Source organism: Copadichromis virginalis, linkage group LG15 (assembly GCF_057382275.1).
Source record: "Copadichromis virginalis isolate Kocher_CV1m ecotype Utaka linkage group LG15, C_Virginalis_male_GT1.1, whole genome shotgun sequence".
Classification (NCBI taxonomy): Eukaryota; Metazoa; Chordata; class Actinopteri; order Cichliformes; family Cichlidae; genus Copadichromis; species Copadichromis virginalis.
Window position 1 is genome coordinate 38,274,926 of NC_140632.1, and position 144,179 is coordinate 38,419,104.

The following is a 144,179-nucleotide window of genomic DNA, read 5'->3' on the forward strand; positions in this document are numbered from 1 at the left end:
GGGATGTCGCATTTCCTGAGACTGTGTGTTTGAAGAGGACTTGTAGGGCTTAGTGCACTTCATTAAAATACACTCATTTAGACCAACTGGACATCCCTGGAGTTGCTACAATGTGGCTGTCTTGTATCAAAGACTCGATGGCCTAGAGTAAGTTGGTACAGGAGTAGAGAAGCTGGGAAACAGGAAGGCCATTTATTAAAGAGGAATTCAAGTTTTATATAACCTGGGTCTTAGTTTTGGCCATCATGTGATACTATAACTGAATTGTCAAAGTAGCTGATTGCTCAGATTGGGGACTGAGTTCAATTCCAGCCCAGCAGCAGTAAGTAGTTGTATGAGGATGTTTTTTACAAGCTCCTGCGTCATTAGCCAACCTAGCTGAACACGCTATTTTAAATGATGCAAACTCCTCGCACACCTTCGTTTTGGGTCCTGAAGGACCTTTCAGTGGCCCCGCTCGCACCCACCACGCTTCCTCTCCCTGCACGTGTAACTGATCAGTACTTGCTCTGCTGAATGTGTGAGCAGTGCGTGAAGTAAGTTAGCCGGAGATCCTTGATTAAATTAGTTTGGGAGACAGTTCTAATAGAATTAACTCAGTCAGTCAGCGAGTCAGTCTCTTCAGGCGGCCCAAAGCCATCAGCAGCTGGGTGAACTGAAGTGAATTAGGAGTCTGGCAACATCTTTTAATCAGCTGCTAATTCAGTCCTGAGTCAACAACTGGAGGAAGTACTGTGTGTTTCTCTGTAATTGAATAGCCTGCTACACTCCTCCAAGACTCTTTTTTAGTCCTATTTCCAATTAGAAAAACTAGTTACACAAAAGCTCTTCTGATAAACATAACTGCAGCAACAAGCAATATTTTTTATTTTATTTTTTTTAATTGTTTAATTGTAACAGTAAATCAAAATGAAACTCTTGACTCTCATAATTCACTAAAGGCCATTTCTGATTCTACTGATGATTGGTAAGGAGACGAGGAGAAATTTTATATTCTTGAAAACATCCTCGTCGCCATCGTGGCAGAGCTCGTCTGTGGCTGACTGCTTGTCACGCGGTGCTGGCCAGAATGAAGGAGGGTATCGATGGCATTTGAAAAGCAGCAGAGCGCTGTGGCCAGTCTGACCCTGTCATGCCCCGTCCTTTCAGCACAAGGCCTTTCAAACGCAGCTGGACAATAACAAATGTCGTCCGGCCTCTGAGCCGATTAGGAACCGGACCAGCCACAGAGGGACAGCGACATGGTCTGACCCCAACGAAATCTAACAACACCCCTCTTACTGACCCATTTGGGGGGGGCATAGGGGCCAAGGTCAGCGGCCAAGGTGACCTCTGATCTCCCGCCATGTTTGGACACGTCCACACACAATGCGTGGCCTAAAGCTGGTGATTAGAATATGTGGCGATGAAGGCGGGCAAGAGGGCTCTGAACTGTTGCAGGCAAGTTGTTTGCATCTGTGTGTATGTTGTTGGCATGGTGACCTGGTCAGTGGACCTCAGACCACCGGACCTTCGCTGAAACCCCCTCCTTACCTCCCCCTGATGTGCAGCTCTTGTCTCAGGTCTCTTTGTTGCAGGGCCAGGAGGGAGGAATTACACCAGGGATGATCCCGTATTACTGGGCCTGCCTGCCTTTCAGGTTGGGCTTAGTTTTGTTGGCTGGCTTTGGTCTTATTCTCCTCGTAGTCTTGCCACCAGTGAGTTGATCCCTTTGATGTCCCCATACACTGACCACCAGATTGCAACAATTCCCAGTTTATCCTTGCACAAACCTGCCCGGACTGTGTGTCAGGGACACGCAGCACAGAGGGTGAAACTGAATCATTATTTTGTACATGAGGTGAAACTTTGGCTTTTACTACAATGCAATTATACACAGGACATGTTGACAGGAAGTAATTCTTCAGTAATAAAAAATATTTGATCATAAATCGTGTTTATCGGGCTTCTATTTAAACTCCAGTCTATATTGTAACATATACATACATACGTATTATTGCAACAAAAACAAAAATGAGATAAAAAAAATAATGCAGTTGTTTATTTTCAAATCATCTGAACTCGTGCCAGCATCCAGTGATGATGAAACTTTCAAATGTAAAGATGGTGAGTTGTCCACTGTGTGGACAAGTTGTTGAACAATTTAAGAGCATTGTTTCTGAGCATAAAATTACACAGAATTTAGGGGCTTGATTGGCTGCAGTGCTTAGTAACTTTAAAGAATTAGAGAATCGGATAAACTCGGTACACAAGTGCCAAGGCCAGAAACTAATAACCTGAGGAATCTTCGGTTCTCAGATGACGCTGCTTTAGAAATGAAGAGACATAATTGTCAGTGAAGACACTTTGTGCCTGCATCCACAAATGCATGTAAAACTCTATCATTAAAAGAAAAGGAGAAGAACTTAAAACAGCTCCAAAAATGGTGCAACCTACTCGAAACCTCGAGCTCATTCGAGATTGACTGGTGCAAAGTGGAAAATGGTAAATGTAGTGATTCTCATGTAAAGCTTTTCTTCTCTACTTGAGCACTCAAAGCGCTTTATGCAACATGCTTCATTTACTCATTCGCACATATTCGTGCAAGCGCTTCTTTTCTATGCCTAAGTGTTGTTTATCTAACATTCACACTCTGTTGAAAGCAACTTGGGGTTCAGTATTTTGCCCAAGGATACTGTGACATGCAGGCTGGAGCACCCCGAGATTGAACCACCAACTTTCTAATTAGTAGATGACCTACCTACACAGTTTTCCCTCTTTCTCCTGAGCTAAAGACACCCCAAAAAACCTCTCCTGTGGTATGATGTTTCAAAATCTGAAGCTGTTTGTAGAAATCCTCCCTGGAAAGGAGACCCTGAACACTTGAGGAGCTGAAATTCTTTCTCAAGTAAGGAGGGGAAACACTTTAAGGTCCAAACTACAGTAACAATAATTGAAACATGTCCTTCTTTTAACTGTCACTGAATTCCATTTTTGTTGACATTTTACTCAGCATCCAAACTTTTATGAAGACGCTGGTTTTAATTTGCCATCATATTCATGAACAATGTGGATAAAATCAAACAAGCATGTTTTTGATACTGAGGTTTACACTTCGCCAGCTTTGCTCTTCCTCGTCTTATTTCGTTTTCTCACCATTTCCTTCTATTGATCTTATGTTTTAATCAAGAATTATAAAATCCAATACCACTTTCTTTTTTGTGTCATATAAAAAATGTAAAATCTAGACTAAGCCGTTCCTGATCTCTACAGCGCCCCCTGCATCCTGTAGCTGGCCCGTCCATTTGGCCCATTTGGACTGTATTAATCTGCGACCCACAGCTAACCCCTCACCTGGCAGCGCTGTGCGCATATGTAGGAGGCAGTGTAGTGAGACGCCTTGTGTGTGACCAGTGGTCCAGGGTATGTGCGTGTTTGTATGTTATTGTGTGCATGTGTGTCGCAGTGGAGCAATAATCGCTGGGGGTCTCGCTCTAACGCCCCTGTGTGTACTCATTCAGCACAGAGGTCGTGTGTCAGGGGGTCAAAGGGTCTACTGGGGGGAGGGGGATGTAGTGGTTATCACTGGTGGTGACTTGGGGGTACGAGGGCGGCGAGTGGGGAGGGTGCAGAGGGGGTGGTCGGTGCACATGCCTCAAGGTAGATAGACTATCTTAATTGGCCTCTGGAGATTACAGTGTGTGTGTGAGTGCTCACTGTCTGGGAAGATAAACCTGCTGTATCTCTATGGACATGAAATAAGAGGATAGGATGATGATGATGTGCACGTAAGTGTGAGGAGTTTTTGTGTTTGTTAGCAGAAATGTGTTTGGGCACAGAAAACCTACAAGTGGACATCAGCTGGATTCAGCTGGAACACTCGAGCTTATACAAAAGAAAAGAAAAACTGACTTGAAACAAATGAGCAAAACAAGAAAAAATGATCGATCCAAAAAACGAACCTACAAAGCAAATAAATGGAAACATTTCATCTTTGGCTCATCAAACCTTAGTAAGAAAGACGGATCCCCAGTGTTGGTGTGCGTGGCTTTCAGTACTCTGAACACATGTAGGAGATCCTCAGATCCTTACACATAGCAAAGATGAGGCAAAGACTAACACATTTCTCCTTCACATTCTTTATATCTCGTGTTTTCTGAAAGCAGCTGGCCTGTGTGTGTGTGTGTGTGTGTGTGTGTGTGTGTGTGTGTGTGTGTGTGTGTGTGTGTGTGTGTGTGTGTGCACTGCTATGCCCGTGTTTGCTCAAGAACAGTCAGTCTTGTGCCCTGTGACCACATTATCCACCTATTAAAGTCCTTATTTACCTCCCTCCTCTTAAAAGGACAGGCCATGTCTGGCTGATAAAAGGCTGCTAAGTGTGTTTCTCTCAAGGCTGGAGAGACGACGACGACTACAGTCGCCGAGTGTTGGCAGAGCAAACATTCCTGAGAACTCAGGATTACATATACACACACACACACAAACCCAGGCAATGGCTGATAGAAATGAAGGTTTAATCTAAAGGAAGCAGACTTGTTAACAAGCACATGCAAACACACTACATGCAAAGAACTACATGCATTGATATCATTGTATCTTTTTGCTTGTTTTAATCTATGAAATGCATTGCATTGTGGGAAAACATTAAGGACAAACATTAAGGATTTTGCTGGTCTTTTGACAGTGAGTGAGTATGCAGTCAAGATTTGGGACATTGATGTTCTTTATGTATATTCAAATGATGACACCAACTTAAACTGATGCACCCCACGCTTAAACTCCATGAAAAAAACCATACTCACACACACACACACACACACACACGGCCTGTAGTTGTCCAGCAGTATTACAGCTGCTCTCTAGCAACAGTCAAACTCAGTGGGCGCAGAAAAAACTTGACTGACTGGTTCAATATTTGCTGGTCCAGAGAGGAGGCGTGTGGAGGTTGCAGGAGGTCAGGAGTTCAGCGGGGCGAAGCGTTGACCTTTCAGCTCTGACTCGACTGACCAGCAGGTGAACAAACAGGAGGATGATCGAATGGCACAGAGGTGGGTTTTACTTTGACAGTTTAGTTTTGCAAGATGCATGGGGAAGAGGGGGCGGGGGCCAAAGAAAGGCACAAAAAGCTTAAAGTTTACATTTTGAAGACATCCCTGACAAACTGCGATCAGACAATGAGAGCTAAAAGTCGCACACACAGAAGAGTGAGGCAAGTTTATTTGAAAATACAGCAAATCAACACCACACAGTTTTGGCGTCATGTTCAATTTAAACAAACGTGCCTTTCTCTGGGCTGTTCGTCATTCGGTTCAGCATCCTGCTGAATCCCGTTTAATCTCATTTTCAGGTCTCATTTGTGCAGAGGTCATGTGAAAAAAGGTGTAAAACAAACGCGCAAAAATTCCTGACAACACTGAATACGTAACGTGGCAATTCTCTTGTCTTAATCCGGCGTCATGTCAGGCAGGTTGAAGTCCAAGTATTCTGGGAAACACTGAACCATTCACGTAACTTAAGCCTGTTTTTTACTGTTAATTCCCTGAACACATGTAAAACAGGCCGGGTTGAAAATGCAAATCTAATTAAAAGTGTAAGCTCAGTGAAAATGAGATTAGGACTCGGTGAAAAAAGACAAAAGGCGCGCAAAGTTGATTACTTTACCAAAGGTGTCGTCATTTCTGCTCGGCTTTAATGCACTAATGAAACAGAGCCTCGCCTCAAACATTCACATTCAGCCACGCTCTGTGTTTGCGTTTGGTTTTAGTGCCTGCTAAGATACTATTGATGGCCAGTCAAGTAATGTCACCAGACCGTTTTTGGTCTGCCCTCACTATGGCACTTAGACGATGAAAGCCGGTCCTCAGCGTCCCCCATCCTGCAACAAGTGCAGTCCCCTGCCACTGCCACTGTGCAGGAGGACTGATGTAAGTAGTGTGGACAGATACAATTTCAGCCTGGCAACACAGCCAGGATCTGTCAGCCCTCCCCTCTGTTTACCTAAAGGCTAAGGCTGCTGAGCCCAGGCCTCACCTGCTGGCCTCACTGGTTGCCATGAAGGCTCACATAATCCCACTAAGTCCATGCAAGCCCAGAGCCGCTTCATGTGCTAAAAGCTCCACATCCCTCCCTCTCACTAAGACCTCCACTCAATCAAGAAACAGTTTGTGGGGTGATCGGTTTTTCCATGGCAACTTTGCATATCTCTATTCTGCGGAGGGAAAGTTCCCACCCCTCTGTCACACACACACACACACACACACACACACACACACACACACACACACACACACACACACACACACACACCTCTGCCCTGGGTTTCAGCATTTCATCACTTAGATGAGCCTAACTGCCATGAATATTTGAAGTGGGATGTTCCTGAATCCCTCCAAAAGCGTCACTCATTAAGACTGCAGTCACACTGTAAACTCAGTTCTTTATAGAATCAGCTACAAAATTAGGACAATAACTTGTAAAAATTTTACCTTCATACTGTGAAAATTGTCTTAGTTTACAGGCCCCTGAACTATACGTGGATTGGTTGAATTATATCTTAAGTTTTCTTTCCTGTATTATTAAACCTTTATAACATCACAAGTTCACAATAGAGCCACATAAAAGGGCACATTTGATCTCTTTAAAAAATGCAACTAAGTCAATTTTACTCAAAGTTCCACAATCTAAAGCTACAGTCTCATCTTTGTTCAGCAAAATGTTTCTTTAACCATCTTTAGGCATCAATCTGATAAGAAACACTGTATCATAGTTTCAGTAGTAAAATAGTAAATCTATTCAATTCAATTCAATAGTAAAATCGAATTTAATTATTTAACTATGATGGCTTGGAATAACATGTTTGCTTCCTTAATTTCAAGAAGTGCATTTTGGGTAAACTTTAAGGGTCGTATCAAGCATTCAGCACAATCACTCATCGGTGTAGCCACCTAATCACAGAGACGCCATATAAAGGCACGTGTATGAAGCAGACTTGTTTTTAAATAAAATGCTGTTATACTAGTCTGCACACAGAGTTCAGCATCCGTTATGACTGGATTTGTCTCTTCGCATTGATTACCCAGCAACAGAAGAATTAGACACATTTTTAATACTACTAAAAAAAATAAGTGATTCAGATGTTAGATAACCCTTTGATGTGATACTTCATGTTACGGTTTGGGGTATGTTTGTTTCTCTCACACAGCTGAGCCTGCGTGTGGGTTGGTAGGAAAATACAGGTCGGCCTGTGGGGATTTATTCATGGGGACCGGTTCCCCTCGACAATGACCTGATTCATTTATGACGTCCTGCGCTGTGAGACGATGAGGTCATTTCATGGATTCTTTCGGGCGGGATGTCAGACATGAATGGTGAGAACATGCGGCGGACCTCTGCAGCGCCACTCCCGTGGACACACACACGCTCACAGATACAGGACCACCACGGGATTCACACGGTCGGCCTTCGTGAGCTCAACATAAGCACAGAGCGCTGCAATAATTTATAACTGGCACAGAGCAGGAACCGGCTCTCTCTATGTGTGTGAGCCTGGGTTGTGACAGGGAAGGTCAGTGACCTCTATGACTTGGCTAAAATCCCCATGGGCCTAATTCAGCTCTGGAATGGACCCCACAGAGCAATGGGAAGATGGCTTCAACATAATGAACACAAAGGCCAATTGTGACGCTATTCTCTGCAGGGCAGAAAGCAGCGGGCCCCGGGGACAGTAGAAGGTTTGTTGGTTAAATCAGAGGAGGAAGCCTGTTGCTTCAACAAGCTTCTGATAAGATTCATCAGCAGTGACTCAACAGTGGCCGTTTGTCTCCTGGGGCACAAAGTGTTAGATTTACATCCACTGTTTCCACTGAGGGGCTGATAAGTGCCTCCCATCAGCCAAATCAGTGTCTTTTATGTATTAATAGTGTCCCCTTAAATTTTACAAGTAGCCCGTCATGCAGCGAGACTAACACAGTGTTTCTTGTAGTATATTTCCTATGGTCTGTGGAATAAATTGCCATTTCTTTAAATATACTGTAATTTTAGCATTTTACTGACTGTTATTGATGTATTCAGATGTTAGGTGCTACAAAAGCAGGATTGGCCCCATTCATCATTTCTTATTTTTTTGCATATTTATCACACCCAGATGCTTCAAATCACCACATTTTTATATTTGACAAAGATAAAGAAAAAAAAAATCAGACTCAGATTTATTGTCATTCAATTATTGACATTATATCAACAAATAACCGATTCTTTAGGTCTTGGCATTTTCACCAAACAAGAGGTGAAATAATTAGCATAAACACTAGAATAATCTTTAAAAACAAAGCATTAAATATGCCAAATAAAAGTAACGAATAATCCTCATCATGCCATCTGACTGGTTACAAATTCATTTTGCAACACGACTACAACAACATACCGCCAGAAACATGAAGAGCTGTCTTTACTGGGAGACTGTGACTCCACCGTTATGGATGTAATAATTGAAAGTCCTCTGACTTTGCCTTGCACAAAATCAATAGAGAACAATTCATTGAGCAAGCACAAGAGTGGATGTCTTTAACCCTCATCCACCAGAGGATGTTTTAAATCAGCAGACATGTACAATAAATTCTGAATTTCTGCCTCTCCCTCTGAGTCAACCAGCAAGCCGATAAGAGAGGAGACAGAAAGGCGAGAACAAAGTGGGTGCTGCCAACAAGAAGGCAAACAAATGCTAACACTGCTGCTACTGCCAAAAAACGCCCATCCCCACAACTTATTACCCTTTTCTTGGACTCATTCAAGGTTTTCATCATCTGCCGAGCCACCACACCCCCAGTGAAAAGGCCCTGAATGTGTCTGTATGATTAGATGGTGGATTTAAAAAAAATGAAGCAACAAGATTGGGCTTTTCTTTTTCTGCAGAAAGACTAGAAATGAAGCTTTGTGCAGGTCCACTGCTGTGGCACATTTGACAGGTCTGGCCTGACTGCTTTTGTGTCAGCAGCATAAAGGGGATTGAGAGAAAACACAAACCGCGTCACTGTGCTGTTGTGGCGCCTGGCTATTAGTCAACGTGATGGTCTTTGCAGATGCTAATGGGTTATAGTGTGTCCAGGCCGGCCTCCCTCGCTCCCTGAACATGGCTATCTGATAGCACAAAGGCCTTCTGCTGAAGGTTGACTTTTCCCCCTTTCTTTTCATGACTGCTAGAGTCATTAGGCTTTTTTCTTTTTTTTCACTTTGTTTTTAAGAAAACAGCGGGATATAATAGTAGGACAGAAAGAAGCATTTTCATGTGTAAAGCCTCAGGTGATGGTTCAGAGGCTGATGCCCTTTGAGTAATGCAAGGATGCAATAACAACCAGGCTCTTGTGAAAGAAGAGAAAATGCCCAGAAGTGGAGGACCTCTGGACTCTGACTTATTAATCAGGCAGAGCCTCTCCCTGCTGCCTCGGGCTACAGTGAGTTTTAGTCTGATCTGGGATAAGATAGCAGCCTGCAGAGTTTGTTCAAACCCGGGCCAGGGGCTTCACTCCAAACAGCAGCAGCCAGCTTTATGATAAAAGTACACAACATGATAAATCCATACATAGAACACATAGACGCTTCATGAAACAGGGAAGTAGCAAGCTTGACATCACCCCCGACTTGTTCTGTCTTCAAACTTGCCACGAGTGTGCTTTTAAACCAGATGTGATGAGCGTGGGGCAGATTTGTATGTCTATATGATATTCACCTGTCAGCCACAAGTAGGCTGTTTATTCATTTCATTAAATTTTCATTCAATAATGAATGAAACTAGTGATTGAGACCACAAAATTATCAGTAAAGCATTTACTGAGAAGGTAAATAAAAAAAACATCTGTCTTTTATATACGGTTCATGTTACAGAGCAGACAAACACTGAAGGTTCAGACAGATGGAGTCTCGACTCTTAATATTTTATTACGTACACCTTGCTGGTACTGGACTAGATCCCCTTTACCTGCCTTCATTCTTCATGGTGCAACAAGATGCTGGAAACATTTCTCAGATATTTTGGCCCATGTTGACATGATAGCATCACACAGCTGCTGCTGCTTTGTTGGACATCTTTCATGAGATGCTCCTGTTGTACCTCACTCCAAACATGCTCTACTGGTGTGTGATGGCTGCAGCTACAGCCATACAGTGGTAATATCTACCAAACATCAGGGTGTTTTTTGTCTGCTGATCAGCCACCATTTATTTCCCCTTTGTCTCTTTAGGCAGGTCTGCTTGTTTGAGTTTGTATTATTGGGTGTCATCAGCTTTTGAGTAGAGTTCTGTTACTTTGACCTCTTCTATGGGCCCAAGATTTAGATTTCTCTGCATAATTTAACCACGTTTGTGTTTGGGTTAAACAAAAAGACTTTAACCTGTGCCTGGCTTTCCTTCACTGCTCGGTCCATCACATGGTGACTGTGGAGGCCATCCGAGTACAGTAAACTCAGTTTTGTAACATGGTGGTTATCCTGCTTTCATGTTGTTTTTATGCTTAATTCTGCCATCTGAATGTTGCAGTAGGAAATCAGACTCAGAAGAACAGGCAGCATTTTTTCTTCTTTTCCCTGGTTTTGGTGGCTCTGTGTTAATTGTAGCCTCAGTTTCCTGTTGTTAGCTGACAGGAGCGAAGCCTGCTGTGTAGCACATCTGCATCAAGGTTTGCCATACTGTGCACTGACAGATGCCTTTCTGCATACTTTGGCTGTAACAAGTGGTTATTCCAGTTAATCATGTCTAGAGTTTCTGTCATGTGATTGGCTAAATAGATATTTTTATGAATGTGCAGTATAGGTGCACCTAAAGACTGACAAGAATGGAAGGAAACTACGTACAGTTAGTGTACTGGAGGCATTATAAGAGAATCATAAAGAATTCTGCCTTAAACTCATTGGGAAAATTTATTAAGAGCAAAACAGCCGAATGAGATGACAAGAGGTTCTAGTGATTCTAAGAATTTACTTTATTTCTCTGTGACCAAGGAAATGAATGATTATTTAAATTGGAATAGCAGTTTGTAGGACGCTGAAGTGCTGGTTAATACAATACCCCCTCCACTGCTGGATGGCCAGAACAGCTGCTCTGTGGATTAAACTGCAAGCTAATAAGCTCACAGTGATAATGTTCACATGCAAACAGGTAGACTGCACAATTTTAGTTTACCCGTTAGTCTATTAACATTAAAACAACCTATTAAAGTTTTTTTCATGTAATTCAGAAAATCATAGCAGCACAAAGCTATCACGAGTCACCCAGAAAAAGCAATCATCTTGATGATGGTACCTTAAACAAATCAGAGGGTCACGATAGTATAATTAGTCATGTTTTGGATCCTGAATATAAAACTGTTATGTCAGTGTAGACTCACCTGAGTAGCATTGTTAGAGGCCACTAGCATGAACCAGCAGGCAAAACTGCAAAAAGCTTCCAGTGCTGCAAACATCGGTTTAACGCTGACATGTCATGAAACAACCAAACAAACGAAATAATGATTTCTTTATTTGTCAATTTTATTTTCAATTTGTACTTTTAAACACAATTTAATAAATAAAGCACAGCGGATGGGATACACCATGCAAACATTATTTTCTACAACATAAAACACGTTTTTGAACCAACTCAACAACTCTGTTACACAGTTCTGCGTTCAGGTGCTGTACATGATAGTAGCTCCACGACTGCCCATTAAGTTTTATATTTTATCTTTTCCCCATGTACAGATAGGAAGGAAGGAAGAGGAACTAACACGGTCTCACCACCCCCCCCCTTCAGGCAAATATAAACAGTTTTCCCAGCTTGGTACAATGAGCAGATGTCTACGTAGGTGATGGAGGTGCAAGATAAGAGGGGCTGAAGATAAGAACGAGGAAAGAGCAAAAAGACTGGAAACGAGTGGCTGATGGGAGAATCTGTGATTTGACCAAAGCATTTAAAATCTTCCCTTCCTCTTTTCTTCTTTGTGCGCGATCAAATGCTTAAGCTACAACAGCATAAAGAGGGGACAATCGTGCCTGTGCTGCATACACAAACATTACCGCGAAAGAACATGAAACCTGGTGTAGGTTGGAACCAAACCCACCCTGAGTGACTGGACACTGGACCGGGATGGACTAGACGAGTCCACAGAAATGTGCGATAACTGACAGATGATATCAGCTCTGATCTTTCAAAGGTTATGTAACCTGTTGTGTTTGTTTACTGAAAGCGCCTCAAGCAAACTGCAGAGGTCTTTTTAGTAAGGTGTTTACATTATGCTTAAGTATTCTAAATTAATTCTTAATTAATTTAGAATACTTGTTTTTGTATTGCACAAACCAAGAAACGCCACATAGACAGATCTGCATGGACTCAGACATTTGAGCTTGGAGCTAAATCAGGTAATTGTATGCAAATACTTAATTTTTGCTAATTAAACTTCAAAAGAACCAAATAATAAGAAATAAAATCAAAGTGTTGCATTGTATATTGTATATCATATCCTCTTAATCCTGCAAAGAAGTAGTATGCAGTATTAATTGACTATGTTCTGCAGGTTGCAGAAGGAACACCTAATTTAGGGGAACATATAGCCTGCATGGAGAATCCCCTCGCAGCACAGAGAGACAACGGTAAGTGCTTTAAGTTGGAAGTGCAACCAAACTAAACCAAGACTTGTTCTGTGCCTACCAGCCTACTAACTTGGCATGTTTTAGGAGCACCAGGTGAGACAAAAGGAGCCAATGGCAATAGGGTCTCTCTGTACACAGATCAGTGAATACACACCTGCATAATTACATATACACAAAGAAAACCAGGACATAACGTAAAGTGGAAAAGAAATAAGAAAGTTGGAGATAAACATGTACACAATTTACTCATTTATTGAAAACAAGCGGTCAGACGTCTGTCAGGACTCTGCAAGCTTCTTATTAGGTTTGGGCTCCTGTACAGAAGTCCCTCTGGTCACCCCAAGAAAAAGTTACAAGAAAATCGCAGAGAAAGCCTGAAAACTGTTCCTTCATCTTATCGCTCTGTGCAGGTCCGTCTCTCCATAGGTGTCCGCGGGGTGGAGGGGTGGGTATGATGTGTGTGGTGAGTGTTTGGGGCGAAGACAGTCATTTACAGATGAGTCGTCTTTGCTCAGTGCATTTCTCTGTTGTGATCCAAACTTTATTTTCAAGAGCTCTGATAACAACAAGAATATAAGACGGGCTGCGTTTAGTGAACAGGGCATCAGTTTGGTTAGGAGCCGACAGTTACAGAGACAAATACCTGGTTCATCTATTTCTCCTTGTGAAGAGCTTCTATGAAGGCTTCAAGTTTCTCCTGGATCTCACGAACTTTCTCTGCAGAGAAGCAAACGGTGGGTTTGTTAAGAGAACAGAATCGTCAGCAAACACAAAATTAGCTGGCAATAACTTCAGTAACTTTAAAATTGTTTGTCCTCCACTAATAAAAGAAACCACAGAGGTAAAGTTAATATATTACTGGGAACACGTCATACTTTTTAATCTCCGAGGACCTGGCGTCCACGTATGTGGACATTACACTTTGGGTTGTCTAGACCAAAATAATAAATTTTGCTCTACAAGGGCCTGATATCCACTTATGAGGATGTTATACTGCCACTGTTCTATTGAAATTTGAAGCAAATGTCCTCCTACGGGGATCTTATTTTTCTCAGAAACAAAAATGAGGTGAAAAGAAAAGAAAATAAAATAAAATAAAATCACATCATTCTTTGTTTTTACATTCATCAGGTCCCAATCAGCCCAAATAGCAAAGAGAAATTAAAAATGCATGCCATGAAAGAGTTCAGGTCTTAGGAGGTTAATAACACAGTAAAGTAACATGTTACTGTACGAAATTGAGTAATTAAAATGACCTCCTAAGACCCGAACTCTTCCACGGCATGCATTTTTAATTTCTCTTTGATATTTGGTCACATTGGGTCCCAATGAATGTAAAAACAAAGAATTACCAGAATTTTTTTTTTACATTATTTTTAAGAAAAATAAGAGCCACATATGAGGATATTAGTTTAAAATTTTAGAGCCTTGTAGAGCAAAATTCTGTATTTTGGTCAAAATAACCCAAAATGTGATGTCCACATATGGCCTGGTCCTAGGAGGTTAAAGTTACAATTATGTTGTTACTTGTGTCGAGTAGTTCTTCAGTTATCAGCATGTCAGGCAGACAGAAAGCAAATAAATAGAATGTAAAAAACAACATGAGCTGATTTCAGTTCATGACGATGTTATAATATTTATTTATTGTGATTACTGACAGATTTATTACTGCTAACACAAACTCAGCTCTTTGCAACCATCTGCACAGACAGCATGCTAACACAGAGTGACCCAAGAACCCAGAGTGATGCTGAAGCTGACTGTATGCTGACACCAGCCCAGCAGCCAGAGCCTGAACTTAACATAACAAAGGCAGTGATGACCAATCTGGACTTTAAGCCTCCGTTTCTACCTGTTCATGTTTCTAAGGTAGAATCACTGTGAAGATTGCTTTGAAGTCTCTCTGTGAATGTGTTCATCTTTGCGTTGTGTTACTGGCTTTGTGTTCATACTTAAATACTAAGAGAAAGTACGTACGTGTCCTCGTTAGGATGGGGATTTGTGTTGGCGTGTGGAGATGTGACCTGAGATTTATACAGTGAACTGGTAATTATGCCACTTTGGCTTTCAGATCATCGTACATGTGAGGAACATAACAGTAATTAATGAGTTGTGTGACGAGTAATTAAATAACGTACTGCATTACTGTTAAAAAAAAGTAGCAGCTAATGAATTCAGCTTTTGTTGAGTAATACAAGTTATCTGATTTGTCTTTCTCTGTTACATATACAAAAACTATAACTATGTGGACAAATACTGAGCTTTTATTTGCTTGCAGAACTTTACTGTGATTTCCTGTGCATCAGCCAATTTTCTTTAAAAACTGAGAATTTGATTTCTGCAGCTTTTGCAGTTAAGAAAACACTAAAATGTCAGTAAACAGAACCAGGATGAGGTGGAGGTTTAATAAATCTGCTCTCATTCCTGTGATATACCTCTACAGTTAGACACTTCAACACATTCTCTACCAATACACCAGATGGTCCCCTCTGACAGTGACAGCAAAACCTCAAGGCAGGCCTCCTTCGCACATCATGATGACGGCTTGCGTACCCATTCCCGGTTAGCACGGACCACATCAAAGCTCTCGCTCCCCCTCCCCTTTTAAAAAAAAAAATAATACTATGTACCTTCAGGGCAGACACGAGACACCGTAACAACAACATTTCACATCAATGGGGGTCTACTGAAGAAATAGTCACTCACTTCTTTTCGTGATTAAACTCCTATTGTCCTGAGACTGCGTAAGACGAGCAATCCTTCCACCCAACGTGTACTGTCACACGAGATGAGCGAGCCGTCTAAAGCGGACTTAATCGCTGATTAAACAGTGGTGGAAGGAAGTCTGCGGGCCAGCGCGGGAGAAAAGGAAGCCGTGGCTTGCGATGCCAGCTGTACCTCCAGGCCCGGCTGGCTGGCTGCGCAGCTTCTCTGTCACCCTTGTTAATCTGTCTGGATCTCCCCCAAGCACAAACTCAAACATGAGCTCTGAAAAACAAACTAGCAGTGCACTATATTGATCAGTCAGCGGCAAAGAGATCCAGAGACGAACCATTGTCGATTGTTTTCCTACGAGGCAGGCCGCAGAAAACACGGCTTTTAAAAGACTTTTAAAGAAGATAAATCACTGAGGCTTGGACCCCGGAGCAACAGTGACCAAAGTGTCCATTTCACATCAGTACAAAAGTGATAACTGCGTGCGTGCTTTGCAGTGAAACTAAATATCACACTCAGGCGCTTGTTTGCAGCCCCCCCTTTGAAGGGAGCATGGCTGCTTAGGTATCCTTTCCTTGATTGATGGGAAGAGAAACAGTTGTTGGGAGAGATGAAGGCACGCCCACACTTATGTCCTACAAAACTGAAAACTGGCAAAGCTGAGAAGTCCTGGATTACAAAAATAACCTAAAAAAAAAAAAAAACACAGACACACACACAGACACACACACACACACACACACACACACACACACACACACACACACACACACACACACACACACACAGGTAGGCAGAACTGAGAAAAACTGACTGACAGCCAGAAAAGCTTGGCTGTGAGACGCACACACCACCCAAATGTCTTGAAAACCAGCAAGCGCTGCACAGTCATGTCACCTCCACCTTTTTTCACCTTCCCACACATTTACCGCTGGCAGGTGGCAGGGAAAAAAAACGAAGGAAAAAAATCCCCGGCCTTTGATACTCCGTTAACACACTCGGGCAAAATGGCAGGGCGTTAGGGGGAGATTACAACACCTAATGGAGGCATTAAAGGGGGCCTGTCGAGGTGCACGCTGACAAGTCGCTGCAGCAGGTGTGGGGCTGAATGAAACCTAAACCTCTGGTATGCCATTCGAACACGCAGCGCACAACAAGGCACGGCTCAAAGGCTGCTCGCAGAGTTTGGCTTCACAGGCTGTGTGTCCTGACCACAGGACAACATAACTCAATCCGACCCAATAAGAACGGGATTAGCAACATCTGTCCGACGTGAAGAAAGAGATGGGAGATATGGGGTGAAGGGGGAGGTGAGGGGGTTTTGGCTGGTGTGAGGAAAGGAGGATACTGGCTGTCAGATCATCAAAAACTTGGGAAATCCCCTGGCTCAAGCTTCAAAGCTTTGCAGTGGGTTTAGATGTGGCTGATGATAAGGTGCTCTATAGAGCTTCAGCATTTCAAATATAGACTGCTTAGCACAGGTCAAACATTAAGGATCCTTTCCAGCTACCAGCTCTGCTAGCTCACTGGAGGCAGCAGTGGTCTAGAGGTGAGATTAGGGGGTTTGCGATAAAGAAAAGACACTAGTCTAATTTCCCGAACCGCCTGAGAAAGCTTACACTGGGAGGGTGAAATCCACTCTTCTATAACACCTGCTGCTGAGGCAACTGAAAACCCATCACTCATCCAGTGGACCACAGTATTATCTAACTCCTATCAAGTTAAGTAGATGTCATTACTATTCAGGTGTATTTAGAGAATAATAGTGGTAGAGAGCTGCTGAATGCAACTCTTTTTCGCTGCCTTGGGGGCGAAACGGTAATTTGCCGGTCACCATTATATTTTGGAAATATTCGACAATGGCTTGTTACTGCATTACAAATGCTATTCAAACTTTATTTTAAGACTCTGACATCTGGGCCTGTAGGGAAGCTGTCAGAGCTGGTTTGGTTGATTATGTTGTGAAAGGGTTACAGGCTTCACGCCGACAGTTTGTTTACTCTGTTACAAATTCATTGACGGGTTTGTAAACTTAAAGCTTTTACCTGTGATTCTGCTTAATGTTTACGCAGAGACAATGTTCAGCCCGCTTACTGGTCAGGACGGGAGCAACAAAAGTAAACACAGGAAGCAGGTGCTGTGTTCTGGACTATTGGACAGCATGAAGAATTTACATTTACAGCTAGTTGCTAGCCCATAGAGATCTTTAGCTTGCCTCATCCCAGAACAAGAAGCTGTTTTTAGCTCATACTTACAATGTACACCTGGTAGTTGTTCAGATCGAGGTCGGAGCACGTTCACACCATAAACGAACCGCTCCGGAGACCCTCCGAAGGGTCTCAGTGCGGCTGTTCTGGTTAGCACCCGAGTGTGATTACTGTCTTCACCTCTACGCAAATGAACTGCACCGAAGAGGAAAACAAACCAGTTCGATTTAAGCAGACTAAACACCACAGACGTGAAAACACCTGACACATGGAATAGCAGGAAAGCACTCTGATAAAACAGGCTGGTTGCTTGTAAAGTTAGATCCGTGTAAAAAAACCAAAAGCATACATGAAGTGTAATGGCTTCAGGTAGACTGTAGCGGAGTTTGCAGTAAAGCAAAACGTTGATTTATGAAGTAACTTGCTGTAATTCATCAGTTCCACTTATTAGCTGTACATCAAATAGCCATATATATTTTATTTAGACTAGATGTAGATCAAAGGAGCAAAGCCCATTTACCATTCTCTTAAAGCAGGATGCTTAACGACTTTAAAATGAGCAGCTTTCAGGAGCCCAGGAGGACACGGGTGGATGTGAATGGCATCTTTCAGAACAGCCAATATTTTCTGTGGATAGAAACTGTGAGGAACAGATATTTATTCCCTCCTTTACCATCTGTTTGCTACCAAAGGACCGGATAAAAAAAAAAAGGCCACAACAAGGCTTTCTTTTCACCGTCCTGTGGAAACGCAACAAAAAAAGTGGACAGAGTCACCATTGCCTGTTCCACACTGAGCAGTGGGAGTAGCGATCTAAAACTCAATTTAAGCGCCTGTTTACCTAAGAGATGAGCCTCAAAACACATTCATTCAACCGCTCACCCCTTTATCTGGTCATGAATATTCCCATAATCCTCTGGCCTCTATCCCAGAGGCCCCTTCTTTAAGATGCTTGGTGGTGTGTGGGTTACCAAGTGTGGAGGGACTGGCAGACTAAAAGAAAGACAGGGGAGCCTTTTCCGTAAATCCTCTTTTTCAAGGCCTTCCCTCGGCTGATCTCCACATGAAATGATATCTCATTCACTCTCACTCTGTAGAAACCCCTAAGCCTGCCATGGCTGAACTGCTGGCAGAAGGACTGATCCCGAAAGCCTTTAATTGACCTGTAATTAGACTGTGTGGCCCTGCTGGACAAGTAGCCACCACAGAGGAGAGAGAAAAAGACCTGGGGGAACTGCAACTTACTGTGAAGAAGGAGGGGAAAAAACCTAATCCCCTTCCTCTGGGATGTGGTCACTCTTCTTCATTCAATGTGAAAGGGAGGGAGCAGTGAAGAAAAGATGGCTGTCGTGAAAAAAGTGGCGACAGAAAGATTTCGCTGGATGAGTTTGGCGCCAAGGTTCAGGCTTCTTTCGCATGCCGCTCTGACAGGAGAGCAACAGTTTGCAGAACGGCCACTGGAGAGAGTGGCGTGGGGGCTTGGTTCCTGTCCCAGCCTGTCATCATTCACGAAGAAACTTTTTATAGCTCATGACTGCCAAGGTCATAGTGTAGGTGGGGACAGCGAATATTTAACTCTCTGGCCTTTCCTTCTCCGAAAGCTGATCTCTTAATGTAACAAACAGAAAAGCCATTTTCCTCAGCATGCTATTGCTTGATTTGTCACTAAATCTGGATAGTCACGCTATAACAGAAACTGGTCCATGGGAGACCCCGGGAGTGCCGGTATGTCAACAGCCCTAACGCCATGTCAGTGACAGAGCAATGAATCAGCCCTCGCACTTGAGTCTCTTATCTAGAAAACAGATGCCTGTGAGAACGCAGTTTAACCTGGGGAAAGACACAGAGTGGTCTGAACAGGTCAAAACGTGGGGTCAGCCAAAGGGCAGTCTAAATAAAAACAGCAAAATGCTTTGAAAAGAGCCAGGTGATGACTGCTGGTCAGACTTTTAGTGCAAAAGATTGTAAAACTGGGGACAAATTTGGAATAAATTTGCATTTTCGATGGCTTTAACTCTACGGTACATAACAGACATATTAAAAATATATCAGGAAATTCTATAAAACAAGTCTGAGACAGTAAATCTGCTCATGACTCATGGTGTAAATCACAGCTCGTCAGGAGTAGACGTTTTCCGAGACTCACCTCGTGCAGTCAAATGGAGGCCAGTTGTGAGGCTAAGTGGCAATCAATCACGAGGATCCACATGAGCCCGGGGATGTGAAGCAGAGTCTGGCTAAACTGATATCTTGTCATGATTCCTCAAAGAAACTCCCCTGCACTGAATCAGCCACAGGTGTGCGGCTAAGGTTAACTGCCAATGAACTCTGCATTAAGCACATGCAAGTAAGACGGGGCCAGCGTTCCTCATCCCTTTTCCACCCTCAGGTAAATACATGCTTCCAGCTGCTCTGGACTCCACACACCTTATATCGATATAACACCGGAAAGACAGAAAACGCCTAAAATACCTTTGAGCCACAAAAACTTGGTAACTTAGTGAACTGCAGGTGTTTTACCTGCAAAGATGGAGAAAGTAGCACCGTTTCCTCTTTTAGTTTACAAGTATTCTTGTAAAATACGCTGCTCGAGAATCCCTTTTATTTATAAAAAACACTTATGCAAACCAGCCGGCATAATAGATTTTTTGGAAACCTAATGATTTCATATTTGCGCCTGTTTAGTTGGACCATTTCCTTGCAAGCTCTCCAATCAATCCTACATTACTTTTATAATAGTATAATGGAAACAAAATGCATCATATTGGCAACAAATCTCTCGCATTTGCACCACATTTTTATTTTGCTATACTGCAACACAGAATCCACAACAATAAAAATCCATTATAAAAAACAAAAACAGAAAACTACACCATGTGCTGTTTTAAACTGCCTACAAGAGAGAGCGTATGGTTTTCCTATTACCTCATTTTAAACAGCACCTGATGTCAGAGCTTGGTGTGTGCATGTGTGTGAGTGACACGGCGATCAGTGGGAATGGCTCCCCGGTGGCCAAACTGTGCTGGGAACATGTGAACAGAAGCCTTGCTTTTCCCTCCCATCACCACACATCTTTCTCTTTCCTATTTTCCCACACTTAACTCTCTCTTTCCCTGAGGGGAATGAGAGATGGCTTCACAATCTCCTTCATTTTTTCCCCTTTTTTTGTTTGCATCACCACTTCCATCATCACCTCTTGCCTGGTTGTCATCTAAAGCACGCAGCTTTTTTTCCTGCTTCTGTAGTCCATTTGATTTATTCACAGATCTTCTATCTAGGGAGGATATTTCCAAGCAGACAAACGGGTGTTACGACGCTGTGGTCTGAATAATGCAGTCCAAAGATTAACAACAAACTGAATAACACTGGAGCTGTTTTAATGAATGAAACTCAATTTTTTAATCTTGTACTGCTTGCGTTTCTTCCTCTTTTTCTAAATTAAACGGTGATGCAAAGGTAATTAAGTCCTCTGTCTAACCCTGTTTAAACAAATGCTCATGACTAATGATCAGCAATAACAACAGCTTGTCAATCATATGATGGGCATGCCTGTGTGTGCACAAGTGTGTGTGTGCAAAACAAAGATTCCTGGTGCTTGACATGGGAGGATGGATAGATGGATGGATGGATGCGCCAGAGTGCAGGAAGGAAGCGAGAAGTCAGCGAGGAATAAAGGGGAAGAGACAGATGATGGGAAAGTGGAAAGAGAAACAGGTCTTGACTTTGGTAAACGGTGGCAGCTGGCTGGTGGGAGAGCTTTGATAACAAGAAAAGAAAGAGCACAATGAAAGAGAAACCAGTAATACACAGCAGTTGGAAAAAACTGTTGATGGTATTATAGCTGGAAGTAACAGAAAGGAGACTTGAAGAAACAGTTAAGCCGAGCAAAGGTAACGAGGGAGTAACTGAAGAAGCAATCCACTTTATTGTGGTAGGAAGTTCAAGCTAGACAGTTTCAAAAATTACCTTGAAAAACAAGACAAGACGCGTTGAAAATCAGCTGGCATTTATGTAAAGATAGCTAGTCTTATTAACCACTCAAAACGCAATTGTGAACCACTATTCATTCACACACACACACACACACACACACACACACACACACACACACACACACACACACACACACACACACACGGAGCTATTTGGAGTTCAGGAGGAGGAGAGGGGGAGCTGGGAATCAAACCAACAACCTTTTGATTGCTAGGCATCCTGAACAACGGCTGCTCTCCGTATGACAACAGCAACAATCAGCGAATATTACGGGGAAATAAAACTCCCTCTAATAAAGCAGATATTATGGAAAAACATCTTAGTCTCTCTTCACTTGTACTTTACTGAACAAGTGAACAAAGAGAGCTGTCAAAATGTGGAAAAACCAAAAAGGATTTACAGATATCTGATTGTGCCTCACAACAGAAAAGCAGTAAGTCCCACAACATTTACCAAACAACATGAAATGAAATACACAAAGTACTGCTTCATATTTGCCAGTGTTATGACAACTTCTAGATCTACTGTTGGTGTACTTGATGCTCCCAAGGAGAAAATGAATCATCTGGCAGTGACTCTGCAGTCTGAGGTTTCCTTCTTTGTGGGGGGAAGAAAAAAAAAAACCTACTTGTAACACTAATAAGACTCCCGGTTTACAAAACCACACTTCTGACTAGTGTAGATGCATTCAGAGGCAGTTAGAGTTAAGGCAGGATACCACAAACAGCTACACACGTCTGATTGGTGATCAGATATATACAAAACACAAACGTAGTACACACAGTACGTGGGAGGTGACAAGAAGCTTTATACTATGTAGTTGCCAGTGGACCAAAAAAAAAAAAGCTTTGTTAATAAGTGAGGACTAACATTTAAGAAAAAAATAGGAGTGCAGAAAAGTCTGTCTGCAAAATCACTGGTCACTGTAGAGCATGGGTGTCAAACATAAAGCCCTGATACCGAACTTCGTCTGACAAAGATGAATCCAGCCAATGGGAAGCTTCAGAAAAAGGTGAAAGAGGGCATACAGTTTGGACTTTTAACTTTTCACAAGTTTTACAGCTTTTCCTACTGATGACCTCCCCCAAGGCCATTCATACTGGACCAAAGTATTTAAGTAATAGAGTGAAGTAATTGATTTTTTATATATTAAGATATCTCAGGAATTAAATGTGTCGTTTAACTTATTCACACTGTCAGAAGAGGGAGTCAGATCTGGGTTGTGGAGGCAGCAGTTTAAACTCAAACATTCCTCATCCCAGCCAGCTGAGGGACATAATCTCTTCAGCCTTTCCTGGGAATGCCAGAGGGGAGAGTCCCAGTTGGACATGTTCAAACCCCTCACCACACACATTCTGACAGTTCCTAGACAGACGTCTGAACCACTGCAGCACGGTCCTTCTGATTTGCTGGAGTAACAGCTCTGAGTTCCTCTCTCTGAGCCCAGGCACCGTTTCTGCTGCTTGTATCTGTAATATTGTCTTGGTCGGCCGTAAAAAACCCCCCCAAAAAAAAAAAAAACAATATAGTGGCAGCTCTATCTTCAAACAACTTATCAGTACAGAGGCCACATCACTGCAAACACTACACAGAACTGCCTGTAAATCTCAGGTTCCACTGTACCCTTGCTTCTGAACAAGACCCTGAAACAGTTGAATTTGTCCACTTGGGGCAGCAACTCATATTTAAACCTGAAGTGGGCACTCACCCTTTTTCGATTGAGAGCCATGGTACACGCTGCAAGAGTGTGAGCTTGTGGTTGCCATTCAATGAAGCCACCAGGCCCACATCCTCAGCAAAAAAGACAACCCGAGATCCTGAAATCTGGAAGGTGCTGGGTTTCATGAATATAGTCAGTGACAAAGGGCAGCCCTAGAGGATTCAAACACCCGCTGGGAAAGAGTGTGGAAATGCTGTGTTCTGAATGCAGTTGTACAGAGATTAAAAATTATTCATGGAAATTTCATAACTGGTGAGTGTTTTGGCCAATTCCTTGCTGGCTGTGATTTGACAACTTGCAGTATCAATAGCATAAAAAGTATGAAACCGTGGTAGAATCTGCTGAAATGGGAAACTGTCGTTCAGCTGTGGACATCGTGGCAGCTGTGTTTATTGTAAATGTTCTCATTCTGAATAAAAAGACACCTCTGACCGTGTGCCATTGTAGTTTGACATAAAAACATAGTTGAGGAAAAAGCTAGTTAAGCATCTTTAATGATTGTTTGTGTGCAGATCTGGAAATATGTCTAATTCTAAACAAGCTTCAACAGCAGCAGTATTAATTCCTAATGAATTATGACCTTAAAGTCATAAAGAAAAGCAACAGAAGCACCGCAAAGCTTTGTAGCAGCAACAGCATGCCACCACCCTCTGCTCCCCTCTCTTCTGAATGAGGGAACATGTGCACACAACACCTTAAGATGATACGTCATCCCTTACAGCAGGGGAGAACAGAGGAGCACTTCTCAATGAGCCTTCCCTAATCACTCTGGAGGAAGCTGCTCAAAAGAGGACGAGGGGGAGGAGATGAAAGGAAACGAAGTGAGCGTGAGGCTGAGAGGGCATTCCGCTGAGCAAGCCCAGACAACCACAGCCTCATTGTGTTCGGCTTCCACGCGAGAAAAAGGAGAAAGTGACTGCATGTGCAAACACGCAAACACTTCACACATTAGCACTGTTTTCAGAGCACCTTCTGTTGACACCTTTCATTCCACGACCCTCAGCTAACCCTCGTGTCACAAAAGCTCAAATCCATAATTTTCCACACGCTCTTGCATTTATCAGAGCCAATGAGCCTGCTGCTGAGGAGATGAACTTAATGTAAAAGGTTATTCGGTCCCAGGTGTTCATCTGAATCGACCCCTCCCAAAATGTGTTAGCAACCAAAGTGTGAGACTGATTGATTTTGTTGTCCAAGCAGCGTGAAATGCCTAACTTCCCGTGTAGTGACAATCATGAGCTGTCAACATGGATTCAAACTTTAAAAAAGGAAAGAAAGACTAAATGTGTTTTATCATTTCTCCTCAAAACAGTCAAACACATTTGTGGTGAACACTGTAATCAATTATTCAGAAGTTTTACGTTTAAAGCAGAGATGCTCAGTCTTGTACAAAGGAATAACAGACAATAAGTTCACAAAAAAGATATCAAAGAGTGATCAAATACATTTAGAAAAATCAAAAAATCCCCCCCAAAAATCCCAAATAACAGATCCCAGAGTAGTCATGCATCGCTAGCAAAGCTGAGCAATACATTTTTTTGTGCTTAAAAACGCCACTGCAGCATGTTCATAGATAGAGTCTAGTCAGTGTTCTGTTAATGGCTTATTTAATGAGTCACAAATACACAACAGTGGCAGTACAGACTTACTGCAGTTTCATTACTGTTTACGTTCAAGTTCTGCCATGATGGCTAACACTGGATTGGTGGGTCTACTGTGACTTTTTGAGTTGGAAATCGAGTTGAGGGGGGCGTTGCAGATGAAAATACCACCTGGGAACTTGGAAATTCAACCGTAATGACCAAATCTGAAATATATTATTACAAACAACCATGACCAGGTTTTAAACTCGCCAACTAACCTATTAAAAATAAATAAATAGGGATGTAACACTGTATGTTGAAAAAACCCATCCATTTGTGGAGAAATATGAGTTTTTAATCTTGGGACTGAAAATATTTTGGGGAAAGTAGAAAGGAGGTGCAAATGTGCATTTCTATTTATATATTCAGGGACCAGTGCACTGTGTGCACGTTCTTCAACAATCTGACAAGGTAGATAAAAAGCCACCAATGTGGGAGTGACTGCTGGAATCTGCTCCTTCCTGTTCCAAAACAGCCAAACTGGCTCTAGGAAGAAATAAAAAACTGTTCCACCTTCCATTTACACACCGGATTTCGATTTGTGGACACTGCAAGCAAAGCAGTATCTATTATTGTATGATCTACTCTGCAACATAAAGCGCCTTGAGGTGACCGTTGTTGTGATTTGGCGCTATATAAATAAAATTGAATTGAATTGAACTGCAGATGTGTGGTGAAATAACGAGTCTGCATTTATACTAATAATAGTATCAGATGATTTTTTTTAAGTATAAAAACGCATGAATACACATGAAGACACATGAATACACTAAACTCAATGTTAACATAAACATTAAACACCAACTCCTTGAACAGATCTGTGTGTTACAACTGACAAATATCTCACACAAAACAAAGTGCTGACATAGAAAAATGGTGCAAACTCACGACATTAAATACGACATTCACGGCTTGATAAAATAAAAGCAATCCTTGAAACAATGTGGTACAGTGCGCTGTCTATAATCAGCCACCACAGTAGCTCTAACAAGCACAGACACATGCAAACACACTCAAACACATACACACTGCACTACATTTCTATGAGGGTCAATGAAGCAGCCAAGCGACAGCCCAGTGGTCTCCTAAGAGGGCTCTGCCTGCACATTAGGCCTGGGCTTTGCTCCAGAGACGGCACTGTGCCATACAGCTGGTCCGGCACACGCTGACAAACACACACACACCCCCGCTTTGCAGCGTACTATTAATTAACAGTTTTCATGCTCTCCCTCACGCACACACCTGACCTGTATTTGTAACCTGAGTGATCGTAGGTCTGTCTGCGAGTAGGGGCAAATACGAGTTTAACAGCAGTCCACCCCTGGAAGCGCATTTCTGCTTTTAAGTGTGTTTATCTTTTCTAATGTCTCCCATCTCTCCCACTTTCTCTCCTCTCTAACCGGAGAGGCTATAAAGGTGAAGGTGAGCCCTCCTCTGAGATTTGCCCATTGTGTTTTTCTTTCCCTCTGCCAAGGGAGAAAAGTGATAGACAGGATCAGGTGGATAGATTTTAACAGAGGCAGTGAAATAGGGTCAGAATGACCCAGGGAGTTGGAGCCAGGTTAAAAAAAAAAATAGCTGGATCAAGTAGCCTATGGTATCAGCTGGCTGACCTGTGGGGTCAGGCCATAGTTTGGGCCTGAGGCAATCTGACCTGTTGTTTCTAAAAGGTCTGGAGAATGAAGGAGAAACGATATTGCAAAGAAAAGATGATTTCATCATTGATGGAACTACATTGAATAAGGCTGTTTCACACAGATGCAGACAAAAAAAACAAACAAAAATCTTCTCCTGTCGAGAACTGCATGTTTCGGAAGGAACCATGTGTGATTCCTATCATGTGTTCTTAAATGTAGTAACCGCCTGATGTTGCTAAAGACAGATTTAGGGTCTCCTAACAGCGGAAATGTCCTTAAAAGTACAAAGTAATCACTACCTGATACTTCTAATTAAGAATGCTTAAGTTGGGTTTTATTAATTATGCTTTGCCATGTCCAGTTACTATATTTGCACGAGTGAAAAGCTTCTGCAAAGGAAACCTTTATGATGAGCCTTTCAGTTAAAAAAGGAACCAAAAAAAAAAAAAGAAGAAATCTTTGCCCAGAGGAGATTGAGGCATGTCACCAACTCAGCCCATAAGCCACGTGGTTCAGTCTAGACTCAAGGACCCACATACCCACACACTTAGGTCTAGGCTGTGTTACACCGAATGCCCTGCGCAAAGTGTCCGACAGCTAATGACCCAGATCCTCCACTCACCCACTAACTCAACCTGACAGACTGACAAAGCTCAAACTCTGGAACATACATTTTATTAGCAGGAGGAAAAGAAAAAAATTGACATCACTGTAAAATTAGGGCTGCAAAAGGGCGGCGTGCTGTGAGGTACATTTCCAGCAGACTGCAATGTTAGGCTGGAATGTTAGTTATGAGTTACAACAAAATAAGTGGTGTTATATTTCAGTCGGCAGTAGAGATAGGAGTGAAGGGAGTGAGATATGAGGAGTAAAATGCAATAAAGAAAACTGCATCTCATGGTCAGTGGTTCATGGTGACTCACAGAGCATTTTATTCTGTTTACATTTACGTTCATTATACCTTCAAATTACAATAAACAGATTTGTTTTTCCTGATGTCAAAATTCCCATCTGACCCTCCAAATGATGGCTGCTTGTATTGATGCAGATTTAAAGAGTGAAGTAAACACTTCACTACAAATAATTCATAAAGAAACAAAATAAATGTGTGTGCATGCACAGGTGTGGTCCTACACTACATGGTTTCTTAAGAAATTCCAGACACACTCCTACATCTATTAGTGAGGACAGTCTTTCCAGATGGAAAGTGGGGATGTCATGTTTGGAAAAGTTTATGGATCCACTTGCCTTATAGAATTTGCAAGGCCAGGCAGGTCTAGACATGGCTGACGGTGTGTGGAATGGAGAGGGGGCTCTGTGACAGAAAAACCCTCAGCAAAAACCTCCGTGTGTGTTTCTGTCTTCTCTGAGTGCCTCTTAATGTAGCATGACTATGCCTACTTAAATACTGTACATGTGGTCTGCTGTTGTTTACATGGAAGGTAATAAAAGCACTAATGTGTTTTTGACAATCAGAGCTTACATGCAACATATGAAAGTCAACAAAATCTAAAAGAAGTTGACAGGAGAATGATTCCTGCAAAAACTGACTTCACTCTAATGTGTGTATTTGAGGCACGTATTGTTCTTTAAACTCTGAGATCATGCAGGCATTTGCAGTGTTTTAACACTGTGCTTTGACTTGGATTAAATGTGAGAAAATTACAACTTAAAGGCAAGTGTGTCTAAATTGTTGTGTACTTCTGTGGTGACAGGAACAGTCATTATGCATGCGCATGCTCGTGTGTGTGTCACAGATACTTCTGAAATGGCAGCAAGCCATGTGTGCCACTTTGCAAACACAAACTGCTTAGCAAGCAGAGCTTCTCTGAATAAGACCAATGCTGGAGAAGACTCATTGCACCAGCTTTTAATTAAGAGCCTTCAAAAGGCTGACAGGTAAAAATTAGCAGATATATCGGTCCACCCCCGAGAAAAGTTTCCCAAAACTCACTTACAGAGGAGATACAGCACATGTGCACTGCGTCGCTGTAGGAACAGAGTGTCTTATTTTGTAATTAACATCAGTACGAATTACTTTTGAGAACGAGTCATTTTATTTGCAAAAACATATCTGTGCTTAAGCAAGAGCAGTTTCCTCAAAATTACAGAAGGAAAGGAGGAGATGGGTCAATCATTAATAATCAGTTCTTGCTAGAGTCCAAGTGAACACTTGTGCAAAATTTAAAGGAACTCCCAGTAGGCGTTGAAGAGATTATGTGCACAAGATTAAAAATCTCTTCTGGGGTTGTGTCAGGAAGGGCGTACCACGTAAAACACAGCCAAATTAAACGGGCAGAGCTAGGCGCTGTGGTTACCCCCTTATCAGATTGCTGAAAACAGCTGCTTCTTTTTTTTAATAAAAAGTATAAATTTAAATACACTTCTATTATTTAGCTAATGTCTTAATTTCTTTGCTTATTTAAGCTTAATGTGAGAGCATCTATGGTGCGTGTTGTCATTTATATTAACCTACTGTTACTTGATGACGACTGATATAGATGAATTAACCTCAGCGATTTCTCCAACCCTTTTTAGTTTTAAAATGAGAAGCAGTTTTATTAAACTGAACTATTGCCTGAGCTCCTCTCCATCTCTACTCCTCAAAGACTCAGCATCTCTTTTTATATCCAATAAATTAGTTCTGAAATGTTCCACGTGATGCGTTTTTAAGAAACACAAAACTTTTCTGGTCTTTTCTGTTATTCTGTTTCCCCCGTTTGAACTTCTCATTGCTGTAAAAAATAAGCTTACATATAAATAAATATTCCTTTAAATAATGTTCTTCTGCTTGAACAATTCATTTGTACGTCTTTGTACATTTTTCAAATAGAAACAGCTTTAAATGATTTACAAATATTTTCTGTCTGCTTTTACCTACTTCTTAGAGAGCATCCTATTTTCTAGGCAACTGAAAACAGGCCTTTTTAGCCGGCCTGTACTGTTAGCTTAACTTAAATGCAATAATACTGCCATACTGGACTAATCAATATAAATTCCTGAAGCATCACTGCCACCTACTGATGGCTCTAGGATTTTATAGAATGGATCCACGTGCTTAATATAACGTAGTTGACCTGAGTGGTCAAAGTAAGATATGCATACAGTACGGTGCAAAGGTTTTAGGCAGGTGTGGGGAAAAAAAAGAGAAAGTTTTCAGCCGAGTTCCTTCAAAAACTGTGTGCAAGTGTATCAAGAAGAATTGATGCTGTCTTGAAGGCAAAGGGTCGCTACACCAAATATTGATTTCATTTAGATTTCTCTTTTGTTCATTCACTGCATTTTGTTGATTGATGAAAATAAATGATTAACACTCATTCTTTGTTTACAGCATTTTTTTTTCTTACCTGGCTAAAACTTTTGCACATTACTGTATATAATATCTGATAGTGTAGTAGGTTAGCATGCAAACTACTGTGACGCTGAGTTAAGAACTGTGAAGTTTAAATAGGAACAATCAGACTCAGCAGGTGTTTCTTTATAGCCTTTGTGTATCTGCAGTGTATTTTCTGCTCTGCAAGTGTTTGTGTGTCTTACTGAGATCCTCAGCCAGCTGGACTCGGCGGCCAGTTATGAGTTGGGTCTTCTTTTCCATGTCTTCTCCAAAGTCATCCAACACTTCCTTCACGTTTTTCTCCAATCGGCGCACTGGCGAGCACGGACACAGAGACAGATACACAAGAAACAATAATAATCAATGCCTGGCCCAACAACAATGAAATGCACTTTTCTGTCGATCTTTTGTTTTGATGAATCAAGTTATGAAAACACTTTATAATGATTAAAAAGACTCGGAGAAGGACTGTCACTCTCACATTTGTCTTTACTTTATAGATAATCTGGATAACTACTGGAACCTTGCTAAAGGATATAAAAATCACTAAGCCCAACAATGAAAGTGCAGAGACGACTTCAGTCAAGCATTTCTAACCAACAGTGAAATCTGATCTCAGTATCAGCTTTGGGGATGGCGTGCAACTAGATTCACTGCACTGCATTTTTCACACAAAGTACCACTGATGGAACAACTTACTCCACCAGGAGGGAAAAAATCAAAAGGAGGAAGTAAAATTCCTGCCAATAACCTGTTGGTTTTACAAAAAGATACAAGAAAAACAAACCCACAGAAATGACAACTACAAGGCTGAAATCATTAAAAATAGAAGGTTTGATATTCTATAGTTTTACCTTTGTTCCATAAATAGCTACAACTGCTGTTATGGAAATAACATAGCCCCCAGCCCCAGTCCACAGTGCTCACCTTCAGTGTTGGTAAGTTGCTGTCGTAGAGTGTTGGCTGTTATAACCAGCATCCTCTGTATCCTCCAAAACAGCACCACATCATTGCACTCCAACTGCAGAAACAAACAGGGATATCACATTTTTATTTTTTATTTTTGGCCTGGGACAGACACAAATCAAGGGTGTGTACCCGCTAGGTCTTCCGCCTTCAGTACACAGGGTGCCCCAGAGTAAAGTTACATTTTTTCCAAACTAACCCTGACCTCAGGTGAAACTGCATAAATACATAAAAAAAAAAAAAAGACAACTCTTTCTACTTACCTCAGAGTCAACAAAGTGTCTCTGGTAGTAGTAGAAACCCCTCTTGCAGAGGTTGCAGTGTGACAGTGCCTTCTGTAAGAAGTGTCGCCGATAAAGCTGATGCCACGTATCCTTGATCTGAGCAAGTATGGAAATATTTCACCAGTTAACAGAGGCCAAACATAAGTGCCAGGTATTGCTGTTACAAAAAAAATGTTTGGAATAATCCGTTCCATCTCACCAGCATCGGGTCAACTTCTACACTCCGTGCCTCCAGGTTCTTCCGTACTGTGGTGACTTCATCATTAGCCAGGTAAGCCGTGTGCTCATCGTGCAGCTTCAGCAGGCGGTCCAGCTCATTTTTTGTTTCATTCCGAATATGCTGCAAGGTTTAGAAAAGCAAGTCTTCACTTCAAGGAGCATTTGAATGTAAAATATTACATATTTATATGTAAGCTCTACAGTGTGGATGGAATTAGACCATTGTGTAAGGTGATAGCTTTTATTGATCTTCCACTTCACAGCTTCAAAGCTCCTTATAAAAACTACTGCACCATCACAACTATGACTTCTGAGGAAATCCTGCAATTCTGACCTGATCTGGTGTACGATTCTTCCAACTCAGCCACCTCTCCTTCCAGTCTGGGCCCACCATGTCTTTGATTACTGATTCAGCTGCAGGTCGAGAGCAAAGAGCAAAACAGAACAAAATTAAATCATACGTCAGAAAAAACAGCATGCCTCATTGTGGCAGCAAAAGCACCACAAAAGCATGATCACCTAAAACCTGGTCAGGACAGGTGTGTGACTGATGTCTGGGACAAAAGTAAGAACCTGAAACTGTGTTGATGTGATTCCAACTAAAAACCAAAACTACAAAGAACCATAAAAGTCTACAAATGTTTTTGTGTGGTTAAGACTGCGAGGAGAGTTTTAACATATGATCCTATCATAGCCAACGTACTGTCTTTGAGGCGTGACTGCAGGGTTTCCTCCATGAACTGGATTGCTGCATCCCACTGGGGCTTGTCTGTGATGGAGCGGTCTTCGAGGGCATTGTGCTGAATCACCCTCTGACACAACCACACACAGAGGTACAAAAAACACATTCCACTTGTTAGCATCAGTGCTTCTTTGCATCACGACTACATTCTCTATGCTGATGGCATCTCATCATGAAATTCTGTCTGCTCTGGGAGCTTCAATAAACAAGTGTGCACTTTCTGCTTGTGAGGGTATTTTACTGTGTGTTTACCAGGCTGTCCAGGGCCCTCTCATTCCACTTATGCCTCTTGATACTGTCATCCTTCACAGCCTCCTTCAACTTGTCAAAAATGTCATCCTGGTCTTTGCCTTTGTATTCAGCCATGAAGCGGGCAAACTCCTCCTGCAGTGTCTCCCAGGCAATCTGACAGGGGCAAAGTATGCAAAATATAAGGAGGGAAAAGGGGCTATTAGAATAAAGCCACTGCTGGATTTAATTGTTTTTACAAGTTCTACAGTCTGTGTTAATCGAATTAGAGTCAAGATACTCATAAAAAAAAAAAACAACACACAGCAAAAAGAAAAGAAATACTAAACAATAGAATATGACAGTGAACTAGGGCTGTGCGATATGACCAAAATCTCACATCCCGATATAAGACATCTATCGTCCGATAACGATATAAATCACAAAAATGTAACATTTTTTTTGTAAATTCTGTGAATCTCTGGCGGCTCGACTTGCGTGAAATGTTTCCAGCTGGGCGTTGTGTAGCTGGAGTCGAGTTTTTTAACCGATGCATGAAACGATACATTTTTAGACATAAGTTGTAACGGCCGCCGTTTTCTTTGTGAGTATTTATTACACGGCGTGCTGCGGGGAAAAGCCTGTTCTAACGTTTGAGTCTAAGGTCTATTTTTTAGCACCCGACGGCTCTTTTTTGCTTCTCATCCATAAACTCTGCATACTCTTTCACGTGATTCAGTTTATTTTGAAAAGTCTCAACAGGATCTTGAGCTTTATTGTGAAAGGTTTATGTGGAAAATAAACAAGCGGACACGTGACGCGATGGAGTTACCGTTGTTGTTGCTAACGACAACGCATAAATACAGGCGCTTGTCTGTCCGTAGTGTGGTGATATTAAATATAAGAGAAAGAGAGAACTTTAAGAAATTAATATAGCCACTACAGTGACCATCAAAACGAAAAAATATTGCAGTAAACAGTTTATTTTTGCGACACCACGAAACAAACGATAGCGTAAAATTAAACATAGACGTTTTTATATCGTCATCCGATATATATCGTTATATCAAACAGCCCTACAGTGAACTCACCAAAATGTAATAAAAAAATTCTTAAAATAACAACAATCACTTTAACTGAATGAATCATGATATGAGCTGACTAATAAAGCAAGTGTGCTGCACCTCCAGTGCTTTGTGCGGGAGCTGCTTGTCAGTCCACTGTTTGAGCTTGATGTCTACAGTGGTGTTAAAGGTACCAGAGTCCATTGTTTGGGCAGCAGGCAGGTAGATGTTCTCAATTACATGGGTGGAAACACGTTCCCACAGCTTTTTCTGTAGAATAGATTCCCTACAAGAAGGAAAAAAAACAAGTCAGTTCTGAAAGAGATGTGCGCCGACTTGTACCAAACTTTGTAGCTCAATAACTCTAACCCATGTTAAGATCTTGAAGATTTGGATTATCACTTTTAGTTACAGATAGAAGACAGACAAAAACACAAAAAGAGTGCTTTGGACCAAGGTGTCCAGCTGAGTGCAGTTAAGTCGTCAGCCGGAGCAGGAAAACAATGAGCAAAGAGGGACGCTCGACTGTAAACTCCAACATCTATACTATGACCCTGTTAAAAGCTAACAGCATCCACACTCTCCACAGCGACGCAGAACAAAACCCAGGATTCCCCCGAGTCCCAAATCCCGCTGAGACCAGGGAAGCGTTGCACTTATCTCATTTATCATAAACGCACAGCCATATTTCATTAGGTCCCCTTTTGTTCCAGCTAGCACTCCTCACTGTCAATAAGAGCCATTTCCAATAATGCTGGCTGGCTGCTGGCTGGCTAACAGGGCCACCCCTGCTCCTGTCCATGGGCCATTCATCAGATTATTGATCAGAGAAAACTGATGCCACGCACACAGGCGATTCCCACAACAGCATGCATAGATCTCATTTAAGCAAGGTTTTACTCATTGTGGTATTCACATACAGCTACATGCAGACAAAGATCTGCTTTTTAGCTCATGGCTGGTTAAGTACTAATGCACATTTTAACACTGCTCTTTCCCCATAACATGAAATATCATTCACCTCACAAACAACTAAAACTAACAAAGTCACTGAAATGATGGTGAGACCAACTAAAGAATAATAAATCATGACGTTAGTTCAAGAGGAACTTACCAGTGTTGTGGAGTCACCTGACTCAAACTAATAACTTCATCCAAGATTTCATTTTTAGCCTTTTCAAACAGTTCATTCTGCAAAAAGATTAAATACTACATTAAAAACCTTTAATGTAATTTTAAATTACATTATGCAATTTTAACATATTAATAAACTCTTATTTCTTAAGGACATTTTTTTTTAAAAACACAAATGTAATTTATAAAATATCCATCACTAATGAGCAAGCTTGCTTTTATAAAGAACTATGTGAGAGTTCAAAGAAATGGCTGTTTGTGTTTCCTACCCTGTCCAGCTCTCTTAGACGAGGGTAGTTGTTCTTCCATTCTGTCTCCAGGTTGAATCGTGAAGCTGGTTAAAGCAGGGATCATGAAAAGGAATATTTAAACAAACATTTTCAACTTCAATATGAACAAATTTCAATCTTACGTGGTTTAAAATCACTGCACACCTGAATGACCCACAGGAAATAAACAAATAATCCTGATAAGAGAACTAACTGGTAAAAACTTCCATAACGACAGTAATGCAATTGTTGGTTTAGTGATAAAACCTCTAAATAAAGAGCAACTACTGTTATCATCGATTACATCCACACAGTTCTAAAGAGGGACCATCAGCATTCAGACTGGATGGATTGTATGAAAACTGTTTTGTACCTGATGAGGGTCACTTAGTCTGAGATGTTGTGATTTAATAAAATAGTAGTAGGTGAGACAGTGTGCAGAGGCTATAATATATTTTTAAACAGTCTTACACATGAAACGTGACATTATAATTTTAATATAGACGGCAACATCATAAAGCTCCAACAGACCCTAATCATCAAATTATCTAGTGCTCATTCTTCTGCCTGGCTGAAACTGAACACTTAAATCTTTCTTTCTTTTTCACCATGGAGATTATGCTCCATCCTTTGACAGATCTCGATCATCATCAAGCAATGAGCCTATACAGAGAGAGCCTGGCCTTTTCTCACATAGCATGATATGACGGCAGCCTTCAGTCACCAGATGGTGTTTATTCTCTAATAACAGGGGATGAGGGTTTTGCACACTTACTCTCCCTAACTGGTCTCTGGGGAGGAGGGAAGATGGGGCCAATCACACAATTTTATCAAAAGTCAGAGTTTTACCTCTCGCGTATGCACACAGAGACACACTAGCACACTGAGCTTCTTGCCCCTTTCCACAGCTCCCTATCCACAGTGGAGATTAGGCTAATTGCTGGTTTGTGGAGATGTGGTGGCGCCAAGAATGGAGGATGGAAGCTGGCTGCATGTGATTTGATGGGATATGGATCGATGCTCAACACAATGGACCTATGGGATGTGAAGTCTCATGGCCATAAATCTCTTATGCTGTTAGCAATGAGCTTGAGACTGTCTAGACTAATTGTAGTTGGAAGTCAAGACAGAGGGGGTGGAAAAGTATGGCAGAGTGGCTGAGGAAAGCCAATATAGGGAGACTGAAAAGAGTAAGATCAGCTACTCCTTTTACTGTTAATCCTAACATGCCTATTCACATTATTAACATGCACATCACTGCAAACAGATCTGACCATATAAATGTTTCATTGCAAACAACCAATCTATATGAATCAATTGGTTCTTTATAGGATAAAATTAAATGCTGAAGGTGCTGTCATACCTTTGAAGACATCAGCTTGTTGCTCTACAGACTCCCGCACCATCTTCCAGAAGCAGTCAGCGACGGCCAGACTCAAGTTCTTTGTAGTCACCTGGTGAGCTTTCAGCATGCCGTCCCTAGTTGTGCACACAAATTATTTCTCAACTCTGGAATTACTTATTTGATGAACTTTTAGAAGCTGCATATTAGATGGTATAACTTGCCTGAGTAACCTAGAGTTCTGAAAGAAGTCCTCTTCGTAGTCTTTGATGGAGTCTATGCTTTCAGCACTGCTTCCTGGACACAAGCAATTAGCAATAAAAAGTATGAGCAAATAATTTAACATAAATTAGCGACTATTCTATGCAATGCTGTGTGTTACATAATGTATTTCTATCAAATAGTGGCCGAGTCTTTTATTTAGCCCAAAGGCAGAAGGCCTTTATTTGAGAGCAAGCTTGTACTAAATGTAGCCTTCATTTAGTAGAATACGTGTCATGCTCATGTAGGAAGGCTTGCTGCTCTGCTCCAGTTCGCAATTTAAAAATTACTGCATTTGCATTACTGCATTTCTCTGAATGCATCACAGAAAACAATGACTTCCTTATGGCAAAGATGAATGAGACACCTTGTGATTCCCTGCACATGTTCTTTGTTTTAACAGCAGGCATCCCTGAATGCTTTCTGCTTCCCTCACACAGGGAGGGTCATCTACCTGGCTACCTACTTCACCTGCTGTTTAGTTAAGCTAAAGTGGAGATAAAACATTGTAAAACAAATTTCTCTATGGAAATGTGACATTATTGACCTAAAAGTCATCATTAAGGGACACAAAAATAAATGTAGCATGCTGGAGTTCACAGTAGTGGACGTCACCTTTTCCTGTTACAACAGCAAAGTAGCCCAGGGCTTTCATGGGAAACAGCTTGCCTTCCACTATTTGCTGAATCTGAAAAAGAAGATGGCAAAAAAAACCAAAAGACAAATATGACTGAAATTCTCTATTCTGTTGTGTGCACACTGTTTTCTGAAACCAGGTGCTGACTTGCCAAGAAAATCTGGTTAAACTGTAAGGATTTAGCGCCCTCTTGTGGTGTAGTTGCAAATAGCTCTAATCACACTGCAATAATTGCATGACGAATCAACATGATCACTTTTAAGAAGTCATTTTAACACGATGAACAACAATGTCATGATAATGTTTTTTTTAGGTGTCAAGAATCATTAGGCAGACCTGTATTTTTGCCACTACATTAAGAAATTAAAATAAAATAAAGCTTTCGAAGCTGTTAATAGTATATCTTTTACCTATAAAGTAACTATTTTACAACATTTTCTTAGATGGCAAAGACTAGTTACTCTGCTTGGGCTGGCCAGGTTCTTCTCAGCCAGGTCCACTTTGGTCAGGACAAAGATGGTCCTCTTTCCCTGAGGGTCCATCTGGCTAACCAGGTCTGTTACAATGCTCCGCTCTGCATCCACACTGCCATCTGGACAACGAGCAAGAGGGTTAGTCCACGTAGAGATCACCTCTTCTCTCACTTTGATATGTGCTGGTTTTATTACTGTAAATGGAAACATATGCATATCTTACCCTGAATACAGAGGATGATTGCATTGGGGTTTTGCATGTAGGCCTTGCTGATGCTGAAGATGGTTTCCTTAGTGTCTGTTGCCATGCCCGCAGTCACCGTCTACAAGACATTAAATAACTTTTTAAGACTGCAATTTTCACAAAAAGTGAAATAGTGACTCTAACAGCAACTTCTACACTTTAGGAAAACAAATAAATTTTTGATTTTTTAAAAATTATCTATTACATATTGGTAAATCAATATAAGGTAAATTATAGAAAAAAACCCAAATGAAATCCTAATACAGCCAAAGGAATTTGAAACATTATTATACGCAGAATATAGACTTACACTGATTACACCCGGTAAGTCAACGAGTACCATCCTCTGGATGCCAGGCCCTTTAACGCTCAAGGATATTGTCTAACATACAGAATAGAAAACATCATTTCATGAAACACCGCAGGAAAAAAAACTTTATGTTTAATCTGAGTGTTAGTATATGTACAACCTCAGAGCTGACTGTCTGTCCTTCCTTCACACTTTTCCTCATCCTCAGCTCAATCTCATGCCTGAGAGCAGCCAGCTGTGGGACACAGAAAGAAAGAGCACAATAAATACTTTAATGAAACAACTAGTTTGAAGTTGTAGTTTCTATCAAATGGATGGATTGAAGACTGTGTCACTTACATCTTCCTCTTTGGTTAGGTCAAACTCTCGGCCACTGTCCTTGAATATGGCCACGTGGTGAGGGCCTTCACTTAATGTTACCTACACAACATAAGAGTTTTTATGTATTTAAAAAAATGAGTCAATGTTGGTTTAACTTCCCAGAATGCTTGTGTGACAACACTCAAAAACATCTTTGTTGTTCCTTATGTAAACCTGTTTATGATGACATTTTCTGACCATGTTGTGAAAAAATATTCAATTAAATAAGGGCCATATAAATATGAAATCTTTCACACACACGCGAACCACACTGGCCACACACACCTTGACGGGAGAGCGTGTCATCATCTCTCCTGAGCCCCTGGGAAATATCCTGGCTTGTGCTATCATCTCGAGCACGCTGGTCTTTCCAGCACTCTGATCGCCCACCACAACGACCTGAAGCACAAGTTTAGGAAGAGGGTGAGACCACACAAAGAGACAGGGAAAGGTAAACAGCTCAACCAAACAGCGTTGGGATAATGGAAAATGAAACAGAAGGCCTTCTGTGATCCAGTAACAATAAATGCAAGTTTGGCAACATATTTACAAAGTTTTGATGCACACTCAATCATCCACGTAAGGAAATCCCAAAAAGTTGATTCGTTGATTAACAGAATCAACCTTTCGGGTATTTAGGAAGTTGTTTGTTGATTTTTATGAGTCAAGCTATCAATTCTAACACACACCCACGAACACACACAAAAATGACACAAAAATATTGTTTCTTAAAAAACACACAGATGTTCAACAAATAAAGCTCATATGTACCCTGGGTAGGTGGTCCTGGGTGTTGTAGTTGGCATCATAGTCCGACAAGACATCCAGGACTTCAGAATACATATCAATAAGGGATTTCTACACAAGGAGACAGAACAGTAATTAATTATCAGTCTTTGAGTAATTAGCTGTCACAACAAAGAAGAGCTGGAGAATAACTAAATCTATGAAAGGCAACACTTTTTTTTATCATTAACAGATATTAATCATAATAAAATGTAACTGCCCAACACTCTGGGACCTATCTGGAAAATATTCCAGATATCTGCAATGCTCACATCTGAAAAAGCAATCCCAATTAAAGTAAAATCTAGACCAGGAAAAAGAGAATCTGTATGTGTTTAATATGTTCATAACCCACCTTCACTTTCCTTTGGTGAATGCCCTTATCATCTTTTTGCAGCACCACTTTCCTCAACTCTTTGTTTTCCTTCTCCAGTCTCTCCAGCATGCGCTGATATCTTAGCTAATGGACAAATAGCAGTGTCAAAACTAACAACCAGAAACATTTCAACATTTACATTTAAGCAAGGAGAAAGTCACAGCTACTGTACCTGAGTGCGCAGCAGCTCTTCTTGGAGCTGGTCTATCTTTTCTTTGTCAGATGACTAAAGATCACAGAAGAGACAAAAAAAAAACAAAAAAAAACAACAACAACAAACGTTAATGCTTCCTTTCTCTTCTGAATACAAGAGCTAACCCCACGACTCTCACAGAACACCTTCAAACAACTGAACTCCCACCGGCATCATAAAGGCTCAATCCGTGCATTCTGTCTACGGAGAGAGTTGAAAGTCAAGTTAATGCAAGAGAGGAACACAAATTTCAGGCACATACTATCATTCTGGCATCGCTCAGCTTCAATCAACACACTATGATTCACAAACAGGCACAAATCACAGAGTGAACTTAATCACAAATTCACTGCCATTACAGCTTAATTTTAATGATTGGACAAACTGTATTTTATTTTGTATATTATATATATGCAACATGTTTGGAACAATGAGATGTGGGACAGGAAGCAGGAGGCACAGCAGACATGGACAAATGATAGAAGAAGAAGAAAAGGAATTTAAAGCCACACCAAACTATTTCATTAAAAACCATTTCTATACTGCACAACAGGGGTAAGAAATGTTCTTCAACTTACATTCTTGCAATACATAGCAAAGATTTTTGAAAAGCTAAGAGATCGCTTCATTATTTTTAAGGAGCTTTAAGGAGCTCTTAAAGAGCTTAAGCGTGTTGATGAAGTAAATTGATAAAGAAAAGTTAGATCCACTCATGAGAGTTTAAAAAAAAGTGTAGCTCACACCATGCGGCAGGCTTCACTCCACTCCATGCAGCGCTTCTGCACAATAATGCAGTACTGCTGATGATTATCCAGCCACTTGCGTGGGAGAATGACGCTGGCTATAGTCACCATTTCTAGCAAACCCAGCTGTTGTGGTCCATGCAAGCCCTTTCAACAGCACACTGGCAAAACAAACTCAAACTACACAGTCAAAGAAGACGACTGCTTTTTAATACTGTAGAGGGTGGAATAAAATCTGCTGACAGGCCAATTTATGTGGACTACAAGTTTAACAAAAACAAATATATATACACCAACTTTACACCAGCTGAAAATCTTATGAGGTCACCGCTACAGTAACTGTTTAGTATACTCATGTGTGGTTATTTTCACACTTTTAATTGTGCCCATCAGCACCGCTGAGGTAAAGAGGCTTGAACCTTTCAGAGAGGAAACACTGATTTTCACTGGGTGTGAAGTTACTCTAGTGTTTTTTTTTTAAGGTAGCGCTGGCTGACATTACTTAGTCCAACGATTTAAATCTGTGCTGTAGCTATAAAGCTTTAGGAGTCTCTTGTATGATAGAGCAGATCTAAGCGGGACTGGACCTTCACCTTGCGTGACTGTTGAGGGGGGCTGGGGTTCGGAGCAGGCTCTGACGGTTGGGGGCGTGCACTACTGGCTGCAGCGGCCCGTCGGACCTCCTCCTCGTGCCGCTGGATCTGCTGCTGAATAAGAATGAGCTCGCCAAGCAGACCCTGCTGAGGTATGTCATAGTGAGAAAAAGGCAGGAGGCGCAACAAAAACATCTGCAGGCCACGGGGCAGGCCAGCATTACAGGCCACTGCAGTAACCCAACACAGGGCTACAGCAGAGGGCGTCTGTCTTTGTCTCTGGGATTTATTTTGTTTTTGAGTCAAAATTAAACTGTATTAATTAAGGGTTGTCATTAAAACGAATCACAGTCTTTGGCTGTGTTAATCTTGCCACCATCATCAGTGTAACTGAGCAAAGTCAGCCTCTCCTAAATCCAAAACACAGAGATGCTGAACTTTGTCAGACTGAAGGCAGAAGAGGCAACTAATACGACAACCAGTGCCTCTCAGCGAGTGGCAGCAACTGTGATACTGTTGCATTTGCTCATTATTATGCTCCACTGAGGATTTTTGGCTATCTGCTCATCATGAGTGGAACAACACTTTGCCTGAAGTTCATAATTCCTCAATAACACAACTTCTGTAAAACAAGTTTCAAGTTTTGACCAAAATGTTTAGATGTGCTGCAAAACAACGTTAAATGGACCTGAAAACAACTGGTCGGAAGTTGATGATTAACCAAGCGAAGCAGGCACTGAGATATCGGTCAGGGTGAAGCACAAAGCATACTAAATAGCAGGAAAAATAGTTCAAGAGTCCCCACCATGACGTATGTCAAATTGTGTGCATCCTTTTGCTTTTTCACTCTGTGAAATGTGCAAATAATATAATAAAAAGTGGTGTTTTGTTCATGTTGGAGACCATGATCATAGAAAAAATAGGGAATAGGAAAGTTTTGTTTTGTAAAAGCACCTCCTAATACTCCAAGTCGCTGTCACTTTCCTTTAAACTTTAGAGACTGTTAAACAAGCACACTTATACACAATCACATACACCACACATACGCACGCAGACACAAACAAGGTAAAAATAGATAAATAAATAATAGGACATGGATGCGCTGAAACAGAAAACAAAACAAACATACATACAAAGTACAAAACATACAAAACAGCACAAGGACAACAGAAATGAAATAACTGTGTAAATAAGGAAATAAAGTTAAAAGAAGCAACTATCCACCGACGTGAGACAACAGTCAATAAACTTCGCACATGTTCAGCAGTGTGTGTAAGAACTTGCAGTTAACACTTTGATTTGGTGCTGTACAGTTTGCAGGTACAGGTTTAAAACTTTGATGAAGATCAAACTACTCTAGCAGCACTTACAGACAGCTTTTTGGCAATTTACCATCTTTAATTAACACTGTTCTTGTACAAACTTTGTTCTCACTATTACACCTTTATATATCTGTGTATCGGCTGGTAAGATTGTGTTTAACTCACATTTCACATTCAGAAGAACTCACTGAATCAAAACGAACCCCAAGTAGTACACTGCTAAAGACTATGGACCTCAATCGCTGCCAGGTCTTCAAAGCACATTACATTTAAAAATGTACAATTTTTTCGAGTAATACAAACTAACATTTACGTTTCTTGGGGGGCATTTTGATTTAAATGATCATAGTTCTTTTCCTTGAAGCGAAAAGTAGCAGACAGGAGCTGAGCGAGACCAAGCTGTGTCAGAGTAAAGAGAAGAAAAACTAGGAAGTGTGAGCAGATTCTATCTACTTGCCTTTTTGTACTGCTTGTCACCAGCTTCATGTGCGACTGCAGCAGAGGAATCTGTGGCATTTAGTGGAGGATCACCTGAAGTTTCTATCAGAGGAGACATAACAACCCAGGATAAGATTACTAATGCAAATACATAAATATTATTACATGCAGCTCAAACTAGGAGAGTTGTGACTATGGCTAAAAGACCCCCGATAGAAAAATAGAAGAGCAGAAGGACTAAAATTCAAATGTCTGGAAAATGTAGCACTACATAAGTTTTTCAAGCTATTCAGGAACGTATAACAGTCTGATAATCATCAGAAAACTTAGCACAGCTAGGACTAGATGTTGAAGCACTGAAATACTGTAAATGGTTCCATCCGTTTGATGCTAACGTCTTTGACTCTGATTAACTTCCATACCTTGTTAGGAACACAGTTTTAGATGGACAAAAAGCAATTCAAGAATTGACTTCTTTAAGATCTTTACATTTAATTTTCTAATATTCCTTTGGCACCTAATCAAAACTGGTGAAATTAAGTTTTCAAGACATGTTATGACAATGCACAAGGAAAACTCTACTAAGCAACAGAATGAACATGTACAGAGAAAAATGTAGTAGCATTGGGAATAAGTATATTGATTATATCAATGGACAAATATTTTTCCTGAAGCCATTATAGGTACATTAAGTGTTAATAGTGCGTGAGTAAGAGCCAGAGACACTCCCTGCTGTTATTATGACTCCTTGCAAAGGCGTGGTCACATCTGTGTGGGAATCCCTTCAGGTAAATATTTCACATACTGTTGTGCAATGAACTACCTTTATTAATCTTAACCCATTTAAGGGTTACATTATTGTTATTTAATTAATTTCAGCTAATTGTTTGGATTGATTATTAGAATTCATTTACATCTTAATCAGCTTTGTGTTCATTTTCCAACCATTTGAATAACAATAAGTTTGAGCAAAACAAACCTGCCCCAACGATTAGTGATGAAAGAATGACAGAAGCAAAAAACCCTGGTGAGAAAAAAGGGTGGAAGTCAAAGGAGGCAAAGAATACACAACACAGTAGGACAAAGCACAGCCGAGGACAGTCCGGTTTAAAGAAAGGAAAACGGAAAAGGGGAGATACTACAGGTAAAAACAATGATCTGCATTTATGAGCTCTCCAGACCCTTTCTGTAGATTTTTCTTAAAAATAAAAAAATAAAAATTTATGCTCTAAATTAACTATGGAAAGGTAAACTTCAAGGTTTCTATGAATTTGGGGTGACTTCAAGATGCAGTAGAGAAATCTTCTACCAATTCAAGCAAAGCTTAGTCCAAGATTAGACCTTTTAACCCTCATAGTTACACTTACTGAACTCGGTAAATAGTCTGAACAATGACAGCAGCATTTAACTGCATATCCCAGGAAGATGCTCTGCTACTGCCTTCAGAGCCAAAATCATGGCCACCATGCCAGTGCTGTGGCGAGACAATTGTCAGATAGCCACAGAAAGAAAAGAGGGGAGTGGGCAGCACTACTGAGAGCTGGGTTTACACACCTAACAACAGATGCAGACCAGAAGCTCCTTTGACTTCACTACCCAAACTCACACCTGTGAAGAACGTGGAGGACAACAGGAGGGCAGGGGGGGAGGAGAAAGGAAGAACAACACAAGATAAAAATCATAAAAGACAGAAGCAAAGGGATGATGGTCAAAGCAGGGACACAGCTAGCTAGATGATGTATATTAATACAAAGATACTGCTGTGCCAGAGCTTTAAGTGACCTAGCTAATTAATAGAAAACTGTTAAAATTGATAAGAACACCCTCAAATGGGCGTCATCTTGAAAAAAGCCATTAATGTTACAGTTATCATTAGTGCCTTTTCATTATGAAAGCATAACCGATCCTTCATCATTTGTAGGCAGAATATAATATTTAGTATTTATTTAAACATTAATGCTGATGTACGATGACAAAAAACATGATCAAATCCTCATCCAGTCAAAATGCCTCCTACACAATACTCAGTGAGGCTCATTAGTACAAAGTGTGTGAATGTGTGTGTGAATGGGTGGATGACTGGATATGTAAAGCGCTTTGGGGTCCTTAGGGACTAGTAAAGCGCTATATAAATACAGGCCATTTACCATTTTATTTAAATCTAAGCTTTCATGTTCCCAGGAACAAACTTGTACTGTAGTGAAATTCCTTATCACAGGAAACGTCATACAGTTTACACAATCAGTTTGTACAGATAATGTTTTTAAATGAAAGTCATGAAATAACAGACATGTATACATTTATATTGGTATAATACCACACATAAATGCTGCACATGGACCCATCTAAATGGTGACACCATGAAACCAAAGTCAGCAATAAAACAAAATCGCAATTACTGGACGGTTCAGTTAATAAGGAATCATTTAATAACCACAACCAGAGGTAGAAAGGGTGTAGCAGAAAAATCAGCAAGTAACAGGATACAGAAGTCTACTTGCTCATTCTGCTCAGGTCCCTTAGAGGTCAGAGACCAAAAATGCAACCCTTGGAGTATGTTACAGGTAAGAAGGTAGAAGAGGAAAGCAGGTTTGCTTCAGTGAAGCTACTGTAACCTTCATTCTAAATCCTGACACTCAGATGTCTGCACATGCTATTTTTTACAATAATATGTAATTGCATTAAGTGAATGCTGATGCTTTGTTTACTCACCAGAGGTGAGGAGGCTTTTGAGGAACGTGAAGTTCTCCCCAATTTTGTCAAAGTCGGGTAGTAGTTTGGCTATTTCTTCCATCTCTGGTAGAGCTTTGGCCAGTTTATCTGCAGGTGAAAATGGATAACACAGTCAGGTGGAAAAGACAGAGCTGCAGCTCATGATACAGCTGGTGGAAAACAATGTGAGGGATTTAATCATTATTGTTTGTAAAAAAAATAAAAAAATAAAAAAAAATTACCAAGATCTATTTGTTCGCTCAGTTCCCAAACAAAATCAGGAATCACCCAGTTGTATTCACTAAAATCAGGCAGCATTTCCTTCCACTCATCATAGGTCTGGTAGAAAACATAAACAAACAAAAAAACATCACCGCTTCAGTATGTTTAACAGTTTTCCTGCATCTCACATGACAAGCAAAGCACAACACTCCACACTGACCTTCTTAGCTGTATACCCTCCTCCCACTGCACTCCCCAGCAGAATATATCTGAGCTTCAGCAACCGAGCAGCAAGGCGAGCCACCCAGAAGTTGCGCTGCTGCTGGTACCCGTGGCCCCCAGAGCCCGGGTGAGGCTTCGGCGGCCGCATGGGCAACCGAGACATGGAGGTGAAATAGCGGGCTGCTGTGCGATGAGGAGGGTGCTGAGGGTTGCCGTTTCCAGAGTAACGGTGATGGATAGCACGGGAGAGAGGGTGCAGCTTCTGCAAGGGTATCCGAAATCTCACCCCCATGTTGTTGGCCACCAGGTTCCTGCAGGCCACGCTGAGATGAGGTGTGGATGAAAAAAATAAAGACACCTCATTTCCACAGAACAGTTACAAAAGCAGTCATTTTTGTTCAAGGTAGCCCCAATAGACTGCAGCAACACGCAGGAAAGCAGATGGCACACGTTTTCAGGTTTGACATTGAACGTTATAAACAACCCAGTTTATTACAATAAATCACTTAACTAAGTGTACAGACACAGTTAACATGGGTCTGTCAATCTATCGTTTTTGTTTTTAAATAACGCAGCTGCTGTACACACTCAGCGACCGAGCTAGACTTTTAGCCGGTTTATGCTAGGGTAACGTTTATGCTGCAGTAGCACCGGCAACATAAACCAAACGCACTCCACACGTAGACAGCCGTGATAACTCCTATAATATGTGTCCTTTATCTTTCTTACTATGACATGGGGCTGCTGTCATCTACACAGAACCAGGTCGGCCGTCCTGAGCTGTCAGAGGAAGCAGCTTCATATGTGCTCTCCTCACACCGTAGCTAACCCTGGCTTCTGTTACCTTCATTAAATACAAACTCACCAGGCAGCTCTGCTCCCTACACGCAGCATGATGCTGTTAAAGCAGCTTCACGGAGATGTCGTTCAGATTCACTATTTAGGTACAGTTTAATTCATCTTCCCAAACAACACACATTTGCTTGCCCGTTGTGGCGGCTAACAAGGACACAATCGGAATGACAGTCCACTTCCGGTGAGTGGTTCCACCGCCTAAAGAGCACTGACAAAATAAACGATGTAGGGAATTGGTTCCTATACGTACCTCTGCTATAATATCTCTTTTCGGTTTGACTGCAGAGTTTTATAAATCATTTTCTAATCTCCTGGCTCCGTTTTTACTGCAGATTTTTACAGAAAGTATAGAGAATAACACCCTCCCTCCTCTTACTCAAGGTCTCATAACACTTATTCCAAAACCAAACAAAGACTTACTCTTTATTGATAATTGGAGACCCATCTCCCTGCTCAATAATGACTGTAAGATTATGGCTTTAATACTTGCTAACAGAATTAAAGAGGTCTTGGAAACAATTACTGATGAGACACAATCAGGCTTTATGAGAAACAGACACATTTCTAATAACATTAGACTGGTTTTGGATTTACTTGATTACTCTGATCTGGTACCTGACAATAGCTTCATTCTCTTCCTGGATTTTTATAAGGCTTTTGATACAATTGAACATCAATTTATTTTCCACTCTTTGGAAAAATTTGGCTTTGGCAAGTTTTTCTGTAAAGCTGTCAAAACCTTATACACAAATGGCAATGGTTCTATTAAAATGATTAACGGCTCCACCCCGAGATTTGACCTGAAACGTGGTTTTCGCCAAGGATGTCCTATTTCACCATATTTATTTTTACTTTGTACACAAATTCTTGCAACTAATATTTCAAACAGTGTTGTACAAGGAATCACCATAGCTGATAAGGAGCTCGTCATCAGCCAGTTAGCCGATGACACCACACTCTTCTCGAAGAATGCAAACCAAATCCCTCCAGCTCTTACTGTGATTAGTGATTTCTCTGAGGCCTCTGGTTTATGCCTAAATCTAAAAAAAGTGTGAGTTACTAGCAATTAAAGACTGCCCTGCAAATACTATCTGTAATATCGCTGTTAAATAAGAAGTCACATACTTGGGACTGTTAATATCCAAAGACTAAAAATCAAAACCCTACCTCTATCTGGAACTTTATACCATATTATATTTTCTCTCATTTTGGTGGCTTTAATTTTACTTTAAATTGTAATTACAATGTTGAGAAACTCCCTGTAAAGCTTTCATCCTTCCATAAGCAGGTCCTCTTAAGATAAGATAAGATAAGATAAGATAAGATAAGATAAGATAAGATAAGATAAGATAACCTTTATTAGTCCCACACGTGGGAAATTTGTTTTGTCACAGCAGGAAGTGGACAGTGCAAAAGTTATGACGCAAAAATTAGAATACAATAAGAATAAATACAGTACACAACTGTACAGAATAGAATAAAATAAAATACTATATACAGTAGAATAAAATAGAATAAAAATATACAATAAGATAAAAATAGAATACGAATGCTATATACAACTGAGTAAAAATACAACGATGCCAGAAAAGATTATTGCACTTAGTGTTATTGCACATGTGTGGATGTGTGTGCTTGATCAGTTAAAGTCTTTGTTGTGGAGTCTGACAGCAGTGGGGAGGAAAGACCTGCGAAATCTCTCCGTCCCACACCGTGGGTGCCGCAGTCTCCCACTGAAGGAGCTGCTCAGTGCTGTCACAGTCTGCTGCATGGGGTGGGAGATGTTGTCCAACAGGGATGACAGCTTAGCCGCCATTCTCCTGTCACTCACCACCTCCACTGGGTCCAGAGGGCATCCTAGAACAGAGCTGGCCCTTCGGATCACCCTGTTCAGTCTCTTCTTCTTCTTCTTAGCGTGGACCCTCATTTATAAACACAACTTCTCACCTCACAAATACCTTATCTGGAACAACAGAGATATTTTATATAAAAATAAATCACTTTTCCTGGAAACTTGGGTCCAAAATGGGATCCTATTGGTGGCTCAGCTGGTTAATAAAGAGGGACAACTACTTACTTACAACGACTTTATTGCACTATATAATTTTCCAATCAGTGTTCAGGAATTCTCAATGGTGCTTGGTGCCATACCCTCAGGGACTTTAATGTTATATAAAAACACTGACAGCTCAATCTCTACCTCAGTCACTCTCCCTGATCCAGCTGAGTCACCAATAGGAAAAATCTGCTTTTCACAGGAACTTGGTAACAGTAATAAGAAAATACGTCGTTTATTCCAAGAAGATATCGTCTCTCTCCCATATATAATATCTTATTGGAACCGATATGTTCCAGATATCAAGTGGAAGACAGTCTGGATGGTCCCCCATAAATATTTGATTGTAAATAAGGTGAAAGAAGTCTCATTTAAAATTCTACATAAATGTTAAGATAAGATAAGATAAGATAAGATAACCTTTATTAGTCCCACACGTGGGAAATTTGTTTTGTCACAGCAGGAAGTGGACAGTGCAAAAGTTATGAGGCAAAAATTAGAATACAATAAGAATAAATACAGTACACAACTGTACAGAATAGAATAAAATAATATACTATATACAGTAGAATAAAATAAAATAAATATACAATAAGATAAAAATAGAATACAAATACAAATACTATATACAACTGAGTAAAAATACAACGATGACAGAAAGGATTATTGCACTTAGTATTATTGCATATGTATGGATGTGTGTGCTTGATCAGTTAAAGTCTTTGTTGTGGAGTCTGACAGCAGTGGGGAGGAAAGACCTGCGAAATCTCTCCGTCCCACACCGTGGGTGCCGCAGTCTCCCACTGAAGGAGCTGCTCAGTGCTGTCACAGTCTGCTGCATGGGGTGGGAGACGTTGTCCAACAGGGATGACAGCTTAGCCGCCATTCTCCTGTCACTCACCACCTCCACTGGGTCCACTGGGTCCACTGGGTTATCCAGCCAGTCACTACATGGTAAAATTTAAAAGGGAAATTAATACTAATTGTACTTTCTGTGGGGATCATCCAGAAACTGTGAGACATCTTTTTTGGTACTGTTCTTTTACACAGAGATTCTGGAAGAATTTAGCAGCTTTGTTATTGTCCATATTTTAAGGGAGTTTTCTTTACGATGGGAAAATGTTTTATTCTGTTTCTTTAAGTTCCCCAAGAAGTATGATAAATGTTTACTAACAAAACACCATATTTCTGTCATTATTTTAAGGATGTGGAAATGTACATACAATCAATATCAGACTGCACCAACAAAAAGGCTCTCAAAACAATATATGTATGTGAATTTTTGCGTGTATCCTTATAATTGTTACCTTTTTCTTTTACCCTTGGCTTTTTGTGTTAATGTTCTGTTGTTTTGTATACTTCATCTGTTCGTATGTTGTATACTCATTGTTTGTTAAATAAAGTTAAAAAAAAAAAAATAATAATAATAATAATAATAATATCTCTTTTCAAATGACACCCTCGTCATCTGTGTCGGGGTTTTTAGGGATAACCATAACAATGTGCACTACATATGTTTAGGAAATAAAGCTGCCATTATTTCTTCTTTTTATACTGTGTTTTTTCGATTTTTAAATGTCTCTATAGTTCAATATAATTCAATGTTATTTATGTAATGTCAATTGACAACAACAGGTGCCCCGGAGGCTACTAGAGCATGCACCTATAGTATAAGTTTGACCATCCTAGATGACTTCCTTCTTTAGTCATTACATTCACAAGATGCACAGAAAGCGTAACTTTTCAAATACCTCAGGCTTTCGTCTCCATTTCCCTTCCTTAAGGATGGCTTCTTGATAACCAGCCTTTGCCCATTTCAGATGAAGCTTCAATGAACAGTGGCTCACACGGATCTCAGGTTTTTGTTGGATTTTTCCCTATTTTTAAAAAAAATGCATACGGTCTATGTGATGTAGATAGGACAAGTCGAGGAAAAAAGAAGTAACAGGCCTGAAACTCTTTCCAACACTGCACTTTACGCTGAGATATTTTCTGGAGAAATTGCCTGTTAATGCAAAAGTACGGTTTCATGCCTCGCAAATTATTATCTCCGGCATTTTACGTAGATTCAACTAAAAAGAAGGTAGAAAAATGCGATGGGCTGCTTGCACCTTGCCTAAAACGACCATTTTAATTTGGTTCTTTACCAAGTTGTCTGTTACAAGCAGACAGCATTGCTTTACCCTTTGAGTTAAGTGTCTTTTTATGCTTTAATCAGTCATAGCCCATTATAAAGAAAGTCTGGCTCCTTGGAAACATAATATAGGTTATGAGAGGTGACTCAAGACTTTCACACAACACTAACAAAAGTAATATATTTTAAAATGTTTTAATTTTACATGCAAATAACCCATATCCCAGTTTGGGGGTTCAATTCTGTAAATAGGCAAGCTAATGTATTTTCTGCTCAGGTTGATTCTTGTTAAATCTTCTTCCACTTCATTTTCTGTAGCATTTCAACCCTCACATTATCCTATTCACGAAAATTACTATTATCATCAAGGTTGCTTTAAAAAACATTTATTGAAAAGAAAGAAATCAAGATAAATTTGAAATACAATCCTCAGGGAAAAAGAACTTAACATAAATAAGAAATAAATTATAAAGTACAAAATTCTTTAAAAACAATTTACATCTCTGCTAAAAAGTAAATACATATACCCTCTTGCTGAGGTAAGGGACCTGCAAATAATAAGCACAGCAAATAAATTGCCCTGAAAGAAAAAACAAAAACAAAAAACCCAGATTGGCTGTGATAAAGTTATTAAATCAACTGGGTTTTTTCCCCCCATTCAGTTTGGGTTTCAACTTTTATTTCTTAATTCGTAACAAATACATGATCAAATAGACCCAGTTCCCTGAGGAAACGACATCCACGAGTGTTCATTCACTCAGATTTAATTCAGATTAAATTTAGATTTAATCTAAATGCCATTCGGTGGTGTGTTTTAAATACATGGTTTAAATAAGAGGCCAATGCTAACTGAACAGTTGGTGTCCTGTACCTGTTTAAGAGCATAGAGGTTTCAGCATAAGATCCACTGCTTCTATACAGTTGTTACAGTAAAAGGCAAAACCCGAGTAGAGGGAAAAGCAATAGTAGTACTCACACTTTGCACATCTATAGGTGGAACTGTTTGTGTTGAAGTGCACAGTGATGATGCAGCTGAGACTGAAACATTTTGCTCCTAAGCAGCTATGTATGTATGACAACAGGCCTCTGATGTTGAACAACAATGCACATTCTGCTAAATTACATTTACACTTTACATGGAAGTGTTTAAAAAACTCTAGACAAAAAAAAAAGAAAAAAGTAAAATACATACACATGACGATCAGGACAAAGATTGTCAGATGATGCTCATATTCTGAATGAGCTAAGCAGAGATGCCTAACCTACTGCAGCTGAATTCCCTTTTTGTGACAGAATTTAATTCATAGTTTACACACAAGAGAAACCAAAGAAAAAGTGAAAAACAAAACAGAAACCGATCTTTTTTTTCTTCTTCTTCTTTTTTTTTTTTTTTTAAAGAGAAATCTTTGAAATTACGATGGTGAACATTTCACTTCATCCAAACTCTAAAGGTTTGGATGAAGTTTATAACACGTTTTTGCCCAAATGATATTAATCCAAGTGCCCTAATCATACTTTGCAAAACTCGATTCAAACTATGAAATAAATGCCCAGGATTTATGCCCCCAAAACAAAGATAATGCAACTCCATAACAAAAGTGAAAGTACAGATTAATCCATAATCCAAAAATAGACAAATGATTGTAACACAGTACCAAAAAAAGTAGAAAAAGACACACCAGCCCTTTGATAATTCAAAAACCATAATTGTTTTTATAACTTTCGACTCTTCTGCACACACTAGAAATGTACATCTCATATATGATCCAACCTCTAACATTATTAACATTATCACCACTAAAAACCGTCTTTTGCTTTGTTGAAACTGACACAGGACAGATGAAACCTCTCTCTTTCACTCAGTCTTTTTTTGGAAAGAAAAAAGTGTGATGAAAAGTCTTTGGAAATATCAATAATTGTAATATTGCATTGGATTAAATTTTGTAGGTTTTTTTGCATTACATTCATTCTTAACCTCACAGGTCACCTAGAAAAAAAAAAAAAAATTAATATAGAAAAGCGAGAAAGTCGTGTGACGGATGTGACCAGTGTCAGAGCACACATGCCAAATCGCTTTCAGTCAACATGACGACACACTTTAACCATTCTGCTAATGAGCACAAAAATGCCAATGTGAGCCATGCTTTGAATTCGCATGAATACAAATCATCACATCTGCATCCCATCTATAGAGCCTTCTTTACGCACAAAGTAATAATGAACAATGCATCCAAGGAAAGGTTTATGCAACATGGAGCCCAACTTTCACATGAATGCATCTGAATAGACACTGCTGAAATGGCTTTTAGCACTGGAGCAACCTTACATTATTATTACTAATATGACAATTTCCACTGTATAGAAAAACAATCAGTGAACCAGATAAATACTTGAAGAAGAGTCAGACAATAACAGCGCTGTTAGGATGTCTGAGAATTCATTTGCTCCATTTTCCCCTGGAGGAATCAAGTTTCTTTTTAATCGTTTTTCTTTCTGTACGGCGTCACATAATCTCTAATGAGCACTCTGAAGAAACCGAACCACTACAATTCATGAAAGGCAACCTGCTGTGCTTTACACTTACACTGATACAGTTAACCTGATTTGTGCAAGTTGGTTTAAAGTGATACTACAGTCTTCCTATACTGGTTTTTAATCTGCCTGTAAAGAAGTTTGCCCATTTCTCCACGTCCATGGCTATAAATGCACAATGTAAAAAAAATCTTCATACTCTTTCATATGAGAATGCTCATCTTTCTCATCCATCTGTTTGGTCAGTAATGACTGAAACCCATTTTAAAAGACTGAACTTTCCCCATTAGATTTTATTAGGGAGAGCCTTCAATCATTTACAGCTCCTTCAAAATCTAGTGGGGTGAGTCTGAAAGACATTTCATGGAGTATTACTGTAAATGCCAAATAAAGAGGAGTGAGCATAAATACAGCTCTTGACTCTTTGCAATCAGGCTACGTGTAATATAGAAATTTGGCTGCGTAAACATCCATCTTGTACAGGTTTTGTCATTTCATGATTGCTTTAAAACAGCGAGTGGATCAGTTGCACAGCTGCTATAATGTAGTACAGTATTGTAATCAGTCTTCCATAGGAAGAAATCTCCTTTTAAAACTGAAAATGTAAGCATGTACTTCTGCCTTTTTGGAGCCACTCTAAAAAGGCTTTGAATATGCAGATGCTTAGATTCATATGGTATCATGCATGTGGTTAGCTGTCCACAATAATCAGACAGATTCATGCCGTTTCTGATGTAGATTCTTTCCTTTTTTGTAATACATAAATGTAATGTTAATCTTTCTTAATTCTATAGTTAAGCTTTGTAACTGAAGTGCTATTTCTAGCATTGCAACCATCAACTATCTTCAGAGCGTGGCCATAGAGAGCTGGTTTCATGCATGTTTTTCCATGTTTTCTGCAGACAGGACATGGCTCATACAGTAGATGCAAACAAAATATTTATGATTTAAAGTTCCACTAGCAGCCCATAATTCTATAAAGCTTATTACACACTAGAAAACAATTTGAAAGAGTAGAGAGAAGCACAGTAAGTAGAGGCGACTTTGCTAGATTTTCAGCACTAGAAGGCCAAAGCAGTATAGATCAGCGGTCCCCAACCCGGGCCGCGAGAGTTGAGGCTCAGGTGTGAAATTTATGGTTTTCAGGGGTTTTATCGGTTTTCAGCGTTATTTTGTTATCGTTTTTATCATTAACTCTGTTTTCCTGGGTCTTTTCACGTGTGTTATGAATAAATCTTCTTTTTTTTCAGTACCGGTACTAGTTTAAATTTGTTGTATTTATCCGCGACACCTTAACGGCCGGTCCGTGAAAATATTGTCGGGCATAAACCGGTCCGTGATGCAAAAAAGGTTGGGGACCGCTGGTATAGATGGATAGGGAGGTGCCAAACGGAGGCATTGCTGTTCCCAGTCAGCGTTAACAGCATATGATCCTGACAATTATTATAAAGATGCAATATTCTATGTAAATTCTATTAGTATGATATATTAACATTAATGCCAGTACTGTTAAGATAGATGAGAATTCAGTCATTTGTTTTAGAGGTAGCATGTTTGGACAAAACAAACAAAAAAACCCATAATGGAAGTACATCAAATATTCACTGTTTTTTGTTTGTTTTTTTAAACATAATCATATCCTTCTGCAGCATCAAGGTTCCCCCCCTATTATTTACCAAGCCATAATGGCCTGACTGAAAGTTGACTGAAACTTGGCATAAATTACACTTAATTTCAATCAATTTGTAAAAAAAACACTCTCCCTAACCTTCCTAACCATGGAAATGAGAAGTTCCCGAGAACAGACTGATTTTGAAACAGGTCACATCTAATTATAGCAGGTCAACAAATCATGGAACAAATTTATCTGATGGTAGATTTAAAAAATAATTCTGTATTCTTCAGATGTTTAACATGATCTCCGATAGCCAATTAGATATGAGTGTGTCTTTACTTCAAAGCAGGAATATAAAGGTACTTCCCCTTATGGGTGTGTAACTGCACAAAGCACTAAATGCAGCCAGTATACAATTGCAAACCTCCCCACAGCTGACTGAAATTCTATGTATCTACATTAGCTGCAAAAGAGCACTACACAGTAGCAATTAGAGCTTGCAATATTCACATCAGCTAAGATATGTGCAAATGTCTGTTGAGAAACACATCCTATCCAACGCCGTACTTCTCCATTCTCTGAAACACCTACACATCCCATTCCACTCTTAATCAAAACTCTAGTATTGTGGTCAATATTGTAATCTGCAGACCTTGTTATTTATGACAATCATATAAAAGGAATAACTTAATTAGGATTAAACACCTTAACTGAGATTTCTGACAGAACACGTATGTGAGAGGCTAGCTCTGGAGTGTAGTGGGCCCCGGCCTCTCTTTTCCACCCCCTTGCACACACACAAAGCGAGGTTATGCTGAACCTGTGTTGAACGTTGATTTGAAGGGGCCAATGCACCATTTTGATGGCTTTTCAATGGTTCTTCTAGACTGAGTTGAATACTGCTTAGTTTCAGTAAAGACACTGTAATAAAGGAGGATTTCAATTTGTGACATTTAAAGGTGAAACATACAAGACTGGTAGCTTAAAACTGCTTAAAAATTTACAAATTATCAGAAGATTGTATGACAGCTACTGAAGTAAGGATGATAACGAGGTAGCGCCAGCCCGTACTGAAGTGTAATACCGCACTGTATCTCAAGGTGAGACACTGAGTCACTGTTGCATAAAGCCTGCGTCAGTCTAACATGAAGGAAGGAAGAGCTCTTCCCAGAGATTGCTTTTTCTTTTATAAGGAGTAAAACAGTGGAGCCCAACCTGCTATGGTCAGTTTAAGCCTTGTGCTGTTTGCTGCACTTATCCTTCTTTGCAAATGAAAAGCAAAGTAAAAGCAGCACTACTTCCAGAGGAGCTGCTGCATGACCCTGCAAAACAACACTGACCTTTTCGAGAGTAAGGTGTTCAACATATTGCACCTTTAACGATAAATAAAAAGCGACCTGAGAGCGTGTGTGGGGGTGAACCAAAGAGAGCAAGAGTACTGAGCGAAGTTCAATGTAAATTCATTTGGTAGATGTGTGTCATAGATTTTTTTTGCGCAATAATACAGTATCTGAAACTATACAGCATTGGAGCACGAACAGTGAAGGCAAGCAGTTATCCCATGACAGTTCCATTGAAATTTACTGAACACACCTCATATGCATGTTTCCTGTATGAAAGGTAGAAGCTGAATAAGCTAGTACAGGCTGTGGGGTGCTAGGAGTTGATTATGATTTGATAGGCAGAGCCATTTTCTGGGCGTGGCTTGGCTTCAGTGGTAGTGGTGGGCTTCGGAGGCCAGTCAGGGTCCACACTGAGCTCCTGGGCAAGGTGCATGTAGCGAGCTTTGGGTCTCATCTTGCGGGGGCAACACTGGCAGGACAGACACTTGTGTCCATACAGATCATTGGCTCCCTGTGAATACCACAACATGAAAAATAATCAAATAAGTAAAACTGCAGAAAGGTTCCCGACAGACAAAGTTTGTGTGTGTTTTTTAATGAATACTTGAACAGCCAAATCAAACAAAACTGCTACATGCAAAATATAAATATGCTCATATAGTGTCAAAGTTGTAATATGCATATTTCTTGACACTGATAAACTATAGCAACTGTGCGTGCATGCAGATTAAAACAAAATTCAGCATGATTCTGGTCTACAGACAGCTTAAAGACTGAGCCTTCTCCTTAAAAACAAGCTCATGGATTCAAAGAACAAACAGACAAAGGATCTTTACATTACAAACATAGACAAAAGGGTAACTTAGAAACCACACACTGACAAAGACATTTAAGGTCTCACTATTCAAATACAAACATACTACACTTGATGAGATCCAGTGACAATGTTGAGTGATGCTAAGAAGGGCAGCAAGCAGAGGGCCTGCAGACTACCACAGGGGGTGGAGCGGTGGGGGGGAGGGGTGTGTGTCATACTTGCTAGGCAATGGGAAATATGTATTATTATTATTGTTGTTATTATTAATAAGAGTAGATGAATGTTTTGCTCAGCATTCTGCATGTCTATTGCATGGAAGCATATCACTTATTTAAATGACCTACAGTACAGAAAAACATTAAAACTACACACATTAGATATGATGAGATTATGGGTTTACTTCACCGAAGGCCAGCGCTGCTTCAATAGCAACAATCTATGACATCCAGCAATAGTTTCAACATTTGATGTCATGTGGCTCAGCCTGAATAAAACTGAGTTACCACGTTTTTAAGCCCTGACCAGAGTGCCCGTTAGAGGGACAAAGGGAGGAGCGTACAGATCAGAAGACTGAGGTTTTGCACATGCACGTGGTTAGCAGTTACATTAGTAGAAAAAAGTGGGAACAGAGAGAGAGAGAACACCACACAAGAGTAAAAAGAAAGGGCTAGAGAAAAAGGTGTCAGATATTTCCAACCTGTGGTGCCGGGGCGGCAGGAGTGACGCCAAAGTTGCCCTGTTTGTCTCGGCTGAACACAAGCTTCCGTAAGACGATGTCAAGGATGATGGTCTATGGGATGGTGCAGTGGGCAGGGGAAAGAATTACAGAGAGTCTGGTTTGATTTCACAAAGCTCCTGTTATAGAGGTGCGCAACTGATTTTTAGTGCCACACTGCTTTAAAGTACCAAGTATAGCAGTTTTCTTTCCTTCCATGAAACTGAGTGTTAATCATTGCATGTGAGGTTAAAATTAAGCTTATTAGTAAGAAGGCCATGCATGGTTATTGTCGTCTAAAAAAAATACTGCAAGCTCTTGATGAAACTGAATCTGCTTGCTGTGTTTTTGTCCCTCCAATTCACTTCAAAGATGAAGGGAAACTGCACTGTTAGCTTAGGAAAAGGCTCCATCTACGGGGGCATACTAAGCAGTACGTGAATGCAAGGGCAGCCATCTAAAAGGAGGGCAGAAACAGTGATACTGCTCCAGCGAGTCAGCAGGCAGGCATTAATAATCCAGTGTCGTGAAGGTTTACAGAAATAAATTCTGAAAAGCATCCTTAATTAGACAAACATGTGGAGTAAAATACCCACAAATGCACATATTGTAACAAAATAAAGTCACATTCTTTAAACGGTTAACTATTAAAAACCTCACACTTTGCTTCTTTCCGTTTCTGCTTTACAACACAAAACTGATCTTGCTGTCCAGTTAAACGAGATAAAGATGAGCACACTGCATGAGAAAACAAAATCTGAACATGGGGAAAACATCAGCTGTTACCCAAGTGTGAACGTGTGGATCTTACCTCCACCAAAACAGACACAGCAGCATTGACTAAGATGATGAGGAAAAGTTTTAGCCTCCATTCAAACGGGATGCAAACAATCTACACAGACAGAGAAACACTCGTCAATGAAGCGACAAGAAAAAGTTATAAAGTTAGTCTTACCAAGACAGCCCTGCCTTAAAGCTTTATGCACGCGCAATACTACAGTAAGTCAAAAACAAAGTCAGAATCTCCATTTACATGAATAAATACCAAGAAAAGATGGAGCCTGAGGTGATAAATAAAGCTGTATCCTACATTAAAGAATATAAAGTGTGCATTTAATGTCTTCCCACCTCCATAAACCCATTAATGACGTCTACTCGGTAGAACAAGATGAACAGCAGGAAAACATATAAACTCCCAGCAGACAGCACAAAAGGCCCTGTGAAGAAAACACGCAAATAAAATTGTAGAGTTTACTTTTTAGGGCATATATATATGTGTACACACACACACACACACACACACACACACACGTACACACACACACACACACGTTAGGGAAAAGTTTCTTACAATTCTTATAGCTCGGCTGCCTGAAAGGTTTGCCTTTGGAGAAAACAATAGCAACAATGAGATACTGGAAGGAAGAGACGTAGAAGAGGCTGGTGTTCTCATAGTTTTGGATGTTGTGCTCGTCCTCTTCTGTCTCATTTTCAAAGTCCATTTCAATGTGTGATGTGAGGTTGCAGACACTGTGTGAAGACAGAGAAGTCATTAAGAACATTTTCACTCTGTGGTCCTTTTATACTGCATCTAGAAAGTAATCACAGCGCTTCACATGTTCAGAATCTTATAGCCTTTTCCAAAATGGATTAAATTCATTTTTCAACACAAAAATTATACACACAAATCCCACAGTTACAAAGTAAAAAACGTTACTTGAAATTCGTGCAAATCTGGTCACCTCCCTGACTAAGGCCCTGGTGGTTCAAAGTTCTTCAGTTTATGGATGATGGAGGCCGCTGTGCTCACTGGGTTTCAGTGCTGGAGAAATGTTCCTGTACCCTTCACCAGATCTGTGCCTTGATACAATCCCATCTCAGAGGTCTACAGATAATTCCTCGGACATCCTGGCTTGCTTTGCGCTTTGACACATGGGATCTTATTAATTGACATGTGTGCCTTTCCAAATCATCCCCAATCAACTGAATTCGCCACAAGTGGCCTTCAATCAAGTTGAAGATCATCTCACATGATCAGTGGAAACAATAAGATCAATTCTGAGTGTCACGGGAAAGGCTGTGAATACTTATGCACAGGTTATATATTTGTTTCGATTTTTAATACATTTGCAAGAATTTCATTGTGGTGGATTAAATTCTATTGTGTGCAGAATTTAATCCATCATGTAACAAAATGTGGAACACAATAACATGACAACGTTTAAAACTTATAATGAAACCAAGTTATTATTTGATTTGGGTATTTGTCTGCTACACATTAGAAGTAATAGTCAGTGCTCACTCGGTAAGTGGCGTCCAAACTTTGTACCAGGGCTGCTGTTTGACCCAAAGGAATGTCCAGATCTGGAAGCCCAAGCAGATGAGGATCTGGGTCAGCACAGAGAACAGCAGAGGCCCTGAGATCAGACCTGATGGAGGACGACGGGACACCAGCTCTTTCCACGCTGGGTTCAGACTCACTGATAAGGGGCAGAGTGAATAGTGAGGATTATTACATTCAGAACAAATAAACACACATATCGCTTATCCTTGATACTTTAGTTGTACTTACTGGTAAAGACAATGAGGAGGATGATAGCAATGTCGATGAAGAGGAACTGGAAATCGCCAAGGTTACTTAAAATCTAAAAACCAAAAACAACACGGTACAGATGACAAAAATCTGAATTCACTGGATTTCTCATCTAACTAAGCAGGCAGTTTTACGTACAGAGTAGAGGAGAGTGACGCTGATGTACTGGATGATGCTGTAGAGGGCCATAAACTTAAACACACAGAAGGAGGTGATAAGAGCAGCACGGCCCTCCCTGCAAAAACAAAGCAAACTGTGTCTTAACAACATAACTGGGGGAAAAAATTGCTCCCGGAACAACAAATTCAACTCCTCAAAACATTTGAATAATAGTGTGACACTGTGTGTAAGAGCCAAAGTCAATGTTTATGTTTTTCCTTTTTTGTTCTGGTGGCACAGGTGTATAGCTTTACCTGCGTCTCAGGTGATGGTATGTGGGTGTGGTCACAGTCTATTTACCTGATGTCGGTGTTCGCAGCAGGTGTGTTGGGTGAGTGGTTTGTCGGCAAACTTTTCTGTTGAACGTCATTTTTTGGCACACCAGTTAATCCATGCGCTAGTTGTAAATTGATTGAAAGCGCAAATGTTTGTTTTTGTTTTGTTCTTAAAATAAATGCGCAAAGTACAAGTTCGACTCATTATGGATTATTGGAGGCGCGTCACAGGGACACAACCAACTCAGCCGGCCGTGGCTTTATTTACGGATGAAAGTCGCAACACTGTGTATATTTGCCAGACTGCAAATTCAGCCTATAAGATACTTATTCTTAATACCGTTTTATTCATTTATGGATCAGCATGTAAATAAAAATACAGACCTGATGAGGTTAGGGACACAGGAGATGTTGGGGGTCCTTGAGGTGAAGGGAGATGCTACTGAGGCTTCGAGCTCCGACAGAGAGATCCCACTATGAGCCCTCTTCAAAGCCTGGGTGAGATAAGTTAGCATTATATACATACTGCTGTCAGATTGTGTCCATTACAGAGAGCTGTTGTCCAAATGATGAAGGTGTACATACCCCACAGTCATTCGCGCCATCGCCACACATTCCAACAAAGTAGCTGCGAGCACATGAGAACAAACAGTAAATCTTTACTCAGTGTAATGCTTTTTAAAGTCGTTGCAAGATCAAAGCTACGATGCCACAAACTTTCAGTTTTGACTTAAAAGCTGATTCTGCTGCTCATTAATGACAAACTGTCCAGCAGCACACGATGGGAATGTTAAATAACAGAATGTTGAAATCTCATTTTTGACAAGTTCAAAGCTACATCCCATATTTGACTAAATACTCACTCGACACCCTGCAGCGTCTCAATCAGCTGGGTTTTCTGGTCAGGTGCCATTCTGGCAAACACTGTGCCGCGCAACACGAGCTATAAAGCAGAGCACACAATCAGGAGTCAGAAACAAAGACGTATTTGATGCAACTTCTGTTCCATTTTCGTTTGAGCAGTTTCTTACCTTTTGAAGCATATCTGGGAAATGTTCATCGATTACAGCAAATGATTTTCCGTTCATAGCAAAGTGGTAGAGCTCTTGGCTTTTGGGATCATCTATGTGACAGACATCCTCCAGGCTTATGTTCACTTCCTGTTCCAAAGTATGAGAAATTTTAAGAAATGCATCGAGATTTAAAAAAAACAAAAACAGGAACATTCAATAATTACTAAAAACCAAGTCTTTGAACTGTTTTAACAATCAACAAAGACATCTTTATATTATTTAACAAAGGTTCTGAACCCACACAGAAATTCACTATTGAATGTTAAAATCTGCTGCATTTTATCTAATCAATAAATAACTTCTATAACTTGTAATCGATGTTAATCAAATAACAGGTAATGGGTTTTGGATGATCTGATCACACACCTTTGTTTTGTATTTGATCTGCTGAAAACCTTTACATTTCCTTTAGTAGACAAGATACTGCTCAATTTATATGTGACATTACGAGCTATGTTTAGCTGAAGTATGTTCAGCTGCCTGTGTGTTGTACCAGTGTTAGAATTAGACCCATCGATTCACCTGAAGTCGGGATGCACTGCGAGGTTTGTCAGCGTATCTCCAGGTGATCTTGGCGGCTTGTCCATCGTGTGGAGGGAGGGCATCGGCAATTATGACTGTGTCCTGGGGAGGGATCATTCCGCAGTCGCGGGCCACAGAGATGGCCGTCAGCATGTTGTCACCTGCAAAGTGATTACGATATTAATTTTGCTATAACATCCCACAATTCAGTCATTTGCTTGTCATGTTTTCATCTTCAGCCTTGGGTTATAAATAAGTTACCCAAGGGTTTGCTTGGCTGTGACTGATGATAGATGATGAATTATGAATGATGAAATACAAGCTCAGTGTCACCTCACCCTAAGTGACACCACAGTAGAGTTTGGGGGCTAATGGAGATGGATGAGCTTGCAAAAAACAGGTTAAAAGTGAGCCAGAGTACGTGCAAACCATGGATCAATTGTGAAACAATCAATTCTTTTTAAGGCTCAAAGTTGAATTTGATTCACAGCCAAGTACAGTGAGTCTAGACAGGAACACCTGGTTAAAGTATACACGCAGAGTAAACTATTGCTGGCATACCTGTGACCTCTCATTTGTTATGCAATGATGGAAAATACCAGCATGTTCTCACCAGTAACCATGACTGTGCGAATGTTGGCTTGATGAAGGTCCTGCAGCACCCCTGGAGTTTCTGGCTTCAGCTTGTTCTGCATGATGATGAGACCCAGGAACTCCATGTTTGCTTCTATGTGATCCCTAATTCAACGAAAGACATATGAATGTGTTTGTGTCTAACAAAATCCCCATATTAAACATACATTTCTTCCCAGTAAATTATCTCTCATTAAAATATTTTTTTGTTCCACACAGAGCCACTTCCCTTTATTTTCTTATTCAGATCACAGAATGCATGTATTACATCAATGCAAAGTACACTACCTGTTGATGTTCTGGACCTTGTGCCAAGTAAGTTTTGATTCGAGCCGCCGATGAGCGAGAGCAATGACTCTGAAACCCTGCTTGGTGTAGCCTTCCAAAACCGCTGCAAAGTTTTCTGGCACTGCAAAGAAATGAATACAATAACAAGAGAGCCAATCAGTGATTCATCAGTAACAAACAGCAAGAAAAGAAGACAGAAACCCAAGAATTATAGATTCACAGTGCAAGCACCAACACTAACAACAACACTAAATACTAATTTTGGAGCAACAAAATCATTATCTTGAAGTATGCTCAATCATCCAGGGAAGAAAGTCCCAAAAAGTTGATTCTGCTCATCAGAAAACAGTTTCCAGATGAACAGAATCTACTTTTGGGACAAAATCATGGATATACCAGGTCAAAGATACATTTGTAGAAAAATGTATAAAAGAAAAAATAAAACAAATTGTAAGACAACATGCACATCTCTACATTTTGGACACCTCACCCGTCTCTCTTCTGCAGAGACTAGTCACAACCTCTGGTGCACCTTTCATGTAGGCATCCATACGTTTCTCCCCGAGGAGACGAGCTACTACACTCATTCTCTGGAGCGCTGAAGAAAAAGGGAACTGGCGCACAATACCAATCTCATAGGCTGCCTGCATATGCACACGTAAAGACAAACAAAATAAAATTATTTGTTTATTAGAAAGATGAAATGCTAAAATCGAGTTAAAAGTATACCAGTTATACACAAAGGCACTATAGAAATGAATAAAACACAAATACTCACATTACCAAATTACTCTTTTTAAAAATAAAATGAAATGAACAGTTAACTTTGACAGGCATGAAAAGAAATACAACTACTACTTACCGAGAGCTCATAGAGTTCCTATAAAAACAAAAACAAAAACACACAACAACAAATAAACCAGTCATTAAGAGTAAAAATACACTGTTCTTTTTAATGTTATAATAACATGGACACACACACAAAAAAATGCACGTTTAGATGCTGGACAGATATATTCATATAATTTTATACTTTTTCTAGACTCTGAAGGCCTGTGGTGTCCTGCTAACAACCGGGTTGCTGTACATACCATGTCCTGCTCTGGTGTTACAGCAGGCTCCGGGGGCAACAGCTGCTTAGGCGGTCGAACGACAGTGGGCATGATACGATTATGAAGAGACGTTTCCTCCTCGGTAGCCTCTTCCAGGATCTGGGCAGGTAAATATAAGTAAATGTTTACATTTCATACCAAGAAGCTTTTTAGATGTGCAACATTAAGACATTGAAATAATGCTTACATGTCTTTTAGGCAGAGGTAACATTTACTTTGAATAATCTTATCCAGACATGCCAAAGACATACTAAAAATCAGAACAGCGCAGCTTTTGTATATAATCTAAAACTCGTACACTAGATTAGTACAAAAGAAGAGGACCTTTCTAATCTCGAGCCATCAACATGATTGGAATCATGCAGATGTTTTTGTGGCAGGTTATAAAGCAATAATGCGTTAATGCCCAGTTTAGCAAAATTGTATCCAGCCTAAATACTGACAGAAGGGAGAATAAAGGGGACACTGCATCACAAAATGGATTCATGAGTCTCATAACTCTAGCCTGCCCTTACAGACATTTAGCTCGTGGATAGATACAGATGAACTCACCCAGCCTGTAGCCTCAAACATTTTGAGGTCCAGCGGGTCCCCAGACAGCTGGCCTTCTATTTTGGTAAGTGAGTGGCATGTGGCCATGCAAGCCACAAACTGGGACTTGACAAGATTTTCCTTGTAGGCATTTTCTTCTGACAGGTGGAAGCTGGAGAGGCAGAAGAAGTGGGCGGTGAAGAGAGATTAAATTATACTCCTTTAACTACATTGTGGGAGTCATAAGAAATTGGGATGATCTGATATCGTCGTGTTGGTGTTGTTCCCACATCATCATAATAAATGTTGTTCCAGGTTCAACATTGCAAGTGACCAATCACCTTCTTGTGACATAACACTTCTGCAAGCCAAGCGATTCGTTCAATTATGAAATTCCAATGTTGCAAGAACAATATGTATAATGCTTACCGTTCATTAAAGAACAGTATCCTGAAATGCAAAGAATTCAAATCGCTGGATCGGAGGACAGAGGGGGTTTCTCGCAAGTTAAGTACTTTTCTTTTCACGGCTGTTTTTTTTCCGAAGTCGCAACAGTATGACGTCACAACAATGTGATTGGTCACTTGCAATGTTGAACCTGGAACAACATTTATTATGATGATGTGGGAACAACACCAACACGAGGATATCAGATCGTGCAAGAAATTGATTGAGAAATGAGCATTTGCAAGATAAAAACTTTTAATCTATCTGGTAAATAAATGATTAGGCCTTTAAAATTCAGAGCTATTACAATTCAGTTTTCTAACGATAACCTTAGTACTAGAAAAAAGACATATCATCCAGCCACTGCTTATTACAATGCATGATCAGTTTTAGGCATCACTGGGAATCTCAGAGACAAGCAGATTTCTTGGTTTCTGCTCGTATCCAAATTTCTTCTGAGCTGTTTGAAACAACCATGACAGGAACAACACATCCGAGTTGATTAAAAGACTAGTAAATGTCTATGTAATTTAATGTTAACACCCCAGATCCTCAGTGTAATTTGTGCATTTACAGCAACTGTGTCAAACATAAGGTCTGGGAGCCAGAATCAGCCCAGCAAAGACTCCACTCCAGCCCACTGGAAATCTTTGAAAAATGAAATGAAAACTTTATATTTTGTAGTTACTGAATTTTACACATTTATCAGAGTTTTACTGTTCTGACCCATTTAAGATCAAAGTGGGCAGCATGTGGCCCACAATGTAAAATGAGTCTGACATCCCTGATTTAGAGGGATATGAAATGTTACACAGATACACTCCAGTATATTCTAAGCTCTTTTTAACAGTTTATCAGTGGCTGAAATAAATGACACCTTCAGATTTTTAGTTTCTTTAGGCTACAACATGCAGTAAAATAGGCTCACGTTTACTAATTTAGGGCACAGAGCATCTTACCTGCCATTCTCAACCCTCTGGACTCCCCACAGGTCTAACCCATCTTCTGTCAGAGTTCCAGTCTTTAAAGATAAAAGATAATGAAATTCAACTGAATCAACACGGGGTGATCTTTGCTACCAGTTGCTTCTACATATGACATGGCACTAAAATTCTACAGAGTGACTTAAGCACCGTCTTTTACAACTGATAATCTGAATAAATTAGAGACTCACTTTGTCAAAGCACACCAGATTGATCTGGCCGCAGATATTAATTCTCTGTGGGCTGATGCAGAAAATGCCAATATGTTTTAGGCGTCGCTGTGCATACACAATGCCGGCTGTCATAGCGGCTGGCAGCGCTGGTGGTACTGTTATGGTGACAATGTCCAGGGACTCAATGATGATGGTCTTAGCTGGCACCTAACAAACAAAAAACTGCAGATGTTTGCATGTTTGACAACCCTGATTCTCGACAACTCACAAAGAGCCCATGTTCTTCAGTGCTAAGAGATACACAAATGTATGAGAAGACTGTCAGTTTTCTGGAGAACAAAATATTTGTTTCTACTGGCCACAGAGGATGACTCACTCTTAGAACAGCTGCCTCAGGCATTTCAACCAACCCGATTAAATTGTATTGCATTAAAAAGGGAAACCATCTGAAAACCTAATCATCTTACAAGATTTTTTGGAGAAAAAGAAAAACTGAAAGAGGAGACCGATCATTCTCCTTTAACTTTCTGCATTACCTCGTTCATGATACTGAGTACAATGGAGTAAACAAAGCCGATTCCAGCCACAGCCACCAGACACAACAGGAAGAGGTAGGCATCGCGGTACAGCTTGAAGTCGGTGGGTTTGGGATAAAGGATGGAGCGCACCAGCTGGCCTTTAGCTGTGCTGAAACCTGAGTGAAGAAAATGAATCTTTGGTCATTTTTAAGTCTTAGGCCCTTTCTCAATTCTCAAGTACGCGAGTCCGTGCTCGCGTTCTCGGCGAGTCCGGACTTGCCGAGAATGCGAGCACGGACTCGCGATTTGCACAACTGGAACACCAGCGTACTTGATGATGTCACAGGTCCGGAGTTTTTACTGCCGTCCCCTCTTAATTTAGCTGTGAGTAATATGTTATGAAGCTTAACTTTAATCACAGCCAAACCGGTTTACTCAGGAACAAATAAAACACTGAAATAAACCAAACATTAACATTTAGAAGTGAACGAAGTGACTTATATATCATGTTTAACCTCAGTAGCGAAATCTCTATTAATAAAAATAGTGTACATGTGTGACTTAATAAAAACAAGCAGGTGAGATGTTAGAATGTTTTTATTTTTATTTTAGTGGACACTCAATACAATAGACAGATGCTGGGGTTTGTTTAACCTGAGTAGCGAAAAGACCGCGGGGGGGTTGAAAACGATGTGCCGGGAGTCCGCTGTTCTCGCCGGCTCTAATAATCCTCGACCTCGCGGTCTGCTATGGAGCTGGCGGGTCACAGACGTCTCCGAAAACGTCAGAGCACGTTTGGAAATATATAATATCTTGATAAATCGAGCAGATATTTGAAGTTTACACAGCTACATTCTCGCTTGAATTTGTATAGTGCTTTACTTAGTCCCTATGGACCCCAAAGCGCTTTACACTACATTCAGTCATCCACCCATTCACACACACACACTCACATACTGGTGATGGCAAGCTACATTGTAGCCACAGCCACCCTGGGGCGCACTGACAGAGGCGAGGCTGCCGGACACTGGCGCCACCGGGGTCTCTGACCACCACCAGTAGGCAACGGGTGAAGAGTCTTGCCCAAGGACACAACGACCGAGACCGAGACTGTCGGAGCTCGAACCAGCAACCTTCCGATTACAAGACGAACTGCCAACTCTTGAGCCACGATCGCTCCATATAGGCCAAATCTCACTGTTATACTGTAACAGTACCCCATTTCATTTTAAAAGATCTGGATTATTACAATCACATTAATCATTAAAGCACTTGAATCCAGACCCCCAAACTAACCTGTGCGCACCACTACAGCCTTGACCAGTTCGCCTGTGTAGAAGCGGGTCTGGATGACATTGGTGCCACAGAAGAGTGTGTGTCTCTTATGCTCCTCTGTGTTGTAGGCACTACCAGCCTCCTCCCCCCTGTCCCCTGGCACTGGGTTTGGGAGGTTGGTCTTTGTCACTGGAACGCTCTCACCTAATGAGGATTAAAAGACATTAGCACTGCGTCCAGAAATACATAAGAGGAAAACCAGACTGTTTGGAACTTGCAAAGACATAAAATTTGAAGAAACAAGTCTTTACATGTGCTTCTCTACCAACCTGTAAGCATGCTTTCATTGACGATACAGGTGCCACTGACCAACACGGCGTCACATGGCATGATGGTCCCATTGCTGGGGATGACTATCACGTCACCGGGCACCAGATCAGTAGACAAAATTTCCTCGATATCTGCCAGGAAATATGTGGTAGAAACAAAGTGAGTGAATGTGTGCAATCAGATACAGACATCATACCTAAAACAGGAGAGGTGAGAAATGTATTCCAAGTGTAGACAGTGGACATGATAGGCAACAGGGATGAGGAGATTGTAATAAACCCAAGGCAGACCCGACCACTCGCTCATTCTTTTCAACATATTGTTGTCGTCCTTTACAGACACACACAACAACAACAGTCAGTCAGCACAGAGTTGCAGATGCCGTGCAGGTGTGTCTGCCTCCCCTGCAGCAGCACTGGCAGCAGCCCCACCACAGAGATATTTTGTGTTTAAGAGCCTCATAGTCTTGTTCAGCACTTCTCTCATTAATAATGCCTCTCTACGCAGCAGTGGAAAAAGCTGAGGCATCATAAGCAGTACCTTACAGCTTATGTGCCCCCACAGCTATGTCTGACAACTCTAAACCCAAGTTCAACCACCCTCCTTTGGACAACTAATGACATGCATTTTGAGATGGTGATGGTATTGTCATCACTTCTGCAAACACAAACAGAACCTTTTGTGCAGAATAACAGACCAAACTGTCCATCCTTATTGTCATATAGACTCTAACGTTGCAGTGTTTCACAGCAGAGGACATTTAGAGGGCAGCCAGTGCAGGGTCTGGCTCGGCATAAATGCAGAAAAATCCCCGTTGTCAGATTTGGATTGGAAATCCCTTTTTGAAACTAGCTGAATATAGAATACCTGATGCATTTTTCCTATGAAAATAATTTTTGAATCTCAAACAAAAGATAAAATCAAAGAAAAAGTTTTACAAACCATTATTGGCTCGGCATACGGACACACGAACAATACTGTGAGCTGCCACCATGTCATGAAGCATGACGTATTGCTGGAGAAAGAGAAGAAAAATAACAATGATTAAAAAACCTTTTTAATTCCCATGAACATCTGTGAATTGCAAGGATGTTTTCATTTGAGTTAGTCAACCATGAGCCAGTAAACCACGTGCATGCGTTGGACTGAAAACGCTAGATTAGATACTCAGTTTAGTCACTGGTATAAATCATAATGGTAGAAGGAAATAAGAAGGGGAAAAAGGTCTTCAACAGGCAGTCGTCTGATTCTGTGGTACTTAATGTAATGTTCCATATAAATGAGTCAGCCTTTGAAGACGTTTATCTGAGACTGAAAACAAAAACAATCGTGGGAACGCCATCAGGCAAAAACACAGCTGGACAAACTGGGCTTAGGCCCCATTGCTAATGAGGTGGGAAAAAAACAAAAGCTAAGTAAGCCGTCATCATTGTGTTTTGACATAATGATACAATAAGTAAATCTAAGGATATGTTATCAGTGGCTGATATGACATAAATACTTGAATAGTTTAAGTTATTCCAAGGATGCTGAAGATTTTCAAAACAAGTGTTTATATTAGAAAAAAAGAATCAACCTGTTTCTTCTTTCACACATTTGCTGATTAATTCTGTATTAATAGAGCTCTGTGCTAAAATTTAGTTTCATTAAACAAAATCTAAGTATTACAGAAAAACAAAGTGAACTAATTTTCAACCCACTGACTTTAAATTGCTCCTGACAGAAATACGAGTTCAATTCAATCTCATGATGTTGTAGAGCTCACCTTTTTGATGGTGTACAAAGAGGTAGCTATGGATATGACCGACATTAAAACAATGGCCGCAGCATAGTAGTAATACTCATCGGCACTCCACAGGATCACACTGAAGAGTTGGAAGATGTAGAAAGGGTTGAGGACCTGCAGAAGGATTTAGAGAGGAATCGGTATGGCAAGCAAAGAGGTCAAATAAAATAAAACAAAACAAAACAAAGAGAGAAAAACGGAGAAAGATCCAGAAATCACAAGAAAACAGAAATATTTGAAAATGTTGAACCAGTACAATTTCCTTAAATATAAAAAAAAAAGAAAAGAAAAATTTTAAACACAGTTTCATTCATAATGCGCTGAAATGATTAACAACCTACTTCAGCTAATCGCATTAACATGAAAAAGTAGCAAGACAGCAGTACATAAGCACGACTCTGTTCTGACAGAAGAAAAGGATTTCTGTTCTCAAATTATTATACGTGTGCCACACAATAAACTAATTCACTAATATTTGGTGCAAGGTGTCAATAAACCCACAAGATGAAAAGATGTCTCACACACATTCATGCTGCATACAGAAACTCAAACTTTGCTTTTACCTCTTTGATAAGCAGCTTGAAAACAGAAGGCACTTTCACTGCAATTTCATTCACTCCGAAGAACAGTCTCCTAAAAGACAGGAAGAAAAATTGTATTTAGTTTGTGTGTAAATACCAAAGACTGTGGATATTCCTCCTCCACTGTTCATTAACTCCAGTTACAATATCAGGGCTTATAGTTTTTAACCCCAACAACTGAACAACAACAACTCCTTGCACCTACAGTGCCGTACAAACTTGAGTGACTTTGTCTTTTGATTGAATGTTACCTGTACTCCTGCTGGTTCATAGTCAGGCCTGTGCTGTGCTCCGAGTGGAGGGTGGAGCAGCTGACCTGCAGATCCTCCAGGCCACTGTAATAGGAACATTGGAGGAGATACTTTAATTCCACATAACCACAACAGCAAAAGCAAAACAAGCATGCAAGTTGCTATAAAATGAAAATCTTCTCCCCCTCAAGTTTTTTTTGTTAGTCAACATACAGAGCAAGAGTCATATATTTACTTGTCATTACTGCTGTGTGCAACCTTTGAAGAGTTTACTTAAGAGGATTCTGCAGTGAAAATTGAAAGTTATATAGTTATAAAAGAATGCTTACGTTAAAACCTCAAAGTTCTGCTTCTCGTCGTTCCAATAATACTTTGTGCTATGAAAGGTAAAGTAGCGAATCTGAGGGGAAAAAAGAGCAAAGGGACCAAAATAAGAGACAGATTTATTTGGCAAAAGTAATCATATTTGTATTGTTGTCCATAAAACAACCCTTCTATGAACTTTGAAAAACGACAGTCACATTCATTTATGTGCTTAGTGCATTTCCAGTTTATACTACAGATTTATGTTGAGACAAGTGTTGTGCCTACCTGCGTGGGCTGGTAGTCTGCAAATTTTCTGATGAGCTCCTGAGCAGGGCTGCCATCGGAGGGATGAATGGTGTGTCCGTTGGCCTGAGGTGGGGAAGCAGAGGAGGAGAAGGGGTAGGAGAGGGAGGAAGGAGAGGAAGGGGAGGAGGGGGAGGTGGTCTGGGTCTCCAGGCTGTGGAAGGGGTTTCTCCCTGGGGCAAGCATCACTCGCACCCTGGCCAGGAACCAGCGCCGGAACTCATCCTAAACCACCCAAACAAAGTTAATCTAGTGAATTTCTGAGAAGCTTCATTAAGTAACAACAAATTTCCCCCTATTAAGTGCAACGTTTATGAGGAGGAACAACATTATTCTATATGTCTGTCTCCATTTTTAGTCACTGGGAAGTGGGGTGAGAGCTCATAACTATATTTCCATTAATATAACGGAAAAATACAGATGTGAAATTTTTTATTAAAATAATAATAATAATTAAAGCTGCAAGCAGCGTTATGAGGGTCCTCGCACCCCGGCACGTCGAGCCACGCCCAACACCTACAACCAGCACATCCGATCTGATGTCAAATTGATGGAATTCATACATTTAACCACCAGCTAACATTTCATCTCATTCGATCATGATTATAGTCGTCCCACTAGGTGGCGCTCTAAACATTACTGACAAATGGCATAACAACAACTATTTCTGAGCTCGAGTCTCATCATGCCTGCGACCTTTGTGTGAGATTGGACATTGTGTTTTTGAGTGACAGCAGATTACTGCTTTTTGGCGAGTGTTTGAAACTCTATGTGCCGCCATGACCACCCCGTTTCCCTCAACGTAAAAAGCTTCGCAATTTAACATCACGAAGGTCTTCAGATTCCACGCACTGCAGATCACGTCAATCTGATGAAAATCTTTGGAGGAGTTCGTCAAAGTACGGAGCCTGAAAAGAGGGGAAAATGTCGCGAAAATTAAGATAAGATAAGATAAGATAACCTTTATTAGTCCCACACGTGGGAAATTTGTTTTGTCACAGCAGGAAGTGGACAGTGCAAAAGTTATGAGGCAAAAATTAGAATACAATAAGAATAAATACAGTACACAACTGTACAGAATAGAATAAAATAAAATACTATATACAGTAGAATAAAATAAAATAAATATACAATAAGATAAAAATAGAATACAAATACAAATACTATATACAACTGAGTAAAAATACAACGATGACAGAAAGGATTATTGCACTTAGTATTATTGCATATGTATGGATGTGTGTGCTTGATCAGTTAAAGTCTTTATTATGGAGTCTGACAGCAGTGGGGAGGAAAGACCTGCGAAATCTCTCCGTCCCACACCGTGGGTGCCGCAGTCTCCCACTGAAGGAGCTGCTCAGTGCTGTCACAGTCTGCTGCATGGGGTGGGAGATGTTGTCCAACAGGGATGACAGCTTAGCCGCCGTTCTCCTGTCACTCACCACCTCCACTGGGTCCAGAGGGCATCCTAGAACAGAGCTGGCCCTTCGGATCACCCTGTTCAGTCTCTTCCTGTCCCCAGCAGAGATGCTGCAGCCCCAGCAGACCACACCATAAAAGATAGCAGAAGCCACAACAGAGTCATAGAAGGTCTTCAGGAGTGGGCCCTCCACTCCAAACGACCTGAGTCTCCGCAGCAGGTACAGCCTGCTCTGCCCTTTCCTGTAGAGGGCGTCTGAGTTATGAGTCCAGTCCAGTCTATTGTTCAGATGAACACCAAGGTACCTGTAGCTGTCCACAGCCTCAATGTCCATACCTTGGATGTTCAGTGGTTGCAGTGGAGAATGCTTGTGCCTGCGGAAGTCTACCACCAGTTCCTTGGTTTTACTGGCGTTGATCTGGAGGTAGTTCAGCTGGCACCAGTCCACAAAGTCTTGGGTCAGACCTCTGTACTCCTTGTCGTCCCCATCAGTGATGAGGCCGACTATTGCAGAGTCATCAGAGAACTTCTGCAGGAAGCACTGGGTGGAATTGTGGGAGAAGTCTGCAGTGTAGATGGTGAAGAGGAACGGAGCCAGAACCGTTCCCTGTGGGGCCCCCGTACTGCAGACGACCCTGTCCGACACACAGCCCTGAGTCCTCACATACTGTGGTCGGTCGGTGAGGTAGTCCAGGATCCAGGTAGTGAGGTGATGGTCCACTCCAGAGTTCACCAGCTTGTCCTTTAGAACCGAGGGAAGAATGGTGTTGAAGGCACTGGAGAAATCAAAGAACATGATTCTCACAGTGCTTCCAGCGGTCTCCAGGTGAGCGAGGGAACGATGTAGGAGGTGAATGACGGCATCATCCGCTCCAATGCCAGGCTGGTAGGCAAACTGAAGTGGGTCCAGTGATGAGCTTATTAGGCGCCGAAGCTGAGCCAGGACCAACCGCTCCAGGGTCTTCATCAGGTGGGATGTCAGAGCCACCGGCCTGTAGCTGTTGAGGTCCTTGGGGCGTGAAGTCTTTGGCACTGGTACAACACAGGAGGTTTTCCAGAGCTGTGGGACTCTTCCCAACCTCAGGCTCAGGTTGAAGAGGTGTTCCATCACCCCACACAGTTGGTCCGCGCAGGACCTGACGACCCTCGAGCTGATGTTATCTGGACCCGCTGCCTTCTTGCCATTAATCCTCCTCAGTTCCCTCCTAACCTGGGTGGTTGAGAGAGACAGGCTGGAGCCTTGTGTTGAGTGTGTATTGGATGCTGTTGTTGGGGGTGGGGGGGAGTGAGCAGGGTGAATAGAGGAGGTGTGAAGTGTCTGAGGTGGAACAGCAGCAGTGGGGGTGGGTGAGTCTGCAGCCGATGTTGCAGACTGCCTCATGGCTGAATCAAATCTGTTGAAGAAATGATTCAGTTCATTTGCCCACCTCACATCCCTCCCAGGCAGAGAGTTCTTAAAATGGTTGACTTTCTGTTGGATTTGGGATATTGCTCCAAGAGACTTTTTTTTACATCTTGATATCTTCTACAAGCTTATCAGGTTTCAGACTCATAGATAAAACACAGAGCAGGGGCTGATGATTTGAAATTTTGTAGGGGGTGCTGTGGAGCCATTTTGCGCTATTCAAGGAAAGTGATCACATAACAAAGCATTCATCACATTGGAGGTGTGGGCCAAATTTCAAGACTTTTTAAACTTTCCAAGCCCCTCAAAAGCCACTTCATTGTTAATGGTGGAAATGGCAAAATTAGAGCCAAAATGTCACCTTCACGTCCAAATGCCGGACTTCCTGTTGGGTTTGCGTCAATGTGCCCACAGACTTTTTTTGTTCGTCTTGGCATGGTAACACAGGTGTGTCAAATTTCATACATGTAGCTGAAATGATGTGGTCGTAGGGCTGCATTTAACAAGGCATAGGTGGCGCTGTAGAGCCATTTCCCAGTGCTCATATGTAAAACCATTAAAATACAAAATTTTTCACCAGACCTGGCATGTGTGCAAAATTTCATGAGTTTTTGAGCATGTTTAGGCCCTCAAAAAGGCCCTTGTTTTGCCTGAATAATAATAATAAGAAGAAGAAGAAACGGAGCAGATACAAAAGGGCCTTCGCACTTTTAGTGCTCGGGCCCTAATAATAATGTAGACATACAGAAATCAACAAAAAAAACAACAAAGAAAAAGCCCACAACTGTATTTGCACATATTAAAATTAAATGTTAATTATTATTATTATTATTTACTAGTCTTCAAAATAGTTACTTCTAATTACGTCTTTACCATTTTTTTCATGAATTGGCAACACCAAATAATAAATAAAAAAGAAGCCAAAATTGTTTTAATATGTTTTGATTAGTTTGTTGATAAAATGTTTAATCTCTAAAATCCACCACTTCCTTTCTAGATTTTTTCCAACCAAATATTAAAAACCCATTTAATACGAAGAAAGAGAGAAAAAAATAGAAAAACTTATTTTCTAAGTAAATAATTTTTCTCTTTTTTGAATAATAATGACTCACTGCTGCTTTACTTGCTACCTACCGTGGAGCGCAGCAACACCACTTTGGCCTCACGGGCTGTGGTACGAGTGCAGGTGGACTTGACGCACCATTCTGGCATCCAGTAGAGCACCAGGAGAAGGAAGCCCCCTGTACACAGCACCCCGAGGCCCACCAGGGCCAGCCGCCAACGACACAGACGGTAGCCCTGCAGCTCCTTAACAAAAAAAAAAAGAGAAAACAGGAGCACAGTATGGCACGTTAGGTAACACAGTATGTAACTTTCTGGTAGTCCCACAGGAGTTAGCAGTGAAGACAAAGTAAGCGTAGCGGTCATCACTGTAGACTGGACCGCAGGTGGGGTCGAGCAGCGTGAGCTCACTGGGGTTCAGGCTGGGAACAGACTCCAGTTTCACAGCCAGGGTGGTTATGGTACCATTAGGGAAACACTCAGTAAGCAGTGAGAAGAAATTGCAAGCCATCAAGAAGTCACTGATGGGCACATTAGATTCTGGATCCTTCAGGATCACGTCAATTCTGGTATTTTTTCAATATGCGTATATGTGAAATGAAAAATACCATCTCCTCCTCTTCCCCCTTGTTGACAATCTTGAGGTCTTCCTTCTCCATGCTGCAGAACAGTTTGCCAAGCCCCTTCCTTAGTCACTGCAAACAGATCAGACAAAATGTCAACGGTGAACAGTGCGGGAAACATTTAATGCTGGGCTTACACTGTGCGATTTTTTGGCCCATTTTGAGCCGATTTTTGAGTCGTGCGACCGTTTTGGCGATCGGCCCGATTTTGGCCTTCATCGTGCGTCGTGCATCGTGTAGTATACATGGGGTAACGAGACGCGATTAACACCTCACGACCAGCTCCCGATCATCAATCGCTTGGTCGCGAGGATTTCAAACCTGTTTGAAATCCTCGCGACCGTCGTGAGGGTGTCACCGCAGTTTCTCACACTGCGCACGCGCAAACACAAATGTCAGCGAAAAAGACGGCGCAGCACGGCAGTGCAGCGTGTGATCTGGACACAAGCGACGGAGGCACAACTTGTAGAACTATGGCAAGCTGATCCGAGCCTTTTCGATGTGGCCTCACAAAATTATCACGACCACAACAACCGTGAAAATAGTTGGATCTACACTGCTGCTCAATCACAGCTGCCTGATCAATGTTTTTAGCAATTTAGCAAAGTTGATGGCGGTGGTGTGCGTGTCTGTGTGTGAAAGACAGAGAGGGAGAGCAAGCGACAGAATTTCTGTTATAACCTTCATTTTATGGACGCACAGTGTGAGCACTCGGGTCGCATCAGAGCATCGGGCCGTATAGTGTGAGACCCTGCATCGTGACCTATGAACTTCTAACCCTTGCGAGTCAATCGTACAGTTTGAGCAGGAGCTGAATCGCGCGACTGGGGGGAAAAAAAAAAAAAAAAAAAAAATCGCACAGTCTCTGCCCAGCTTAAGCTTCAGAGCAGGCTTTGAAACCGAGAGCTCAACAGCACAGTGTCGGAACAAGTCACAAGATAACACCACATTATTTGTTTAAATTAAAGATTGATTAATCAAAGCCCTGTAAAGTGCTTAACAATGTCAAATGTCAAAGACAAATGTCAAAAGCAAATTACAACTTTGGAAAGCAAGTTTCTGTCTTTTTAATCAATATTCTTAACGCAATCTTCTTGACTGAAGTGACCAGGGATTTTGTATTTAAGCTCCACGTGGCAGGTCGGATATTGCTTAGGAAGGAAGCTGATTTTCTGCATCATTCACAAGATCAAAAAAACATTTACCAGCACTCAAAGTATGCACTTTAAGCCAAAGAGGTTTGGACCAGTGGAAGTAACGGCAACTACAGGAGGGTTTTAATCTATAACACATATAGTCACACATATAATCTATAGAATATATATTTTTAGCTAGCAGATCATACACATGTTATACTCGCTAACCCTGCGAGCATGCTATATATTTAATTTTTAGATTTATTGAAAGAAATCTCACTTGTGGATTTTTTTCCCCCAATAAAGTTTGAAGTGACAAATCCTCACCCCCCCACCTCCCTCTTCACCCACGACTGCAGACCTGCCAATGGTTCCAACACCATCATTAAGTTTGCAGGTGACACCACGGTGATTGGCCTCATCAGTGACAACGATGAGGCCGCCTACAGGGAGGAGGTGGATCGTCTGGCTGAGTGGTGCGACACAAACAACCTGCTGCTTAACACCGAGAAGACCAAGGAGCTCATCGTGGACTACAGGAGGAATGCTGACCCACATCCACCCATCTACATTAAGGGGACGGCTGTGGACCGTGTGAGCAGCTTCAAGTTCCTGGGAGTCCACATCTCCGAGGATCTCATCTGGACGACCAACTGCTCCAAGCTGGTCAAGAAGGCTCACCAGCGCCTCTTCTTCTTGAGGACTCTGAGGAAGAACCACCTGTCCTCAGACATCCTGGTGAACTTCTATCGCTGCACCATCGAGAGCATCCTGACCAACTGTATAACAGTCTGGTACGGGAACTGCTCTGCCTCGGACCGGAAGGCGTTGCAGAGGGTCGTGAAAACTACCCAGCGCATTGCCAGAGCACCACTTCCTGCCATAAAAGACATCTACAGGAAGCGGTGTCTGAAAAGGGCTGGGAAAATCATCAAAGACCCCAGTCACCCATCACATGGACTCTTCACCCTCCTGCCCTCTGGGAGGCGCTAGAGGAGCCTCCGGACTAAGACCACCAGGTACTGGAACAGCTTCTTCCCCACAGCTGTCAGACTCCTGAACTCTGCCTCCTGACATCTGACCCACATTAAACTCACGGACTGGACATACACACACACACACACACACAACCACCTACACACACACACACACACACAACCACCTACACACACACACACACACACAACCACCTACACACACACACACACAACCACCTACACACACACACACACAACCACCTACACACACACACACACACACACACACACACACACACACACACACACACACACACTATGGACAACTGTACCCTCAAACACACAATAATAACATGGACTGAACCACCACTCACAACCACTAGCACTTTATATAGCCTCTTAACTGCACTACTGTATAGTTCTGTGTAAATAATCATACGATAATTTTTAATTCTATAACTGTTTACAACTTGCATAGTTCCCATTTCTGTATAAGTGTATAAGTTCATTATTTCATATTCTGTATAGTTTTTTTCATATATATATCCTGTTCATAGCTTGTACTCACTACAGCCTGTACATACTTATAGTTATAGCATATTCATAACATACTTCATACCGTGTACATATTACATACCGTAATAGACCCATTTCTGTAATATACTTACATATCTATATTATTGCTAATATATATTGTAATATATCTATATCATGGCTAAAGCACTTCTGGATGGATGCAAACTACATTGCCCTGTACCTGTGACATGTGCAATGACAATAAAGTTGAATTCTATTCTATTCTATTCTTTTCTGGCTGCCACTTCAAACAATACTGTCTTTATTTCTGTGGCTCTCTCTTATTATGAATCACTTTGTGGCAGAATACACTTTAGACAAATGTAAATGAAAGCATCGCCGTATGCCAATTGTAAACTGCAGGCATGTGCCAGTCAGTTTAGAATAGTTCCCATTAACTAATTTCACTTGGTAAGGATAAAATTGGAATAAAATATAAATTAAAACATTATGGACATAAAGTTAAGAACATGTCTATGGATACATTAGTGAACCGTTTTGTTTTTCCTATCTCTGTCCACATACAGTCGTGCAGCATTTACATTGGGTTAAAGAGATTTTAGCAAATTACAAATTCAGATGTAGACTGTAGCACACAAAACATGGCCCAGCAGCAATGAACAGCACTCCCCAAAAAGCTGCTCAACCTTAGTACACCTGAGACTATCTCTTAAGTCAATATACCCACACAGTCTGAATGACTCATCAAACTCATGCATTACTCCATATCAAACTTGTTGCTCCATTCCTCTCTCAATTCCCAAGAGGACTACACATCCCGTACAGAAGGAAAATTGCCAGTGTGTTTGGACGTGCATGTGAATTTTGCTGTATTATCCACTGAACAATCTTTGTTAAATGATTCCTAAGGTGCTTGTAAACACAAGTTAGGCTATAGACAGTTTCACTTTTTACTTAAAACCCCAGCAAACCGTCACTAAGTAATATTACAGATATATTACATTTTTTTTTTGGCCTCTCAAAGATATTCAAGACTACTTGAAGATTTCCGACTACTTGAAGATTTCCCAGACAGGGAAAGGAGTGAGGAGGTAAGTGACGGAAGTGACGGACAAGGTAAGCGACTCATGTTGTAACTGACGTCAGACGCCGGAGATTTTGGCGGAAAATTAAAGCAAATGGTAGTTTAGATTTGAACAAATTCATTTAAGCTTCAGCATTACCAAATACACTTATCAATTGTCTTATAACTAACACTATTTGTCTAAATAATCTCCAACACCCTGGAGAACAACGAGGAGAGTTTAGAGACTCTCCAAGATTACATCGATCAGTGCTTTCAGGATCTCGTGATGAAGAAGACCCCGTGTGCAGCTTCCCCGGCCAAACCTGAGACGCCGTCGTCGAAAAGACAACGCCCGGCAAAGATATTGCCGACATATTGGAGTCAATCGACAAGCGATTGTCCAGTTTCGACGCAAGGCTGTCCTTGGTGGAGATTCTTCACCGAGAATTTAAATGCTTGCGAGAATCCCTGGAGTACAGCCAGCAGCAGGTGGAAACGCTTGCTGCTGAAAATGCCACGCTAAGGGAGTCGGTGAAATGTCTCACAGATAATGTTACCCAGCTCAATAGAGAAAATAAAAAAATAAAAGAAACAGTTATCGATCTACAAGCTCGTAGCATGCGTGATAATCTGGTATTTTCTGGTATTCCAGAAGCCGCTGGAGAGGACGCGGAGACCACGGTAAAAAGCTTCATCAAAACCCACCTGAAGCTGCCGGAGGACACTGTGAAGAACATCGTCTTCGATCGGGTACATCGCCTCGGCCCCATTCGGGCTACGGCCGGGAGACCACGTCCTATCGTGGCCAAATTCGGCCACTTCAAACAAAAGCAACATGTGAAAAGCCGCGGCAGGGAATTAAAAGGAACGGACTTCAGCGTGAACGACCAGTTCCCCAAAGAGATCTTGGAACGACGCAGGGTCCTCTTCCCAATCCGACGCGGCTTCATCCAGAAGGGCTCCCGCGCTGTCATCGCTGTGGACCGGCTGTACGTGGACGGACAGCTCCACCGCGACCCCAACATCACTCCGTGGCTGTATTAACCTCACACCAGATAAGAATCAGCTACACCATTTCCCTATCCACTCACACTAACTTGCATTAACATCTGTTTAACTTACCGGTATCAAATCGCATCTTAAAGTGTGATTTCATAGCAGAATTAACACCGTCACTCTCCGTCAGTGATTTAATTGGAATGTTTACGTTTTGTTTTGTTTTTTTTCTTCTCGTTTTTTTTCCCTCTCTTTTCCCCCTCTTGGTTTTATGCTGCTCACCCCTGTCCTTGGTTTCTTTCTTTATTCCTTTCACTGCCTCGATCACCTGCTTCGATACTCATCCACAAACATCCTTTATTTCGACACATACGCACCATGCGCTCAACGGCAGCACATTTACATCAGTCAGACAGCGCACACAGTCGTTTAGGATACACACACTTAAGCCAAGCCTACTCATATTAGTAACTATGCATACACAAAGTCCGACTCAGGGAGCATCTCGCCACACATTTTTTCTCTCTCTCCTTCTCTTTATTTATGAACAAGTGACGTATTCTCTCCACCTGGCTAAGCAACGCACACAGCATACATCCCTAGTTATACACAAACATCTATGGGTACACTGAGGTTCATTACATGGAATATAAATGGAGCTGGCTCCAGAGAAAAGAGGTTAAAAATATTTAACCAACTCAAAAAACTACAGGCAGATGTTGTCCTTTTACAAGAGACCCACAGACCTCTTAGAGGTTCGAATGAACTTAAAACACCTGAGTTTCCTAATGTGTTCTCAGCTTGTTATAATTCTAGACAAAGGGGAGTAGCAATTTTAATACATAAAAATATTAATTTCACAGTACTCGATACAGTTATAGATCCAGAGGGCAGATTCTTAATCATTAAACTATCTATACTTGATAAAAAGCTATGTATTGCAAGTGTATATGGTCCAAATGTTGATGATCCCTCATTCTTTCACGGTTTTTTCAGTGCACTCTCTGAACACTTAGATGGCACACTTGTTCTTGGAGGCGACCTCAACCTTGGACTAAATGAAGACATGGATAGGCTCAATACAGCGGGAACTCAGCGTAATTGGCAGTCCACAAATATAATCAAACAGTATATGAGCGACTTTGGTCTTTGCGATGCATGGCGCTCCCTTCACCCCACCAGTAAGGAATATACTTTTTTCTCACATGTCCATCACTCCTACTCTCGTCTGGATTATTTTTTGGTCAGCAGCTCACTGCTGAACGACATTTCAGACACTGAGATTCATCCTATAGCTGTCAGCGATCATGGTCCTGTATCTTTAACACTAATGCACAAGAATATCACTACTTAAAGATGAAGACTTTATTAAATATTTTAAAAAAGAGTGAACTTCATATTTGGACTATAATGACACTCCCGAAACATCAGCTTCTGTTCTATGGGAAGCAGGGAAAGCTGTGATGAGAGGTAAAATAATTTCTTTCTCATCACATAAAAAGAAAAAAGAAAACAAAAATATTCAGGAATTAGAAAAAAACATCAAATCACTAGAAGAAGCCTACGCGTCCCACCAAGATCAGGAAACATTGAACAAAATACGCAAAACAAAACTAGAATTAAATGAGATAATTGATAAAAAAACAAAATTCTTAGTACAAAGACTACGCCTACAAAATTATGAACATGGTAATAAATCTGGTCAATTTCTAGCAAACCAGCTAAAAACAAATAAAGAAAAAACAACTATATGTGCTGTTCAAGATTCATCTGGGAACACAATATATGATCCGATACAAATAAACAACATTTTCAGGGATTTCTATAAAACGTTGTATTCACCACAAATAAACCCATCTAAAAAAGAAATTGATCAGTTTTTGGACAACATAACTCTTCCAAAATTATTGGACACTCAAGCAATGGCACTGGATTCACCATTGACACCAGGTGAACTCCAGGAAGCTCTGATAAGTATGCCCAATAATAAGGCTCCAGGTCCAGACGGCTTTCCTGCAGAATTCTACAAAGAATTCTGGTCGATTCTAGCACCAGTTTTCTACAGAACGTTGTTGGAAATTAAAGAAAAGGGCAGACTTCCATCAAATATGAATTCTGCAAACATTAATCTCCTGCTAAAACCAGGCAAAGACCCTGTATATCCCTCAAGCTATCGTCCAATATCCCTTATAAACGTAGACCTTAAAATAATCTGCAAAGCTCTCTCAAAGAGACTGGAGAAAATAACCCCCCTCTTAATTCATCCTGACCAAACTGGTTTCATAAAAGGTAGGCACTCATCAACAAATACACGTAGATTACTTAATTTGATAGACTACTCATACAGTAAAAACCTAGAAACTACAATATTCTCTTTAGACGCAGAAAAAGCATTTGACAGAGTTAACTGGAAATTTCTATTTGCAACTTTACACAAATTTGGTTTTGGATCCTCTTTCATAAACTGGTTAAAAATATTACATAATTCCCCAACAGCTTGTGTTAGAACAAATGACCAGACATCCTCCAGCTTCTGTCTCTTGAGGGGCACCAGGCAGGGATGCCCACTCTCCCCTTCACTGTTTGCAATTTTTATTGAACCACTAGCAGCAGCAATTAGACAGAATTCAGTAATTAAGGGCATAAAATGCAAGAACGTGGAACATAAAATCAGCCTTTATGCGGATGATGTGTTACTCTTTCTCCAAAATTCACAAACCAATATCTCTGGGGTGATTGAATTGATAAACTCTTTTGCAAGAATATCAGATTACTCAATTAACTGGTCAAAATCTACAGTTCTACCGATTAATTGCTCCCTCCATAATTCCTCTTCTACACCACTGCAATCGGGAAATATAAAATATTTAGGTATTAATGTTTCTCCCAAGCTTGCAGATCTAACTAAATTAAACCATATCCCACTTTTAAAGAAGGTAGAAGATGATCTGGCTAGATGGAAATGTCTACCCATATCACTCATGGGAAGGGTTGCCGCTATAAAAATGGTCTTACCAAAAATAAATTATTTATTCTCAATGATCCCAACTAAACCGCCACAAGATTGGTTCAGATCTCTAGATTCATGTATGTCCAAATTCCTTTGGAAAAATAAACCCCCACGTATAAGCTTAAAAACACTACAAAAGACCAAGGATAAAGGAGGACTAGAACTGCCTAACTTTCAGCACTACTTCTTAGCCAACAGGCTTCAGTTTATCTCAGGATGGCTAAAACATACCCTCTTAGATGAACCTTGGCTAGATGTAGAACAAGCACTTTGCAATAATCTAGAGATCTCAGACCTACCATTTATCAGCTCAAACATCCAACGACATGAATGCTTTAAAAGCATCAACATCAGCTCTTCTCTGACAGCATGGTGGGAGTTTCTAAAATTGACGGCGTCTTCATTAATCCCATGCAAACGTACACCTATCTGGAACAACCCTGACATATTACAAAACAATAATATGATAAACTTTTCATATGGAGTGGTAAAGGAATCAAATATTTAGAACATATACTAGAAGGAACAGAATTTATTTCATTTGACGGACTAGTTACACAATATGGGATCAACAAGAAAAGATTTTTAGAATATCAACAAATTAAATCCATAGTAAAAAAGAAATTTAAACCGGGTCAAGTTGAACTACAAACACCACCAAGTGTGGTTCAATTTCTTACTCTTAAAACCCCCAAATTACTATCCAAAATATACAGAATGCTTTCTAAAACAGATGAATCAATATCACTTCCTATTGCAAAATGGGAAGCGGATTTATCAGTTAACTTAGACCTAAACTTCTGGTCTCAGATTTGCTTAAAAACCTTTCATCTAATCAGAAATCCCAGTCTTCAATTAATTCAATACAAAATATTACATAGAGTGCACTATACAGGTCATCGGATGTTCAAGATGGGCTTTACGTCTACCAACAACTGCTCACACTGCCAAACCAATTCACCGGACAATTATATCCACGCTCTTTGGTTCTGTCCACCAGTTCAGAAGTTTTGGCGCGAGATATGTGAAGACTTATCAAAGTGTCTGAAATGTAACATTCCAACTTCCCCCTTAGTGTGTTTGTTGGGCAGCTTAGATAATGTCACTTCAGAAAAGAATATCGCCCATATGGTTTTCACTGCCCTATGCATAGCCAAGAAAACAGTCCTCATGAACTGGAAAAATAAAAATAATCTTAATTCTAACCAATATAGAAATTATCTATTAGATTACATTAGTCTTGATACAGCCTCTGCCACCACATCAGATCAATTGCTCTGGGCTCCTTTGATCAGCTCCATCACCTAGTGGGGGTGGGGGGTCATAGTTTGGTCCCGCCTTCACTGTTGTGATTGGTGTGGGGGTAGGGACAGGCTTAGGGCGTCGGGGGGTTCCCCGGAGGCATTTTCCTTGGGGGGCTCAACCCGGGGTAGCGGTCATGTCCGGTTAGGGGCTCTGTTGGCTCTCAGGTGACTGTTTCCTCGCGGCTGCGTGCAGCGGGACTAGGGGAGGGTCTGTGCTGACGGACGTGGGTTACTGACCTGGTAGCCTGGCTGCCCCTGGGTGGGTCCGGGATGGGCGTGAGGTTCTGGGGGCGCTCCGTCTCTGGGCTGGGGCCCGGGCCGGGCCTCGGGGGCTTGGGTCCTGGTTGGTGTGTTGCCGGGGTTGTGGGCGGGTGGGTGCATGGGGGCCCAGCCCTGGAGCAGGGTGCCGCCGGTGCATCGAGCCACCTGGGGGGCTCTCCAACTGGTGGGGAAGATTGTCACATCTTGCAGGAGCTTTCCTCTCCTCAGGGGCTCTCTCTACAGGAGGGGGAGATACAGGAGAGGTGGAGGAAGATCTCAGCCTGGGTGTTTATTGTCTTATGTAGTCTGGAAGAAGAGTGGATGGTGGGGTGGGTGCAGTTTTCTCTGTGGTGGGGTTGGGTGGACTGTCCTGGGCTCTGTGGGGCCGGGAGGCGCTGCTGCGCTGGGCCCCGGTCTGGATGGGCCTGGGCCCCTTTCCCTGGTGGGTCGCGGAGTATGGGGGTGCCTACTGGGGTCAGCGGGGGAGCCGGCCCCAGGGAGGGGTCACTTGCCCCTCCCTTCCTTCCCTCCCCATCTCCAGCTGCCTCCCTCTTCCCGCTCCATCACAACCACCCACACATGCAGGACCTTGGAGTAGGGGTATGTCACCAGGGTGCAGAGGAGGCCACCCCCCCCTGTCCCCTTCTGGCTGCCCCTGCCTCAATTTTATCCCACAACTTAGACATTCACATTACTCACACTCTCATTACACATACATATAGGATCTTGGGGGTGGGCACGATACACGGAATCCAAAGTACCATCAGGGTGTACACCCCACCCCTGGCGTCGTTGCCCACCTCTCAATGTTAAATACACGTAGACATTGAGGGCCAGCAGGAGGGACCATGCGCTTACCTGCTGCTCTCTGGCAGGTAGCTCCATGCCCTCCTGGGTTTTAAATGCACCTTAGAACACACATGCATCAACACTACATATGAGCGGGTGGAGGGAGGTTTGGAGTCTTCTCTCACCCCCGTTCTCTGCGACCTGCTGGAGCGGGGCGGCTAGGAGGAGGAGTTGGCCGTCCGACTGCGGTCTGGAGTGTGGGGCCTCCCTGCTGCTGCGGAGTCGGGGCGGTCTGCCTCCCCCCACTGCAGGGAAAAGGGTAACACCACCTGGGTCTGGGTGCAGTTCCCCCCCCCTCCAGGGGCAAGGGTACCTAGACCCGGGGCTTAGAGTACGCTTGGGGAGTGTGATCGTGTGTACAGCGTCTCTTTATGTCTGTCTCCACGTTGGTTGAGTGTGGAGTAAGTGTATATGAGAGCATGAGGGTGGGAATGGATGTTTGTATATGTGTGTGCCTGTATTTCTGTGTCTATATGTCAGGTTGGGTGTCAGGCGCCACCTCTCTGGGGACATCTTAGGCCCTCCAAGGTTTGGAGGCCTATCTCCCCCTACCACCACTTCCCCTGCCAGTGGCGGACTCCCTCAGACGTCGGTGCGTTGGTGGTTCTTTGTGTCCGGGGATGGGCGTCCAGGTACACACCGGCTCACTCCTTGGCGGCCGCTTATCGGGGCCTGGAGCCTGGGGCTTGCTCGGGCCACTTCGGAGGTGGGGTGCCCCCGGCCTCTCGGCCTGGGGCTCGGTCACTCAGGCACGGCCGGCGGAGCTCACGGGCGCGTCACTGCAACCCCCCCTGGCTTCTGCTCCGCGGCTGCTGAGTGAGCCCTCATCTGGGACTCTCCTCAGCTCTTTCTGGGACAGTGGCGCGGCTGCCCCTCTGTTGGTCTTCCTTGGTCTCTTGTGTTCTGGGGGCCTCTGGATGTCTGGAGTTTTGATCTCCTCCATACCTGCTTCATGCCCTGGAGGACGGGGCTGTGGCCCCCCCACACCCTCTAGCAGATCATTACATGAAGGAACCTTTTAAAAAAACAAGCGCGTCCATGCTCACAGGTGTACACACGGGTGATCACACCCACAAACTACACCCTTTTTGGCTCCTACCTCAAAGCACACTGTGTTCTGTTGATCTTATGTGCTGCACAATAATGTTTAATATTTAGTATTTACTGTCATATTCCCATATCATTGTGATGTTGTTTATTCTATTACTCTTGTTCTCTTCTGCTTGTTTTCTTTTTTCTTTCTCAGCAGGTGACCCAGGTGATTGATATATGCATTTTTTTTCTTTTTTTCTTCTTTTTTTTCTTTTTCTGCTCATTCTGTTGGTTTTTGGTTTTTGCCCTTCTCCCCCGTCCCTCTTCTCAGCTGTTTCTCTTTCCCTCTTTCTTTCTCCCCTTCTTTCCCCCAGTCAAGTCTGTCCCATGTTCAGTAAGTGAAAATAAAATAAACAATAAAAGGTGAATCAAATGGACCATTACGGCAAGGCTGGGATGGTCAGTTTGGTAAAGTAAATCCGTTGGGCATCTTTCTTTGCCTTTAGACAACAATTCTGATGGCAAAAGAGCCAAACGGGACAGGCAAAAAAAAAAAAAAAAAAAAAAAGTAATATTACAGACAGTTGATCAGGTTCACTCCAGAGGGGCTAAATGGGGCTACTTGGGGAAACATGGCACACAAAGATGCAAATTAATGTTTCAAGAAGTAAGGCCCAGACATTAAAACAGTGCCGCATTTGACCATTTCTACATTCCACAAAAGACAAGAGAAAGTAAAAAAGAAATCGGAGAAATCAGAGAATCCAGCTTCTCTGATTACATCAGGCACCACTGGTGGGGTGTGGAGTAACTGAAGGTGTAGCTCTGAAAGTCAAGAAAAACAAGTCAAGAAAAACCAAGGACTGCTTGACCTTTACCTTCCACTGTGCTAGCCTTATACAGGTCAGTATAGACAGGAGTCAAAGTTAACTGAAGTTAGACTCAGGTTACAAGCCTGAATATTAAATAGCAAAATACATCAGTACACACAAAGATAAGCAAATCCAACGAGGTATTAAGTCAGGCAAATGGTTAGGATACCCTCTCTGACAGCAATTATCACTGGAGAGTTCTGGTATGATATGTCAGGACAGAGTGCCAATAGGGCCACCCTTCTACTGCATCCAACGCCCTGTATAACCCAATTATCCTATATCACTGCCTCGCACACTCAGATCTTATCTTGCCTGCTGCACCCGGGTGGACTTTTTCTCTGGCATACTGCGGGATATTTTGCTTAGGACCAAGCCCTTCCTTGTATTTTTCAATAGCAGCCCCCCTAGCCAGCGCTCAGCGGTGGCTGCATAACAACAAGAACATTCCCTCCTAAATTTCTGCTATAACTGGAAATGCCAACCCAAGTACATCATGGACACAAGCACCCACATGACTGTCCAGAAATGCATTGGGAAGGCACAAGCACAACCCGATTGCATTACAGAAACATTTAAGCTAAAGGGACTGGACTGATAAACACACACACACACACACACACACACACACACACACACACACACATCACTCAGCTTAACTCAACTACTCAAAACATTGAGACTGGACTGACTAATCAACACAAGCGCAAACACACTGACCTACACCACCAAACTATCGTACACACCAACCTGTAAATGCTCTTTTGCACAATATTATTACTGGACTTTTTGCACTAACTTCTTTACTTCCTAATTTTTGCTGCTACACTAAGGAATGTTTACTGTTCCTCCACTACCTCAACTCATCATCACAAAACCTTATTATTATGTTACGTTGTGTTTTTTTCTCACACTGTCACTTTGTTGCTCTTGTTCGCACATTTGCACGTGCACTTTGTTGTCTGCTGTCTGTTAACAAAAAAAAAAAAGTCTTCTTTAGATAGTTAGATTTTGTTAATTTATGTTGTCATTTATGTTAGGTCAGTCTGTCTTGTCTCTGCTAGCCAGCTAACTAGGCCTCTTAGTTAGCTAGTTTAGTGTTTTCTGTTAATTTATGTTGTAAATTTATGTTGCATGTACCACCTTGGTCCTGGAGGAACGTTGTTTCGCTTCACTGTACTAACTGTATATGGTTGAAGTGACAATAAAGCCGACTTGACTTGAAAAAGCTCAGGTAATTAGTTCCAGTGATTACCATGGACCAAATGGATTTAAATTTATTAACGGGAATCATTTCATCTTATTTTAAAAGCTTGTACAGATTCTCCCACATACAGCTTAATAATTACAAGCCATTTTTCCCATTTCAGTATTAACATCCTTCTCTTCAAGGACCAAACAGTCTTGGGATCTGGTGTAGGTGAAGATGTATACAGTGGGGAAAAAAATACTCATGAGACACCCAGAAAATTTGCCAAGACAAAGTTTGAAATAAATGGAAAAAAGAAATTAATGCGACAATAGTTAGCATCAAGGAGGATTTATAGGCAGAAAGCATGCTTGGCAATCTTTCCATAAAACTATTTATGGAAATGGAATGCATTAAAACTATTTAATGCATTTAGCTTGACAACAATTTAAGGTTAATCAAAGATTTTTGTACATAAAACTCTGGTAACAGAGAGTGGTGTTATATGCTTTGGACCGTTAAAGGTTACACCTGAGTCATTAACTATTTTGTATTAAAGTGGTACTACAATAGAACCCTGTGGCACACCTCTGTTGACACTAATGAGGCTGGACTGTAAGCCATCAGACCCCACAGCTTGTATAACACAGCTGAGACAATTTGCCACCAAAACCAAAAAAAGATGCCTCATAAGACAGTCACGATAAAGAGTATCAAAAGCCTTAGATCAATGACTAAATATAATCAGGTACTGTTTTGTACCCCAAACAGAAGAATGACAAATAAATGACACATTTTAAAATAGAGTACTATGTTAAAAATGACCTCAATGACATAACATGACACTAGGGCTGCTCAATTAATCGAATTTTAATCACGATTACGATCTGGGCTTTCAACGATCATTAAAAATGACTGAGCCGATTATTAGCCCCTCCCTCGTGCTTTACTCTCGCGCTGCTCTGTGTGGCAAATCGAGCGCACCTCTCTGCATTTCGAACACGCGTCACAACAATTAAGAGGACCCGAGGGAAGCTCGGAAAGCTATGCAGAAGTTATTTGGAGAGGAGAGTGACTGCCGTTGGTTGAAAAGAGAGGTAAAAAAAAAAAAAAAAAAAAACTTCAGTGGTGTGGAAACATTATGGGTTCGCGGAGTCAGACGTGGATCAAGTAGACATAGTGTGTAAACTTTGCTACGGTGTCATAGCTGCACCACAGAGCAACACTGCAAAGTTCACTAAAAGTAGATGTTTACATTTTTCATTTATTTTTTATATTGCAATCATTTGCACTATTACCAGTATTTGCACACTATTTTATATTATTTTTTAAAGTCTTTATTCAATACATTGTTATTGTTAACCCTTTAAATCCCTGTAGAACCGGAACCGTGTAAGCTAGCGCAATAATTTGTTTTGCATATGAAACCGGAGGAGTTGTACTTACATCTGATGCCATCAGCTTGTCCTCGGTCACGGTTTCCTTCCACATAAAGCTTTGCAAAAATTGCATATAAAGCGCTTGCAGGAACAAAAACATAATATTCCAGAAACACGCTTTGCCGTTCCTATCAGCTGTTCGTAACACTTCCCACATTGAAAAAGACGTCAACGCGAACTATCGCATGTCCGCCATTTCCTGTCCGAAACCGGAAGTGACGTCATTTTCGTGGAAAATGTAGTTTTTTACTTGTAGGCCTTAAAAGCCTATACTGGTGATTTTATAAGTCATGTTTGACTCTATACTTTTCTGAATAGTTTCTGGGATGCTTGGAACTCGAATTGCACTGCTGGAAATAGTTTATTTTGATGCACATGCTGTTTTCTTTGCAAATTTGCATCATAGGATTGTTTTTTGTTTTTCCTGCAGTATATAAAAATTGCTGTATCTCCAAAATAAAACTATGAAGACACTCAAAATAAATTTCCTGTGGTGGGAAACTATTTTTTGCAACTTTTTTGTATTTAAAGTTTTGAGGGATAAGCCTCTTAAATTTCCCCAAGTAGAAATATATGTTAAAAAAAAAAAAAAAAAAAACGATTTTCAATTTTTTTGTAGTTTATTGCACTTTTTTGCAATTAATGTAATTACTATGGACTTAATGCATACATATTATTAAAATATGGGCTATAACAGTTGTATTGATGTATAGCAACTTGAAATGCTCCCAAAAATGGCACTACAACATGTAAAAAAAAATAATATAAGCTCTGGCGGACTTGGTTCTATGGTAGGTCTTAAAGGGTTAAATAAATATCGTCAAATAATCGAGATCTCAATTTCAGTGAAAATAATCGTGATTATCATTTTTGCCATAATCGAGCAGCCCTACATGACACAACATCCAAATATAAATTGCAGCTAAAAAGGATTACAGAGTATCAAGTTTATGTGGTTACTGAAACCAAGACTGTTACGTAGTCTATCCAGATAACAGAGGGTGGTGACCTCTAATTACAGGTTCCAAACAGACAACAGCAGTTGAAACCTTACCAGACTTATGACCCCATTTATGATTCAAGTACCACTATGTGACAACTTAACTGAAGCTAAGAAAAAGTCGAGTCAAATTTTTTTTCCTATCTGCCAGGTTAGGAATGGTTACAAAGTAAATAAATAAGGTGTATGGAAATATTGCAACATAATAAGAAAATTGGGTATGGTTAAAAGTTTGCTAAAATGCCGTAACAATAGAACATTTTGCATCATAACAGAGAGAAGAAAAATATAGTATTCGTTGTTGCCTTCCTTTTACTTAATTCATGAAGTAAAACAGCAGCTGGCCATCATATTTGCTGTGCAATTGACCCCTTGGGGATTAATCAGAATCAGAATACTTTATTGATCCCTAGGGGAAATTATTAACACTTTGCTTGTCTGGTAATTAAAATGAAGATTTTTTTCAGATATGTGGATAAATTAGATATTGAAAACCACAAACAGTTGAACATAACTAAATTACTGCTTAACGTGAATGTTCAACTGACTAATATTAAAGCATGCCTCGGCAGATTTCAGCAACATAACTGAGTGAGTATATCACAAGTCTTTTAACAAAATTATGTTTTTTGAAGGTTTCTGTGCACCTACCTTGAGAGCCAGGGACAAAATGCCCCAGGCGGTCCTCTTCCCCACAGTTAGCTTGCTCTCTAACCACACTAACCTGGAACCCTGGATGGAAAAATCCAAGAGAAAAAAAACATTAAAAATTACATCACACAATCTACATTACAATTGATTTCCAAATATTCTGAGTCTTAGGTAGGTTGAAGGTTAACTGAGGATACACATTTACAAACCAATATTACCAAATAGCCAAAACTGTTCAGAGTTTCTCCTTAATTGTCACTTCATCAAGATACAGAAAGATTGCTTCAGAATTTGATTGTAGTTGATCATTTGATTTGGTCCTATTGCCACCTTTTCCAACAACACTTCAATTCTTCTTCTTTTTTTTTTTTTTAAGTTAAGTATCTAAAGAATTAAATAAATAAATAAATAAATAAAAATGGGTTAAATGTGAGTTTAGTCCAAAACCTAAACTGGCACCACTGTGGAATAAGAAGTCTGTTCATATAAGATGGATCTGTTGGGTTTCAAAACTTAAGTTATTCATTACGATGTTGTACCTATCTTAATAAAAGCTTTTGACCTATTTTACACCTGAAATTATTAAAAGATTTACTGTGTGACAAACTGTTCATTTGGTTTTGTTATTTATTCATTACTGAGAATATACAAGCATGTTGTGGCCTCCAAACTAAATGTTGAGGATGAAACAGGTTCCAGTTTTACATCTTCCCAGGGACTTCAGAATCTCAGTACTTCAGGTGCCAAGATGATAAGAAATTGTTTCCACTTCACTCCAAAGTTTAGAATTACACCAGCCAATTGCTCAGCAGATAAGGTATGCCTCCTGCTTTGAATACAAGAGTGACAGGAGGAACTAGTATTCACACTGGAACACTGAGGACCTTGTGTGAGGCCTCCAGGAGCCAACATGACTTCACAGATATTTATAGATCGCTTGAGCCCAGCCTAAGGCCACATTGTTGTCTCTTATCTAATCAAATAAGAGACAACAATGTGGCCTTAGACTAATCAATCTGCCATTAATAAGCAATGTTTGCTTGGGGAAAAAATAAAACATTAAGCAGCTGTTGATCTTTTTTCCCCAAACAAGAGAAAACATTGCAATCATCCGAGTTCCTGCAAAAACTCTGTAAGATGAAAAAAAAAATCCACTTAATATAAATTTATAAAACCTCAGAGGCTCAATCACGAACACCTATTTGAGTCCTAAAGCATCTATGATCCTGTACAGCTTTTACACAGCCCAGTGCCTTATATAACCACAATATTGTCAGCATGTATTTGATTGCGGAGTTTATGGCTTTAATATACAAACAATCATTAAAGTCAGCAAGTGGAACATTACATATGGCCAGTATGGAAACAAATTCTACCAAAGTGGGCTACCAATGTTTCTGGATTTTTATTCTGTGAAATATTTTTTAGTTACTGTACCAACTACAAAAATTGTTAGAAAACACTAAAATATGTCATCAAAATTCTTTGATGCAAGTATATCCACTTACATAAAATTTACACGGCATACAAGAAGCGTCCAGAGAACCGTTCTTGTTCTCCATTCTTTTCTTTTTTTAACAATAACAAATGATTAGCGGTCAAAGATTCACTTAGCATGTGGGATTTAATTAAAAATACTGCTTGCACATAATGCTCGGGCACTTTGTAGATTTTTATCTTAGCAAAGAGACAAATAAATAATGAGAGTAGACATATACTCCTTTCCCTTTCTGTCCTGTTCTACAACACACAAGACAAAAAGGAAAAAGTGAACAATGAGCCATGACCTAATGACATAAGTCTATAATTCATGGAAGCATTTGGAGGAAAAAGTGTTTTGTTGCCATCATACTCTGAACTCAATGCGCTTTCTTTATCACTTCCCCTCCTACTCATTGGGTATTAAAGCCAAACTATGTTTCCCATCATGAGCCAGTCATGTTGTTTATCATTATAGCTTCTGGGTTCACTTTAAAAAATAAATAAATAAAATCTTTTAACTACCTGCCCTTCCTCGCCTGTGTAGACTAAAAAGAGTTCCTGAGACAGCCTTCAAAGTTCTCCACCACATAACATAAGTTTATAAATAACTGAATACAATTTTAACTTGCTTGTTTTACCTAAAATGTATGTTCCATTCATGCACATAGAGCATCTACTGCATCCTTTGGGTTTAGGTACATACACAGATATGAAAAAAAAACAAACAATGATGTAAAGTGTTGACTTGTTGGTTATAGTTAATCAGTTTGTGATATATATTGTTATTGGAATAAAAACAAACAAACAATCTAAACACTTTTTCTGTAAATTCAGTGAATAATTTATGTAATCATCACATGGGAAGTACTATTTATTTATTTTTTTACATCTGACAAAGTCGGTGTCAGACTTTGTTACAGAGGTAGCCCCAAATTTAGGAACAAGCGCCTCAACTTGTTTTGGCTGGTCTCTCTGGGATGCCACGGTGACTGTTGCAAACTGTCACCTAAAGCAACAAAAAAACTATTGCAGTAAACAGTGCATTTCCTGCAGCATGAAATAAACAATAGAGTATAACATAAAACGATAGACAAAGTTGTCATCCGATATATTTTGTCAATCTGGGGGAGCATCACAATGGCATAACGATTATAACGCACAACCACAAACCACATGAACCCTAAACCTACACAAACAGAAAATAAGAAAGAACTGCAAGGCTGAGGCTGTGTTGAGCATTCCAATCTTCAAATCTTTAAACCCGACCTTTAAAAAGAAACTCGGACTCTCAAACGTGGGCCGACATGCAATTAAGAACGGGAATCCAATTTGTCTGAAGTGCTGAAGCTAAAACTTATCGAAAATAAGAAGGATTTGAGTGGTTAAATGCTTCATTTATTCAATACAAATCTTGAAATGATTTCAGTGTGTTCATCGGCACGTATAAAGGCATCAGTATAACCACGACACAGTAACACCAACTCTGATCACTAGTTGCAAAATGTTAACAGTAACTCTTCTATCTCATACCTGCCGTGCTCATATTCAATTTTAATGCGATTAAAGAAAGATCAGGAGTCTCCCCATGTATGAACAACAGAATTAATAATGATAGCTGTGTAAGGAATCTGAAGAAATCCAAACATTAGTTATGGTTATAATCGCAGCAATCACACCAGAAAGCCATGTCAAATTTATTCAGCTGCAAGACATCAACCAGAAACACACAGCTTAAGTTGTTTTAAAAAATACATGAAAAAAAGTCCTGCAAAAGATGGTATCTGTTTATCTCAACATCATGAATTCTGTCAGGAATTACCTAAGTCACAGAACCTAAAACTCACAGAGGAACTGTTACAACTTCTCCATGTTATTCGAAGAAACGTCCAGCCGAGGAGCTTGAAAAACTGGTCTCAAGACAAACTAGGAAAACTGGCTTAGTTTAAAGGTAGTTAAAGGTGAGATCACCTTACATCATATACTCTTGCACCTTACTGCAGAAACAAATATAACAAAAACACAAAACTGTGAAGAGAGCTGCTGAAATGATGTGCCATCGTCATCTGTGTCAGGTGAAAACGGACTTCAAGGGATGACTCCAGACGGTGAAAGACAAAAAAGAAAAGAAGACAGAGAGCTTGGTTTCCTTTCCTATGGAAAGAAAATACTAGAGGGAAAAGCCTGGGAAAAACTTTAATCCTCAAGATCAAAAGTATGCTAAAGTTCAAGTCTGAAGTCTGACCGCATGATCTTGGATTAACAGGAAAATTGTTTGAAACTGTGCTTTTCACTTTACAGAGGTGTGTACTAGTACACAATTTCAATTAGGTATTAACTTTTTCAACACGGTCGTAACACCAAGACAGCTTTTTTACACTTTCCTATCCTCATATGAGAAACGAGTGAGGAAAATAACCCAAACAGTAGCCACAGTCTGCCAAGTCACAGGGCTGGACTGCCAACGTCTGGTATATTCAGTAGGTACTCTGATTACATGCTACAAGCTAACAGAGTAAAAGGTAGAATTACAGGTCATTTTTAAAGCTACAGTGTGTCAGCAGCAAAGGAGCCAAGTGTCATTCAGCATTTCATCCATGTAATGGTAGTAAAGCTCGACTTCAGCAGTTGTTTCTTATTATGAAACATCAGTTTAGGAAACCCAAAACTTCCCCTGTGTCAATATAAGTGCGTGGCTCCGCTACTGCAAGGTGGATTAGTGGTACAACTGTGCTGTTAACATGCATTACGTATTTTAACCCGGTATAAGGAAAGTTAAAAAAAAAGTTTATATATTCTTTTAATATAACCAATGATCTAATTATCATTAGAAGATGCCTCTTGAATAAACAGACTGGTTCTTTTATAGAGCTATTCTACTCTGAGTAATCAAAGTGCTTTATATAACTTCCCTCATTACCCATTCACACCGATTCATACAAGCACTTTTATCTATGGTTTACTCAACTCAGTCAACAAGTGCTTTTTATCTAACATTCACACACATTCATACTCCAATAGATGCATCAAAGAGCAACTTATAACTTAGTAGAAGACCTACTCTACTAGACTGTATCTAGATTCCACTCATATCACTTGTAACAATTGATTATGCTGAAAGAGCCCGACGGGTGCCGATAAGAGCAAGCAACAGTCACGATCTGCAAATAAGCTCTGCCATATAAGCCTAATAACACCTGATAAACAATGCTCTAAGGTCGTACAGCGCATGTTTGTCAAGATGTTTTCGGTGTTTTTATGACCTCACTTTGCTACCTAAAGCCTTAAAAAGTCTTAATCAACATGACACTGCAATCTCAGGTTTGCACTGGTCTGTTAAATTTTGCAGTTGTTCCTATTTTCATTGAAAGCATTCTCACTTTTGCTGAGAACTTGAGTGTTCTGGTCTTACTGAAGGCAAACTGTGATACCAGCAGTAGAAAGCTGCGTTTCTCTATCACACTGCTCCGAGGCTCCCACATCAAACAGCGCTGGGCTGCTGAGAGGACTTTTACCATGTCAGGATATTTGACATCTCTGCTCTGAATTAACACTGGCAGGCCTTCCATCACAGGTTGATGTGTTCAAGCTCACCTGTAAAAGCCCTACAGGCACTGGCTCAAAGGACAGTGGAATACTGGCACCAAACTTCTTAATTTAAACCGCTTTCAAGTGCTCAGCTCGACAAGACCTCAAGCTCCCTCACAGAGAAGAGCCAAGTCCAAGGGTAAAAGGGCAAGTTAGCTTCTTAGTTCTTCAATTCTTCTTTATCCAGTTTAAAACAAAAAATAGTTTTAAGTGCTGAACAGACCTATCTTATTTACAGACCAATAGTGTCAAATTTTATGAATAAATGCAATTCATCTTACATCTGAATCCCATATTGCTCAAGGTCTCACGTGAAAGAAGATCTAGAGGAATGGATATTACTCCACTCAACTCAACGTTCATATTGTCACTAACTGTAGTGATACTGAAGATAACACTGGCTCTGTTAAAGTGAAAAGACATCAAATATTTACAAATATATATATATATATATATATATATATATTACTCAATGCAGCTACCACGAGAAGCCTTTCACAAGACCTGTGATTAAATGCTATCAAACATTAGTCAAAGTTATTTTATTAGCATGTTTTCATACGCTGTAGTTATTGCAGGTGTATTAACTTTTCCAATCCTACAAATTACTCGAGGATGAAATGTAGCAGGTGTGTTAGATTAAACTGTACGCCCAACAGTTTAAAGCGTCTTCAGATTTACTTTTTATGCCAACGAAATGATAACTGGATAAGAAAAAAAGCCTTCTGCAGATCAAAAGGCTCATCACAACTGCGCAACTGGCATGCACATGTTTACAACTTGAAGGGTGAAAATTCTTGATTTTCTGTCACTACGTACTGTCAGTATCATAAAGGATATGACCGGATGCTGTCCAGCAAAACTGATCTGTATTAAAAATGGAAAAATTACTCCGGGGGAACAATCCTGGCTACAATCCCAGGTATCCACTTAGGTGGGTCTGGGCAGATAAGAAGACATGATTGAATGTTTGCTAGCTGGCTAACATTAGCCAAGTTGCATTGTTAGCCTGACTAGCTTAAAAACAACGTCCAGGTATCCTCCACTGTTGAGCTGTTTTCCCAATTTAATCGCTGCCAAAAGGAAAACTGTATCTCAGAGGCAACCGTGGTGATTCTCCACCCGTGCTGCTAGAAGGATGAGGCTGACGTCTCCACACGCATCAGCTAGAACCATACCGCTTTTAGCATTTAGCCGCGCTTGATAACGAAAGACACATGGGTGATGATGATGATGGTGGTGACAGCGATGAAGGCAAAACCGCACAGATATTTCATTATAAGACACTCACCCAGAACCACCTGGACACGCTGAAGATCACCTTCGAGTCATATTGAGAAGAAAGTAGCTGTTATCTGATGAAAAACGTCGCTGACGGAGAAAACGGGCTAAGTTGATTAGAAAAATGTTGTCGCGGCAGAGGAGGCTTGCAGTGTGTTGACAGCTCAATGGGATAGACCGAGTACTACAGCAACGATGAACTGGCCTGAACTGGCTGTCTGACTGCAGGAAGTGACGTCCATCTTTTCGCGTGACGTCACGTAAGTAAGCGACGAGCACTTTTCCCTTAGAGAAAATATTATAACAGCTGCAAAGGGAACGCTGCCTCATGCTATAGCCTTGAACGCAATAAATAAATAAAAAAAATAATGCTGGGCTAGCAAGGAGTCAGTGATGCCTCTAACACAGCACAGTGTACGCACAATATCAGTGTAAGGAGGAAGTACAGATTTTTTATTGGTTATTTACGAAAATGTTTTAGAGTTTCTCAAGAAGAAGCGATGACGAAAGCCATTGTTGCGAGATCGATCAACTTTAGACCAGACAACAAACGACGGAGGCTCCGGAAAAGTGCAATCAAACGATGAGTTTTATTATCACAGGAGAACAACCAACCGTCAGCATACGGAATGGGTTGCTCTGACAAGAATACATTGGGTTCTGGTTTTATAGGACAAAATATCACACCTACGTCAATACAGTTCAAAAATACATGGTGACAGACGGGCAAAAGTTCAATTCGTGCAGACAAGGGTTCATCACGTACATATAACCTTACACCGACATATAACTTCTCCTTTCTACATTACTTGCCTTTCAAGGTAATAACTTCAGGTCTTAGCATTTCTGAGAGCTAATAATGGACCCTCGTCATTAATCCCTAAGTAGAGTACTTTTGCAGCCAGTCTCAAACTGAAGTAGAAGACGCTTAGGCCTTCACTCAAACCTGCTACTAGATTAATATGTGTATTGTAAGCATGCATGCAATTAACCTGCTATGTTCTCATCTTCTCTCAACATGTATCATCTGGACACTCTCACCAGTGAAGCTTAAAACCTTCTAGAATGGAACATCAACTCTTAACCAAGCACATTTATGCATTGTGTATAAAATGAACTCAACCTGTAAAAATAGAAAGGTCAATGTGATGACAGACATATTCAATGCAATATAAACCCTGTAAGAGATATTACTGATAAATGATACTGTGAAACATTTTATTAATACATTCTTCATAAGGCAAATTATATGGTAGCAATAAAAGAATCTCTGAATCCCAACACCATCAAACGCTTTATTGCTAAATAGAGTAAGAGTTTTAGAGTTTCCCGAGATTCGGGGTATCAAATATCTGCTCTGTCAGCTGTTCATCGTCCTTTTTCGTTGTATTTTTTGCTTGTTTGTTTTACGTTCTACATAGGGGTGGCATGGGGTGGCAAGTGCCACCCTAGTTTTGCATATGACAGTGTGGGGTGGCGTGGGGTGGCATGTGCCACCCTAGTTTTGCATATGACAGTGTGGGGTGGCGTGGGGTGGCATGTGCCACCCCTAGTGCCACCCTAGTTTTTCGCATATGACAGTGTGGCAGTGTTGTTTATTAAAATAAGATAGCATTAACACTTTAGTCTAGCACTAAACTTCACCATGATATTGTCATGAATAGTAGCGCACACTAAACCAGGTGAGAGCCACAAATATAGTTATTTCACTGTGTTTATTGAGCACATGTTGAATGCTTTCTGCTTTTTGCAACTTCATAAATCTTGGGGGCTTACAAAGAACTGATCAAAAGAAATTAAGATATCCAAACTTGACATATTTAATCCCTAATTCAGCCAAGCTTCATAAAAACTAGATAATTCTTTCTCCTGCCAAAAGCAGTGAACACACAACTTAAGTTCATATACCCCATTTGTAAAACACATACCAAATCAGTTGCTCCTTTGACAAAGAAATTCAGCAACCCACGATTATATAATCCTTTATTCAGTAACAACCATGTATTCATGAGTGAAGATTTAGTTTCTGATTTATTCCTCACTTGTGCACTTCAACTATTGTGTCACTCCTGTGCAATTCACCTCCCCCCTTTGCTAGCCAAATTTCAAGGTAAAAAAAATGTTCTTTTTTTTTTTTTTTTTTTTTGCCTGTCCCGTTTGGCTCTTTTGCCATCAGAATTGTTGTCTAAAGGCAAACAAAGATGCCTAACGGATTTACTTTACCAAATTGACCATCCCAGCCTTGCCGTAATGGTCCATTTGATTGACCTTTTATTGTTTATTTTATCTTCACTTACTGAATACGGGACAGACTTGACTGGGAGAAAGAAAGAGGGAAAGAAACAGCTGAGAAGAGGGACGGGGAGAAGGGCAAAAGACAAAAACCAACAGAACGGGCAGAGAGAAAAAAAATGCATATATCAATCACCTGGATCACCTGCTGAGAAAGAAAAAAGAAAACAAGCAGAAGAGAACAAGAGTAATAGAATAAACAACATCACAATGATATATGGGAATATGACAGTAAATACCAAATATTAAACATTATTGTGCAGCACATAAGATCAACAGAACACAGTGTGCTTTGAGGTAGGAGCCAAAAAGGGTGTAGTTTGTGGGTGTGATCACCCTTGTGTACACCTGTGAGCATGGACGCGCTTGTTTTTAAAAAGGTTCCTTCATCTAATGATCTGCTAGAGGGTGTGGGGGGGCCACAGCCCCATCCTCCAGGGCATGAAGCAGGTATGGAGGAGATCAAAACTCCAGACATCCAGAGGCCCCCAGAACACAAGAGACCAAGGAAGACCAACAGAGGGGCAGCCGCGCCACTGTCCCAGAAAGAGCTGAGGAGAGTCCCAGATGAGGGCTCACTCAGCAGCCGCGGAGCAGAAGCCAGGGGGGGTTGCAGTGACGCGCCCGTGAGCTCCGCCGGCAGCCAGCCATGCCTGAGTGACCGAGCCCCAGGCCGAGAGGCCGGGGGCACCCCACCTCCGAAGTGGCCCGAGCGAGCCTCAGGCTCCAGGCCCCGATAAGCGGCCGCCAAGGAGTGAGCCGGTGTTTACCTGGACGCCCATCCCCGGACACAAAGAACCACCAACGCACCGATGTCTGAGGGAGTCCGCCACTGGCAGGGGAAGTGGTGGTAGGGGGAGATAGGCCTCCAAACCTTGGAGGGCCTGAGATGTCCCCAGAGAGGTGGCGCCTGACACCCAACCTGACATATAGACACAGAAATACAGGCACACACAGATACAAACATCCATTCCCACCCTCATGCTCTCATATGCACTTACTCCACACTCAACCAACGTGGAGACAGACATAAAGAGACGCTGTACACACGATCACACTCCCCAAGCGTACTCTACAAACCGGGTCTAGGTACCCTTGCCCCTGGAGGGGGGAACTGCACCCAGACCCAGGTGGTGTTACCCTTTTCCCTGCGGTGGGGGGAGGCAGACCGCCCCGACTCCGCAGCAGCAGGAAGGCCCCACACTCCAGACCGCAGTCGGACGGCCAACTCCTCCTCCTAGCCCCCCCGCTCCAGCAGGTCGCAGAGAATGGGGGTGAGAGAAGACTCCAAACCTCCCTCCACCCGCTCATATGTAGTGTTGATGCATGTGTGTTCTAAGGTGCATTTAAAACCCAGGGGGGCATGGAGCTACCTGCCAGAGAGCAGCAGGTAAGCGCATAGTCCCTCCTGCTAGCCCTCAATGTCTACGTGTATTCAAAATTGAGAGGTGGGCAACGACGCCAGGGGTGAGGTGTACACCCTGATGGTACTTTGGATTCCGTGTATCGTGCCCACCCCCAAGATCCTATATGTATGTGTAATGAGAGTGTGAGTAATGTGAATGTCTAAGTTGTGGGATAAAATTGAGGCAGAGGCAGCCAGAAGGGGACAATTCAATTCAATTCAATTTTATTTATATAGCGCCAAATCACAACAAAAGTCGCCTCAAGGCGCTTCATAGATACAGAGAAAAACCCAACAATCATATGACCCCCTATGAGCAAGCACTTTGGCGACAGTGGGAAGGAAAAACTCCCTTTTAACAGGAAGAAACCTCCGGCAGAACCAGGCTCAGGGAGGGGCGGCCATCTGCTGCGACCGGTTGGGGTGAGAGAAGGAAGACAGGATAAAGACATGCTGTGGAAGAGAGACAGAGGTTAATAACAGATATGATTCAATGCAGAGAGGTCTATTAATACATAGTGAGTGAGAAAGGTGACTGGAAAGGAAAAACTCAATGCATCATGGGAATCCCCCGGCAGCCTACATCTATTGCAGCATAACAAAGGGAGGATTCAGGGTCACCTGGTCCAGCCCTAACTATATGCTTTAGAAAAAAGGAAAGTTTTAAGCCTAATCTTAAAAGTAGAGATAGTGTCTGTCTCCCGAATCCAAACTGGAAGCTGGTTCCACAGAAGAGGGGCCTGAAAACTGAAGGCTCTCCCTCCCATTCTACTTTTAAATACTCTAGGAACAACAAGTAGGCCTGCAGAGCGAGAGCGGAGCGCTCTAATAGGGTGATATGGTACTACAAGGTCATTAAGATAAGATGGGGCCTGATTATTTAAGACCTTGTATGTGAGGAGCAGGATTTTGAATTCAATTCTGGATTTAACAGGAAGCCAATGAAGGGAAGCCAAAACAGGAGAAATATGCTCTCTCTTTCTAGTCCCTGTCAGGACTCTTGCTGCAGCATTTTGGATTAGCTGAAGGCTTTTCAGTGAGTTTTTTGGACATCCTGATAATAATGAATTACAGTAGTCCAGCCTGGAAGTAATAAATGCATGAACTAGTTTTTCAGCGTCACTCTGAGACAGGATATTTCTAATTTTAGAGATGTTGCGCAAATGGAAGAAAGCAGTCTTACATATTTGTTTAATATGTGCATTGAAGGACATGTCCTGGTCAAAAATGACTCCAAGGTTCCTCACCGCGTTACTGGAGGCCAAGGTAATGCCATCCAGAGTAAGAATCTGATTAGATACCATATTTCTAAGATTTTCAGGGCCGAGTACAATAACCTCAGTTTTATCTGAATTAAGAAGCAGAAAGTTAGCGGCCATCCAGGTCTTTATGTCTTTAAGACATTCCTGCAGTTTAACTAATTGGTGTGTGTTATCTGGCTTCATGGACAGATAGAGCTGGGTGTCATCTGCATAGCAGTGAAAATGTATGCTATGTCTTCTAATGATACTGCCTAAGGGAAGCATGTATAATGTAAACAGAATTGGTCCTAGCACTGAACCCTGTGGAACTCCATAATTAACCTCAGTGTGTGAAGAGGACTCTCCATTTACATGCACGAATTGGAGTCTATTAGATAGATATGATACAAACCACTGCAGCGCAGTACTTGTAATACCTACAGCATGTTCTAATCGCTCTAATAGGATATTATGATCAACAGTATCGAACGCTGCACTGAGGTCTAGCAGGACAAGCACAGAGATGAGTCCACTGTCAGAGGCCATAAGAAGATCATTTGTAACCTTCACTAAAGCTGTTTCTGTGCTGTGCTGAGCTCTGAAACCTGACTGAAACTCTTCAAATAAACCATTCCTCTGCAGATGATCTGTTAGCTGTTTGACAACTACTCTTTCAAGGATTTTTGATATGAAAGGAAGGTTGGAGATTGGCCTATAATTAGCTAAGACTGCTGGGTCTAGAGATGGCTTTTTGAGTAAAGGTTTAACTACAGCCAGGTTGAAGGCCTGTGGTACATAGCCGATTATTAGAGATAGGTTGATCAAATTTAAGATCGAAGAATTAATTAATGGCAGGACTTCTTTGAGCAGTTTTGTAGGAATGGGGTCTAAAAGACAGAGGGCGGGGAGGGGGGGGGGGGGTAGCCTCCTCTGCACCCTGGTGACATACCCCTACTCCAAGGTCCTGCATGTGTGGGTGGTTGTGGTGGAGCGGGAAGAGGGAGGCAGCTGGAGATGGGGAGGGGGTCAGCTCCCCCGCTGACCCCAGTAGGCACCCCCATACTCCGCGACCCACCAGGGAAAGGGGGCCCAGGCCCATCCAGACCGGGGCCCAGTGCAGCAGCGCCTCCTGGCCCCACAGAGCCCGGGACAGTCCACCCAACCCCACCACAGAGAAAACTGCACCCACCCCACCATCCACTCATCTTCCAGACTACATAAGACAATAAACACCCAGGCTGAGATCTTCCTCCACCTCTCCTGTATCTCCCCCTCCTGCAGAGGGAGCTCCTGAGGAGAGGAAAGCTGTGACAATCTCCCCCACCAGTTGAAGAGCCCCCCAGGTGGCTCGATGCACCGGCGGCACCCTGCTCCAGGGCTGGGCCCCCATGCACCCACCCGCCCACAACCCCGGCAACACACCAACCAGGACCCAAGCCCCCGAGGCCCAGTCCGGGTCCCAGCCCAGAGACGGAGCGCCCCCAGAACCTCACGCCCATCCCGGACCCACCCAGGGGCAGCCAGGCTACCAGGTCAGTAACCCACGTCCGTCAGCACAGACCCTCCCCTAGCCCCGCTGCACGCGGCCACGAGGAAACAGTCACCTGAGAGCCAACAGAGCCCCTAACCGGACATGACCGCTACCCCGGGTTGAGCCCCCCAAGGAAGATGCCTCCGGGGAACCCCCCGACGCCCTAAGCCTGTCCCTACCCCCACACCAATCACAACAGTGAAGGCGGGACCAAACTATGACCCCCCACCCCCACTAGGTGATGGAGCTGATCAAAGGAGCCCAGAGCAATTGATCTGATGTGGTGGCAGAGGCTGTATCAAGACTGATGTAATCTAATAGATAATTTCTATACTGGTTAGAATTAAGATTATTTTTATTTTTCCAGTTCATGAGGACTGTTTTCTTGGCTATGCATAGGGCAGTGAAAACCATATGGGCGATATTCTTTTCTGAAGTGACATTATCTAAGCTGCCCAACAAACACACTAAGGGGGAAGTTGGAATGTTACATTTCAGACACTTCGATAAGTCTTCACATATCTCGCGCCAAAACTTCTGAACTGGTGGACAGAACCAAAGAGCGTGGATATAATTGTCCGGTGAATTGGTTTGGCAGTGTGAGCAGTTGTTGGTAGACGTAAAGCCCATCTTGAACATCTGATGACCTGTATAGTGCACTCTATGTAATATTTTGTATTGAATTAATTGAAGACTGGGATTTCTGATTAGATGAAAGGTTTTTAAGCAAATCTGAGACCAGAAGTTTAGGTCTAAGTTAACTGATAAATCCGCTTCCCATTTTGCAATAGGAAGTGATATTGATTCATCTGTTTTAGAAAGCATTCTGTATATTTTGGATAGTAATTTGGGGGTTTTAAGAGTAAGAAATTGAACCACACTTGGTGGTGTTTGTAGTTCAACTTGACCCGGTTTAAATTTCTTTTTTACTATGGATTTAATTTGTTGATATTCTAAAAATCTTTTCTTGTTGATCCCATATTGTGTAACTAGTCCGTCAAATGAAATAAATTCTGTTCCTTCTAGTATATGTTCTAAATATTTGATTCCTTTACCACTCCAATCTGAAAAGTTTATCATATTATTGTTTTGTAATATGTCAGGGTTGTTCCAGATAGGTGTACGTTTGCATGGGATTAATGAAGACGCCGTCAATTTTAGAAACTCCCACCATGCTGTCAGAGAAGAGCTGATGTTGATGCTTTTAAAGCATTCATGTCATTGGATGTTTGAGCTGATAAATGGTAGGTCTGAGATCTCTAGATTATTGCAGAGTGCTTGTTCTACATCTAGCCAAGGTTCATCTAAGAGGGTATGTTTTAGCCATCCTGAGATAAACTGAAGCCTGTTGGCTAAGAAGTAGTGCTGAAAGTTAGGCAGTTCTAGTCCTCCTTTATCCTTGGTCTTTTGTAGTGTTTTTAAGCTTATACGTGGGGGTTTATTTTTCCAAAGGAATTTGGACATACATGAATCTAGAGATCTGAACCAATCTTGTGGCGGTTTAGTTGGGATCATTGAGAATAAATAATTTATTTTTGGTAAGACCATCATTTTTATAGCGGCAACCCTTCCTATGAGTGATATGGGTAGACATTTCCATCTAGCCAGATCATCTTCTACCTTCTTTAAAAGTGGGATATGGTTTAATTTAGTTAGATCTGCAAGCTTGGGAGAAACATTAATACCTAAATATTTTATATTTCCCGATTGCAGTGGTGTAGAAGAGGAATTATGGAAGGAGCAATTAATCGGTAGGACTGTAGATTTTGACCAGTTAATTGAGTAATCTGATATTCTTGCAAAAGAGTTTATCAATTCAATCACCCCAGAGATATTGGTTTGTGAATTTTGGAGAAAGAGTAACACATCATCCGCATAAAGGCTGATTTTATGTTCCACGTTCTTGCATTTTATGCCCTTAATTACTGAATTCTGTCTAATTGCTGCTGCTAGTGGTTCAATAAAAATTGCAAACAGTGAAGGGGAGAGTGGGCATCCCTGCCTGGTGCCCCTCAAGAGACAGAAGCTGGAGGATGTCTGGTCATTTGTTCTAACACAAGCTGTTGGGGAATTATGTAATATTTTTAACCAGTTTATGAAAGAGGATCCAAAACCAAATTTGTGTAAAGTTGCAAATAGAAATTTCCAGTTAACTCTGTCAAATGCTTTTTCTGCGTCTAAAGAGAATATTGTAGTTTCTAGGTTTTTACTGTATGAGTAGTCTATCAAATTAAGTAATCTACGTGTATTTGTTGATGAGTGCCTACCTTTTATGAAACCAGTTTGGTCAGGATGAATTAAGAGGGGGGTTATTTTCTCCAGTCTCTTTGAGAGAGCTTTGCAGATTATTTTAAGGTCTACATTTATAAGGGATATTGGACGATAGCTTGAGGGATATACAGGGTCTTTGCCTGGTTTTAGCAGGAGATTAATGTTTGCAGAATTCATATTTGATGGAAGTCTGCCCTTTTCTTTAATTTCCAACAACGTTCTGTAGAAAACTGGTGCTAGAATCGACCAGAATTCTTTGTAGAATTCTGCAGGAAAGCCGTCTGGACCTGGAGCCTTATTATTGGGCATACTTATCAGGGCTTCCTGGAGTTCACCTGGTGTCAGTGGTGAATCCAGTGCCATTGCTTGAGTGTCCAATAATTTTGGAAGAGTTATGTTGTCCAAAAACTGATCAATTTCTTTTTTAGATGGGTTTATTTGTGGTGAATACAACATTTTATAGAAATCCCTGAAAATGTTGTTTATTTGTATCGGTTCATATATTGTGTTCCCAGATGAATCTTGAACAGCACATATAGTTGTTTTTTCTTTATTTATTTTTAGCTGGTTTGCTAGAAATTGACCGGATTTATTACCATGTTCATAATTTTGTAGGCGTAGTCTTTGTACTAAGAATTGTGTTTTTTTTTTTATCAATTATCTCATTTAATTCTAGTTTAGTTTTGCGTATTTTGTTCAATGTTTCCTGATCTTGGTGGGACGCGTAGGCTTCTTCTAGTGATTTGATGTTTTTTTCTAATTCCTGAATATTTTTGTTTTCTTTTTTCTTTTTATGTGATGAGAAAGAAATTATTTTACCTCTCAAAGAACAAAATGTTCTGCAGGATCGAATCACTCAGTGCCTTGCATGCTCTGCAGTGGAGTGGTCGCTGACAAAGGGCCAAGAAAAACAGAAAGATCCTCTCCCCACTGCAGCTTCAGATGTGCTAATCCAGGCTCTTCATCACTTTTGCAAACAAAATTCCACCTTTTTATATGGGACACACGGGTTGTTTTCTTTTGGCCTCAGAAGGGACTGACATGAGGCCCAGATCAAGCCATGCTAGCTCAGCGTTTGTAATGGCATCAGACCCCTAAATGACAATTTGTCTTTGGGCCTATTTTTAAGATGGTAAAAAGTTTTAATTGCCAAGTCTCCAACAGAAAGGTTCAGGACAGATTTTTTTCAATATAGAATTAAAGTCAATCTGTTACTATGGTTGCAATGACTGATCTGAAGACTTATACAGCTACATACATGGGATATCTCCATATTCATCAATATTCGATAAGCTTTTGTGCATTCACTTTTCAAAGGTAGTTAAGACAAATCTATTGCAGATATATAAATTAGAGATGGACCGATCTGATATTACGTATCGGTATCGGTCCGATACTGACGTAAATTACTGGATCGGATATCGGAGACAAATAAAAAATGTAATCGATCCATTAAATATCAAAAAAGCACCTCACAAAACTTGTGACATGGCGTAACTCGGCTCATAACCGTAGCACGTTGCAGCAGTGTGGTCACATGATAGAGCGGCTGTGTGTATTTGTAGCAGGGGCGGAGCCTGGGGGTGGCTTACTGGGCTTAAGCCCGGGTTGTTTTGTCAGAAGCCCGGGGTCTTTTGGAGTGTAATTTTTCATAGTTAGATGTCTGGCTGACAACTGTATAAAAGAAAAAGTACACACAATATTCGAAGCACATAGTGCACACTGTGGGAATTTACGACTGTGCGTGAATCCCCCCTGATATTGGTATGATCCAAGCTCAGGCACTAAGCGACTGAGCGAGGGGGCGGGGCAGCTGCTGCCTGTGAGTGCGCTGTTGGAGAAACTGAGCCAGCCATACTAAGGAGAGCTTAAGTTTGACCAGGTACCAAAGCAAATCATTCGTACCGTATAAATAATGTAAATATGACGGTGAATCACGAAAGATTGATATCAAACTGATCACTTGACCCATATTACGTTACTTGCTCTTCAAGTGAATCAACAAATGGCGAAATGAAAAGCGAACAAATGCAATTTTTTTAAGAGTCTTAGCTTACATGTGTTTATTTCATATTTTCAGTTCTTACCCTCCCCGACTAAATCGGTTTCAGTTATGTACTGAAATATAAGAATGGACATTCGAGGGTTCTTTCAAAGAAAAAACTCTGGTAAATGTTATTTTATATATTATGCTTTGTATGTTGTTCAGTATATTTCTATGCAAAACAAGAGGGGTTTCAGTACACATCAGGATATTCACATTTGTAACCAGATATTTACATACACTTTAGGGAGAAAAATTTTTTACTGTACAACATCAATTTAGAGTAAACTTTTGTTAGATAAATATTGAAATATCTTTTGAATTAGTTTAATGTCAGAATAAAGAGAGACAGAGCTTTCTGTTTTTTTATCACTTTGATCCAATTTAGGAGCACATATACACTAAGTTTGTTAATTAATAAGAAACTCCAGACGATTCCATTCTGAGCTGAAGAAGCTTCTGATAGGTTAGTAGAGTCCATGTGAGTAAATTGGTGGCACACCTGTGGATGCATATAAGGCAAAACACAGAGCCTGTTTCTTTGAAATGGGAAAATCAAGAGATGTCAACCAAAACACCAGGAAAAGAATTGTGGAGCTCCATAAGTGTGGCTCAGTTTGAATACAATTTGGTGCCATTTGCAATTAAGAAATACAGATAGTTTCTCTCTTTACTCTTAAAGTTAACAAATATGTTTTTTATATTTATCAATCTAAAAAAATAAACATTTAGTTTGATTTGATCTTACAATTAAAAAAGTGTTTGTGTTTTGATCTGAAGAGTACATAAATATGTGGTTTCAACTGTATATTTGATGATTGTCAGCACAAAGAGGGAGAGAGAGGAGCAGAGATTGAGATGGAGAATGAGGACAGAACAGAGATGAAGAAGAGCAGGTGAGACATACATGTTAGTCAAATGGTTGTTTACCAAAAGTATCACCGTATCATAGGTACTCGTGTATCTCGTACCTAGTGTTTCTTTTTAGGTTTGTTATTTTTCAAATTCTATATTTATTAAGTTATGCAGGCTTTTTTGCACAACAAGGCTAAATAATTATATAAACTTTTCTCAATCTAAATAGTGGACTTTGGTAGAATTAAAAAAATAAGTGTAGTGCAGGTCTATGATGATTTTTAGTGCTACTATCATCTAGTTCTGATTGTGGTTATGTCTTTGTTAAGTCCTAAGTAGTCCTGATTTTGAACTCTTGTAGTCCTGTTTTAATTCCGGATCAGTTCTGGGTCTGGTTGAATTGGGGTTTAGTCTTCGTGTCTTGATACACCCCCGACTTTGTTCTGCCTTGCTGCTTAATTAAAAAACTAGTTTAAGGTGTCCTGCACATGTGATATATATTTTTCCCTATATGAAGTCATTCATTATTGAACAAAACTCAAAACAGAGCCTATTAATCTTTCAGTCATTTCTAAACACCCCCCCCCCCCAAAAAAAAAAAAAAAAAAAAAATCCCACATGCATACTACCCTTTAGGGCTAAGCCCCGGGTGTTTCAAATGTCTGGCTCCGCCTCTGATTTGTAGCCTCGCTACCAAACCAGCATTTCATCTCCGAGGAAGTGATCCCAGAGAGAAGTAAAGCAAGTGTGTAAGTTCATCTCTGAATGTTTGTAAAGCATTCCCGCGTTAAGCTTAACAACCGATTTATGGAGCGATGGCCTCTTCTCTCTCTCTCTCTCCTGCTGCTACTTCAATCATGAAACTGATCAATGATCAGCTGATCAGCTTTTCTGTCGCTAGTCCGTCTCTCTTCTTTGTTTTTGGCCCACTTTGCGCCAGAAAGAGGAAACCAGCGGCTGAACAACAGCAGCACTTTTAACCTTGATCAGCTGTTGTTAGAACTTATTTAATATTACTTTCTACACCAGGATCTTTTTCTACGCAGCTGATGGCTGGTAACTGTGCAGGGGCGGATCTAGCAAAGTTTAGTCAGGGGGGCCGATAGGGCATTAACAGGGAAAAGGGGGCACAAAGACATACTTTTCTTTCTTATTCTCATTTTAAATGTCTAGCTTTTAATAAAAAATTATCCGAATCTTACACCCAAAGTTTTAATCTGATGTAAAATGTATAGAAGTCCATTACTGTATATAGTAACTATTAGGTCTAATATACCCTAGTAAGCTATAGTACTTTTTCCTTTGGGAAGATACCATCTGTGCAGTCTGCAATTCTGTTGAATCTATTTAATTATTCTTGAAAAATAATTTATTTTTGTGCATTTTTTTCACACTGCATCAAATTAAAGTTGATTACGTCGATTAAGCATCACGAGGTGGAGGGTGCGGGGTAGTTCCCTATTTTTTTTTTTTTTTTTGCTGGGAGTTGGAACCCTATTAGTTAGGTTGCTTAATATTTCTGCTAAGTACTCTTTAAAATACCAGAATAGGGAGGATGGAGTAGGTTTAAGTTTATTAGATTGATCAGTATTGCTGAACTATGAAATATTTTGGGTGCAGTGTATTTTTTTACATACAGGTATAACAGAATAGCTTTAGTGTTTTTTTTTTATTTTTAACTTGAGTATGAACTTGTACAAAAAGCAGCAAGATATTAAAAAAACAGTTTTATTGATTAAAAACCACTATATCGGATTCATATCGGTATCGGCAGATATCCAAATTTATGATATCGGTATCGGACATAATCAGAATCAGAAAGGGGTTTATTGCCAAATGTTGAGCAGGTTTACAACATTAGGAAATTGCTGATAAAAAAGTGGTATCGTGCCATCTCTAATATAAATGCATAAACCATCTTCTTAAGCACACCTGCTTAAATCTTTGTTAATCAGCCAATCACATGGCAGCAAATCAATGCATGTAGGCATGTAGACACAGTCAAGACAACCTGCTCGAGTTCAAACTGAGCAACAGAATGGAGATAAAATAATTTAAGTGACTTCGAACGTGGCACAGTTGTTGCTGCAAGATGAACTGGTCTGAGCATTTGTAGAAATTCTGGAATGATTGTGGGGGCACTTTCCCCCACAACAATCTCTATGGTTCACAGAGAATAGTCTGAAAAAGAGAAAATAGCCAGCTCTGCAGATGAAAATGACTTGTTTATGCCAGAAGCAAGAGGAGAGTGGCCAGGGTGTTTCAAGCTGAAAGTAAGGCAACTTTACCTCAAGTAACCACTTGTTAAAACCAAGGTATCGCTGAACCTTTAAGTAGATGAGCTACAGCAGCAGAGGACCACACCAGGTTCTCCTCCTGTCAGCTAGCATGAGGAAACTGAGTCTAGAATTGTCATGGGCAATAGAAGAGTGGAAAAATGTACCTTACATCAGTGGTTCAGGCTGGTGGGCTGGGAGTAATGGTGTGGCACATTTTGGGACAATTAATACCAACTGAGCATTGTTTAAACATCACAGCCTACCTGAATACTGTTGCTTACCATACTCATCCCTTTGTGATCAACTGTACCAATCTTCTAGTGGATGCTTCCAGCTGGATAAGGCACCATGCCAAAAAGCTCAGATCCTGCCAAGCTGGTTTCTTAAAACGTGACATAAAATATGCTGTCCTCAAGTGGCCTCCACAGTTAATCCACTTTTGGGATGTGGTGGAGTGGGAGACTCATCATTGATGTACAGCTGACAAATGTGCAGCAACTGTATGATGTCATCACATGGATCAAAATGTCTGATCAATGTTTTCAGCACCTTGTTGAATCTATGCCACAAAGAATTAAAGCAAAAGCACAAGCAAAGTGTACCTAATAAGTCAGCCAGTGAGTGTATATTTAGCATTAGCATATTTAGCACTTGTGTAATCATGAATACTAGCATCAGTATAGCTGAGCAATAGGGTCGTTTACAATATTATTATTATTACAATATTATTACCTTCATTATTATTAAAAAACAAACAACAAAGTAGATAAATCACATGGCCTGAACATCAACACTGTCAGATCAAATAAAATTCAATAAACATTTCCCAGCCATTTCCACAGACAGAGCCAGTTGTTGAGGACATTAATATCCACTGCTGATATCAGCAATTGCTTTGTTACATCTCATTAGTTGTTTCCCAGTCATTAGTCTGAGACCTGTCACTTGAGGAAATGTAACAGGGAGGAGTAAAAATGTAATTGTTCCATAATCAGGCCTTAGGAAGTCCCTTTAGTTAAAAATGCCTCTAGTAACTTTTATTTCATAAAGCTTCACAGCAGGCAGATGGACGGAGGTCTGCTGAATGATGGAGAGGACAGACAAGCTCCGGGCGTCTAGTCTGGTTCTTATCTGCTCTGCCGGCTCTTTTCCCAGTCCAGCCCCGATAACCCAGGTCGACAAGCAAAATACAGGATATGACCCAGTAACCTTGAATGGCAGCAGGGGAGTAATAGTGTTTTATTAGGGAAGGTCTTTTCTGTAAACCTTTCTAAAAGGCCGAACGTCTTCAGGAGCTTGACGTTTGTGCTTCCCTACAGTATTAGAAACAAAAAAAGCCAAAAACAATCAGTAATTTTTGTTGTAAAACAAGACAGATGACAGATTTATTTTTGCACTTTTATTTATTTTTTATTCACAAATTACTGCACTCAGCATGTGTGAACTTCACTTAGCTAAGCTTACAACAGAGCCACACTCTTCCGTACCAGATAGAGCTTTCTGTGCGAGTCCAGACGGGGAACGGGCGCAGATGTTAAACGGTTCGGGGTTTGTTGGCCACTCTTGCAGGGGAAACTCGTCACCCTCCTGTTGTTTTGCTGTTGCTTTGCTCCAGTGTGTATTTGCTGCTTCAAAATCCCACTAGAAAATAAGAACATGTCAAAGTAATTGTACAAAGAATTATAGCAAAGTCATATAAACAGCTAATATTCTGAGACTAATGTGTCTGCTATGCTATAAAAGCATTTGGCGATAATCACATGGCACATATGATATATTAATGCACCCTAATGTTGATTTAAAATACAAACAAAGTATGTATTGATGAATTGGGAGGCAGCTCAGAAGTGTACCATACACTAAGTTAGGGCTGGGCCATATTATACCGTTCACGATAATACCGGTATAATGTTAGGCAACGATAGGAAAATGAAATATCGCGATAGAATGGGAGTAAAACGCGCATGCGCAGTGCCTTTGTTTTCATACGCACATGGCCGGTCGTTGAGTGAAACAGATGAACCAGAATTGGTTTGTAAAAATGGTGCAACTTCAGTGATGTGGAACTGGTTTGGTGTTTGTCCGTCAGATACACAACAAAGCACATTTTTTTTGCAGAACATGCAAGCGGCCATTGTTATTGTCGTATTTGTCGGACTAAGATGCTCTTAAATCTGGGAGTAATCTGGGTCATAAACTCCGTAATCTTCAGGTCAAACAACACTGCAGCATCACTTAGAGTTAAAAACTGTCTAAATTCTTTCATCTTTAATAAAACGATCAGCATTGCTGCTTTACCAGGTGTAACTATAAAGTTTAACTTCCAGGCATCCATGAAAACAAAAGTTATTACATTTAACGGAGTTAGAAGTTAGCAGGAAGCTAGCGGAAGTTAGCTCGCTAGTTTCGCTAGTTACCTAAGCATGATATAGCATGTTCTGACTGAGAGATTTCTGAAAAAAAAAAAAATCAAACGTACAGCTCTGCTATCACTTCCAACATAAATGAAGACAGGAAACTAAACAGCAGTGACGTTTGTAGGGTTACTGAAGTTGGGCTAGCTGGTATATAATGATGTGCTACGTGATCGCTAGCGACACAGCTATGTTAGCATAACATAAGCAGTGAAGCTGGAGGACGAACACTAACACTTTTCCACTTATAAAAGTTAATGTGAAGGTTCTTCATGGTTAGAGACAAATGCAATCGCATGGCAGGATGCTGTAAACGGACCAAACTTCAGTCAGGAGAACAACTGAGATAATCCATCCACAATACGAGGTTAGTTATTAATATACTGCAACAACATGGGAATAGAGCAGCTGCAGAGAATTCAACATTAATGAATCAATGTTACAGAAGTGGAGGAAGCAAGAAGAATGAGTTTAATAAAGTTTGATTTATCTGACTGCTTTGTTTCGCTTAATGTGCCTTATAATCCTGTGCACCTTATGGTCCGAAAAATACGTACTGCACACTGCAGTTTAATGTTGCAAAGCACCTCTTTTTAACTTCAGTGGATATTATACATGGTTATGCTCAGGATATGTCAGCCCATTTCTACTGGAAATGCCTTTTGGTTAAACTTTCAGCAAGGAATTTGCATTTGCACTGTTACATTTTTATAAAGCTTTAATGTACATAAAAACCAGCTTCTTGTTTAAGTGAAAATAAATGGAAGGTTGTCTTTTTGCACTAGTAATGTTGTGGAGTTGTATTTTGTCTCGCATCAATTATATCGTCGGTTATATCGTTATCGCAAATTTTCAAATATATATCGTGATAAATATTTTTGGCCATATCGCCCTGCTCTACACTAAGTGTTCCTTAGTTTTCTAGGGGGGCTCATCAATGGTGGTCGTGTTGGATCATGCCCCATGAGAGCGTCAACTCGACACCTACAACACAGGTCTTGTATTGTTCACACAGTGACATTCCTGGCCAGCGAGAGTCAAACAACAGACTATAAACATCTCCCAAAATAGCAGAGGGTACTGGCCCCCTATAGACAAGGCAACCATTTTGCACCACTTCCTAGGCAGACAGACCCAGCCCACTGTTGGTCTTTAATCAAAGATCCTTTACAGCAGAACAATTGGACCACATGGCAAATCTCAAACAATTCCACCCATCACTGTAGCCCTAAGCCTCAGCTCAGCCAAGAACCAGAACTCAGCAGTAATGTGCGTGAAACACAGCACAATGGAGGTTTCAAGCTGCCGGCTGAGGCGACTGTCCAATTATCAGGATCACATGTAAAGTAGGAAAAGCCACTCATTTAAATACTTCAAAAAATGCTCTGTAATCTTTGTTTTAGTTCCCAGTTTGCTTTAAGGCTGTTAGGAAGTTAGGTAACCAAATAAAAAGTAAAAGATTCACTGAACTCCTCTGGAGCTCTTTGTAATCAGGATTAAACATTAGACACAAAGTCATCTTGGAAAGAATCATTCTTTGTAAGATCGAGTAAAGAGCATCAGTAAATTCCAAGTGCATCAGACAGAAACGGCCCGGCTAAACTTTAAATTGCCTCCTGTTGTCTTTGTGAAGATTAAGCTGAGTGTTCACAGCCAAACAAAGTTATACTTTGTCACATTCAGCATAAACTTACACTTTTCCAACTCGCCTTTACTTCTCGAACAAACCAACTGTGCTAAAAGGGCATTCATGTCTTTTGTTTTTTCCTGTTTGGTGAACAGTATCAACCTGCGATTGTTTGTGCTTGCACCATTTGCCTTTGTTTCTGATTAAATGACATCCTCCATAGCCTGGCTTTCTAGTAAGGGAGTTTTTATGAGCATAAAGGCCTGACAAAGAAAAAAAAACACTTGGAATTTGAATCCTCTTGCAAACTCAGACTGTGTTTTTCAAAAAAGAGAAAACTATATAAATATGAACTGTTCTCTAAAATAAGACTAGTGAAGATTTGATACTGGCTCAGCTATACACTGCAGAAAACTAAAATACAAAACACTGAGCTTGCACTCAGAAAACCACATGCACATCTCTCCATAGACTTCAACTTGTCTGTCCAATAAGAACATGCTGACTATTGTCTCCTTATAAGAACGTCTGAGGGCTGTCTTCTGACTTACTTCCCCCAAAGTCACATGTGCAAAGCACTAAGCATAGTTGCACTATTACGTCTACTTATGAATTCTTCTTACTGCATTTTCATACGCAGACAGTCAATACCATTCCTTTATAATAAAGGATCTCAATCCTAAAGTGGCACTAAAACATAGGCAGTTTTGTCAGTGCCATTCTTATTCACCATTTCCACAAGCTGACTCCAGACCCCCTGTCTTATGATAATGAGTCATGAAGTCATTACCTCTTTAGGAACTTCACCACTGCTGTTGTGCAAATGACTCAATAGCTTAAACTCATAAAAAGACTCATACTAACAGAATCAGGTCATCACAGCATTTCATGTAAGGTGGCGTTACACAAAGGGTTATGTTCATTCATATTTTTATAACAGCCATGCACACTATCCAGCATACAAACATGCTGTCACCACCTAGTGGCACTTTGGAATAACTACATATTATAGCTATCCTTTACACCAGGGGTGGGCAATTCCAGGCCCCGAGGGCTGGTGTCCTGCAGGTTTTAGATCTCACCTTGGGTCAACACACCTGAATCACATGATTAGTTCATTACCAGGCCTCTGAAGAACTGCAGGAGCTAATTTAGCCATTTAAATCAGCAGTGTTGGTTCAAGGACACATCTAAAACCTGCAGGGACACCAGCCCACCAGCCCGGAGTTGCCCACCCCTGCTTTACACGGTGAGAACTGACATTTGATGTATTAAGATTACCAGCTTTTTGAAAATATATCATAGCTTTAGAGAGAGGGGGAGAAATGTTTATTTAGTGATAAATTTGATTCATTTCTTAATTTAAGTGATTGTATCCAAGTAGTCCAAGTCACCTCCAGATCCGAGCTGACCGGCGAGGAGTCACAGGATGTGTCTGTGGAGCAGAAGCCGTCGGCTCTGATCGCCCCAACCCTCCTGCTGGGAGGCTCGCTTCCCACGTCTCCCCTGGGTGACGTCACCTTCTCGAGGGGCATTTTCAAAAATGAAAGCACATCTAGTATTTGAAGAATAACGGTGTGCAGTGAAGAGTTCCTATCAAACAAACTGCTGTTGTAAAAATGTAGTGTCACAACAGATTCTTTGCTTACTTTTCTCGCAGGTTGACTGTTGACATCCATGTATTGGCCCACCTCTCTCATCTTCTGGAGATTTTTTATCTTTGAAGAAAAAGAATACTATTATAGTCACACCAAGGCTTTAGTAAACAAACACTATTAGAAGAACAATGCTAATAGTGTTTGTTGCAGAACGATGCCTGCATAGTGCTACTTCCAAATAACTTAATCCACACAAGAAAGCAGTAAGTAAAAATCCAATATTATCAGTATTACAGTAAAAAGCATGTTTATTATGGAAGTCTGATAGAAAACAAGCTATTAAATTCACTCTGAGAAATCCGAGAAGCAGCCTTGCACACACAATAACAAAAAAGTGGTATGATTAAACAAAACAAGCTTACTTTTGTTTGTGCTGATGAAGGAATTTGCTCTTTTGTCTGTCTCTTCATGGCAGTGTTATTCTTTGCAGGGCGCCGTGAACCACCTAAAAGGCGCTCTGTATCTGCAAAAAGTCTCATAGCCTTCTTGCTGGAGCCTCTCTTGCACCAATGAGTAATTACAATCTGACATGACAGGTTAAAGGTCAACAAACCACACCACAGCATGACTGGCACAGACTCAAGCAAATCACCTAGATCTAGATGTAATGGACAGTAGCCCCGGTTTTAGTGAGAATCCACACTCACCATCAATTTTGTTAGGTACACATGTTCAGCCACTTGTTATTGGAAGTATCTAATCAACCAATCACAGCAGCAACTTCATGCATTTACACATGGTCAAAATGACCTGCTGAAGTTCAGACTGAGCATCAGGATGGGAAAGGAAGGCGATTTAAGTCACTTTGAATGTGGCATGGTTGGTGCCAGATGGGGTGGTCTGAGTATTTCAGAAACTGCTGATCTACCAGGAGTTTCCCAAACATTCTGGTTTACAGAGAATGGTCAGAGAAATAAACAGTGACTCAAATAACAGTCAGTTGTCACAGTCTAGGCAAGCAGAAGAGGATCTCTGAATGCACAGTAGCTTTGGAATGTGGTGGAACAAAAGCTTCACATCATGGATGTAGGGCTGACAACTCTGCAGTAACTGTGTGATGCAATCACATCAATATGGACTCAAACGTCTGAGGAATGTTTCCAGCACCTTGTCGAATCTATGACACAAAGCTCTGAAGGCAAAATGAGGCCCGACCCCATACTAGCAAAGTGAGTTGTGAATCTCTACACAGTTTGAGTGATGCGTGGTCACACTTACTGTGTAAGGATACAAGAAGGTCTAGAGTCACACAGCCTGCTGATGACAGAAGCCATGGCATCGCTCTCATAAGAAATCTAAACTGAGTGTCACAGAGGAGTATGGCTGCAGTGTAGAGGGCACCAGCCAGTGAGCACAACAGTCCAGAGAAAATGGCAGTGTGGGTCACTTTATGTCCATTGCACTAAAAGGAAGAATACAAATAACACTAGGAACTTTATTAGAACAGTAACATGATTTTAAGTGAATGGTTTGTCACTTACTACTCTGCAGAGTTTGGGGATCCTGGAGGTACAGGCTATGACAAAAGACAGCAGCCCCAGTAGGTAACCCACGATTTCAGTGTTGTCCTACAGACAGACGGTTTTACGATGCAGCAGAAGGACATTTAGAGTAGCTGCAAAATGGCAATTCAAAAACAACAAAACAACCCAGGTGACAGCACTCATACACATGTGTCTGTTTGTGTAACCACACCATTGAAGAACTCCAGCTGGAGACTTGAAGGACAACATGCAGCAGCGTCCTCCCTTTGACGGGCTGCAGTACTGAAGTATGGGAGACCCTGGACTTCAGAAAACCTCCTGCAACTACCATCAAGACACACACTGCTAGGAGATGCTGTCTCCTCCTCCTCTTCATCATCCTCAGCCTTTTTTCTGAGAGAGAACACCAGAGAGGACGGTTACAGTTAGAAAGCATTTCAATAGGTCCCCTGTTCATTTGTATGGTTATCTGTAGCGCCTCTCTGATAATTGTACCTACTGTTTTGCCAAAAGGGTTTGGTCGGCTGGATGACAATATTTAAACACCTGTGCTACCTTGCTGCTGCACTTTGAATAATGCACAATTGCTAAATTGTTTGGGAATGATAAGGTTTGCATTATTAAGATAAGGAATTTTCTTAATCATACCTGCTTTCGAATTCCAACACAGGAACACTGGAAAGCACCACAAAATACAGTTCACAAAATCCACAGCGGCAGCAAAAGCACCCATTAAAATCTGCAGAGAGGGCAGCGATAAGGAGTTACGGTATTTTAATGCATAAATAGAGTGAAAATACTTGGTTACACGTAGAACTGTGTTACCTGTATATGCAGCTGCCTGGACAGGATGGCTCCAGTTGTACTGCACAGGTTACCGATGAAGCAGTGGAAGAAAACCGCGGTTTCTCCCGGATTTTCTCCCCGAATTTTGCACCTCTGATACACGAACCTTCACAGTTACCACAGGTAAATGTTAGATATGTATTAAATGAATGGGGCCGGTGGGTGATTAATGATAATCTACTTACAGGAGACATGATAGCAGCAAAAGCAGCGCAGAAAGAAAGGTGAGACCAACAGGGACGCAAAGTGTGTCTGCGTCACGGGACAAACAGGTGTTAACTGAATCCACGCAAAAATCAACCAAACTAGTCAGGAAATAGTCTGATCGTTCCCCGACTTGACCATCCGCGATGTGCGCACTTTTCTTCATTTTAAGCGCAAATGCTCAGCGACAATCCGCAGAACCGATCAGAAACTGAGCCATGCTCCTAGTGCGCATTTGACTTCTTGCTCATCAAAAGCACAGCGGCAGCTCTCCAAACGGCCCGCACGCGGCAGGGAGGGGCTTACCTGTGCCACCTGTCATTATGGAAATACGTTCAAAGGCACAAGTGAAAATGTGGATTTTACGCTCTTTCTGTGTTTAGAGATGCCAAAAAATAAATCATCATCCATTTAGGCGCGTTCATTTGTAGCATTGCGTGTACCTTAGTCCGTTTCAGGAATCTTACGCTTGATCACAGTGACCGCTTGCCAAAAAACGACTACAAATTGTTGTCAATGAGTTGTTGGGCTATGATCTGTCAAGCATATCTCTCATGAATGATAACAAGTGATTTTGAGCCACAAAGCACGTTCCTGTCACAAATGTAGAAGCTGCAGTCAGTTTTTGGCAAATTGACTTTTATATATATCCTTTATTTATCCAAGTCTCAGCAGAAATCTCACCAAATATCACATACAGCTGTTCTTTCAATACATTTAAAGTGGTCAAAAAGGATTGGATCGATTATAATTTAGAACACAGATTAGCTACAATAACAGAGTCATAAAAATACTCGAAAAACAGCTAATGTCTTTGCTTTAGACATAAACCCTTCATAAATCAGGCTGGTTTCAGTCTATCTACCAATATAAGCAAAGACATTAGACATAAAAAAACAGAAACATCAGAAATCACTGCCACAGGTCAGGGGTGTTTGCGATTATTTATTGTATATTATTAATTTGACACTCATGGGAGTTCCCACTTGTTCCCAGGTTTACAACATTTTGTAGCTTGTAGCTATTCTGTGATGGTAAGAAAATCAACTCCAAATTTATTATCTGGTTGATAAATACTCAGTAAGAATTAGAAATGCTCTCAGATTCTTAGACACCTACAACCCTCATGTACTTCTTTAACCTCCTAGGACCTGGCGTCCACATATGTGGACATCACATTATATATATTATAGGGGTGGCTATAGCTCAGGCAGCTGGCTCCCCCAGTTTGCATGCCAAATATCCTTGGGCAAGATACTAACCCCTACTTGCTCTACGATGCATCCATCGGAGTATGAATGTGTATGAATGATAGTTACAAAGCACTCCCTGTATAGATAATAGTGCTCGTGTGAATGGGTGTGTATGGGGTTAATGTGGCGTGTTGTATAGAGTGCTTTGAGTACTCCAGGAGAAAAGCGCTATATAAGAACCAGTCCATTTTACATTTTGGGTTGTCTAGACCAAAATACCAAATTTTGCTCTACAAGGGCCTGATATCCACTTACGAGGATGTTATACTGCCTCTGTTTCATTGAAATTTAAAGCCAATGTCCTCATGAGTGGATCTCATTTTTCTCAGAAACAAAAATCTGACACAAAAAAATAAAAATCACATCATTCTTTGTTTTTACATTCATCAGGTCCCAATCAGCCCAAAGTGCAAGGAGAAATTAAAAATGCATCCCATGAAGGAGTTCGGGTAGTTTAACTTATTCAGATTACAAAACTTGCTATTTCATAGTCTTCTATTACAAATACAAAATATTGTATTTACACTGAAGCATTAAGTAATATATTGTTATGGAAATATGACAAAAAAGTGTCACACCAACATGAAAGCACGTGTTTATTCTACGTAACCCGGTTAAGTTACAAAGAGCATTGCTTTAAATGTATAAAAGTCAACATACAGTATTTTAACTGATTCATAGAGACTTTATGTGTCCTCCTTCAATACAATTTTGGATGTTGAATCGATTGGTTGCTCTTTAACTGGTGATCAGCCTGACGGAGTGCACTGCACCATTTTGTTAAAACCAGAGCCGACAGATTATGCACCTCATTAGTTAATGTCATGACGGCCTGACTTTTCCACACTCACAGGATTAAAGGGGGCCTTCATCTTTACAAAGCACTCAGAATTGATTCCCTTGGAATTACACATGAACCGTGCTTCAGGGTTTTTCCTAAAGTACAGTTCACAGATCTAAGTTGCTCAAATTAACTTAGATTTTCTGATCATAATCAGGCATCCAGATGCTTAGTAATCCGCCGCACTTTCTCCTTCTTGTTCCTGTTGCCGTGTTTTTTCCAGGGTTTGCCTACTGCCATCTCTGATTCAGCTTTGCCTGGACCCACAGGTCCACTGCCTGGTTTGTAGCCCATCACAGACTGAATTCCTTTGGAGAGTGCCCGCACGTTCTCCTAAACAGAGGTTCATCATCAACAAAAAGAAAAAATCATTTAACTTCATAATAAACTGCTCCTCTGCTGCAGACACACTTTATATTACCAAAAGTGTTCACTCGTCTGCCTTCACACTCATGTGAACTTGACTGACATCCCATTTTTAATCCATAGAGTTTGATATGATGTCCATCCAACCCTTGCAGCTATAACGGCTTCAACTCTTGTGGGAAGATTTTCCAAAAGGTTTAGGTGTGTTTATGGGAATTTTTGACCATTCTTCCAGAAGTGGATTTGTGAGATTACCACTGAGCTGCTGTCATTCCCAGTGGCTTCCACATTGTTATAATACCACTAAGGCTACGTTCACACTACAGGCGAAAGCGCATCAAATCCGATTTTTTTGACCCTATGCAACCCATATCTGATCATGGTATGACAGTGTGAAAGGCTCAAATCCGATATTTTCAAATCCGATCTGGGTCATTTTCGTATGTGGTACTGAACCCGATACATATCCGATGTTTTAGAAAGCGACTGCTGTTTGAACGGTCATGTCACATTAAATCCGTCTTTTACGTCACTGACACAAGACAGATGCCAATTATCAGCGCCGGAGAAGCGCCGGAGAAGACATCGCGAACGCTTCCTGGCCATCCAGCGTAGATGTCAGTGAAACTGCTGGGAAGACAACGTTGGAGAAACGTGAACATTTTATTTGTACTGTATAATCTGCAGATTCTGACAGAAATCTGCAGCTATCCTTTGAAGCACCGCTCCTCTAAAACAGCAATAAGCATAATTATTCGGTTATTTACATTATTATGTAAATAACAAAATAACTTAAAGCAAAAATTGGGAAACGTGAAGTCTGAAGTCTTTATATTAAGGGCCATCAGTCAAACAATATTGTTTGCTCTGGGTCTAAACAGAGCGCCTTGTGTGTGACGTCTTCTTTTGCACATGCGGCCGCTTTGGTTCACACTAGAGCGCGTTTGCTGTCGCATTTTATTTGTAGTGTGAACAAGCAGACAAAAAAATCGGCTTTGATCAAAAAAATCGGAATTGAGCAATAAGACCTGCAGTGTGAACGTAGCCTAAGAGTTAAGTGTGGAATATTTATTAGTGAGGAAATTTCACAACTAGCATTCGATCCCTGGAATTCACTGAGCTCCTGAGAGCATCCCATTCTTCCACAAATGTTTGTTGATGCAGTCCGCGTGACTAGGCGCTTGATTTTACACACCTGTGGGCCTGGAAGTGATTGAAACACCTGAATTCAACGATTGGGATGGGTGACAGAACACTTCTGGTAATATAGCTTATATTACAACATCTACTGACCAAAAATAAGAGATCAGCAGGAATAATTTACCTGATGGAAAAAGTTCTTGTCAACCACGTTTTCGATTCTCTTAATTTTGTGTTGTCTGTTCATTTCTGTGGAGAGGTCACTGCTGTCTGAGTCTCTCTTCTCAAACTTTTTGTGCTGCGGCTGGAAGTCTTCAGCTTTTATATGTGGAGGGGGATGGCAGTGCAGAAGCTTGCCCTGTAAGGAAAAGAGCTATCTTAGGCAAAGGACGTTGTAAACATGATGCATTACGTTACAAGAGAACAGCTACACCTTACAAAAGACTGAAGACCTCCACAGTCTGCTTAAACACATAGCCGAACCACAGATGTGCTACAGCTACACTGTTTAACGCTGCAGGTGACAGAGCTGAGCCAAGATGAAAATAACTTATTTATCTCTCCTAGAATTTTCATCTGTTTTTTCCTCCCACTTTGTTAGGCTAAACATTTCATTAATGACCCATACTCACTCAACCACAGTCCAAAATTAAAACGTAAACACAAGCAACATAACTGTGTGTTTTTTCCAACCCACAACAGTTTGCAGTTGTGAACTTACGCTCACATAATCCTTCAGGACGTAACGGGCCGATCTGGACTGATCGGGCTGGCCGTGCGACGTCATGAAACCTCTCATATCTGAAACAGACAAAAAAGAAAAGGCTATGTTATAAAACAAAGAAATTACATCAAGGGGAAAGACAGCTAGCAGCATCTAAGGGTGCCACAGTGAGGTGACAGTATCACAATTTGAGCTAGGGACCTCTGATCAAGGAGGAACACAATACATAAAATTAAATCTATAAAATAGTTTTTTTTAAAGAATCTAAGATGGTTTACTCTCTCGAGTTGTACATATTTCACCTATTGTTAATCTATTCTATCCAGACTCATGATAAATGTCTATTAGCCTCACATCCATACGCCATCAGCAGCTCTTCCGCAGTGGGCGGTCTGTCAGGGTCTTCATCTTCCCGCGGTCTGATAATATTGATGCCATAGGTGCCTTCTAACACGTGCCGAGGGATCGTCTGACATATGTGACCAATCTGTTAAGAACTACGTGTCGTAAGCATCAGAATCAATTATAAAGCAGAACAGGCGGAGTCTAGCTTTCTGTCACGTAAAGGATATGAGTGAGATCGCAGGTACGTGGTCTCTCATCTGGTCTATGGGCAGAATCCCAGAGCAGATCATCTCAGCTTTGGTAGAAACGAAGGAGGGCATGACCAGTCCTGGGCAGTCACAGAGACACAGGCCTGGCTCCACATATAACGTCTGTCATAAATGTCAAAAACAAAAACACACAAAAAACACCATCATAATCATCCATCCATCCTTTTTCAGGGGCGCGGGGGGGGGCTGGAGCCTATCCCAGCTGTGTTAGGGCGAGAGGCAGGGTACACCCTGGACAGGTCGCCAGTCTGTCGCAGGTCTAACATCATTATTATAATAATTATCATTATTATTATTAAGCTTCTTGCTGGTGGAATCCCTAACCTGCATTTGAGCAGTAAGTACCTACCTGAAAGTGTTTAGTGTGTCCAGGAGTGGCTGAGACAGAAACCTTCTTGTTCCTCAGAATAGTGTTGATGGTTGAACTCTTTCCCACATTAGGATACCCGACCTGTTGGTTCCACCACATAATGAACATTTAATTGCTTTAAAATAACTCATACTGAGGAAAGTGTGGAGCTTCTTCCCCGACTATGAATCCAATTAAAATGTTTCCTGTTCCTACGATTCTAGTAAAGCATTAAAAAGCACTCCTGGTGAATTCTGCAAAGTGGTTCAAATGCTCTTACTAAATATAAATATACAACTCGATCCCAAAATTCAAAGGCGGTGTGGCTACAGCATGCAATTTACGCTAGACTGACAGATAGATGGTCCTTTTACTCACCAGTCCCACTGTCAGCTGCCCTTCTTTAACCCTGGAGCTGTTGTGAACAGCCTTGAACATTTCCAGCAGCTCATCCTTGCGCAGCAGACGGCTGGAGTTGTGGAAAGATGCATCAGATGAACCAGCAGTCTCTCCCTCTGCTTCTTCCTCGCCTTCTGAACAGGTCTTCCAGTCCTCCTCATCTACGCTTACCTCTTCCTGCTCTTCCTCTATGTCACTCTGTTCTCCCCCGTTGTCCTCATCCTCCTTATTCTTTACCTCTTCCTCTCCATCTGCACCTTTCTGACTCACATCTTCTTTAATTTTCCATCCTCCTTCTTCTGGATCACTCTCTTCACACTCTGGATCGGCCACCTCCATGCCCTGTGAGGGGACAAGTTTCTGCACTATTTTTCACTGGGATTAAAGACGGCAGGATGATGCCAAAAGGTGACTTTTTCTTCAGTACAATAAATTATCTGTTCCCTAAAAAAAAATGCAAATGCATCACAGTTCAGAGAAGAGAGAAAAGTTCATCAAGCCTCCGCGCTCTCACCTTTTCCTCTGCATCCAGCCTGTTGCCTTCAGCCAGAGCAGACCAGAAAACTGCCCTCAGCCCCTCTTTCTCAAAGTATTTGGCCCAGACTCGCCTCTGTTCCCTGGTCAGTAGATCAGCTTTGTTCACCAGAAGCATGTTCACCTTATGCTCTGTAACTTCTTTAACATAGGACTCCTGGTGCCACACAACCAGAGAATTATTACAATCACTGCAGTACAGTTTAAATGTATGTAATGATGGATACAAGCAAATGTTGACAGATGAAATATGCAAAATGATTAAACAAAGTGCAATTATTTTCATATATGAAACCAGATTTCTATCATCTGTCCATTATTGAAACAAAGCACTTACAAGGTCCAGACATCTGAACAGCAAAGGATTTCTGGCATCAACAATTTGAACAACGACGTCACTAAAATAAGTAAAAAGAAATGTTTGGGGGGTTTTTTCCCTCAGCATCACATAATGAGAACAGATTCCTCAGGAAATGTGATATGCTGTTGATTTGGGTTCTACCTCCTCTCAATCACTCTCCACAGCTGTCTCCAAAATTCAAGGTTTCTCTCAAACGGGGTGAGAATTAACTTCTGCTCCTCTTCCAGCCTTTGAAGAGAACACTTGTAATTAGATTACAGGCAACAATAATCCAGCACAAATGTATCATAAGTCATTAATTAGAAAATTTTGAATGGTTATCCCTGCATTTCACTACTGATTCTTAACACCAAAAGTGACTCAGAGTACAGAAAAGCTGCATACTGTGCAAGTGCTCGTCTCCACTCCAAGAAGCTGTCTTTCTCTGTCTGTTGAAGCTCGTCTGGACTGGTGCTTTCATCCCAGTGGGGTCTTATAACAAGGAAATACACAACAGATCTTATCAATGCAACATATTATTTATACGTTAGACAAATTAACCTGTGAAAACATGTCGACTCAAATCACCGTCTCGGAATTCTGAGGAAATGTTTGTTGTCTTCGTGCAGCTTCATCAGTTCGCTTTTCTCCTCAGCTGTTAATAAGCCCGCTCGAGCTTCTGCCGGCACAAACTTGATATTGAGCTTCTCTAAGAAAACACAGAAATGAATGAAAGTGATTAGATTAACAAACAGAATCAAAAAGGCAGATCTACAGTGGAGATCACATAATATTTAAGACAAAAAATACTTAAAAACACAGGAAGAATTACTTCTGTTAGGTTTATACACGTAAATATTGTGGACTAAAATTCGATGTGGAAGGCTCATTCCCAGTTATCGCAAACACTCGATTGCAGTTGTTGCTACCCAAGGACAACCAGTTGCTAGGTTTATGGGGACAATTACTTTTCCACATAGAACCAGGCAGCTTTGATTTGTCTTTTTCCCTTAGTAAATGATGTCATCATTGAACAATTATCTTTGTCTAATTTATCATTTAATTTGTTGATGTCCTGAAATGTGCAAGTGTGACAATTATTCAAAAAAATAAGAATTCAGAAATGGGACAAATACTTTTTCAGAGCACTGTAGTTTCCCATGTTTAATAAGTAAAAAAAAGAAACATACCTACAATTCACCTGAAAACTAAACATGAGTGAATCAAATTGTTATTTACCTGCAACAAACTCTGTTCCTGCCAGTTCAGCTGTGGCCAGAAAGTCATCCATGGAACTTTGTTCTGTCACTGACTGCAGGTTCAGCCGCCCCCAGTCGTAGCCATCATTCAGTTCACTGGTGTGGAGCTGAAAATATAAAGAAAAAACAATGACAACAAACTTTCAGTAGCTTGACCAGCAGTAAGTGCATGTGAAAAAGCGTCGAGATTAAACAAAGCAGCTGTGACTGGAACATCATCGCCAAATAGCGGATCATTTTCACATCCTTGCATCCAAACCACCCTTTGACTTGTTCTAAAAAATAGTTGAGATTTTGTTAAAACAATTTCCCAGAAAAGTTTATCCCCATTACAAACGTACCCCAGTCATTCATTTATTTACGTAATAGTCCTTGCGCAAGAGTTGAGTGGCATTTAAAAACGGGGTCACAACTGCTTAGGGGATGATACTATATCACGAAAGGTCTCATATCTATATCTGTGATTATCTGAATACGTTTAACACAAGCTAAAAAAAAAAAAAAAACCTGTGTCATACCCAAGAGTCGCCCCTTTTGTTTCCCCGGCCTGCCTGGAGCCTCTCCTTGATCAGAGCTCTGCCCAGCACGGCTCCTCCGCCCGCCTTCTTCTTGCCCATAATAGCCTCCGATGCTGTCACTTCACAAAATACAGGAGGAATACAAAACTGAAGAATACTGCGGCCAGCCACTCGCTTCAGAGACCCATGTGCACTACCTACAGCCTTGTTGTCGTAAAAACCGGAGATGGAACAAACCAAACGATTAACATATCCGGACAATTAAATTGGTGTTGGACTTTAGAAGTCATGTTATTTTATAAAAAGCTACCCTTTATATTCTTTATACTGTTAATAAAATAAACTCTAAAACAGTAACATACATTATCTTATAATTTATCTTATCTGATAAATACAGGCGGGAGAGTAGCTGTGGTACATTCCGGTTACACGCTCAGCGGTTAAATGTGCCCTGAAGAAACACCGACAGAAACAACATGAGTTCCTCGTGTGTCACACTTGGGAGTGATCGGGATGTTAGAATTAGATCAGAAAAGAGTATATCTGTACTGTGCGATACTTCTAAAGGCAAATTGCTTTCCATACTTTGGTATCGTTCCAGTACAACGTAAATGCAGTACTACACATAGTTTTACCCTATAAAGACAGCTTAAATGGGAGAAAGCAGTGTGATTTATGAGATAATTCATCATTCTGAACACATTTTAATGACCACCTTTTAATGTCAACAATAATTAGCTAATGCAAGAAAAAAAAACATAACTTTCAGACTATCCTGTATTTTGAAATTGGGTGTTTTGGAGACATGGAATGTAAATGTGCATGTCTCTAAAGAACTTTGCGTCAGCATCTGTTGTTTAGATGTGTTATGGGCTATAAATAAAATGACAGTCAATACAAAAAGGTTCAGTCATTTTTCATAGTGCATGTTTGAGATATATTTTTTCATTAACAAAACCACCAACACAACACAGTTAACACAGTTCAGTGGGCTACATACTGAACTTAGAGGAGAGAAACAAAGTAACAATCATATCTCCCTAGTATTGATTAGATACCAACAGTGTTGGTATTGACAGTATCAATATCTGGACTGATCCTCCCACCCCTGGGGTATATGGCCCTCTCAATTTGAGCTGTCCCTCAGATCGGGGTATAGTTAGAAGGGCAAGAGTGAGATGTTTTGGACACCTCCTAAAACAGAGGAAGGATGCCTGGCACCAGCAGCAGCAGTGCTACTACAAACCCCCGGTGGAGCGCAGCCGGAGTGCACCAAAATTGGGCTCTATCACGGAGGACTTGGTGGGGGAGGAAGAGGAGGAGAAAGCAATGCACTTTGAGTGTGAGGACATTCTGGACACGGACAATGATTGTGTTGCCAATGGCAAACAAGAGTTGACTCAAATTATTAATGACTTGGGAGAGATGAGCATAGGAAACGACGATGTTTTCAGGGTTTTTTTTTTCTGCGCTGCAGAAAATTGTAAAACTACTGTGAACTTGGTGGATCTGTCCAGATCTTTGACTGGAAACTACTTCTATGAATGAGTGGTTCAAAAATGTGTAAGTGAAAAGCTGCCATATTTCAGGTCCCAAAGTCAAACGAACACTGAGGGATCACTGAGAGCTAAAAACGGTCCAACTTCTTTCATCTTTAATAAAATAATCAGCGTTGCTGCTTTACCAGGTTTAACAATTAAGTTTAACATCCAGGCATCCATGAAAACAGAGTTTATTCAATTTAACTGAGTTAGAGGTTAGCAGGAAGTTAGCTCGCTAGTTTCCACCTAAACATGATCACATAATCAGTGTTACTAATTCATACACTGGTTTATCATCTAGACTTTTTGTCTCATCCAGCACCATGATCAGGTCCAGTTTTTATTTCATCTTTGATTTTTCAGCTGCTGTGCCTGAGCAGCCTCCCAGAGACCCTTTGTTGCAGTTAGTCTTTCTCCAGAAGCCATCTGGCTGCTTGATCCAGCTCTGGCTGCTGCACCGGGAAAGAGCAGTGAGGTGGTGGATTGATAAATGAAATTCATAACAAAAATTCATAATGGACTTTTTCCATTTAGGAATAATAAAAATCAGCTTTCTTTTTAATTGCTATTAACTGACAGTCAGATAACCAGCTTTTAAAAACATATTCATAAACACTTTGCAGTCAACAAATTTTGCACAGAGGTTATAGATGAAATAAAAGTATCACGTGTGTTCTAGGTGTGTTTATAACTCTGTTATTGTACATATTCTGTGTTATACATCATAATCTTTCCAGTCTTTTTTTTTTTACTGTTTTAATCTTTATAAAACTGTTATTTATATATTTTTGTGATTTCTGCTGTCCTATTGGTCTGGTCTCTCTTGAAAATCTGAGAATGTGATATTCATAATAAAAGGATTTAAGTTTACTGCCAAAAAATGATTGCACTTCATAACAGAAATGTGCTAACTGGCTTGAAATAGATTGAAACTGTTATGAGATTGCTTCAGGGAGCAGACATGACACCGTCTTTTAGGTTTCGCCATCACTTTGTATTATGCGCACAACACCACCCTCCTCTGGCTTCCACATGAACTGCACCTTAAACATCAACTGTTTACAAATGTCATGACACAAACAAACGTTTCAATACCGTAAATCACTTTTTGGACTGCGATCACTTTTTGGCACAACATCGGCTCTGATAACATTTAAAGCGCACTGAAAAACTATTCTTTAATGCTAAAAACCCATTATCAATTGTAATTATTTATTTATTCATTTAAATTTCAGATATCGATCTTCATTTTTGTAAACTGGTGAATTAATGATTTTTTAAAGAATTAAAACGACAAAGTTTGGCAATATATTTTTTTAAAAAGGATGAATAAAACAGTAAAATAAAATGAGAAATATATATATATTTTAAAATCTATGATAATTAGACGAACTTTATTTTAAATAAATAAAATTGATTTTCGGTGACCCTGGGTGTCATGGTGATGATGACGTGTTTGAGTGCAGGTATAAAAGCAGGAGGCAAAAGTGGAATTCGGGTTTCACGTTTGAGCGCAAACAGGAGCTTTTTCCCACTAGTGCTGTGAAAACTCGGATTTTTCAAACTACAGCTAACGTTTGAAAATCTTCAAGAAGGATTTGCAAAATGACTTCTTCAAACTTGAGTCGCGAGACGCACCTGCTCTCCCTTTTCATTGAGGAGGTGTTAGATCAACGCTATGGTGAGTACAGCAGGCTAATATGTCAGAGTGCTAGCAAACAAATACAACTTCGATTTTTGTCTTTTATTGTTTGGAAGTAGGACTTCATGAGTGTTAACATTTAGGATGAGATGTTTCATACTTGAGTAACATCAATTTTAACATGTGCCAGTACGCTATAAAGATGGCGCCATGTTTTTTTTTAATTGCTAACGACTTAAGGCGTTGGAGGACGCTGACGTCAGCGCGCGGCCGTTTTTGCATGTAGAGGGTTTGAGTTGACATGTTTGGGCCGCTGGCGCTGAGTTATACGTGAACGTTTCACAGATTGTGAATGTGTAAAGCTGGAGAAGCTGGAGTTTTAAAAGTTCACAGAGTCGCAGGATGAGTTTGAGATTGAAACAGTGTGTACCTGCAATAAGGAGGTGGGAGGTTTCTCACCTAAATGTAGCTGCTTTATCCACAAAATATCGATGCTCAACTAATATGAAGATATTACTCCTTAATGTGAATGCGTATTAAAACCTCAGTGAAAATCCACGCAGCCTTACACACATGAAAACTTTTACCAGGTGAAAAATGTGAAGGCTTTCATAAACAATGAGTTCTGCTGGGCGCTTCTTACTGTTTGTGTGGAAGAGCTTATGATGATGTAAAGCCATGTCTGGACAATTTAAATTCAGGCTTTAATTTGTGTGATCACATGATTAACGTAGACGCACGCTTTGCTTTCTCGTAGCTGATCTGGTGAGTCCAGTCACTGCACCTCAGATGGTCGTCACTAACTTGAGGAACCGTGAACTGAGCAGGAGGCATCTGAACTCCATGCCTCACCTGGTCCTCACTCTTTACCATAACCTGGTGACTGGGTCCAAGGACTTTCCTTGCATACCTTTTAAAGGATGGTTCCACCGGGACCTGGTGACGACACCATTTGTCAATGTGAGGCAGAGCCAGAGAGAGAACACCACTCCTTCTCCTCCTACGGACTCACCAGCTGGCATGATGCTGCCGCCTGCGGGCTCCAGCTCTCATCCACGCTTCCTGACTCCAGTTCTTCCAGAGAAAGCAGATCTTGCTGTGCTGAAGGCAGATCGGAGGAACTGTGTCCGCACCCTGACTGTCGACGGCCTCCCCGTCACCAGAGTCATCTCCACTGTTTACCAAACAGAGGACACTGAGATGAAGAACCGCTGGAGAGTAACAGACTACAGCGCGGACGGCAGAGTTCTCACTTCGGTGCTCTGCCGTTTTCTAAATATGTCGGCAAAGCGTGCTAAGAGGAAGGCGGAGGAAGAGAGCAGCATCCGGAGCCCGACTCAAGCAAGGAAGCGCTTGAGATTATAATATACAGTGAAGCATGTCGAACGTCAGCAAGCCTGAACAAAGTGGTAAGTAGTAAACAGTGCTTAAGGTTGTTTCTAAAAGAATGTCCTAAAATATTTGAAAATCGTCGAGGTTTTAACTTTTATTCTTTCTTTTCTGCCTCTTGTTTCTAAAAGTCAGGCAAAAGAGTCACGCTGCAAAGAAACACCACACAGAAGATTTTCCCTCAGTAAAATGGTGAATATATTCATCTTGTTATGACGTTTGCTCACAATAACCAGGAGTGTTTCTGAAGTGATTCACTCTCATTTGGTGTTATTTGATCCAAAGACAACTGAGGGTCTTCAGAGCAGCGTGAACGGGCGTCATCTGAGAGCAAGACAGTCCTGGCGCCTTTGTGGTTCCCTCCAGGTACTCCAGCTTCATCCCACAGTCCAGAGAGATGCAGTTAGGTTGAATGTGAGTGTGAATGGTTGTCTGTTTCTCTGTGTTAGACTGACCTGTCCAGGTTATACCCCCGCCTCTGGCCCCATAACAGCTGGGATGGCTCCAATGGTTAAGCAGAAGAAATGGATGGAAGGATGATCCAAAGAGAAACATTGAAGGCCCTCTCACAAAAAAAGATAAGAACTCATTTTACACATTGTTGAAACATCCTGAAAGTTATTTGTTGTGTTTAGAATCTGGTTGAACTGTCATTAGAGTTTGTTTCGACTTGTTGTTCATTTCTTATTCGGTTCAGCTGTGTTTCTATGTGTCCTTAGTTCCCATAATCAGCCTCCTGTGTGTAAATATTGTGTCAGTCTCCCTTTGTCCCTTGTCAGAGTGTTAGTCTCCGTCCCCTCGTGTTTCCTTGCCTCAGTAGTTCTGTTTCCTACAGTTTTCCCCCAGTATAGGTTTTGGTTAGACTTTTTCAGTTCCCTTTGTCAGTCTTTGTATTTGGTATTTCCTCATCAGTCTCATCACTTTCCTCTCCAGAGAGAAAACAATAAAAAGACCTGAAGAGACGTCTATGCAAACGCTCTCATTGTGAAAGATAAGTATACATCCAACTAATCTGTGACTCTGTCACAGCTCTGATCAGCAATTCTTTCAGGTTTGTCTGTTTTGATGATGTTATTAATTGTTATTATCCTTTATCCAGTTAACTTTCAGAGAGGAGCGGAGGGAGGAGCGAAGCCAGCGTGCTCTGTAAACTGTCATTAAAAAAAAGATAAGTATATATTGATTTTATATTATTATGACAGCTCCTCCTCAGTGAACACTTCCTCTAGTTGCTGAAATCATTTACTAATTTTTTTCTTCCCATTTGTCTTTTGTTTTTCAGAGAAAACAGAGGAGCCAAGGTGACATTAAGACCTAAGACAGGACGGATTGAACCCTTTCTCGTAAAAAGATAAGTATTCACTCTGCTTTTAATCAGAATATTGATAAATATCTAAAATTCTGCTCACCTGGTTGATAAAGTTACTAAATTGATTCCCTCTTTTCTGTCATTTGTCCTTTAGAGAGAAGATGAGGAGAGTGAACGTCAGCAAGAATGAACAAAGTGGTAAGTAGTAAATAGTGTTTAAGGTTGTTTGTAAAACATCCCAAACATTAAAAAACTTGTTGAGGTTTTAACTTTTATTCTTTCTTTTCTGCCTCTTGTTTCTAAAAGTCAGGAAAAAGAGCCAAGATGAGAAGAAACTCCACACAGAAGATTTTCCCTCAGTAAAATGGTAAATACATTCATCATGTTATGACGTTTGCTCACAATAACCAGGAGTGTTTCTGAAGTGATTCACTCTCATTTGGTGTTATTTGGTGTTTGTCTTTGAAAGGAGAGGAGCAGTAACGACACTGGGAGACAAACAACAGGATGATCCAAAGAGAAACATCAAAGGCCCTCTCACCAGCTTTCATTTATTAAATTTGTCTTTACTGAACGATTTCTGGTGTGTACTTGCGTTGATACTCAGACAACAGCTCGTCTTTCTGTTTGTGCTGGAAGATTCAGGCAAACACATATTACATATATAGATTGTTATATGACACAGTTTCACATTTAGTGCTCTATGATAATGATAAGGTCCAGTTTAATGGTATTGCTAGTGTCTAATGAAATGAACACGTGATTTTCAGATCCAGCAAAGTGAATATTTTTCACTGTGGATAAATTACATGGAAACGTTTAATGAGTCATCAGCTATTTCACTACAAAGATGATGTGATTAAAGGTTCTCATACATGCAGGTCAGAAGTTTTGCTCCATCCTGGATGTTAAATGCTGATCAATGTTTACACATATCTGCACATTTCTAACAGCTCATTTCACAGGTCATCAGTCTCCTGACTGCATATGCAGAGTTTTATCATCACGTGTTCATGGCAGACAAACATAATTATGAATTCTTGTTTTAGTTCCATTCAGTCACTCAACATCAGGTGTCTGCTTGTCCTGAGCTGTGAGAACTACAGTGAGTTGCTTTCCTCTTTAGCTTAGTATTAATAAACCAGGTCGTAGGTGGGCACCTGCATCAAGGAGTCAAGAAGCATATTTTATTGTTTAATGGTGAAAACAATGGATTGTTGTTCATTTGTTTAATGGAAAGACTGAAAGTGCGGCCTGGTGTTGACTTACACTTATTCAAAGTGATGAAGTACCAACAGATACTAAAAGTCACAGCCTGAAACACGTCAACTGCTTTATTATTTCTAGTTATAAATAAACTGTCAGTTTATGGCCCCTGTGGCTCGATCAGGCCCTTCCGGGATGTGGAGATATTTATTATTTACTATAACTTGTGCTTATGTTGGTTTTTGCTGTGGTTTCGCTACTGTGTTTTTCTCTTTTTGCTTGTTTTTATTTTTCCAGCAGGTGATCAAACAGATTTTTAGTGTCTTCTCTCTCTGTGTCTCTCTTCTCCTATTTTTTTGCTTTCCATCTCCTTCTGTTGAGCATCTTCCCAACTTCTCTTCATCTTTCTCTTTCCCATCCCCAGTCCTGTCCGTTCTGATTGTAATAATTTCAAGGTAAAGAAAAGAAAGAAATAATAAAGAGCTAATACACTTTGACAATCAAGTGGACCAGTGTGGCAAAAGCTGTAATGATCCATTTGGGAAAATAAATCTGTTGGACTGGTAAACTAATATACTATAGTAATACGGTATGAAAAATGGCAAACATGAGAATTCTGTGTGTTTTCCTTCTTATCTGCAGATTAACAGTCCACAGGTTTGGTGCTCAGACTCTGATTTGTTCCCTGGAGATGGAGGAGAGAGAGGACAGCAAGGTGGAGGAGTGAAGGAGAAGGTGGTGCAGCTCAGTGTCCAATCAGGAGTGAGCATCTCTATATATGTATATAGAATATATATATTTCAAGTTTTTGTTGTTTTTTGTTTTTTAAAGCAAACACTAAAACTGTCACCCAGACCTCTGAAGATAAAGATAACTAATCATAAATAAAGGGAATATTATCATGATGAGGACACTATCAGAGGTAGTTCAGGGAACTGTTATACTTCAGATACCAGAAAAATCGTTTTTCTTTTCTTGTTTTTTTGGCTTAACTTCATGGTAGTCAAAATGAAGAAGAGTGCTAAGTAAGTAAAAGCTGCATGGCAAAACACACACCTTCACTGCAGATGCATGCACAGAAACCAGTATTTTTTGTATCTTAAATATTAAGTAGTGTGTGTACAGTAGTCAATATAATGGGATGTGTCCTAAAGCAGCGAAAGAAGAGTTCTTACAGCATTTTGCAATATTTAGGATTTTATTGAACACTTTTACCTTTCAACATTTGTAACATTAGTGAGTAATGAAGCATTGCAGAATAATCCTGTGTTTTTGATTATTTATTGTACACTACAAGTAAACAACAATAAGTTAAACATCTGTCACATCTGTCAGAAGCTTGGATACATTTACTCCTACAAGGATTTTACTCTTATGAAATGTAAAAAGAACACTGAAATTATATTTTACAGAACACTGAAATTATATTTTAGTTTTTCACATAAAGTTTTGCTTTGCTTACAGAAACTATAACTTTAATCTCAGCCAAACCGATTTACTCAGGAACAAATAAAATACTAAAAAAAAGCCAAACGATAACATTTTTAAGTTATCTAAGTGACCTATATATGTTTAACCTGAGTAGCGAAAGACTGCGGTGGGTTTGAAAACGATTTGCCAGGAGTCCGGTGTTCTCACAGCTCTAGTTAGCCTAGCCCCCGGCTCGCTATCGAGCTAGTGGGTAACAGACGTCTCTGAAAACGTCGGAGCGCTTTTGAAAATATGTGGTGTCTTGATAAACTGAGCAGATATTTGAGGTTTACACAGTTACAGTCTCACCTGAAAATATGTGAAACGTTTATTTTGTGACCCATAAAGAATAATAAGAGTAATATTAAAACTAACTAGCTGCCGCCATTGTTGGAAACTGAGCTGGGCTGCGCTATGAATTCTGGGACAGAGCTGCTTCTTCTTCTTCGGGGTTTAACGGCAGCTGGCATCCTTGTACATGCAGTGCTGCCATCTTCTGTTTCAGTCCGTTATTACACTCTTAAATCCTGCTACTTATTCCTGCGTCTTTTGGGATCTTACAAAGCTTCAAACAACGCGTCGACTTTTGATAGTCAATGTAATCGTGACTCTTCGAGGGGGGGAGAGCCCAAGATGGCGCTCTGAGCAGTCACGTATCGCTGAGCTCTGCGAACCTGGCCTTTTTTAAAATATATATTACACACAGTGAACAGAGACTTTATTTACGCCTACGCAATAGTCATCTTTTACGTCTCATTTTGGTATCTATTTGTGAACCAAAATGAGCAAACCCGAGAAGAGAAAGACCGAATCTAAGAAGTTGCATGCTAACAGTGGCTCCGTTAGCAAGCTTGCTAATGTTAGCCAAGCTGCTCAGTCTTCTCTCGCTACTGAGATGCCCGCCGACACTAAAAATACTCTCATCGACTCCATGCACGACTATTTGGAGGCAGTTTCCGAACCGCTTCAGTATTCACGGATGGAAGAAGAGTTTCCCCCTCTCCCTATCACTCCATGTGCCTCTCCCGCTGGTAAGCTAAGAAAAGTTGCGGATACGGAGACATCTACGGTTCTCTCCCAGCTCTCATCACTTACCATGTTGATTAACTCGAGGTCAGACACTTGAAAAAATGGTGAGTGACAACTCCATAGCCATCTCCGAGATGAAAAAAGCTGTCCAAGAGAACACTGAACATATCACAGCTGTTAAGGAGTCATTTGATGCTGTCTGTGCTGAGTTAAATGATATGAAGAGCAGAGTTGTCAGTGTTGAGGCACAGCTCGAAAAATATAAAGCAATCGCTGAAGCACAGGAAAAGCGCATCTCTCACCTGGAGAGCTATTCACGGCGTTGGAATCTGAAGCTCTACGGTCTGACCGAGAGGGACAAGCAGGACGTGCGGCAGGAGGTAATCAAAGTCTGTAGATCAGTCATACCGGAGATGCAAGATAAATCCCCCGACGTCGTTGACACCGTCCACCGCATCGGTCCCAAGAGGTCCAACAACAACCAACCCAGGGGAATCATCATTCAGTTTACATCCAGGATCTACCGCGATGCTGTCTGGCGCGCTGCTAAGAAGTCCACCTACCTGAAAGGTAGGGTTGCCAACCGTCCCTTAAAATACGGAATCGTCCCGTATTTAGAAACAAAAGTACACGTCCGGTATTGAGCTAATAAGGGACGCACTTTGTCCCGTAATACAGTGAGAATCACAAAAAGTCTATAAATGTTAATGGATTTAACGCTTTGTTTGAAAACATAATTCCCAGCCCCTCTCCTGCTCTGATACCAATGAGCTGACAGCACACTTAGCACGAGTATAACGATTCAGATTACCGCTTATCTAATTGGTCGAGGAAAGGTGTGCGGAGAAGATACCGGAAGACAACAGATGATCAGCATGGCCAACAGAGAGACAAACACTGACACTGCGGCGCGACTCTGGGACGACAGTACACCTTTGAACAACAGTGCTTGTTCCCCTCCTAGAAAGGAAAAAAAAAGGTTGCAAAAATACAGGGAGGAATGGGAAAATGAAAACAACTGGCTGGGAAAAGTGCGCGATAACACGTATAAAGCGCACTGCACATTGTGCCGGCGCACTTTTTCCATTTGCCATGGTGGACTGACTGACGTTAAGCAGCATGCTTCTACTTGTGGGCACATGATGAATATGAGGGGCGTGAAAGAAAGAGGAACCCTTGACCAATTTGTTGTCCACCAGGCCACGGCAGAAGCAGATATGGTATGTAAACATTGTTGTTTTTTTAAACCCTCTGGTTAAGGTTAATATGGGCATGTGCAATGAATATCAGCACTGTGTGGCCAGAAGTTTGATAATATAATTTGTTTTGTGTAATAAACAAGGATAGATGATTACAACGAATAGATGACTAATACATAAAAGTAATACATAGATGAATAATGATGATGAGTTATGATGCGTAATCATGGGAACAAGTGGGTTTACAAACTGGAGCAGCTGATTAGCATTAGAAAAGCTGAAATAATACCTCAACTGAAGCCACAAAGCCCGAATAAATTGACACAGAAGAGACTTCCGTTTCAAGGCAAGGCAGAGATCCTTCCTTCCCACAGTGATTGTGGTCTTCAACAACTCTTTGAAGACTTGATTAGTCTGAGCTGCAACAACACCTAATTTCCCTCTGGGATTAATAAAGTATTACTGAATTGAATATATATAAAGAATACACATTATATTGAAAACATACATATATATGACCATACCCATTTCTTACAAGTTGCATGCGTAATTTATACTTTAAAGTCAGTTGATAAACTACACAAACTATACAGATATACTGTAATATATATATATATATATTTCTATTTTATAGGTGACTGCTGCAGAGGTGACCCATGTCTACCACACTGTAAAGCACGGTTTAAGTTATAACTCGGGTGACTGTGCACTCAAACTGACTGTACGAATGCTGAATGACTCCAGTATTGCCAAAAAGATGTCCTGTGGGAGGACGAAAGCTGAAGCAGTTGTCACAGATGTCCTGTCTCCAAAGGCAATAGAAGAGGTGATCAAAAAATTGAAAAGTGGTGCAACTCCACTCCCATTCTCTCTTCACACTGATGCTTCAAACAAGGGAAATCGGAAGATGTTTCCCTTGGCCTTGCAGTTTTTTACACCAGAGGCTGGAGTTGTCAACAAGATGTTGGATTTTGTTGAAAATCCAGATGAGTCTGCAGAGGGAATAGTAAAAATAATACAAAGCTCTCTTGAAAACGTGGGGCTATCCTTAGATCAGGTTTCTGCATTCAGTGCTGACAATGCAAATGTAAATTATGGCATCCACAACTCAGTCTTCACAAAATTGAAAGAGACCAACAGTGAGATCCTTCGTGGCAACTGCCATGCACATATTGTTCATAACACTGTGAAAAAAGCCCTGGACAAGCTCTCAGTAGATGTGGAAAATATTGTCCTGAAGATATACAGCTTCTTTTCCACCTCTGCCAAAAGGAGAGAGTCCCTGAAAGAGTTCTGTGAATTTTGTGACGTTGAATTCCATGATATCCTGCGCCATGTTGTGACGAGATGGCTGTCACTCAACCCTGCAATCACCCGCCTGCTGCAGAACTGGGACCCGCTGAAGTCATATCTCATCAGCATTGGTGAGGAATGTCCAAGGCGCCTGAAGGAATTGCTGAAGTTGACAGAAGATGCTGCTGGAGTTGAGGGAGAGGCAGACATTGTGGAAGTCTACCTCCTCTTCTGTAATAATGTCATGTGTCTGTTTAAAGAAGTGGTGAAAAAACTGGAGAAGAATGTAACCACGTCTGTTGACCTCTATTCCATCATGGAGTGTTTCCTGACAAGACTTATTCAGAGAAGAGATGATGGGTTCTACGGGTACCTAACAAGACAAAAGCTCCAGCATCTCTCGCCATCTGATGCTGATGGTGCCAGGCAGGAGTTTACAGCCTTCCTAGACACTGCCATCAGTTATGTCTGGAAGTGGTTTGACTTTTCAGAAGAAAACTGGCTTTTCCACCTGCAGCCCCTCTCTCTAGCATCTGGGAAGATTTCCTTTGATGACATGGAGAAGATCATTGAACGGCTTCACCTGGCTGGCAGGTAAGAATAAAACATTTAGCAGTGAAATGATAAACCATGTTTTAATAGTATTGATGGTTAAAAATAAACAAATACAATTGATAGATAACATATATAAATAAAACCATAATCATTAACTTTGTTTGGAGTGTATATACACACGCATGCAATCTTTTATACACTATTTTACAAATTGAAGGAGTTCATATACTTAATATAAGGATGGATAAATACATAATAAATAAACTATACTTATTGTATTGTTTAAATGCTATACAACGTTATAAACATATACAATACATTTTTTCCATTTATTTACCACTGTAAATGTTCTATGTACCACTTAGGATTTAGGTCAACTTCTCATCTCTATTGGCAGGTTAAACATCTCTATGGATGAGCGTTATGAAGAGTGTGTCACTGCAACCAGTCTTCTGAAGCACCTCACCAAAGAACATCAGGAGAAGGAAAAGTGGCAGTCCAAGGGAACAGCAGAGAAGTGGATGGAAATTCTTCAGGCAGCTGACCTCCCCAATATGCAGGCTGTTGTATCCTTTGTACTCAGCATCCCATCTTCCACTGGGTTTGAGGAGAGGATTTTCTCTCTTATGAAGAATAAGTGGACTGATGTGCGGAACAAATGTTCTACTGAATTAATTAGAAGTGAGCTCATTGTCAGTCTAAATTATGATATGTCTTGCTCAGAGTTTTACTCTGCAGTACTGAAAGACAAACAACTCCTAACTGCAGCAAGAGCTCAAAAAAATACAAATGGAAAAAGTAGTCTGTTTCCACATAATGTAGCATTGAGCTTGAGTTCATGAGTTTGTTGTTTTTTTTTAACTTCAACTTTCAGCTACAGTCAAGGCCTTTGTATGGAACGCCAGGACTGCCATAATGAATTAATTAAATACACCATTAAATAATTAATTAAATGTGTCAATAATTAATTAAAATTGGAATTAATTAATTAAATAAATAGTTATGACACATGTAATTAATTAATTATTGACACATTTAATTAATTATTTATGTATTTCACATTTTAATTAATTATTGACACATTTAATTAATTAATTATTGACACATTTAATTAATTATTTAATGATATATTTATTTATTTCATTTTGGCAGTCCTGGCGCCTGGCTCTCATCATGAAATAATTTTATCTGTCAGCCTCACCCGTCAAACTCAGGGGGCGGGGTTAACGCTGCCATGCAGCTTCTCTAACATTTGATTGGTTGCCGTGCAAAGTAAGTCAAAACAGGTCGATCCTAGATAATCGATTGCTTGTGTAGACTTGGGGCAGCCAGGTATCCCAGAATGCAGATCAAATCACAGGCAGCAATGGTGGTGGTGTAGTTTTAAAATACCCCGTTTTTCTGTCACCAGCTACACTTTTAACAGTGTTTTAGCCGCGAATGTCGCGCCGTATGTCTGGTCAGGTTGTCAACATAGAACATGTTTGCAAAAGTGCTCAGATGTTTTCAGAGATTTCACTAGCTCTGCTAACAGTTAGCATGCAGAGTGCACCGAGGGGGTTACGTTAACCGGTTTGTTTACATATTCCACTCTCCGTGTTCCACATGTTGCATTCGCAGATTCTCATTTTCACCGAACGATCGTCTCTTTCCGCCTGGTCTTGTGTCTCTGTGCTTCTGTAACATAAAG

At 40.8% G+C, this 144,179-nt stretch overlaps 6 protein-coding genes across 12 annotated transcripts; 2 read left to right on the forward strand and 4 right to left on the reverse strand.

Moving 5' to 3' along the window:
- Window positions 1–11,467: 11,467 nt before the first annotated feature.
- Window positions 11,468–47,029, reverse strand: opa1 (OPA1 mitochondrial dynamin like GTPase). Of its 5 annotated transcripts, none has more exons than XM_085433259.1 (31): window positions 46,851–47,029; window positions 45,984–46,308; window positions 45,784–45,880; window positions 45,542–45,649; window positions 44,384–44,437; window positions 42,849–42,931; window positions 41,070–41,213; window positions 39,713–39,766; window positions 39,520–39,624; window positions 39,150–39,236; window positions 38,664–38,777; window positions 38,358–38,438; window positions 38,179–38,253; window positions 38,019–38,090; window positions 37,688–37,787; window positions 37,453–37,583; window positions 36,970–37,042; window positions 36,318–36,390; window positions 36,115–36,230; window positions 34,752–34,816; window positions 34,463–34,539; window positions 33,469–33,634; window positions 32,309–32,461; window positions 32,018–32,126; window positions 31,649–31,728; window positions 31,295–31,435; window positions 31,075–31,191; window positions 30,773–30,866; window positions 30,049–30,159; window positions 13,240–13,313; window positions 11,468–13,152 (listed from the first exon to the last, which is right to left on the reverse strand). In XM_085433259.1, exons 1-30 carry the CDS (start codon window positions 46,877–46,879, stop codon window positions 13,249–13,251), a joined length of 3,099 nt encoding a protein of 1,032 aa, XP_085289385.1. In that variant the 5' UTR covers window positions 46,880–47,029; the 3' UTR covers window positions 11,468–13,152; window positions 13,240–13,248. The 5 variants fall into 5 exon arrangements, with proteins under 5 accessions (XP_085289385.1, XP_085289386.1, XP_085289387.1 ...); XM_085433260.1 differs by lacking the exon at window positions 46,851–47,029 and adding an exon at window positions 46,715–46,838; XM_085433261.1 differs by lacking the exon at window positions 44,384–44,437.
- A 4,371-nt stretch (window positions 47,030–51,400) lies between these two features.
- atp13a3 (ATPase 13A3) lies at window positions 51,401–99,577 on the reverse strand. Of its 2 annotated transcripts, XM_085433264.1 has the most exons (34): window positions 99,379–99,577; window positions 93,021–93,101; window positions 76,687–76,773; window positions 76,151–76,324; window positions 72,174–72,416; window positions 71,912–71,982; window positions 71,583–71,666; window positions 71,314–71,383; window positions 70,730–70,864; window positions 69,907–69,979; window positions 68,964–69,095; window positions 68,656–68,838; window positions 67,378–67,535; window positions 66,860–67,048; window positions 66,645–66,706; window positions 65,260–65,410; window positions 64,687–64,806; window positions 64,458–64,475; window positions 64,086–64,239; window positions 63,596–63,716; window positions 63,288–63,412; window positions 62,675–62,835; window positions 62,111–62,239; window positions 61,943–62,022; window positions 61,665–61,707; window positions 61,464–61,573; window positions 60,784–60,880; window positions 60,625–60,697; window positions 60,355–60,532; window positions 59,404–59,582; window positions 59,181–59,269; window positions 58,864–58,944; window positions 58,035–58,127; window positions 51,401–57,031 (listed from the first exon to the last, which is right to left on the reverse strand). In XM_085433264.1, exons 3-34 carry the CDS (start codon window positions 76,735–76,737, stop codon window positions 56,834–56,836), a joined length of 3,825 nt encoding a protein of 1,274 aa, XP_085289390.1. In that variant the 5' UTR covers window positions 76,738–76,773; window positions 93,021–93,101; window positions 99,379–99,577; the 3' UTR covers window positions 51,401–56,833. The 2 variants fall into 2 exon arrangements, with proteins under 2 accessions (XP_085289390.1, XP_085289391.1); XM_085433265.1 differs by lacking the exon at window positions 58,035–58,127.
- A 15,108-nt stretch (window positions 99,578–114,685) lies between these two features.
- tmem44 (transmembrane protein 44) lies at window positions 114,686–121,777 on the reverse strand. The gene is made up of 10 exons (XM_085433266.1): window positions 121,501–121,777; window positions 121,295–121,421; window positions 121,118–121,208; window positions 120,681–120,862; window positions 120,467–120,553; window positions 120,217–120,387; window positions 119,348–119,509; window positions 118,977–119,045; window positions 118,722–118,850; window positions 114,686–114,927 (listed from the first exon to the last, which is right to left on the reverse strand). The coding sequence occupies exons 1-10, from the start codon at window positions 121,683–121,685 to the stop codon at window positions 114,733–114,735; spliced, it is 1,398 nt and encodes a 465-aa protein (XP_085289392.1). The 5' UTR covers window positions 121,686–121,777; the 3' UTR covers window positions 114,686–114,732.
- Window positions 121,778–123,355: 1,578 nt separating this feature from the next.
- Window positions 123,356–130,294, reverse strand: lsg1 (large 60S subunit nuclear export GTPase 1). Its single transcript, XM_085433267.1, has 14 exons — window positions 129,857–130,294; window positions 129,319–129,445; window positions 128,668–128,788; window positions 128,485–128,571; window positions 128,242–128,328; window positions 128,077–128,137; window positions 127,720–127,896; window positions 127,185–127,547; window positions 126,807–126,908; window positions 126,412–126,559; window positions 126,198–126,317; window positions 125,841–125,920; window positions 125,304–125,477; window positions 123,356–123,946 (listed from the first exon to the last, which is right to left on the reverse strand). The coding sequence occupies exons 1-14, from the start codon at window positions 129,953–129,955 to the stop codon at window positions 123,767–123,769; spliced, it is 1,926 nt and encodes a 641-aa protein (XP_085289393.1). The 5' UTR covers window positions 129,956–130,294; the 3' UTR covers window positions 123,356–123,766.
- A 2,544-nt stretch (window positions 130,295–132,838) lies between these two features.
- Window positions 132,839–136,314, forward strand: LOC146692968 (uncharacterized). 2 transcript variants are annotated; one of them, XM_085433268.1, is made up of 7 exons: window positions 132,839–133,078; window positions 133,797–134,448; window positions 134,560–134,620; window positions 134,714–134,794; window positions 134,878–135,935; window positions 136,044–136,104; window positions 136,207–136,314. In XM_085433268.1, the coding sequence occupies exons 1-2, from the start codon at window positions 133,003–133,005 to the stop codon at window positions 134,402–134,404; spliced, it is 684 nt and encodes a 227-aa protein (XP_085289394.1). In that variant the 5' UTR covers window positions 132,839–133,002; the 3' UTR covers window positions 134,405–134,448; window positions 134,560–134,620; window positions 134,714–134,794; window positions 134,878–135,935; window positions 136,044–136,104; window positions 136,207–136,314. The 2 variants fall into 2 exon arrangements, with proteins under 2 accessions (XP_085289394.1, XP_085289395.1); XM_085433269.1 differs by having other exon boundaries at window positions 136,048–136,104.
- A 2,389-nt stretch (window positions 136,315–138,703) lies between these two features.
- Window positions 138,704–143,506, forward strand: LOC146692969 (uncharacterized). The gene is made up of 3 exons (XM_085433271.1): window positions 138,704–140,662; window positions 141,276–142,528; window positions 142,887–143,506. The coding sequence occupies exons 1-3, from the start codon at window positions 140,309–140,311 to the stop codon at window positions 143,329–143,331; spliced, it is 2,052 nt and encodes a 683-aa protein (XP_085289397.1). The 5' UTR covers window positions 138,704–140,308; the 3' UTR covers window positions 143,332–143,506.
- Window positions 143,507–144,179: the final 673 nt, after the last annotated feature.

Coding starts and splice junctions, on each gene's coding strand:
- opa1 (XM_085433259.1), bottom strand. CDS start 46,879: ATGCTGCGTGTAGGGAGCAGAGCTGCCTG. Junction 39,237..39,519: donor TTCACCAAAGGAAAGTGAAG/GTGGGTTATGAA, acceptor CTCCTTGTGTAG/AAATCCCTTATTGATATGTA. Junction 37,788..38,018: donor ACTTACCGGGTGTAATCAGT/GTAAGTCTATAT, acceptor AATGTCTTGTAG/ACGGTGACTGCGGGCATGGC.
- atp13a3 (XM_085433264.1), bottom strand. CDS start 76,737: ATGGAGAAGGAAGACCTCAAGATTGTCAACAAGGGGGAAGAGGAGGAG. Junction 72,417..76,150: donor TGGTGTTGCTGCGCTCCACG/GTAGGTAGCAAG, acceptor TGGGTGGTTTAG/GATGAGTTCCGGCGCTGGTT. Junction 58,945..59,180: donor TCATTAATGGGTTTATGGAG/GTGGGAAGACAT, acceptor CTGTCTGTGTAG/ATTGTTTGCATCCCGTTTGA.
- tmem44 (XM_085433266.1), bottom strand. CDS start 121,685: ATGAAGAAAAGTGCGCACATCGCGGATGGTCAAGTCGGGGAACGATCA. Junction 120,554..120,680: donor CCAGCTGGAGTTCTTCAATG/GTGTGGTTACAC, acceptor GTCTGTCTGTAG/GACAACACTGAAATCGTGGG. Junction 119,046..119,347: donor CTTCATCAGCACAAACAAAA/GTAAGCTTGTTT, acceptor TTTTCTTCAAAG/ATAAAAAATCTCCAGAAGAT.
- lsg1 (XM_085433267.1), bottom strand. CDS start 129,955: ATGGGCAAGAAGAAGGCGGGCGGAGGAGCCGTGCTGGGCAGAGCTCTG. Junction 128,329..128,484: donor TGGAGACGAGCACTTGCACA/GTATGCAGCTTT, acceptor TTCTCTTCAAAG/GCTGGAAGAGGAGCAGAAGT. Junction 125,921..126,197: donor GCTGCTGATGGCGTATGGAT/GTGAGGCTAATA, acceptor TGTCTGTTTCAG/ATATGAGAGGTTTCATGACG.
- LOC146692968 (XM_085433268.1), top strand. CDS start 133,003: ATGACTTCTTCAAACTTGAGTCGCGAGACGCACCTGCTCTCCCTTTTC. Junction 133,079..133,796: donor GGTGTTAGATCAACGCTATG/GTGAGTACAGCA, acceptor GCTTTCTCGTAG/CTGATCTGGTGAGTCCAGTC.
- LOC146692969 (XM_085433271.1), top strand. CDS start 140,309: ATGATCAGCATGGCCAACAGAGAGACAAACACTGACACTGCGGCGCGA. Junction 140,663..141,275: donor CCACGGCAGAAGCAGATATG/GTATGTAAACAT, acceptor TCTATTTTATAG/GTGACTGCTGCAGAGGTGAC. Junction 142,529..142,886: donor CGGCTTCACCTGGCTGGCAG/GTAAGAATAAAA, acceptor CTCTATTGGCAG/GTTAAACATCTCTATGGATG.